The sequence below is a fragment of the Hirundo rustica genome, chromosome 6 (assembly GCF_015227805.2).
Source record: "Hirundo rustica isolate bHirRus1 chromosome 6, bHirRus1.pri.v3, whole genome shotgun sequence".
Lineage (NCBI taxonomy): Eukaryota > Metazoa > Chordata > Aves > Passeriformes > Hirundinidae > Hirundo > Hirundo rustica.
This window is the reverse complement of record NC_053455.1, coordinates 20,200,694-20,344,872: the sequence shown is the minus strand read 5'-3', so window position 1 is coordinate 20,344,872 and position 144,179 is coordinate 20,200,694. Positions and strand designations below refer to the sequence as shown.

General features: G+C 38.9%; 1 long non-coding RNA gene and 1 other non-coding gene across 2 annotated transcripts; both read left to right on the top strand.

Annotated features, from left to right (window-relative positions):
- The first annotated feature begins 37,494 nt into the window (after positions 1 to 37,494).
- On the top strand, positions 37,495 to 113,634 carry LOC131378581 (uncharacterized). The gene is made up of 3 exons (XR_009208020.1): positions 37,495 to 37,597; positions 67,366 to 67,430; positions 113,497 to 113,634. It is a non-coding gene; the product is annotated as an uncharacterized LOC131378581 (long non-coding RNA).
- Positions 96,574 to 96,646, top strand: TRNAK-CUU (transfer RNA lysine (anticodon CUU)). The gene has a single exon. It is a non-coding gene; the product is annotated as a tRNA-Lys (tRNA).
- Positions 113,635 to 144,179: the final 30,545 nt, after the last annotated feature.

Here is a 144,179-nt window from a genome sequence, read left to right as displayed (position 1 = left end):
TCACAGATCAAATCAAGGTCTGGGTCCATTCCATTCTCTCTTCTATCTTGAGTCCCTGAGTGGCTCAGGGGACATTACTTTACCCTGTTGCAAGCACATAAGAGGTCATGTGTTCTTCCTATGCCTCCCCTTCAGACTGACACTGATTTCTAGCTACTGGCTTTTCAGTTGACTTCATCAAATACTGAAACTGTTCCTGCAGTGTACATCACAACCCTGTTGAAACAGTACCAACAGTCCATAGTGCACCAGGCCTCTGATACGCTTGGTACAGTGTTCCCTGCCTGCAAAACAGAGAGAAAATTTGCTTAAATAAGTATGAAGTATACTGGGAAAGGAAGGAAAAAGAAAAAACAGAACAAAACAAAACCCAAAACCCAACCAACCAACCAACAAACAAACAACCCCCCCAACCAAAACCAAAACCAACAACAACAACAAAACCCCCAAACAAACAAACAAACAAATAAAAACCCACAAAAAAAAAACAGTAGGAAGAGGGAGAAAAAAATGCAATCTACAGCTCACAAAAATCTGATTCTGTCACAGTATATTGAAGTCTGCAGAGTAGTCATGTTTGTGTGTGACTCCTGGCAACCGGCAATGTATCTTCTAATGGCTTTGGGTGAGACTGAAGTTTTGGTGATTGTGTTCATGTTGTTGGCTCTCATCTTCTTTTCCCCAAACCTTTCATCACTTCCCCATATCAGAGCATTGCTGTCACTAGATGGGGGAATGAATAGCCTCACAGCTTTGAATGAAATGCTTAATAGAAATTGATGGATATAGGCCAAGAAGCTCCCTTTCCATTATTCTTGCTGGGAGTAAAGTGTTAAGCATTGAAGAAGTCATGCTGTTGGCAGAAGTATTTGGTGCCTGAGATGCTTGTGTTTGCTAGGTTTGACAGGCGATGGAGTGGAGGGGAGGTTGTTTGTGTAAGGAGTTCAGAAATTAAATTAATGGAAGTTCAGAAAATACTAGCAAAGAGAAGTGCCAGCGAACTTTAAGGTGGGGTCTGTCCTTTACCCACAAGTACAGGAGGTAAATGTCTGTCCTGTCACTTAAGTATCCACTCTTGAGGCAGCTATCTTGTATGCACCCAGTTTTCTGTGTAGGAAAGTAGAAAATATTCTCTGAGTGAGAAGGAAATTGTGCAGGCAAGAGATTATTTTTACTCTTTTATTCTGGCATTCTCTCTCATGTACAGATAACCCCTGCTTTGAGTGGTGGAGAGATTGCAAGGTGTAGCAGAGGCACCAGTTCTTCCCATGGGGACACGTATCTTAGAGAAACATGTCTGGGGACAGATTCTGAGATGCACAGTAAACATGCCTCAGGTAGTCTGGCTCTGCACAGACCTCCTTTCCTTGGACCGTGTCAGCCTCCCACCTGGTCATTCACATGTATCTTCACAGTTTTCCTGCCACAATGAATGCAGGATTTAATACAATTTTTCAGCAAGCAACCTACTCAGAAACACTTCTGTTGCTCCCAGAATGGCAGTGGAATCTGGTGTGTGTTAGCAAGACTTCATAAGACCTCAGTACATATCAAAGTGAAGGGTCACAGTGTGAATGGTAATGTGTTAAAAAGCTTCATCTTCAGCTTTGATCATTGCTTGGTCAGGCATAAAAGTACACATTTACCTCACAGAAAGTGAATAATTTCTAATAGTTGTTAATAGTGCTGAGGTGGTCAGTAAATTTAGGAAAAACAAAAAGTTCTCCCCAAAGGAAATATCTCAGCTGCATGGGTAAGTAAGAGTTCAGACTTGCTTGTCAGCTGGGTAAAAACAACACTTACATATGGATGGGTAGAAACAAATGTTTCTCTTACTTTTTGCACTGTAACTTTTGTATTTTAAAATCGTGTGAAAGAGTGTGTTTGTGTTTTGCAAGTAGATTTGCAAGTAGATTAATTTTATTTTTAGCTTGGCTTGGATAAAGTTTGGTTTCAGTGCTGCCTTCTGTTTAGTTTGATTAGGTTAGCTGGGACAAGAGTTTGCTATTGTTACACTCTTGCAATGTCAGACTCTTGAATACAAAGTAACACCCAAGGATTGCCTACAGTGTTTCTTTTGTCTAGGCAGCTTTAGCAGTTGATAACATGAATGTTAGTGAGGAAGAAATGTCTTCTGATGACTGCATACAACTCAATGGTTTCAGAATATGGTATTATGACCTATAAACACCCAGTTCCTTCAACATCTTGTTAATTTCTTGGCATCTTCAGCCTCCAACAAAAATAAATTCTGCCATGTATCTACATGTATGAAGAATGATTTCCTGTTGCTGGTTTTCAATTTTCACTTTCCACTGTTTTATTGTGCATCTTCCTGCTACAGTATTACGCAACAGAAAACAGAAACTCCCCATCTCTCTTTACTGCTATGGTTCCCTATTTGATGTACTTTTATCTTGTCCCATACTTTGTAGCCCCTTTCTAAAGCAAACAGTTGAAGCCATTTCAGTGTCTCTCTCTGTGTGACCTTTTCAAATCTCTTGAAAATTTTTATTACCCTTTCCTGAACCTTTACTTCTGTGATCTCATTCTTTGAGGTGGGAATAACAGAAAAAAACCCCCTTACTCCTTTTATAGATCACAGAATATTCTGAATTGGAAGCGACCCACAAGGATCATCAAGTCCAACTCTTAAGTGGATGGCCTGTACAGGGACCAAACCTGTGATCTTGGCATTATTAGCACTCTGCTCTAACCAGTTGGGTTAATCTCAGGGTTAGTAATCTCAGGGCTAATAGTCAGAGCACCTACACAGCAACTGAATCATATTTGAGATCCTGGTGACATTTTTATTTGCCTGTTTGTTTTTAATATTTACCTGAAATCTCCCAGAATCATGTTTGGATCTTTAATGTTCATGTTGCATCAGTAACTGATAGTTATGCTGAGATTAAATAGACATAGATAATTATTCCTCCTTATTGGGCCTGAATGACTAATGTTACTAAAAAAAATTCAGTCCTGAAGCTGATCTTTGAGCAAATTTGATTTTCACTTCCATGGGACTTCCACTACCCTTTCAGCAAGATGTATTTCCCATTAGACACCTGCCTGCGTTGCTGAAGCTAATTTTTGCTTTCTTCAGCTCATCTTCTATTTTCCCTTGTCTCTGCATGTGGTCCAGAAATCATAATGAGCATTGCATTTGGGGAATTTGAACATCAGCAAACTAGAAGACTCTCCAAATATCCTTATCAACTTTCTACCTGCTTCTTTTTTTAATGCAACGTAATTTATAAAGTACACCAGAAGTCTCTTGCTGAAGTGACAGAAGTTGCCATTCTGTTAACAAAGAGACTGAATATTAGAAAGCTCAGGTGATACGAGTATGTTTAAGGAAACCTTAGAGCATAACAACCACTTACTAAGTCTTTTAGATTAATAAAGCCATACACAAGTTCTGGGCAGGGACAAAGATTAGCAATAAAATAAGAACTGTTTACTGAATGTCATGGATGTTGCAGTGGAAGTAGTTTGAGGAAATTTCTCTTAGGCTCAAATAACCTATGCATTTCGAGTAAGGCAGGATTAGGCTTGTGCCCCTCCTATCATCAGGTACATCGGATTTTCTGTAATATCTTTCACATTGGCAAGTGGGAAACTGGCTTTTATCTCTTTTTTTTTCTAAGCATCTTAGAAAGGCAAGCAACAAACATATCTTTTCTCACTTCCCCCTTCCCCTCCCCCCTTCCTTTCTTTTTAGTTAAGTTGGAGGAAGCTCTTTTGAAATTGCCCTTATTCTGCATGCACAGAGGATGATATATCAGAATTCCAATATATATTAAACATCGTGCAGTGGGAGCTCTGCTTGTAACAAAAGTGAATGGCGCTTTTTTTTTTCTTTTTTCTTTTTTTTTTTTTTTTTTCTTTTTTTTTTTTTTTTTTTTTTTTTTTTTTTTACCCCTTGCAGTTTTCACAAGCTAGTAAAGAGAAATTTGGTGGTAAAATACTCCCAATCCCTTAAGGAAACAAATCCTGAAAGTTTCTGGAACTGTTTTTAAATGTCAAGTTGTGAAAAATCCCATAAAAAACCCACTTATCTTTACTTTACATCTTTAGTATAAACTTACTGTCTTGATTTACTGTATTTGTTTCCTATGAAAAATTCCCTAGATATATATATGCTCCCATGGCCTGATTTGGGAATTTTTTAAACACAGTTTTGATGAGTACAGAGGGAGCAGATATCAAGGAAGGCTTTGGTTGTTATACTGAACAATAAGTGATCATAATCAGCTTTCAGTGAGACCTTTACTCTATGGTAGGGACTGTATTTGTTGAAACAAATTAAGATGAAATGAGTGTGTCTGATATTGCAGTACATGTAAATTGCTAGTTGGAGCTATGACACAGGAACTGCCTCTTTAGTGAAGATTTGGGCTAGGGCTTGTTTCGTCTGTATGTCATGTTGAATGCCTCTGGTGTTGATGGATCTGGTACTTTCTGCATTGCAGCAGAGTTGCAGGGTTGAGTGGAGTACAGTTGATTAGCATGAAGTTGAAGCGTGTCCATGGCTGCATTTGGATATTCCCAGCGAGAGCTGTATATATGATTACTGGCTGGTATATGACTGAGCTTAAAAATTGTCTTCTAGCATTCCCTGTGTTTCTAATTCCAGCCTGCAGAGTTACTAATCCAACAGAAAACAGGTTATCTTGTGCCTTTACTTCCAGTCCTGTAAAACACTGATACTCCAAATAACAAAATAGTAGGAACTAGGAGCCATAATACCTAGACAGAAAATCATTGCTTTAGACTTATTCTCAGTGACTTCTTTCGCAGTTTTGTCTGTATCACAATGGTAGGCTTTGGTTTCAGCTCTATTTTCAGCTAGTTTTTTAAGGAGCTTGAAATGGCTCTGGTAACATGGATCTTTTATCTGCAGAAATCAGTGTGGGTATGGACATGAATCATGGGAGAAGGGTCTGGCACAAGCTGAGCTGTTCTCAATAGATATTCATTACTGGTCTAGCGAAAGGTATCCCCACCCAGGCTAGGAGGGCTGGAACTAGATGATGTTTAAGGTCCCTTCCAACCCAAGCCATTCTATGATTCTGTTATGATTCTTTGATTCTGTAGTTCTATGGTTCTATGATTCTATGATAAAAAAATCTGGGTGCACATATGAGATATGGCTAATGTGAGGGGCCAAGGAAGGACTGGAGCAGATTGGATACAGTAGGTCACAGGCAGGCATTCCAAAAATCAGCGCATGAAAAAGTTGTGTCGTGCTCACCCGGATTCATCTTGTGCCCACAAACACTTTCTGAAGAGCTGCAGTATTGAATGCATTTCAAACAGGAAAGAGGTCATTGCTTGTGGTAGAGTAGCTTCTTTAGTGGAAATGTGTTCCTTCAGTACTGAAGCATTTTTAAAATCCCTTTGGCTATTACACTAAAAATGTACTTTGTCACAGTATAGCAAAGACGTGGAAGGAATATTATGGAATTTTGTTCATTTTCTTGCTGTTGGTGGTGTTTGTCTTCTCCATTAGGCATTGCTTGTGGGTGCTTCCCTGCTCTCCCTGCTGCCAGCATGCCGCCTGATATTCAAAATATGACACAGAGCATTCGGAGAGAGAAAGGCATTAAATTGATACTTCTCATTCTTAACACAAAGAGACAGGCAAAATACTGAAATTCTTTAAAAAAAAAAAGTGGAAAATACCAGAAAGGAAGGAAAACAGAAGCACTCTCTGTTCAAACCAGAAATTAGTCGTGTGCATTAGCCTATAGTGCAAGAAAACTTACTTTATTAGTCCTTATTAAGTCCACAACTCAGTTAAATTTATATATATATTAGCTTGAGAACTGTTGTTCCATATAATTCAGACATGGACTCTCTTCTTTGATGCAGTATCAATACTCTGTGATAGTAAATTTTTCCATTCATTTGATAGGTAAAGCATGGGAAAAATATGGACAGAAACTTGGGATAAAAACGCAAGGATGTTTACCAAGTCCAAGAGCTGTCTGGGACTTATCCATGTCCATGCAACGCTTGCAAGCATGAGACATCATTTTTCGTGCAGAGTTCTGGAGTATAATCCATCATCATTCAAAACAAACCAGCTGTTCTCTGAAAGCTATTTAGGTCATGAGATGTCACCACACCTGACCATAAAATCCATCATATTGGGGAAACCAATGGCCAGCGCCTGGCACTGTGAAACACTGGGAAGCAAAAGCTGTATTTATCTTTGTTAGAATTGGCAGATCACCCCTGTAGCTTCAGATTAGCCCACATTGACATACCAGCTCTATATATTACCATCCATCAGGGTGATCTCCTTTGGAACAAGCCAGCTATTAGTCTGGTTTGAGGATTTCTGGGTGTGTTGACATATTTGGAACACTGTGAACATACATAAGAAGAAAGACACCTTTTGAAATGCTAAACAGCTCTTTTCTTTATTCCTAGAAATTTTCAGCTGTTTGTTCATTCCTCCTATCCTTCATATTTATTTATTTATTTTCTTGAGCCTGCAAGGGTATTTTTCATTGAATATTTTCATCCAGACAGACTTATGTGCTTCTGCTTATGCAGCACAACATACAGCAGTGCGCTTTATATCACATTTTCAAGATCCCCAGAAGACTAAATACCAAGTTCAGTCTCTGTACCTCACTGACTCATCAGAGTCTTTTGGGCTCACCAAACTTCAAATTAAAGCCATTGCTTCTATGCAGAGGATTCTTGTCCATCAGCACCATGGTAACTTTGCATCTATTGAAGTGCATGTTAGACCAGAGCTGATTTAATGTAGCAGGCTGATAAGGACATCTTTCTTTGCTGCAGAAAGGAAATAAATAAATAAAGGTTTCTTTTTTTTATGCTGAGAATTGGCTGTTGCTTATGGGTGTTTCTGAGTGTCTGACATTTTACCAGGCAAAAGATGGAACTTTCTTTCTCTTTGTCTGGCTTTGTGCTTCTCATACTATTACACAGTTACAAAAGAATGCCCAACAGTGGCCAACAGTGAAGCACTGTTTGAGCAGGTCAAACTTAAAATGATACTTCCTCAGAGGATACTCCCAAGTATTCCTGGGCTTGAAGTCTTTATATTTCATAGCCTCTGACAGAATTTTCTTCCATTAAACCTTCCAATTGCTTTTAAATCTAGGCAAACTTTTATAAGTTATAGAACCTATGGAATGTTTCATTAGTAAACTACTTTCTGCATATTTAAGTGGAATACCATGGCTAGAATGACATTCTGAGGAGATTTAAGGGGAGAGAACATTTATATTAAATTACATAGCTGCTAATAGATTATTGTAGGTTATATACAGTAGATAATAACATAGCTGCACTTAAAGATTATTGTAAAAATATACATGAATTTTATAAAAGATATGTAAGAATCCCTAGGCCTGGATGGTATTCTGCCAGAAGTTCTGGTGTTCAGGAATGAATAGATGAATATAAACATGTAATCTCTCCCTGTTGGGCAGTTCATGTGACCAAGCCCACACAGATGTCCCTGTTGTTTTATCTCATCCCATTGGGTTCATTTTTGGACCACGGTACTGCTGGGAGTTTGAGGATAGCTTGTTGGGGGAGATAATCAGAAGACTAAAACTGAGAAAACTTGTGGCTTGAGATGAAATTCATGGGTGTCCAGGAAGAGGTGTGCATGTGTCCATGGCCTGTTACTCTGATCCCAAACCCTCCCAGATATTGTGCCACCCACAGCTGTTGGGGATGGACATGGACACCTTGACCTGTGGGCCACCCACCCTGCCGGGACGTGGGTGGGCACTGAGCAATCTACTGCTACTGAACAGTGTACCAGAGATACTCTCATCATGCAAGCTTGCTATGCTTTATTGTTGCAGCTAGGCCAGTGTGGCGGCTGGTCTTCTCAGGGGCTCTAGCTCTACTGCTCAAAGCTCTCTACAGGCTCATTGATCTCTCCCAGGTCATCCAGCACATCCTCTGGCTCCTCTTCTTCATGAGGCCTTTGTCTCCTGGGCCGGCGCTTGATGGCTGGGGGCCTGAGAGATGCAAGATGGCGCCTTGGCCGCGCGCTGCGGCGGCGAGAGCGGCCACTGCGCCGTGTCTTCCGCAGGGGGTGCCGGCTTCGGCTCCGGCTCCGGCTCCTGCGCCCTCTGCGCCGCCGATTGTAACCAGCCATGGTGGTGCTCACTGAGTGCTGTGAGCAGCTGCCCTGCTTTTATAGGGGGGTCAGGCTGGAGCCCTTTGTGATGCAAGCGCTTTACAGTGCCAGCCTCACCAGTGGTGTCATAATGGCTGCATGCTGATGGTGTTGCCAGCTTTGCCTGCATGTGTGGCTTTTGATTTCCCTACTAAATTGGCTTTTATCTTGAGCCTCAAGTTTTCCCAGTTTTACTCCTCCAATTCTCTCCCCCAGCAAGCTGGTGGGGAGAGTGAGCCCCTGTGTGGCACTTTGTTTCTGGCTGGGGTTAAAGCATGACTCAATTCTCCCGCTGAGGTCCAACAGCTGCAGGGGCACATCTGCTCACCAATGGCACAAAGTGGGCTGCACGGTAAGAACCTGCAAATCATGGTCTTCCCAGTATCTGCAGAGGAACTCCTACTGCATTGTCTGGAGCATCTCCTCTCTTCCTTCTTCCCTGCCCTAGCCTCTGCAGGACTGTTTCTTGCATGTATTTCCAAAGACATTATCCCTGAGGCACTATCACCTTTGAGAATGGGCTCAGCCTTGGCCAGTGGCGAGTCCTTCTTGGACCTGGCTGGCACTACCCTGGCTGACATGGGGCAACTGGTGGCATCTTTTCCCAGATGCTCTCCACACTGTCTCCTTGCTCTGAGACCCTCACCAACCTACGCCCAGTATAGGCACAGAGAACCAGGGGGAGGCGGGGGGAAGCACAGCAGCGCTGAGAAGCATGTTACAGGGTCAGGGGGTCTCTCTACAGGAAAATCTGTGAAGGGCAATGTGACAACACTGCCAGGAGTGGGGGATTGGCTGGGGTGAGAGTCAGGAGTTAGATGGGCAGAGCAACTTGCACTGCTTTGTCTGGCCTTTACCCTCAAAGCCCCAGCAGAGCCACAGAAGAGGGCATGAGGCACTGAGGGTTCTTCTATCTGTGGGCTCTGCTCAGCCTCTAGGAACCCTGCAATGACAGGGACCCAAAAGGGGAGCCTGGGGGACAACTGGCAGGAGCAGAGGTTATCTGTGTGTCCTTGGTCACATGCACTCCACACAGGCCCTCAGCTGCAGACACAGTCACACCTCATCCCAAACAAAGACAACCCTAGACATGCACATGCCATGCATGAGTATCCTCAAACCTACAGATCACACACAGCAACATCGTGCCTCCACACACATCTTGCTTTTGGGCATGAACATGGACACACTGACCTGTGGGCCACCCACACCCCTGGGATATGGGTGGACACTGAGTGATCTACTTCTACTGCACAGTGCATCAGAGATACTCTCATCATGCAAGCTTGCTATGCTTTATTGCTGCAGCCAGGCCCGTGTGGTGGCTGGTCTTCTCAGGGGCTCTGGCTCTACAACTCAAAGTTGTCTACTGGCTCATCGAACTCTCCCAGGTCATCCAGCACGTCCTCCGGCTCCTCTTCTTCATGAGGCCTTTGTCTCCTGGGCCGGCGCTTGATGGCTGGGGGCCTGAGAGATGCAAGATGGCGCCTTGGCCGCGCGCTGCGGCGGCGAGAGCGGCCACTGCGCCGTGTCTTCCGCAGGCGCCGCCGGCTCCGGCTCCGGCTCCGGCTCCTGCGCCCTCTGCGCCGCCGATTGTAACCAGCCATGGTGGTGCTCACTGAGTGCTGTAAGCAGCTGCCCTGCTTTTATAGGGGGGTCAGGCTGGAGCCCTTTGTGATGCAAGCGCTTTACAGTGCCCACCTCACCAGTGGTGTCATAATGGCTGCATGCTGATGGTGTTGCCAGCTTTGCCTGCATGTGTGGCTTTTGATTTCTCTACTAAATTAGCTTTTGATTTCTCTACTAAATTAGCTTTTATCTTGAGCCACAAGTTTTCCCACCTTAACTCCTCCAATTCTCTCCCCCAGTAAGCTGGCGGGGAGAGTGAGCCCCTGTGTGGCACTTTTTCTGGCCGAGGATGAAGCATTACCTGCCTCCATTGTGGATGCTTAACGGCTGCAGGGGCACATCTGCTTGCCAATGGCACAAAATGGAGGGTGAGAGCCTGCTAAACCATTGTTTTCCTTGGAGTCTGCAGAGGAACTCCTGCTGCATTGTCTGCAGCACCTCCTCTCTTCCTTCTCCCCTGCCCTGGCCTCTGCAGAACTGTTTCTGCGATGTATTCTTAAAGATGTTATCCAGTGCTGCACTGGCCTATATCACTACAGCCATGTACCAGCAATTTAATCTTCTTCCCAATTTTATAATTTTATATAATTTTATTCAAACAAGAAGCTGGTACTGTCTTGGTAGGAGAAGCTTAAAAGACTAACAGTCCTTAAATAATGCTTAATAAATAAGTACAAACTGGCCACTTGCACTGTTTCCTAATGGAAATTGCTCCTGAAAATGAAATATCCTGGTGTGCTTCAAACTTCGTAGCATGATGGCTTATAATCAACTGCTAGCCATGCTTATAAGTATCAAGAGAAACACTGCTTCCGTTCAAGTGTATTATCATTTATGGGGGAAAAATTCTGGGGAAGACCTCAAGGGAGCTTCTGAAAACTCTGTTCAGGATATTTGGAATTTTCACTTGAGGAAAGCCCTCTGAGAATTGAATGAAGTCTGCTTTTCATCCTGGTGTTTTTTATTGTTTATTCTTATCTTAGACACGAGCGGCACAAAGTTATAGTGGTAGAACTGTAAAACACTCCAATTATAGTACCTTCCCTGGTGTTACATGTGACTTTGGCTTCATGGTTCAAGAGCAAACCAGGCTGCTGCATTCCAAGATCTGCCACCAACTCCCTGTATATGTGGTAAAATAGTTTCTTTTCTTTTGGCTCTGTTTCAGTTTTTCTCAGCTGTAGGCAATGACTGATATAATAAAAATGCTGTCAGTTAGCTCTTATGGGTATTTATGAGATGGAGATCTTGACTGTATTTGAAGGATCTTGGGAATCTGGAGAGGTCCCAGTTGACTGGAAGTTGGCTAACATTGTTACAGTTTGCAAAAAGGTCTAGAAGGATGACCCTGGACACTACAGGCTTCTTAATCTGACTTCACTGCCTGGTAAGGTTATGGATAAGATTGTCCTGGGAGTTATTGAAAAACATCTGAAGGACAACACAAGTTATCAGTCACAACCAGCATGGTTTCGTAAAGGGTAAAGTCTGCTTATCAGGACTTTCATTTTCCTTTTATGGTAGGGTAACCCTCCTAATTGATCAGTGGAAGCCAGTTGATGCTATAATTTTGGATTTCAGTAAAGCTTTTGATACTGTCTCTCACAGGATCCTTCTGGATAAAATATCCAGCGCACAGCTAGATAAACACATCATGTGATGTGTGAGCAGCTGGATCACAGATTGGGCACAAAGGGTTACAGTGAATGGGGTGATATCAGACTGGTGACCTGCCACAAGTGGGGTTCCACAGGGCTCCATCCTTGGTACTGTGTTCTTCAACATTTTCATGAATGTTTTGGACTCAAGATTTGAAGGGATACTAAGCAAGTTTGCAGATGATACAAAACTGGAAGGAGCTGTAGACTCCGTTGAAGTCAGGGAGGCCCTGCAGAGACCTTGACAGATTAGAGGGCTGGGCAATCACTAAAACTGTAAATCATCAACAGGATGACCCAAAGAGTTCTTTTATTAGGAACATTTATTTATTTTAATTCTTACCTTATTCTTACTTTTTATTTCACAATGTTGTTGAACAATCAGCTAATTCTTGGTATGCTTACTGAAAATTTTTCAATTCTCTTTCTTAAGAATTGGGGTATGATGTTTTCAGTAAGTATGTATAAATTTATCTTCTTTCAAATAGAGTAAGAACAGAAGTGCTGACCAGAAAACATTTCTGCTTTGGTGGTCAGAGATGGCATTTTCTTAATGCTTGGAAACTGATCTCAATCCCAATCAGTTAAAAAATAGCTGCAAGTGAAAGAATCCAACATGCTTTTTTGTGGTTTATGTGAAAGGGGTCATTGGTTTGTATTTTTTTTAACAGTATCTTGTAATATTAGAAATACCGCCTACCTTACATTTACTGTAAATGATCAGTATAGTTTCTCTTTTATGTTTCAAGAGATTGAAAGTTTTAGTTCAGTTAGTGGTACAAAAGGCTTTTGCTCCAAGAGCAGTAAGTGATGTCAACAAGTATGTGATTTTCCCAGTAGCCTTTGGTAATTTTTCCCAAGGTGACTGTACCATCTAGTGTCAATATAGTCTTAGTGGGGCATATACTCTGTAGTAGAAAATGTTGTTTTAATTTACAGGCCAGCTAGTATTCTGAGCAGGGGAACAGGCACCAAAGGGCCCATGGGAACTAGACTTTTCTTACAGAGCTGGAAATTCTGTCAGCTGGGAAGAAGAACAGAGAGACTTCTGGCTCCTCAGTCTTGAAGATAGCTCTCATTTTGCCAAAGTTAGCATATTAAAACAGATCTGTGCCTAACTTTAACTCATTTAACTTTTGTATGTTTCCTGCATTTGTTGCATAAACCCTTTCAAACCCAGACATTTGTATTGTCTTTACTTATATTCTTTCACTGGAGAATCTATGAATCCTATTTAGGACTAAGGCAGTGTATAGAAAGGCTCCCACTCAATTTAATGGGATCAAAATGTAAAAAGACATAATAATTTTGAAGTATATTAGGCTGTACTAGTAAATACCTGAAATAAAACACTCCCTTATGATTGATAATATATATTGTTGGTAGATTTAATTAACGTTGTGACCTAGACAATCTTTTTGGAGACTTAAGCCTGAAGAGAGCAAAGGATTGAATTTAAAGGGTGTTCTTGTATCAGTCTAGGATTGGTTTCTATTGCTACTTTCCATGTCATAGTTTACATAGTACTTACATTAATCTAGATGTTATTCTATCTAGATGTGATTAGTTTCATATCCAGATGTCTATATTCATATCAAGATGTCATTACAGGGCTTTTATCTGTACTTCAGGCAACTGTGGTGAAAGTATTGATTTTTTAATGATTTCCTACTCTTTGGAGTAAAGTTGCTCTTAAGAATGATTACTGAAATAATTTACTGCAGCGGTAACTTTTGTGAGGTTCAGCTAATCAGAAATGTTTTAAATAATTTACTGCAGCTCATACTAATAAATACTGAGAACTTACTAAAATCTCTCTCATCTTCATAAACCCCCCTTGCATAAACCCCCCTTGTCACTGTGGGACGCAGTTCCAGCTACTCCGTTAGTTTCATGTATACATTCTTACCTGCATCATATCTCTCTCATGTAGATATTTCAGCCTTTTCCATGTCATTTATTGCTTGCTTCCTTTTTTTCAGTTACAGGTTGGTTAGGATGTATTTGTTACACCAATGCTTCATGACATGCATATAGTCATTTCTGTAAAGTACTTTCTAAGTAAAGGATACTTCAAAAATATTTCAGAATAAGTAACCTATCTCTTAGGATGTCTTAAGAATGTGATACCCAATAGTTAATGATCCTGCAACTCTGCCGAATGAGGTGAAGGCCTGTCTGCCTGTGACTTAATACTATCTGTTCATTCGGTCTCAGTTCTACTATGAGCAATTTAGCTCTTTCAGATACTGTTCCTCATTATGACATTTTAAAGCTTATTTATCTCACTGCAACTTTGCTTATTTTGCAAGCAACAGTGAAGGGATTAATAAATTGCATCACTGTTGTAGTAACCTGATACCTTGAATCATTATTCTTGGTGGTTGTTGATTTATAAAATTAAACATCACACTAGGAGACTGGCTTGTAGTCATCTCTGAAATGTTTCTTGTGTGCTATGAGCTAACAGTTTTTATGACAAGACCCGGCAAAGGCTGACTTCCAGACCAATCAGAGAAATGTCTTAAAGTACAATGGTGCAACCTGAACATAATAATTCATCTGAATCAACTGCAGCATGTAAGATTCCTCAGCTGTTGTGTAAAAATTTGAAAATAGAGGGGAACATACTACTGGCAAAAAGGATACATGTCAGAAAGATTATTAATAATGAGGCATAGGATATTTGTCCAAAGTGCCAGCAAAATGATCAGCTGGGTAATGGTGTTGACAGTTTTTTCTAAGAAAGAACATAGAAATCAGTGAAATTAGAAGGGCAATAAAAGTGGCCTGTAATAACTTATCTATTAGTGGAGAATTTTGCATCTTCTTTCAATATACCTCAAAATGTTCATGGACATTAAGAGAGTTTAGTACTATGTATTTTCAAGCAGTATGCATCACTTGAAGTTCTACAAGGAAGACAAAAGCACTGGAATCTCTGAGCATCTTGCAGAGGATTTTAGATGAGGATTTGAAATGAAAACTGAGAATGTCTTTCATAGAATCATAGGATCATTAAGGCTTGAAGAGACCTCCATGATCACTGAGTCCAGCTGTTAACTCAGTTAGTGTCGATCACTAACTTGTCCCCAAGTGCCACATGCACACACACACACCTTTTTAACACTTCCAAGGATGGTGAATCCAGTCCTTCCCTGGACAGCCTATTTCAATGCCCAACCAGCCTTTCAGTGAAGATTTTTTTCCTAATATCCCGTCTAAACCTCACCTGGCACAACTTGAGGCCATTTCATCCTGTCTGAACAGTTGTTTCCTGGGAGAAGAAGCTAGCCCCCCACCTGGCTACAGCCTCCTTTCAGTCAGTTGTAGAAAGTGATAAGGTCACCCCTGATCCTCTTTTTCTCCAGGCTAAACAACCCCAGCTCCCTCAGCTGCTCATCACCTGACTTGTGCTCCAGACCCTTCACAAGCTTTGTTGCTCAGTTTTGGACATCCTCAAGAACCTCCATGTCTTTGTTGTGAGTGGTCCCAGTCTTACCAGTGCCCAGTACAGATGGACTTTAGTGCTTTCTAGAGGTTTCAGTTAAGACTTAAAGTGTAGCCTATAAAGGGGGGGAAAAAAAAAAAAGAAAAAAGAAATAAACTTGATCAGTGAAAAGTAATGACATAAAAGAGCCTTAAAAATTCTCTCTAATTTTTTTTAAATTCTACTGTGTGCTTAGTCCATGCCCTCATCATTCCTTTTGGTCTGCAGTTAATATCCTGAAGGAGGTGAGAAATTCTTTATCTAAACTCTAGTATTGTAATCTTAAAGAAAGGGCTTCACAATGATACTTCTAGTATTAATTTAATCTATTTTATGTGTAACTAATATCCAGTATGACTCAAATGGGTGATGTTGCAGGCTTATGAAATATTACTTAGTTTATAAAATATATCAGATATCAACAAAACTGTTTTGCAAGAAGCTTAGTCTTAGCTTCTATAAAGAAACATAAAATAGTGAACAGAGAATGGAGGTATTGTACAGACAGTGCATAAGAAGAGCCCTGGTAGCTCAGATCAAAGGATTATTTGTGTCAGCAGTCTGATTTAACAGAATTCATCAGCACTGGTTTACAAAGAAAGCATAAAGACAAACAAAATAAACTTCCCCAAAATACTGTCCCAGGTACTGAAACTTTCAGTAGATTCATCTTCTATAAATCTGTCATATATTTCTCTGAAACTACAGACATTTATTTTTATATTTTGGTTTGGTTTTTTGTGGGCTTACAGAGGAGCATTGAGGATTTAGCATTTAGGTATCAGGCAAACAAAATGGTGGATGGAGAAGAGAGTGAAAATGGAGGAGACTTCAGTCAAATGAGACACTGAATTCTTTACACTGAATTTTGGAGTTTGATGTAGGAGACAATATAGAAGAGAGCACAGCCTGGATTCAGAGGCAGTCCCCCAGTGGGTCTTCTGAGGGGCTGAGGTGGGCTATCCAGTAGGAAGTGAGCAGGGTGGTTTCAAAGCTTGAAATTACAGGAAAAACCTGTATCTCTGTTCTGTATTCTCAGCTGTACTGTATTCTGATAACAGTCTGGCAGATGATAATTTAAAGCAAAAAGCCTACAAATATTTTTTCAAGTATCTTCTTTATGATCTTTCTTAAATGCCTCAAAAATCTGTTTGTAAAATCTAGTACTTTTTTCTCAGCTGAGCCAGTGCTTTACAGTTGGCCAGGTCTGGAACAATGAGTTTTATAAATTCATCACTAATTGCTGCTGACAATCAGTAAATTCTGGTTTCTGTCTCTTTTGGTTGGAGACTTTGCTTTCTGGATCATGGTAATCTGGATCATGTTTTTATGGTCATCCCTTAAACAGCATGCAACAAACCCCAACAGAAGACTCACTCTCGAAAATGGGTCATATGGACTTTGGTAGAGTAGAGCACAGTTCAGAAAAAAATATTTTGTTTTTGTATAAATATCCTTGATTTAGAAAAGGGAAGACAACAGAAAATGAAATGTAAAAATGATAGGTAATGTAAACATATTTTTTTTTCTAGGGGAAATGTATTTTATGAGACTCTGAAGCACTTCCAGCTTGTCAAATTGTTGTTAACCAGGAAGGCTTATTTATTTTCATATTCCAAGGAAAAGACCTGTGCATTATATTTTTATTTTTAAATAAAGAGACCTAGAGAGGTGAAAATTTGCTGCCTTCCTTTTAGAGACCAGTGGTTGCTTTCTGTTTAGGCCACACTAGAGATTGAAAGTAAAATAAAAGGCATTTTTAATAGTGATGAATTTACTATTTTAATTAATTCCTGTATCTTGCTTTCCTGACATGTTTACTTTACAAATACTTTAGCTCATGGCCGTAACTTATTTTGAGTGGCAAAGTATATAATTAACATCAAGGTGAAAGATGATTATGTTTGTGAATACTGCTCCATGCCCTCCAGAAAGCACTTATGTAGCCAATTTAGGTCACACATAGTTCAGTCTCTCAGAAATCTTACTTAATAAAGCCCCAAGGTACTCTCTTTTACTTAGCAATTAACAGAAAGTGAGTTCTTTTTGTTAATGTGGGGAAAAGATAATTTTTGGAAAAGGGGGAAGAACCATGTGAGACACACAAATGTTTCTACACCCAGGTCTGTGAAAATGCAATTATAATGGGCTTTTAAGGTGGAGAATAATATAGGCCAAAATGCTACAATGAAAATGCCTAATATAAAAATGCAGTGGTTTATGTCTGAGATGGTCCATCACCTTCTATCTGCTTTTTCCTGACTGTTGAGTAGATGTTTGCCAAGAATCCTCCCCATACTGACATGCTGAAGAGGAGTGATTCTCAGTATTTTGCATATCTATTGCACCATGAAACCTCTTGGAAGTCTTTGCTTAAGCAGGCACATAATGACAATTTGAGAGTAAATGGTAAGCATTAGACTCTGATTTGCAGTCATTATTTTGAAAAATCCATCCCAAGAAAAACAGGGTGTTATTTGTCACAGAGACACACAAAACAATCACACGCAGACAAGAGATTTTCGCAGAGGTTCCTCTGATCCAGCTCCCAACTGAAAGAGCGGAGAGAAGAGAGCCCCTTTGTTTATTCTTTTACTTTTATACATTTGTGGGTCTAGCAGAAGATTGGCTTTTTGGGGTTTCCACCCCTCAGCCTCAGTGGCCAGACGAATTGTCAGTTACAATTGTTTTCAGGTTAGAAATATGCAAACAAAGGACAGAGAATGAAAAACAAAGGATTTGTTTATATTACTTCTGTGGGAAAGGTAGAAAAACTGCTCTAATATTCTACAGTAACTAAAAGATCTGACTCCATTTATGAAAATCAAAAGGCTAATAAAGAAACTCAGAAAAACCAGGGTAACAGTTATTCATGCTAGTTACATGATAGTCACTTACTACAATTAGATTCTTGGCAACGGAGACAGAAACAAGTTACGTATGAAAACATGGTACAATAAAAATATGCAATGACCATGTGTTATTGTGTGGTACTGGAAGAGTTGCTGTCAACTTCATATAGTTGGATTTCAGCTTGGATTTCTGAAACTGGCTAGACTATGGGCTTTTGTGTGAAACATCTTTATGGTGTTTCTGCCAATATATGACTTTGTGTCATTAGACACTGGTTTCTCTGGACCAAGAGAATTCCCTCTAGTATCCTTGTTAGTCAGAAAAATCAATCATATTAATCTCATAATCAGACATAATTGAGTTATTACTCCATTTTTTAAACTCTCACAATGCAGAAAAGTGCTGTTAAGAAATCAAGATACAGTGATGGTTGAAATTTGATAGTTACTCTTGTAGTCAGCACTTAGGAAGAGAGAAACAAAGAGCTGCTATCATTGCATGATCAACTGTATTTTCAGTGTTTATTTTGGCATCTGTTCTTGTAATCGCTTGATTTACATATATACATAAACTTTGTAGACATCCACACAAGATGACCAAATTTTGCAGCCGACTTGTGATTTGCAGCTTGACTGGTGGTTTAAAGATATACAATTATTCATGTGCTATACTGAGTTTAATTCAGTGAATCTGATGGATGGCACTTCTCCAGGCTGGTTATAAGGTGAAGCCATTGCAAGGCGGCAAGTATCAGAAAGGACTGCAGTTCACTGTGCAGTAGGGATGTGACTGTAAGCTATTTTGTTCTTTATTAAAAATACATGAAACCACCGCCCTTGTAAAACAAGAGGCAGAGATAAATGCCCTTCTGCTACAAGGCATAGGACCAGGATTGGTTAGCATGAGTAGTTCCCACTTGGTTTGTCATTGACATGTTCTCTCTCAGCTCTCCTCTTGTGGCAGTGCAAGAATTGTTTTATTAAGTTTTTATAAGAAGTTTTATGTTATGGTTCAGTTCACTGTGCCCCCAGTTTTGTAACAGTCCATCCCCTTTGAGTTGTTTTCATGTCAATCATCCCACCCCCCACCTATCCTTGTCAATCCCCTCTCCCCCCCCTGCTCTGGGGCATCCTGTCCATCACTTCAAGCCCCTCCCCAGCTCGGGAAATTCCCAGGGAGGCGTCCAGTGATAGGTCGGCCCTGGGGGAATTCCTTTTCCCTTCTTGTCAGTGGTCAGAGGCTTAGAAGTGGACACCCCCTGTTGCCCCCCAAATTCCCTGATTTGCTATCCTGTTGTGACCTCCCCTGAACCCTCCCCCGCTTATAAGATGAGAGAGGGAAATTCAAACTCTGGCTGGTAGTTTGGACGAGCTGCACATCTCCTGCAGCTCGGCTTGAATAAACCATCTTTAAACCTGCTTAGCCACGAGCCATCCTTTCATCTGCCGCCGCAGTCACAACACTGTTTGGTCCAGCTGCTGCTGAGAAGCCGAGTCCAGGAGGTAAAGATAACCTGTTTGCATACCCGGACTGAAAACGCTCTGGCCGCTGTGCAGATCTGAGCCAGCCAGGGGCCCGCATCCGCCCGGCGCGGAAAGGCACAGCCACATCCTCTGAACACAGAGCAGCAAGAGAGGTCAGCTGGGGTTCAGCAGGAGCTGAGCATTAAACTCTGAAGTCCTCTCAATCTCCAGCTGACTCTCTGTTGCCCACTGTTCTCTTCTGAAAAGAGAAGGGGCACATCACTGGTCTTCCTTCCAGCATGGTGGGGGGTACTATAAGAGATTACTGTGACTATTAGTGCAGCCAGGCAGGTGTTATAGCTTTAGGCTGCCTTTTTTTCATGCAGAAGCTGCTCTGAAATTCAGATGATCAGACTGTCTGACAGCCTGTACTGTAAGAAAGGCAGGAAAATAAGGACCTATTCATTGGATGCCAACTGGGTAGTTTTCAGTACTGCTTTCAATGACAAAATACTGCCTGTGAGGCTTTCTTCTGCAAGTGGTGCAGAGGAGATCTCTAGATGTGATAATACAGGGTTAGAGGGTATGCATTAGTATAGTCTCCTCATACTGTTGAGAATTGGCTTGTTAGGAACCTTTTTTACACTCAGAGGACACAGGGAACATGAAATTTGGCTTTCCTGGTACATAATATCCCCTCTAACTTAAACTACCTAAATAGCTACCCTCAGACTTAACACCTTCCAAGCCTCATTTCTCTAGGTGCAGTTTATTTTTCTGCTGTTTGATCCTGTACCTCAGTACTGAGTGGCCCAGCGATCTGCTTCCTCTGCGCCCACCTCTCTACTGCCTACATGCTCTCCCTTTTCCATACAGAAACCTCCCCTTTCCATTGTGAGTTCTCTCCTTATGGAAAATCCTTCTCCTCACTAATATTGTAGTGCTGATAGGAAATGAAGGTACAGTAATGAGGCAGTTAGATGGAGCTGACAATTCAAGTATTTAATTTTAAAGAATGCATATATTATAGAATTCAAATTGGATGGGCCAAATCCTTATCTGATATTGCACTTTTCTATTAAGAGAGTAGTTCTCAGTTGTGCCAGAGAAATCTCTCTCTTACTGTGTAATTTTTTTTTTTTAATGGTAGCTGTTTTTTCTGGGGATTCTTGCTTTGGACCATGAAATATGTTATGGATGCTGTTTCAACATACGAGTCAAATCATATTAAATCATACGAGTCAAAGTAAAGAAATCTTTTTGGCATTGAATCCAACTGTTGCTAGACAGGTGGTTGTGTCGCTGGAGTGCCCTGAGCCCCAAGAACACCTGGCAGCTGTCTCAGTTTGTGCCTGCAGGATGTTCAGCAATATGGTGCTCCTGGGGCACTTTGCAGCACAGCAAGGGGATTATACACTTCTCTCTGGAGAGCGCACCAGTAATTCATCATTCAAAAGTTTTAAAAACAACAGCGTAATTATTGAAGAGGTGTAATTGTCACTGCTCTAAATAATACACTTGCCTCTTATTTAGCCAGGCCAGAACAAATTGTCTGTAAGAACACATATTTTGTTAAGTATTCTTTCTTGTTGCAGCAGCATGGCAAACAACTCTGAAGTGAAACTACAAAAACGTCTTTGGCATCTTCTTGTACTGGAATTCTGTGTTTTCTGGGTAAGGCTTAAGTTATGCCTGATCTGACCTTGGAATAACTTTCAAAAGTGAAACTATTTTTCAGTTCTTCCTTTGACTTTCTTTGTGATTTTGTTTTCAATCACTTCCTGTGAACTACAAGATGGTGAATGAAGCAATGGCAAAATATGAGAACAGTGAGGCTGGCCAGCATCTTGCTGAATTGATATCCTCACACATCTGATTTGAAGGCAGCTGAGGAGCCAAAGCAATTTCTCATATAAGCTACTTGACAAGACAAGTTCTGAGTGGTTATTATATGTCTATAATAGGCCCATGCTTTTGTTTTGTTTTTGGTTTTTTGCAAAGGTCAGAGTATTTGTTAGTGAGAGGATACTTCTATAGATGGTTTAGGTAATTCCATATTTCTACCTGTGTACTGTGCTTTGAATCTGTGTCAGCAAAAGTTTTCATTCATCTGTTTTTGCTGTCAACATGTGAGGAAAAATCAGGACAATGTACAACTCAGGTAAACTTTCAAGTTTATGTGCAGGATAGATTGGTTTTTAGCTGTAAGTAGGACAAGGAATTGCTTGCAGCTGTGGAGACTCTTTGTGCAATACAGAATTCTAGTTCAACTGTGTTCCAGGTCACTAGTGCTTATTGTTCAGTTTTTAAGCTACTAGAAGGCAGGAGAAGATATCAGTGCTGGTGCCCTGGCTGACTGTCACCTGAGAGATAAGACAGAATAAACTAAATGGTATGAACTCTATCATCTACAGAGCTAGTCCCATCTCACTGGAGAGAGAATCATTTAGTCTCATCTCACTGGGGAGACAGCATTGCAACTGCCTGTATTTTACTTCAGTAGTAGATTGAAGTGTTTAGCCTCCAGCTGGAGCTGTCAACCAAGCTTGAAAGTAACTTTTAAAAGTTTAAGCCCATTTGTAGCAATTTGAGCTTTTAATTTTATTTGAAGACAGTTGTTAAGTAGAAAGGTTATCTGCCTGCTTGGCTGTCACCAGTACCAGGCTGCATACAGTACAGCTAAATATCAGCATTTCTAGGAAATTGGATGTTCTCTGTGTCAAGGGTTTATTCTTGGAGCAAGTTCAAGATGCTAGGCAGAACAGATGCTGGCCAAAGGACAGGAGTCTGTTTTGCCTGTGTTGGATATGGCATCAACTGTACTAGCCTGAGCAATTAAGATTCTTATACTTACTGAGCTTTGATTTCTGCCACTTCCCATGGCTATGGTGTGCCCTGGAGAAAGGTTTTGTGAGAGCTAAGGAGAGCCAAATTTTGTAGTAGAAATGGGTTGCTGCCAAGCTGCACTTAACAGCTTGAATGTCTGGTATTTTAGTAAGGACTTACACATTGTCAAGATGGGCAGAAAACCAAGACTACAGCTGTGCTGGTTGGACACTGTATAGCTGGAGACACCACCTTAGCCTCACCTCTAAAAGTTGCCAAGTGAAGAAATGGGAGAAGGAGGAGAGCACTGCAGTTAGGCTGAATGTTACTGCTATAGGTCAGTGAAGTAAAATTGCCCTGTGTTCTTGTAGGATAAGGGAATACAGGTGACCTTGCCCCTGATAAGTAACAGCTGTGTTAATGACCCACTGCAACCTTGCCCCTGATGGGTCACAGCTACAGCCAATAAAGATAAGTGTGGCAAAAGGGAATGGGTTAGCTGGTGAGGGGTGGATCATGAAGGAGGAGGAGTGTTGAGGAAAATGGAAGGAGAGATTCATGAAGGAGGAGGATCCTGCAGAGAATTGCTGCTGTGAGGTCAGTCTGGGTCTGCAGTTAGAGCCTGTTGTTGGAACCTGCAGTCATAGTCTAGCTAGGTAAAAGCCTGCATTCAGAGTCTGCAAACTAATCCATGCAGTCATAGTTTAGCAGGAAATAACCAGCAGTCAGAGGCTGTAGGGGAAACCTACAGCAGGAGCTTGCTGCAGCTAGAGTCAGTGACTAGTTGGAGTCAGGATGGCTAAGCTGTAAAAAGGAATAAACCAGGACCCTTTTTGTGCTGTGATAAACAAGAAGTCTGTGTCTCATCTCATTTCTGTCCTCTAACGTGAGGTCTGCTGCAACACGTTCTCATTTGAGTAGCCTGTTACCCACTTCTCTTTAAGGTACTGCAGCCAGTTGCTGTTTGCTGTTTACAGTGTCTTTAGCAGTGCTGGCTAAAGACAGCCTTGTGTTTGGTCCATTGATCAGTTTGAATAGTGTTTTTGAGATCATAAGAATATGTAAATGAAATAAATAATGCAAAGGTCATTGAAGCTGATACCATACAAGGATTTACAAGCTACTAACTTGACTAGTTTTCTGTTCTACTCACACTTTAAGTACAGCTACAGATAATCAGTATTGAAAGAAGTTATAAAAGGGCTAGCATGGATGGACAAGGCAGAAAAGTAGTTTATCTGTGAAAATTACCTAGATGTAAAATTTAGAAAGTTGATTTAATAGTATACCTTAATGTTTCATACCCATCAGTCTGCAAGGAAAGTGTTATGTCCCACAGCTCTGCATGGAAAATTTTGACAGAATCAAGGGCTGCTGCCATAATTCTGCCAATGCAGTCTGTGTGATGAGCCTCTGAGAAGACATCAGCCTGTGAACTTCTTGTGTGATGTAGGACCACCTCAAAGAACTGCAGTTTTACCTTTTTCTTGTTGACATGGCTATGTCCAAGCAAATAAATATCCAAGAAGGATCTTCAAACAAATAGGAGATGTCGTGATTACTCAGCATCCTGCAGTCACACATCCTTTATTTACTTGCTATACACCTTTAAATTACAAATTTATGAGTACTTGAGATTCACAAACATTTTCCTGTAGTCAATATAAAAGCCCGGTATTAAAGAGCATGTAGAAGAAAATAGCTGTTATTCCCTGGAACAAAGAGATTGTTAGAAAATCCTACTCTAAGGAAATATTTTGAATGAGGAAATACCAAATGATTTTAAGCAAGTTCAAATCAGGATAAATATCCAAAGTCTAATTTGTTTTGATTGGGTTTTTTTGGTTCAGCTGAGTTTTCTGTGAAATTTTTGCATTATGAGAGATTTCTTTTCTTTCAGTTTCTATTGAAATCTGTGAGATGGGCTGAAGGTGAAATATCACAGGGGAAAAAAATACCATATGAAAGGCTAAGAAAACTGGAATTGTTCAGCCTGTGAACGAAAGTTTCTGGTGACATAATTGAAACCTTCCAGTCCCTGAAGGTTGCCTACAAGAGAGCTGGAAAGGTACTGTTTACAAGAGCATGTAGTGATAGAGCAAGGTGGAATGGTTTCAAACTGAGAGTAGGCTTAGATTAGATATTAGGAATAAAATATTTACTGGGAGGATGGTGAGGCACTGGAACAGGCTTCCCAAGGAGGAGATAGATGTCCCATCCCTGGAAGTGCTCAAGGCCAGATTGGATGAAGCTCTGAGAATCTGGTCCAGTTAAAGATATCCCTGCCTACAGTGGGGAGTTGCAACTAGGTGATGTTTAAGGTCCCTTGCAACGAAGGCAATTCTATAATTCTGTGATTCTATGATAGAAATGCAATGCCTTAATACAACAGAAAATACTCCAAAATTATCCTGTTGTATATTCTTCATCCTTTTGTAGAGTTTTTCTCAATTTAAAATAAGGTTGGCTAAGCCACTGAAGACTGTTTTGCTCTTTGTGTAGACACCATTAATAGTGTAAACACCATTTCCACAGAATTACAGAATATTCAAGTTGGAAGGGACCCAGAAGGATCAATGAGTCCAAATGCTAAGCGAATGACCCATATGGGAATTGAACCCATGACCTTGGCATTATTAGCACCATGCTCAAATATGAGCATGTGTGCAGTGCTGTACAGAAAATTCTTAGGGAGTGTATAGTCCAGAGAAAGAAGAGCAGTTACCTCGGAGACTAAGATCATATAGGATATGGAAATATCTAAAAGTTATTGTCAGAACAGGTAGTATATCAGAAGTATGTAGGCAGTGGCTTTTACATCTTTGTCTTTTTACTTCCTTATTTATTTTCTGCCAATGGGTAGCTGATATTTCTCCTTTTGCTTCATTTTTTCCATAACTCTCATATGGTCATATGACTTTATTTTTCATAATATCATAAGCTGTGAACTTATGAAGGGAACATGTGCTAATACTACTTCTGAGAGTCACAAGTCAGAGCTATTCAGATACATTTCAAGAAACCATGTCATTTTTCACAATGTCTTTAGACTAATTTAGTAGGTAAAAGCAACAAAATGAAATGGAGGAAGAGATCAAAGTTCAGTTGCCATTGTATTTACTATCATATACCCTTGAATACAGAATATGATTTCATTTATGGTACTAATTTGATAATTTTTGTGACTGAAGCAACAGCACTGTGGGATGCTGGCATGACATGTAGTAAGGAATCTTAACTATACCTCCAGGCTAAAATTCAGTGGGTTTGAAACAATAGCAGAGAAGCACTTAAGAATGCACCTTATTGCTAAATATTTGTTACTCTTATGTACTTTGTGTACATTCCCTTGAAAAATAAAAGGCTTTTAGGCAATTTTTTATATATGCTTTTTACCAGAGCTTTCACTGGTAGACATGTGGAATGGTCTTCTGGCCTGATGATGGGTAGCACTTTCATCTACCTTTTGCAGAACCTGTCTGACTTTGCCTCTACAGAGCGTTGACTTATTTCTGGTGTGCAGTCTGAATCATGGCAGGAAGCAGGAAACTGTAATTTATTTTAAAGATGTAAATATTTCCTGTTTCATTACTGCGTTATAAAGGCTGCTTGAGGGTTCCACCAATCAAAATAAGCCTCTGAGACTCATTTTTTTGTCATCACAATTACAGTTCTTCCTCAAATCTAGGTTGTGAGAAGCTGCCAGAGCTGGGGATGAATCTGGGTCAAGAATGGTTCTTGAAAGGATTTTCTTCTCAGCTCAGTACTCCTGCAACTGCAGGAATGATACTTCATCCCTCCTCCTTCATCTGCTCATTTATGAGTATACCAGGAGCACAGAACAGGTCAGAACTGAAGAGGAAAAAAACCAGCCAAGTTGAATTTCAGGTCACCAGTTTTACTGTGTCAGAATAAAAATAGATCAGAAAATGTTGCTCTCAGTTTTAACATGGAAAATTCAAAATGCGCTTGGCTGAGTCTTTGGTATAGGGCTTTTCTGTGAATGTTGTTTGGCATAAAATATTTACTGCTAAGAATGACTCAATTTAATTTCTTCAACCTGAAAAAATATTCCACCTGTGAGACAGACTGCTGTCTTCCTCCTGGGTGTCAAAAATTACCATTGTATCACATCAAGAATTGGACAAAATAATTTTTCATCTAATCTCCACTACTAGGGTTTTTTTTTTTCTTGTCTATTTGAAATATGCATAGAAAATTCAGAAAAGCGAAGAATGAGAACCCTCAGTAGGCACAAGCGAGTGTGCAAAGTGTCAGCCCTATTGCCCAGCTCAGAACTGCTGATACACAGGTAGAGCTCCTTTGATACTTGTAAAGCCTAATGATTTGCTTCAAGCTTTCAGCTTTAGACATCAGCATGACAATAAATGGCATTTCCTGGAGTTTTTTAGCCTTGGAATAGATGGTAATAAATAAATAACTTTATACTATGTGTGCATGTGTGAGGAAAAAAGAAAGGATACAGTTGTGCTTCCTTTTTGCCAAAGTTTTCCAAAAAAGTTCTGCCTTCTGCTGGTTTTGGCTTGGGTAGAATTAATTGTCTTCACAGTGGCTTCACAATATGTTTTGTATTATTCCAAACACAGGATAGATAATAGAGATGTTGTTGTTGTTGCTGGGCAGGGCTCACAGAGCCAAGGCCTTTTTTGCTTTCCGTACTGCTAAGCTGGTGAGGAAGCTGGGGGTGCAGGGGAGGTTGGGAGGAGGCACAGCCAGGACAGGTGACCCCAAGTGCCCAGAGGGATGCTCCAGACCATGACATCATGCTCAGTACAGAAAGTGGGGGGAAGCAGGAGGAGGGGAGGGATGTTTGGAGTGATGGTGTTTGTCTTCCCAAGTCACTGTTACATGTGGTGGGGCCCTGCACTGCTGGAGATGGCTGAACACCTGCCTGCCATGGGAAGCAGGGAATCTATTCCTTGTTTTGCTTTGCTTGTGGGCCTGATACTTGCTTTTCACATTCAACTGTTTTTATCTCAGCCCACAAGTTCTCCAGCTTTTACCCTTCTGATTCTCTCCCCAGCCACTCTGGTGAGGGAGGGAGTGAGCAGCTGCTTGGGACTTGGCTGCTGGCTGTGGGTAAACCATGAGAACCTCCCTCCACAATCATCTAGTAATTTTAGTAGCTCAAAGTTTAATGTATGTGGTAAATACTGTCAAGACTAAAAAATCTTTGTTCAACCCAGGACTTGTAAAGATAAAAATGAGAGAATGTCATCTTGCATGCAGAAGTGTTTCTTCCGGCAGCAGGTTATTTTCTGTGAGGTTGAGAACTCCTAGGTAACTAAATGTTAACAAGAGAATGTACAGCATCTGGTATATGGGAGTAAACACATAGAATAAAGTCAGCCTTCTCAGGCTGCAGCTCAGTGGTGTCCCTACAAAGGCTGCAAGTGTTAAAACAGCTAACAGTAGCAGCATCTCCTTATCATAAAAATAAACAAACCAAGGAATAAAAATTTAGGGGAAAAATAAAAATGAATAATTGCAAATACTATATAAAGACATTTTTATTATTACTGAAAGTACTTTTAACCTAACCAAAATGTCTTTCATATCAAGTGATAAAGTTGGTCCAGTAACTGTTACACTCATGTTTTTCTGACACTACGTGGTGTCCCTAGATACAAAAGGCTGCAAATTTGCAGCCGTGAAAAGGCAGATCAGTGAAACTGAATGCAGGTTACAAATCTCATTTATTTTTCATTCTTTATGCTGGATTTTTTGTGTGTGTGTCTGCGCGTGACTCCATTTGCCTCTGCGGCAGTAAAATGAAAACTGTCAAATTAATGGCTGACACTTCTTTTTGCTTAAGATTTCTCAGTCTTGTACATGAGTAATACTGGGTTTCTAATGCTGTGGTGAAAATTTTTGATGCAGATAAATTGATGCCCTTCAGAGAAAGTTTTAGCAGTCTTTAGCAGAGAGCTATTACTCATGCTTGGTAATCACAGGTGCACTTTAAGGTTTATAGAATGGCATTTTGATTTTGAAAAGCTTAGGCTTTTTACTAGCATACACTTTTCATTTTTGATTTAAAGAAAATAAGTGCTTACTACCACACTTGTGCTATAGAAAGCTTAGCAATATAAATGCCCTCTGCTTCGCCATCTGACTGGATGAATCTGTTGTGCCTCAAGTGCATTGGAAACCCTCCCTATGGATTTAGAGAAAAGAGGGATTTGGTATCTTTGTTATGCAAATAAAGGGAAGAAACAATTGGTTTGTGTTGCCAAAACTCAAGGCACTACAGGGATCCACATTTTTTTTATTTAAGTGTGTTTTGATGCCTCTAGTCCCTAAATTCCACTCCTTAAAAGTGTAAAATCAACATAAATATTACTGAGGAAGAAAAACTCTTAATGCTGGAGGCTCACAAGGCCAGACTGCTCTGCCTGATTATCAGTGTTACCAGTCAATAGCCGTACAGACTTTGTACAGCTTTGACTGGGCTTCAGTTCAGGCCAATCTTTTCTTTGCAAAAGCCCTTTGTGTTACAAAGTAACTGAGACTTGTAACCGCCCCAGAAAAAACTCCAGCAGTGGCCTGGCTGCATGCTCTTAGGTTAGACTACAGATTCTTGGCCTTTTGCTCCAAGCCCTCCATAGACATCATTTTCTGGATCCAGCCATGGATGTGGAAGAAGGTACTGACTCATCTGTGCTCCACTGCTCTAGTTTTTCCACTGATGTTTCTCAGGTCACGTAACACTGTAAAGAACGCACTCTATGGCCTTCTTAACCTTCCTGGAAAAAAAGCCCAGTGTACGATGTGGACAAGATGCAGCACTGGTGCACACAACTGATTCCCCACAGCCACATCAGGTGTAAATCATGATTCCTTCTCTTCAAATGCTCTTAGCCTAAGGAGACATGATCCGTTTTGGAGCTTAACCTCAGTCTATCAAGTACTCTATCAACTTCCTTTAGAGTAGGTGCTGAAAGTGCTCTCTAATCCAGGATATGCAGGTAAACTAAATACATGCAGGTCAGCTCAAACCAGGCCCAAAATGACATAAGTGATTTTGTGTGAACAAATTAAGAAGTATTGAAGGGCTCAGCTGACATCTCTGTAGATGTTTTTGACTCTCAGTAAAAGGTGGAGTAGAGCATGGTAACCATCCCCTTCTACAGTGGCATATCTGGATCTAACAGAAAGTAGCTGTGACGTTCAGTTCCTTCTTTTCCAGAGAAGAAATTTTTCTTTCTAATTATGATGCTTAGAAGCATACAGCTTTGTTCTTGATTCAGTCAAATGTTTTATTTACAGCAATTGGATAATTACTTTACATTCCTGAGCAATGTTGGACAAAGACCCTCTTTGCTTTCTTCCTTTCAGCTGGAGTGGAGCAAACACTGGGAGTATTTATGGGGCATTTTGATTCAGGTCTCTTCTCAGTAATCCTGAGGCTTAATAGAGAGATCCTGCTTATTAATTCTGCCATGAAGGAAAAACAGGTAAGCAGCAATGTCAGTTCTCATTTTACCCTCCATAGTTTGTCACTGAACAACTCAGCATACCTGAATTATTCACAACAGAGTACCAGCAAGTGTCAAGATCAGTAACCATCAGCCAAGCAAGAAATCTCAGCTGGTAGTGGTGGTTTTGCGCTCTGAGGAGAGCCTGATTTTGAGAGATTAAATCTTAGTTCTTGCTATTTCATGCTCAGAACAATTCAGTGAAAACACAAACACTTGACTGACCATCTGTGTGTTTTCAAATTCACCCATTTATCCCATTTTTAAAATCAAAAGGGTTTTCTTATCCTTGTTAAAATTGTTTTTATTTCAATTCTACCCTTGTAAATGCAAAATAACTTCACTGATAGTAATAGAATCTTCAGCTTTATGTAGATTCAACAAAAGTTAAGTTCTGGTCCCAGTATTCTCTTGTACTACATGATAATTATTGCAAAAAATAAAGTTAGTGCTAAGGACCACAGCCTTCAACAATCTTCAAGATTTGGTGCGCTGCCATAATAGCAGGCACCTATAAAGCAGTCTAAGTTAATTCAGCTGTAGATTTCATTTCTATAGTAGTCTCTTGAGGCTTGTCAAGAAACTATAAAATGATGGATAATTTAGATAAGTGACATTCTTGAAAAAGCATTTTCTCTTTGAATAAAAATTACTTGTTAAAAATAGTTTGAAATCAGGATATATTAATTAAACTAGGAAAGTAGAAAAGAGAAATCCTACTAAAATGAATTCTGATTATGTGCAGCAGCCAGCCTTTCTTTGTGGACATTTCCATTAAGCAGAGAGAGTGAATCAATATTTGTAAATGCTGGATGAGCCATGGATGAGCCACGAGCAGGCTGAACAGCTTCTTCCATCGGACCAGTAGATCTCATTAGTAATTCAAGAGTATGTAACAGCTGTATTTGGGTGGTGAGATTGGAACTACAGGGTAATCTCACTTGTTTGTTGTGATCCAGAGATTTAGGTTTATTTAATTCCCAAATGATCCTTTTTTCCTTAGGCTGATGATGTGATTCCTGCTGTACAAATAAATTTCATTTGATTTGGCTGTGGGGATTCAGTTATGTGCACTGTCTCTGCAAAGAGCATGTGAGCTTTGTCTGTGCCCTTTTTCAAGTCGAGTAAGGAAACCACCAAGGGTGTTCTTTACTGTGGTGGTTGACCTTGGAAATACTAGGCCTGTCAATGTCTCTTTCTTTTGGTTTTAGTTCTGGTCTCTTTGGAATAGAGAGGAAGAAATGGGAGGAAAGAATGCGAAGTTTTCTTTCAAAAATAACAAAGCCCAGACCAACCAGAGAAACCCTTCATAAGGCATATTTCTCCTACAAGGACAGGAAAAAGGGAGAAATCAATAGCTGTAATTTCTAAAAAAAAGAAAAAATGGACTGATTCTTTGACTTTGGCAGGGCGATAAATGTAGATAGATGGCAGTGGAGTAAAATGAGGAGCTTTCATATCCCTTCAACATACTGGTGAGGGGAACTGAATATTATGCTTGAGAGCTCTTTCCTATTGCTTGTTAGCCAAATCTTATTTTACCTGACACCTTATTGCTATCTCCATTTTTTTTTAATGTTTATGAAGAAATTTAAATGGCTACAATATTAAGAGAAACATTCTTTATCAATTAATCAAGCTTTGCTGTTTGTAACTTGTGGTATTACATTCCTTCTGACATTTTTCAATCATTCATGTAACAATTTCTGGAAGAACAGTACATCCAATAGAGTAAATCCAGTTGAATTGTTCTCCCCTCAACCCCAAGGAAGTGCTCCTATTTTTCCTTCCCCTGCCCTGAAGTTCTTTACAGTCTTTCAAGGCTTTCTTGTTTGTCTGGAGGACTGAAATATTAGAATTCCATATTTCCCATTTCGGGTCATGTTTGGCTAGAAAAAGAGACTTCAAAAAATGCAAAGTATTTTGATGATACTGGTATACATCATGTTTTCAGCCTCTCATCAGAGCATACCTGCACAGTGAATATGATGTCTAAAAATGTAGGAGGTAGTTTAGAAAACAGAATGCTGTTTGAATTGATGGGAAAGGAGCAAAGAAGATAAGAACGGAGGTGAAGAAAATGTCAGACACAGGTATGAGGAAGCTGCTTGAACTGGAGAGACAATTCAGGTTACAGAGCTTAGAAGTGATGAGAAGCTCTATAGTTTATGATTTACTATGCCTGAGCTCAAAGGAGTTGGTCTATTTCTTGAGTTAATAAGTAAGGAAGTCTGTAACTTACTGGACAGGTGAAAATATAGTAGCTATTGCTGCTGATAAGGAAACAAACTTTTATTAGGACTGTAAATTTCAGTTTTCTCTTTTATTGAAGATTTTTCATATTGTGTGAACAAAAGTTGAAGAGCCTATGGATATGGCCTGAAGTCGTCAGCTGTATAGGTAGTGTGGATGTTGATACAAGGGTAGAAGGGGAGCATTGATGCAATGAACACAAAGTTAGTAAAAAAAAAAAATGGCTGTACTGCATTGAGTTCAACAGGTTAGAGTCACAACTCTGACAGTCTCAGTAAGATTCTGTGTGTGGAAGGTGTAGTCCAAACCCTTTACCAGCCCACAGCCATGTAGTGCAGTGGGACAGGGAAAGAGATGCTCTGAAAGTTCTGGGTGTGTACAACTGCCTGAGGACAGCTGCAGTCAGGATGCAGGTCTGTCATCTAGATTGTTCTAGCTTGTACGGAGAACTAGATATTTTGTTTTCTTTCCCTTATTGATTGTATGCTTCTCAGAGGTTAAAAAAAAAATAAAAAAAAAAATAAAATAAAAAAAAAAAAAATTGCCAAATCACTCTTTTTCCTCTCTGGTGACCATGGCAAGATACAGACTGAGTTTTGTCATCTATAATCAGGCTAGCAATCACTTTTAAAATAGTTTCTCTGAATTTGATTTGAAGTAATCACAAACTAAAATGCTTCACAATGCAAGGGTACAGAAATCAAATCTTCAGGATGTTGTCAGAAAATAGAACAATAGAACAAGATTAGAAAATAAAACAACTGGTGTACATGTATTTTAAATCATAATGTTCTGTAAGGGAGAAAAGGAATTTTCATGCTTCTTATCTGCCAATTTTTTTCTTCTTGCTAATAAGCAATAAGTGCAGTAAAATAAGTTGGTGGGTTTTTTTAATTTTTTTTTTTTACATTTTTCTTTCAGGGCTTATCTTTTTCCAAAGTGTCTCCAGTTTTAGAATAGCTACCCTTCAACACAAAGAAACAGGAATTTTTGTTTGATCATCTGCTTTAGCATGTAGCTTGACATAAGGTAAGCACAACTCTCCAAAAATTTGATTTTTCATTTCCTGTAAGAAATATTTAGGTATTTTCTTGAAATTTTTCTGTCTGGAATAGAAGGACATCTTTCATGCAAAAAACCCCAAGTGCTTCAATTAAAGACTTTAAATAAAAGTCAGCTCAAGGAACAGGAATGAGATAAAGTAATGAATAGTAAGGAGGGGGAGGCAAGATGTGCTTATCCCCCAGTAAATTAATGACTCTTCTGCCATGACAGTTTGCAATAGTGAAAGTGTCTAGTGCATCATTCTTGCTGTAAGCTGAAGTGAGGACTAAATTCACTGCAAGTGACTACAAGGAAGCACAAGGTGCTGAATGCTTTGTAAGTGGCTCTTAAGTTTAGTACTGGAATATGACTGTCTTCAGAGTAATGAGAAGTTAAGTGCTTTTTGTCTTAGAGCTGTTAAGGAAAGATGTCATCCTCTATCTATAATGGATATAATACTTCACCCAAAGTATTAAAGCAAATGAGGCACGATGCTAAGAAGGTTTCTGCTATTAGAAATCATTGTCACTAGAGTTCAGGCACTCATGTCTCCTGCAGTTCTGCTGATATTTAATGTCAGTACTTGTCAGCTGTGTGCTTTACGGGCTCAATATATAGAGCAGTGTGTGTTAATTCTAATGTACAGATGAAGTATCATACCTACTAACATAGCAGCATTTTGGAGAAGATAGAAGGGGGTTGGACTGAGTTCAAATAAAGATTAAAACGAAATAAAATGTATTGGTTTCAATTTAAGAACATATAATAGACTTAGCTAAGACTAAAAAAAAGTAGAATGTGAGGGTTATTGCATTAATCCCTTGGAACTTGCAGTTTCTCGCTGCCTGTTCTGAACTGTGCAGAGAGATCAGGGTGCATATGTGATCACTCAGAAAAAAAGTAGATGGTACTGCATATCTTATACAGAGCTGGAGATGAAAAACATTCAAGACAGCAGTATGTCTGACATACTGTTTTATGGGTGAACTAATTTTTTATGCTGCTCAGAAACTCTTTGTTCCAGAATCAAAATAACACATCAAAGAAATTAGTTGTTTACTAACGGCCTTAGAAGGTCTTTATTCTTCAACAGAATGGAACTGGTGGTTGTGGGCGAGCTGGAAAATATATTCACATGTATTCCTGAGGTGCTACATTTTTTCTTTAATGAGTGATCATAAATGCTTCTTTCATATGTCATGTCTAAAAACCTGCTCTTACCACTAAAAATCTAGTATGTGGCTTAGCAAATTTAGCTGTATTCTGTTGATTTTAAAAACAGCATTTCCCCTATCTCTGGGGGAAAATTATGGTGCTAGTGGTAGTGATGCCTGTCAGAAGTAGTGGTCTGCACTAAGTTATCCTTTTCATGGACTGTAATGCTGCCCAGAGTCCCTCTGATAATTTAGGCTGTAGCCCTCTGAGGTAGGTACATCTCTGCTTTGACTTGGTGTGATGTTTGGCAGCTGTACCATGCCATGACAGAGTGGTCTGCTGTACTAGTACTCCTTATCTGACACGTTTGAGGATCTCCATATAATTCAGTTTGCTCCTCTACTCCATGAATCAGAGTCCCCAAAAGCTTTCAGTGGGATAATATTGTTAAATACTGCAAGTACCCTTGATAGTGTCACCTTAATACAGTGTCAGCTGATAAGACAGGCCTACCTGTATCTACATTACAAAGCATATGCACATAAAGCAATAAATGCTAGGGTCACATGAAGCATGAATGTTTAACCAGTAATGAAAAAATGCTTTTAGAACATTGCTGTTCATGTAGATTTTTGATTTTATAAGCAGGAGGTTAGAGGAGCAACTTTAGGAGCAGGAGTGCTTATTGAATAATTTTTCAAAGGAAAGGGTCCCCATGACCTTACAGCATGGCAAAGAGCTAAATAATTTTAATATCTATCCTGTGTGGAAAGTGGATGCAATGAGGTGGATTATCACAGGCTCTCCTTCACTTATACATTCATGGCAAGTTGTCTTTGAACCTGTGAATCTATCTCATGAACTGTGCAAAGTAGGAGGTGTCCAAAACTCACAACAGGCAGAGAAATATAACTTAAAAAAAATTGTTTTCCTCCACTTCTGAATCTATGTTTAATCTTTCTGGACTTATCAGCAGAACTAAAGGGTGAATTAATTATATTAATTATGTCTAGCTTTATAGCAATAAATCAATTAGTTTGAATAGAAAAACTCTGTGTATAGGAGCATTTTGCTTTATGATGCCTGATACATGAAGCTGATTTTCTCAGATGCAAGTTTCCACTCTGCCTGTTATACAACTTTCCCATTTCCCAGGTGTTAGAGACATGGCTGAAGTAAGATTAATTTTTCCCTCTTCTCATACTCATGGTAGTTTTCTTGTTCTGTGCTACATGTAGCAGTGCAGGATGGGAGAGTGAAAAAACAAAGAAGAATCCAGTCTTTCCAATAGAATCTTGCTTTTTGATGGATTGCACTGCTTTTCAGTGCTTCAGTTTCTCCAGCCGCAAAATTGCTCTTCCTTTGTTTAGCAAGCTGACACAATGGCATAAGCTTGGCTCATAAAGGTTAAATGTAACTTGTAGGTAGAACCTGTGCTGTTCTGTAGCAAGGAAATTATGAAGGACATGTTTGAAAGTGATGGTCCTGTTAATGGGTCACCATCCTTAGACTGCTTTACAGTGATTTGCTTTCTCGTGTTACACATCCATCTGTTTGGAACTCGAATTTACTTGGTAGAAGGGAAAAAGCAGAAGGACCTGACCCAGTGGCTGAGTTGGGCAGGCAGTGCCTGGGTGTGCAGCTGTACCTCGTAGGGGACAGGGGCTGCGATCTGCCACAGAGCAGAGCTGGGGAGCAGCATGGGCTGGGGCAGCTCCAGTGTTTGCCCATGTGAAGACCTGGAATTGTTTCTGTCCGTGCTTCCTGTTGCAGTTAAATAGAAGCGCCTCTCAGGGACCTGGGCAATTGTCCATGTGCCATCTCAAAGGATGGTGACAGCAAGAATTACTGAAAAGAAGCAAGAAACATAATCTGACTGATAGGTCCTCCATGGAAATGTGTATATCTGTATATTTATTTATTTGTTTGTTTGTTTGTTTTAAAATTTGTTTATTTATTTTGTAAGAGCTGAACACATAGAGACTATTGCAAGTGAAATTTTGCAGGAGAGGTTGCAAAGTAGAGGGAGCACACAGGAATATTTGTTTTAAGCACTATTGTCCTGGCAAAAAATGTTTATGGTGTAGGAGACTGGACTTAAATGACTATTTGTGGCACTACTTGTAATTGACTTTATAAGAAACATTTTTTAACCTAGTGGCAAACTGGCAAGCATTTGAAAAACTCTGTCTAGGGAAAAAGAGATTTCTGTGGGTGGCTATTTTCTTTATATTGCATAATATAGAAACTGTTTGTTTCCTGAAGAGAAGTTTGTAATTAAAACAGCTTAGAAATTGTCTCGGAGATTTTAATGAGGAAAGAAATATGTATGGATGGGTTGGTTTTCCAAACCTGAGGGGTTTTTTGTAGGTTCTTTATAATAGCTGAATTTCCCTTTAGGGTTTACAATGCAGTGTACACAATTATCTATGAGATGCTGAAGTATAATAAATAGAGCATTCTGACATTAAAAAACACCTCTAAACCCACCCAAAGAAACCTCAGGATCTGTTACATGCCTGCTTTGTATTAACCCTGACCTTTATTATGAAACTCAGAATAACAAGAAATATAAAAGAAGTTATGCTTGTGGTATGTAGGTAAAATAGCAGAAGCATGTTTAATGTGATGGGCAGACATGATAAAACTTGTTCTACTTTTCATACAGTTGTCCTCTGTGCAATCATTGTAAGTGCTGAATTTGATCTTCATCAACCCTGCAGGGAGAAACCGATTCATAGAATAGGAATGTATCATCAGGGTCAGTGAATTCATCCAGTTCTCACACAAATTTGTAAGAGACATTTAGTCTATAAAAGTCTAGGGAGCAAACCTGCCTCAAACCCACACACTTCACAGCAGCCAGCATAAGCTCTACATGCAGAGGGGACCAAAAGCTCAAACCCTGATGTGCATCACATACCTGAGTGTTCTGCAGTGCTGGAGAAACTTGAACAATACCACCCATGGTTACAGTTCCTTTCTCATAATTTAAAAGAAGGCTGACCACTTGATTTTTATTCCCTTTTTATGAGAACTATTAAAAATGTTCAAATTTCTTCCTTAATGCCCTTTAAAATGTTTTAAAATGCTTTTAATGAGTTCTTTTTGTTCCCACAACAATGCTTTTGGGATGAGTAGTCTGCCATACATTCCCTTACACCTTTCCTGTGTCTTTAGGGGTTAGAATACCTTTCAGCTGGCCTTTCCCCATGCTTCTTAGGTATAGCTTAGCCAGTTTATACACTCGGTATGAGCTTTTATATTTGCTGCATAGTTCCCAGGGCCTCTCCTTCATCTTTGACACTGTACAACAAATGGTTCTGTGCTCTGTTGCCTGGCTACCTCAAAACCTGTACAGGGTCATGGGAAAGGAAGAGAACTGTGATGCTGCATGCCAGCAGCTATGGGTGAGTGCTTTCTGCTTGGTGTTCCTTGGGAAAGTGCACTCTCTTCTCCTGCATAGTGCTTTGGGCTCCGCACTACACCACAGACAGATTTACTTCAGATGTTACACCCAGGGTGTGAAGGGATGAGCCAGGAGAAAAGTAGGTGTAAACATCTACAGAGCCATACTAACCAGCATATTTGGGGTGGGTTTTTTTTTGTGGTGACTTTGGGTCCTTACTCTGCAGCTGCTGAAGGAGGTATCTTATGTACCTGTGAAGCTGTACAGTCTGGAAAGCTGCGTCATGGGACTGCCTTTTGCAAACAGCCCTTGCTCTGATAATCTGCTTTTGATTTTACTGGCATCTTGGGTTGGCTCTTATTTCTTAAGGGAGTATCTGGTGTTTGGACTCAAAGGTGATTTATTATTATTATTATTATTATTTTTTTTTTTTTTTAAAGCTGACTCTTTTTTTCTGTGAGCTTGTGCATGTGTGTGAATATGCTGCGTGTGTGTTTTCACCCTGTAATTTACCAGAGGACATGACTTTAGAAAGGGCCATTTTTCTTCCTTTAGAAGATAAAATGTCAGAAAGTTCAGCACTGGAAGAATACATTTCCTTCATTAGACTTACTTCATGGTGTCTGCATGGTCACTTCTAGAGCCTGCATTAATTGGTGGATATTGCTCTGTGGATTTTTATATAAGGGTGAAAGTTTTGCTAAGTGAGACTTGTAGAAATAAAAAAACCCTAATAATACTAAATAAAAAAGCTTCAACTTCCAGCAACCTTGTAATATACCAAGCCAACTGAATGAACAAATGTACATAGAATAAACAGGCAGAATTAATGCCAAGAAATGTGCTGGCATTCAGACCAAAATAAAATACAGTTCAAACACAGAATGTTGCTGAAGCTCCTGGAACTTACTTCAAAAATCCGAAGCCAGAAATATATATATCTAAAAGGTAAAAACCAGGCTCAACCCGATATTTCTGAAGAAGGTCACTCTGCTTTGACCCTAACATTAAACATGCATGTCCCACACTTTGTATTTACAGAGTATTTACACATTGAACAGTAAGCAGGGACTCTCCTCTCTCCTTTGCTGCAGTTAGCTTTCGTGTTCATGCACTGACACCATTGTTTTTGGCTTTTTATATACCAAGAATAGCCAGTAGTTAGAGAAAAATAGTCTTAGTGTGTTTTCTTTTTCGTTTGTTATTTTGTTATGTTTGTTGCCTCATTTTGGGACAGAATGTTTTAGCATCTCCCGTTACTCGAATACACAGCATCATCTCCCATTGGGATTCCTAATCTTACTATATCTGGCCAGGTATTCAGATTCAGTATTTCTGTCCCACTGACACACCCTAATAAACATGGAAGCCAAGCTGTTCCCAAGAGGAAGGTATTTTGGAAGCCCTAAAGAACAAGTGTTATTATAGTGGGATTTACTTACTGTATCTCTGCAGCTTCTCATGTGATCTTGGATGATTTTTTTCAGACTTTTTCCCCTTCACATTCTTTATACAATTAGCATGCCCAATTTGTCTGTTGGGAGGTGGATGAGCAAATATCAGAGCTATTGCTGGGAATCTTCCAGCATTAACTGATGTGACAAAACCACTTTGATCTTGCTTTTTCCAACCTTGTGTCCTTAACTTGTAAAATATTTCAGGATTCTCTCCATACAAATAATTGAGTGGATTTCAAGCTTGATTGAGATCCCTAGAGATTATTCCAATTAAAGAAATAAAGACATATTAATATCTTGCAGAGAAAGATTCACAAATCTTTCCCTTCGTGTTTGTTTTTGATGTGATCCATCCGTTGAACTTTGCCATGCCCACACCTAAAATGTGACATTCACACCCTAAGATCCTGCTCTGACTGTCACTTTCCCAGTGCAGTCAGTTGGAGTTGTGTCTCTGACTCCTGGTGCAGCAGGAACAAGGTCAGTCAGCATGGAGAGGCAGCTCTTTTGTCTGGTGATCCTCTCTCATCTCTCTGTATTTTCATTTCATCTCATCCCAAGGGAGAAGGTTCTTTCACCAGCCCTTTGGTTGAAGAAGGCACCTTAGCTGTCAACCCTTAATGCATACATGAAGAGGACATTTGTTGGTGTGAAATACATGCAAAATACAGCAGGCATTATAAAATAGTGAACAAATCTACATGAGAAGGTCATACAGTTCCTCTAGTTCTAAATTCCTTAGTTCTTGCTCTGTGTTCTTGGCTTGTCTTTTTTCAGGGCAGCTTAATGGTATTTTTTTACTTATTTTAATATAATATTTATATTTTTAGATCTTGCTTTATGGGAATTGGCATTGATGCCTTCATTTAGTTACAATAGGACTTGGTATTAGCTCAATAAAAATGAAATTACAAGCCATTCATTATTCCTTGGGAAATATTAAGATTTATTAGACTGCCTCCAGAATGAAGTATTTTACAACTGGTACTTCTTAGAGTTAAACTGGAGAACATGGGTTTGTTTAATTTAGGGTGTAATTATGCTGAGTAGTTTTTTTTACTTGAATTAAACTGTCTTAATTTGGACCCATATTTCCACTGTATACCATTGCACATTCCTTAATAAGTGTACTCTTAGAAATCCTCAGTTCTTTCTTGGGATCCAGTGAATCCTATGAGACTCAGATTTTGTTTCCAGAATTGTTGCAAAAAGGAAGACATATGGAAGCCAAAGCTGATTTTTATTACCAATATCAGTAAAACTATGGAATGATGACATTTCATTCTTTGACATAAAGTATTTAATACCTGCTGAAATCATGAGAGTTGCAATAATCCTGTTTCATTAGGAATATCTGAAAAGTTGAATTTGTTCTCATATAAATACTCTAAAGTTGACAAGCTGAGAGTCCTTAGCTAGATTGGCTACTGCTTGAGTGCTACCTACTGACATGCTTTCAAAGCCCTTGGTTTTGATTGTTTCTAGAGCCACTACTGTCTTTGTAATATCAAAAGTTGACGCCAGTTTTTAAAGTGTATTTGCAAAACTTTCCTCAAACTCAAAAGTTCCATTTAGTTTTTAAAACTAAAGATGTTGAGTTAGTAGCAAAACATTTTTTTTAATCTCTATTGTCCTTGCTTTTTGTTAGTGGAAGCAAACCACTGGAGGGTTTGTATTTTGTTTATACTTTTTTCTTTCTCAATGCCATTTCAAGACTTCTACCTCCAAAAATCTGTACTGTCAGATAGGAGTAGAGAAAAGATAAGAAAGCAATGAAAGGTAGTCTGAAGGCTATTTAGTATGTTGTATTCAATTGCAGGAAAAATATGAGAAGGGGAGGGACAATAAAAGTAATGAAAATCTTTTGAAGCACATTTTGTTAGGTTTTGGGGACAAGCTTGACAGGAAATTTTATCTTTTGGAGATAGGAAAATTATTGGGGAGTTTTTAACAGAAATACTTGTCTCTTCTCCTTCCTCTCCACATTATGGGTTAGCTCTTTCAGAGACTCAAGAGAGCACAAGAGCCCCAAAGGCCTTGTTTCTAGTCATGCTTAATACAGAGGAATTGCTGGATGGTTTGAAAAAACTATCTCTTCAGTTAGACCAGTGAATCTCCTTGGCAGGGGAGACCATAAATGACATTTTAGCCATTGGGGAGCAACAGGTTGCCATAGAGAAAACGTCAAGTTTACTCTGAACTCCTTTTTTTATGTAGTTTATTACAGAGTGCAGTTGTGCTGTTTCATGGAGTAATGGGCTCTGACAGCAAATTGCCATTAGAAGCAACCATTTACCAATATTTACTACCACAGACAGCAAAAATATGAATAGCAATGCCAGCAGGTTTCTGTGCACTCTGTCTTTCTGACATTATTCATTGAATACAACATATTTTCTCACAATTGGTCAATTACTGCTGTTAACAAATGGCTTATCACGACATTAACCTGCATTAATAGAGTCTTGTGTGAGAACTGGCAGAGATAAGCAATTTCTCAATCTATAGGTATCAGTAATCCCTTTGTGCCATGACATTTACAGTTTTCTGGATTGAAAAAACGGGGAGGATTTTCACAAACCTGACTGTAAGAAGTATCTGGCAGTACTTCAGTAGGCCCATACATATGGCATTATTCTTTACTCAAAATTGTCTGTTGCTCACAAGGCTTTCTGGAGTGTTTTAATTACCTGAAAATGTTGGAGAAAAATCTGTTGTAGTTGGGCTGATGAAAGAGGTTGATCCAACAGCTCTAGATGTCTGATTCCTAAAGTTTACTCATGCCTTCTTAAGAACTATGATAAGAAGTGTTATCTCAGTATAGATGGGACTTGTTATTTAATAATAATATTTAGTATTTGAAAATGACTAAGATTCCTGAGCAACTGCCAAAGTATGAAGATGAAGGTGCTCTGTGTAGAAATTCAAAGGTGCTAAAGGAGAGAGGCAAAGAACAATTTAGCCAAAAGCTACTTGGTACCCCAGAATCTATTGTTGATATGTCTAAACAAACTCTGTCTTAATCATTTTCCCTGTTAATTATCCTCTTAATTCCAAAGTGGATGCCAAGGTGGACAGTGTCTAGTGTATGATTCATTGCATAGAAACAGGTACCGAGCAAAGAGAAGTCACAACTCTGATGAATGCTGAGGGCATAGACAAGGTGTGACAAGAAGAATCCCTGGCCCAAACCCGTAGGTTACTTTAAACACTGCTTTCACTGGTGTGCACTTGCATACTTGGGGGAGCCTCATTCCAGAGACATCTGCTCTGCAATCACCCATATACATATGGACTCGTGCCCGTATAGAAGAATGGAAATACTTGTAGGAGAAGGGGGGTGAAGAATGAAGTTTGTGCTTTTTATTCCCACCACCCAGCTACAGATATGCTTAGTGGTAAAAGGTGAGCATGACACTTCATCGTGCAGTAAGAGCAGGGATGCTGAGTGTGGCACAATGTGTCAAAATTTAAGACTTAAAGCCAGCTTAAGTCACACAGTTGCTTTGGCAGAAGCGGTGGGCATGGTGTGTGTAGCATCCTCCTCAGCATTCCACAAAGAGAATTCAAATCTTTCCCCACCTAGTTTGGAAAGGGAGCAAAAGTAATAGAGGAGATAATCTGTAGGGTTCATTTTAATGGTATTTCCTTTGTCTCCTGAGGATTCTTTTTTTACTCTGTTGAAGAGACAAGACATTATGCAGATAGTTTGAAAAATAGCATTCTCATGAATATAAAATAACTGCAGAGATGAGGATGCTGAACAGTCACTATGAGGCCAAGGGCAGAACTGTGTGATGTCCTCCATCAGACTGTTCTGTGCAACGTGAATTGTTCGAAGGCTGTGGGAAAGTTTTGAACTGGTGGCGTTGGATGGAAAGAATGACTCCACTACATTCACAGAGTGCATTTATGTACTACTGACAGAAAACAGATTTTAGGCTGGGAGTTTTAAGAGTGTCCAGTACTGATGCCAGTGTTGTTTAACTTGCCCACCAGTGACTTGGACGAAGGGACAGATGCCTCCTCAGTAACTTTGCTGACATCACAAAGCTGGGAGGAGTGGCCCATACCCCACAGTTCTGTGCAGTCCTTCAGAAGGACCTGGACAGGTTGGAGCATTTGGCAGAGAGTCATTAGTATTGGAAAGAACCTCTGGAGATCACCTAATCCAACCCCCTGCAAGGCAGTGTCACCTGGAGCAGGTTAAGCAGGAACTCATCCAGGTGGATTTTGGATGTCTCCAGTCCAGGAGACTCCACAACCTCCCTGGGCAGCCTATTCCATTTAAAATGCAACAAAGGCAGATGCAGCATCCTGCACCTGGAGAATAATAACCCCATGCACCAGCACAGGCTGGAGGCTGACCTGCTTGTAGAGCAGGTCTGTGGAGAAGGGTCTGGGGCTCCTTGTGGACAAGTTGTCCATGAGCCAGCAGTGTGCCCTGGGGGCCAGGAAGGCCGATGGTATCCAGGGGTGCATTAGGAAGAGCATTGCCAGCAGGTCAAGAGAGGTGATCCTGCCCCTCTGTTCATCCCTTGTGAGGCCACAGCTGGAGTGGTGCGTCCAGCTCTGGGCTCCTTGGTACAAGAGAGACTTGGAGCTCCTGGAACAGGTCCAGTGGAGGGCAACAAGATTAAGGGTTTGGAACATCTCTCTCATGAGGAAAGTCTGAGGGACCATGACCTGTTAAGCCTTGAAAAGAGGAGACTGAGAGGGGAGGATATCAAGAGGAAGGATCCAGAATTTTCTCTGTGCCAACCAATAGGACAAGAGGCAACAGGCAGAAACTGATGCACAAAAAGTTCCATCTGAACATAAGGGAGAATTTCTTTACTGCACTCCAGGTGACTGGGCACTGGAACAGATTGCCCAGAGAGGTTGTGGAGTCTCCCTCGCTGGAGAATCTCTTCAAGAACAGGATGTAATCCTGTGCCACGTGCTGTAGGATGATCCGGTTTGAGCACGGAGGTTAGGCCAGTGACCACACAGAGTGGTCCTTTCCAACATTTCCCATTCTGTGATTCTATAAAGTGACTTCATATAACAAGATCTGGGATTTGGCCTCTTTAATCATTCATATACCCTTAAAATATACAGTGGTATCCCATAACTTAGGTTTCCACATGGAGTAGTTGTTTCCTTTATATTTTTTAAGTGGCATATTTTGTATCTGCCTCTTCATGTGGCTGTGGATGGTATTTAGCAACTGTTCCTTCCTAGCCTAGACTAATTGCCTTGTTAAATTTAATCTCAATGAAATAAAAATACTTCCTCATTAATACTGAGCCTAACCTTCCTGCTAATTACCATTCTTAGCAAAGGGTTAAGCATCATGCTATTTTACTTTTATAGCTGGCTATACTTTTCTGGTTGGTCTCATTAGCACTGACTGCCTTTGAAAATTCTTTTCAATCAATATAATTTTCACATATTTTTTTGTCCTCCAATTATGTTGGAATGCATGTTGATTGGGAAGAAATGGTGTTATGGGAATTGTGGAATCGGGAACCACCAAATAAGTCAGCACAGCTTATTTTCCAGTAAAGGGTATTTTTATTAACCTTCTGTCTAATTAAAATAATTGTTCAACTACGTAAGAATTTTACAGAGTTTAGTGACATTATTAATCAATGTTTTTGCTGTATGTAGTAGGTGTAGAATATGAAAACATGGATGTTCTTTCAAGTCTTAAGTCACAGCTCCATATAGTACTAAATGAAGTCACTTAGAAGATGAGAGGACAATGAAAACTTTAACTTTTCAAAGAATTTTTAGAGACTTCAGGACCTTGATTTTGCAAATTTCAGGACAGAGAATATATTGTCACCTACGCACAGTTCTAAGTACTCTCAATTCAAGGAAGTTGTGAGTGTTACTCTGACAGAGGGAATCTAATCTAGCTATTGTAGCTACTTACCTTGTGGTCTCGTTTTTAGCTGAATGTCATGTTATCTGACTAGCTAATTAGCCAGGTAGCTTCTGTGAGATCACCACTGAGAAATGGAGAATTCTCCTGTCTTGCCTCCTTTACTCTGATCATATCCCTCTAAGAGTCCTTAGACGTCTCATCTGTTACTCTGCATGTAACTACTGAACGGTAGAGCTGTTGAATTTGCATCTTCTAATATAGAGGATCTATTACAACTGTCAGCTGTGCTACTGCTTTTGTGGATCAGTGCAGATGCCATATTGTAAAGAGCTCAGAGATGACCCAACAGGGGTATGATTTATATCTGAACTAGATACCTCTAAATTGGATGATTCCCCAGTAGGCTGACAAATAACCTCCTTTAGTAGCCCTTGAAGCCCATGTCATATAGACTCATCAGATGAGTTTCATATAGAATAATACATTGAAAGCAGTAGAAGGAAACGGATATTTATGCAAAATGGTGGCCAAAACCCTCTCTGAATATGGTTCTTCTTCCTTACTAATAGAAAGAGGGAGATGACTTGTATCAAAAAACCTTTTCCTAAGAGGTGACCATAGACAGAGGGTGAAATACCCCATTGTGAAGCAGTCAGGTGGATCTTACAGCCTGTCTGTGCAGCAGCTTGACTGTGATACGATACAGGAAGCAAAGTTATGTCTGTGGGTGAAGAGAGAGAACACTTCTAAGAAATTATAAGGAAAGAGGTGCCTAGATCCTGAAATTTTGGGCTGATATGCCAGCCCCAAAATCTGAATCTTGATTTACTACAGCAAATGAATATTCTTACTAGCAGGAGTACTCAGAAAAATTAATCATGAAAAAAAAGTGCACTCTATTTTTTATCTTCTAGAGAGGCTTAGGGATTTGAGGTCTCTAGAAATTGAAACTGTAAGAAAAGTCTCAGATATCAATACATGCATAATACAGTAATAAGATAATAAAAGTGCAAGGTGCATGGCAGCTTCTCTTGCATCTTGGGTTACCAGCCAGTCTTAGAAAAGCACTGGTGATTTTAAAGACATTTGATTCTTTTGAGGGTAATGCCTCCTTTTTATGGGCTCTCTGTCATGATTGTGCCTTTCAGGATTTAAGTCTCTAGCAAGAAAATGACATTTTTGAATTCATTATAGGGTTTCTCTTACCTCATTGAAAAAAGTGAAGACAAGGTGTGTGTTTATATTATGGTTATTAAAAAAAAAAAGTTTTTATACTTTGTGGAGTTTTTGACTTTAAAACAGCAGGGGATCCTTTCCTATGCAGCATCCTTATAAGATAAAATGTTGACAAATAGTATTCTTTGATCCCTTCTGCATGAGACTCAGAATAACTAAGTATGTATATCCTCTGGATTTGATTTGTTATTGTAAATAAGGTAACCACATTGCATAGGGAGGAAATGAAGAGGTGAAGCTTCCAGTTCTTCTGGTCAGGGTGTTAGTGATCAAAGCCTGAAACGCAGCTTCTAGAAATTTTATGTTGACATCATGTCACCTCTCTGAATCAGAACACAGTGGAAGACTTGCATACACACAAGACTGTCATATTGGATCTGTAGAAAGCAGCTACTGTGAGAAACCCAGCCTGCCTTAGGAAACTTTTGAGGCGCTTGTGATACTGACTGCATTTTTATGCTTTCTGCATCTAATCAATGTATTTTTTTCCCTTGAGATGTGCAGTCTCTATTTATTCCCAGCAGATAACAATACAGAATCTCCTGAACACACTGGCTCCCCGTAGGCCTCACTGCTAAAGTGAATATGCTTAACACCACTTACTGAGAAGAGAGCTTCCAAACTGCCGTCTGAGGTTACTATCCCATGCTCACATGGCAAGAAGGATATGTGGGACAGAGCTCTCTGCAGGTCACATTCTCCTGGTGCTAAGGAGCCTTATTTCCATGGAGATTTTTATAGAGCTCTTTGGAGAACTACAGCATATCCACTGCCACAGACAGTGACTCACACAGCACTGCTTCAATGGAGACAGATTTGCAATAATCCAGGCATAGTGGTTTTCTTTCACAAGGAATAATGAGCAAGAATTCAGTGCGACTGTTTATAATGGCCCTAAGAAGAACGCCTCTGACTGCTATGGCAGTTTGAGGTGTAAGTCAGCCTAGTTAATGTACCAGGAAACAGATAATAAAAATTTCAAGTGTGCTGTCACTGAGTCAGTGGAGTTAGCAGACAGTCATCAGTCTCAATTTCACTGTGCCCTCAGCAGTGCATAGTGTTAAGTCTTTTAGTAGGAGGGACCCAGACTGCTCAGCTGCATGCCCTTGACCCTCAGCTGCAGAAATAGGCTTTCAGTTAGAAGTCAGAGCCTGTTCTTTGAAATTGGATGGATTTGTTTTCTTCCAAATATTAAAATTTCATGTTTCTGTGTTTTTTGATGGAGACATCTCTCTCATGTTGTGTTCTGGTGGCTCTAAGGGAGAGCACAGCACTGATTCCAGTGTAGTCCTTTCCCTACTTACACTCAAGAAGATCTCTTAGTAAGAAATACTAAATCATTATGTACAACTGTATTTTTTATTTATAAACTGATTTCTATACAACAGCTAGTTATTAACTCTTTATTTATAGATATATAAATAAATACAATGTTTTATATATATAAAATACTTAAGGGAGCACTGACAAAAGGTTGTTTGCATGATGAGAGGATCCTGATCACAGAACTGAGGTGAGCAGCCACTGCATCAGGCCCAGTGTGAGAGAGATCCTGCCTACCTGTTGTGCGTTGGCAAACTGTGGAGGGGGTACGCTGGAGCAGTGGGGGAGCAGTGTGGCACACCCAAGCAAGGACAAAGATCAGGTACTTGATCTTTCAAGTCCTTTACAAAATATTTTTCATATATTAACTATGTCATTAACCTAGGCAATTTTTATGGTGCCCTCTGCTTTAGAGATTGGAATACCTGTATTTGTTCCTGGCTTGTAAATATATTTGTTAGTTTTCCTTTTTATTGAGCTTAAATAATTAGTTTTTCTCATCTCTTTTTACAAGACCAGTTATAGCCTTCATCCATGCACACTTTGCTTGGACAAAAAGTTGTAATTTCCTAAAAAACCTATTTTTTTCCCTTCAGGAACACTCTTTGATCAAATTTAAGTAATATTTTTTCTCAAATGGGACTGAAAAAATCACATTTTTCCAGTATAGCCTTTTATGATGTAAACGTACAATACCAGTCTGTTTCACTGGAAATACTTTACCATGAATTGAGCTTATCATGCTCAGAGTCACATTTCTTGATATATACAGTGATAACACTCTGCAACCGTTGTGCTTTATTTTTGTTTGTTTAAAAAATATGATTCTCCCCTTAATAGCAGAAATTGTAATTTTAGTACAGGGCCTAGAAGCACAGTGCTATGAAACACTGTTTTTTCAACACTTTTGGAATTTATCAGCAGCACAGTATTCCTATTAAAAATCCCCAAACTTTCATTTATATTGACAATTCTTCCACTTTTGGCACTAGAAAATAACTTTTTTCTCTTTGTCCTGTTAATTCAAATATTAAATTAGACTCCTGTAGAACTGTAACCACCAGCAATCTTCCCCTCATAGTAGGTAGCTACCAATTTTAAAGTTATGTATTTTCTGCACCTTAATTAATTTTTCATCTGAGACCATGTTGATCGATTTCCTTAAGTCTGATGGATTAGGTTTTACCTAATTTCCCTAGAAAATCACCTGCCTAGCAAATAAGATCATGTTATCTGTCATAGTGTTTTATCTATGATATTCATTAATTCATATTTTTCCTGACTGAGATCACGCCTTGTAGTTGCCAATATCACTTTCCCCCCTCTAGTAAATAAAGCCACCACATTTATGATTCTTGATTTGCATGTTTCTGCCTTTGATTTGTGATGAACTGGAATTTTTTCCTTGTCACTTTCTGTTTCTTTAGTGTCGTCTCCATCATTTCTGACCGGCTCATCCTGTTCAGTGCAATGTCCAGTCCTGCTTACTATGCTTTTATGTTTTCCTTAATGTTCACCATCATCCAGTTTCATGTCTTACATCAGGACTTGTGCTTCTTCCTTCCAATCGCTTGTTGCCTTTGTTCTATGTGATAAATACAACAGCTGTTTGTGTCTGACTTGCTGTTGAGTTTTGTGTTGTCAGACCAATTGCACCAGCCACCTGGCTGCTGTTCCCATCTGGCATCCTTCTGGCCCTTGCTCGTCTCTGTGCAAAAATCCATTGGGCTAATTAAGGACCTAGACCTTCAACTGATCCTCTGCAAAGCCTTTGTGCTCGGCATGGTCTGTTAAAATGAGTACAGGTTTCAGAGCATCTCTCACCCATAATGTTTAAAAGTTTTGGAAGAAGGTATATTTTTCTGGTTCCTTCATGGCTTATTTCTGTAAGTTTTGTTCTGAATACTGTACACAGTTGCAGAAATAGATGTAAAAATACAAATGGTATGTCTGGATTATTCTAATTTTGCATTTTCTTCTCCCACTTCTAATTAATGAAAATATGAAATCACTGCTGAAAACCAAGTAAAAGCTGCTTTTGGATTATGCTCTAGACCTTAAAAATTTCTGGCAAGTAATATATGGGGAAAACATTGGAAGAAAAAAAGAAAGCCACTGTCTTTGAAGCAACATATGACATTCTTTGTCCAAACAAATCTTTGTAAATGCTACCAGTCCCTGTCAACTCCAGGATTGCTTTCAAAGCACACTGTCTTTGGCTCAGAAAATGCAGGATGCTGCTCAGGAAGGCAGGGTTGATAATAATGGAAAGGGTTGTTTTAGCAAGCAAAGGAAGTACGTGTACATAGGAAGTCTGTTGCAAATACACAGAAGAGAGAAGCTAGCCAGGGTCTTTCATTTTTTGCTTAACACAATCCTGAATTTCTTTGTAGAAAGCCCTTGAACCTTGCAAGCAACGAAGCAGATTCTGCCCTTAATTGTTTCTCTCCATTCATTGCAATGAGGAGGCAGTGATAGAATTAGTTCTTAAAACCACTTCATCTGGATCTGGAATTGTAAGAACCAGAATCGCATTGATTTGAACCACATGACTATTTTAAAAAATAAGAAGGCTAGCAAAATTTTAAGGAAAAATTTAGAGAAAGGACCCTTCTGTCTCAATGACTTAGTAGCTGTGCTTGTCTTCATGGGAACTGTAAATCAGCCCCACGTTCCAAGTATGCTGCTGTGGGCTATCTCCTACTGTTAGTCAGAAGAGAAAAGAATAAAGGCGATGGAGAAATTTCCCTCACTCCTAGAAGCCCTTATTCATTGAACAAATTTGTGCTTGAGTGTTGGTAACTGTGTAAAACCAAATCTGTATGCCCAAATTTCTTCAACCTTTCTCTCCACCTCAACATGCATTAGTCCCCAAAAGCACCATTCCTGATAATTTTCAGTATCCCACAGTTCTTTTTATCTGGAGCTTTTGGGTCAGAAGAAGGACAGACTTTTGAGCCATCTGTGGGACTCATGACTCCTTGATATTACCAGGGAATCTGGTAAACAAGTTGCCCTCATGTTGTAGATTATTATTCTTCTGAGACAGGAAAAATGTGTTCTAGAATTATATTCCTAGATGATTTCATTCACAAATCTTTACTGCCTTGGACAGAGATTCAAAGGACTAAAGTGGCAACATACCAAAGCTACAGCAAAATGTGCAGTTCCCTAGTTCCCAGAAAGCAGCTGTGCTTAAAAGCTGTCAGCCAGCAAAACATTTTTCTTTTTGCAAAACCCTGTATTTCCAACAATTCACTCTGCCCTGGACAACTCAAATTAAGGACTCTCTGTCATCCTGTTGCCATCTCAATTATATACTCTCAGATGAAAGCCAGCATTGATGTGGATGCATCCAGATAAAAACAGATTGCACCTTCATTTATAGTATGAAATATTTATCTTTTCCTTTATAGAAATGCTTTACATTTGAGATATGATACCAAGCACCCTGAAAAAGTTAATGGGCTCCAATTAATTATCCTATTTCTTCTCTTAGTTCAGTTCCAACCTTTTAATTCTCTAAAGCTATCAGTTTCATTGCTTTATCACTTCTAGCACAACAAGGCATTCCAGGTCATAACGTGGACCTGTGAGCATAAGATGATTGCCCAGCAATTCGTTTCCCAGTAGATAAACCCTGAAGGGTTCAAATGTGTATCCAGGTGCATCCAAAAATCTTTGGAGGAGAAATGTCATTGGAACAGACTTCCTTTGATTTTCTTCTATTCCTGGTTGGCTTTGAAACAGCATCATTCATGGCTTTGTTTTCAAGCATGATTTTTCCATCCAACATTTCCATTTGGAGTTCTGGGTGAAGCTCAGTAGCAGAATAATACAAATATTCATGAGGAAAAGAACCTAATTTTTTTGAGACAATCAAATAATAGAGCTAGTCCAAGCACTGGTCAAAATGTAATGCTGATGCTTGATCATTACCGAACTTGGCCTGTCCTCTCTCTTGTCCTGTTTGTTGTGTGCTTGTAATTCATGATCACACAGCAGAGAACTTACTTGTTTTAAAGAAAAACATGGCAATGTCCAGTTTCTAAATAAGTTCACCAAATGCATTTCTAATAAAAAAGATTTACTATAGTTCTGTATTTATTTAGGTATTTTAAGTTTCATTGATTATTTATAAATTAAATCAGATCATGCTTTCCAAATCTTTCAGCACTTAGAATAATCTGAATGTTCATATGAGAACATGAATATTTGTGGAGGTAAAGAACAAAATTCAGTGAGAATAGCAATAGCATTACATTATGAATCCTTAATTTATCACAAGCTAAGTTTTTCTTGATTACGCACTCATCCTATTTTATTTCACAGTAATGTTAAATACTTCAAGGGAATGTGTTGCTAAAAGATAAATGAAAGAGACCATGGCTATTCCTTTTTATGATATTTTCAACTTGCTCTGTTGAGGCCTTTATTTATTCATTAGAATAATTGCACTTATTCACTTTTCTCCTGAACTTCTCTTGGGAACTTGCTGTCTAAAGTTTTTCAAAAACCTCAAAAGCTAATTTAAACTTGGGTTAAATTATTACTCATTTGTCATTATATTTGTATATGAATATCACTTCTTGTTAAAATTGTATAACAAAAGCTCTGGATATCTGAAGCAATTCTTGAATCAGTTAACGATCTTAAAAGATAAATCAACATTTTTAGATGCAGTTCATAAATCATGGTACTTAGATAATTTCCTTTAACTTCACAATGTTCCGTGAAGGTCTAGGAAAACATGGACAGAAATGGACTTTAGCTCAGTGTTTTGCAAGGTTTCTGGAAATGTTTTGGTGTGAGAGTTTGGTCATTTGTGGCTCTAAGCCAGAGATTACCTTCTTGAAATTTTATGTCCAACAGCACCCATTCTGTACAGAACAGAGTGCTCCAAAGTAGAGGCCCAAAATGCTTTTACACAAATGATTCCCAATGAAAGCTCCAGGAAAATGGACCTATTTCTGCCATCAGCCTTCTCATTTAGGAGCTGACATAATTCATCCTCCTTCTCATCTGCTGCCCCTCATTATCCAGGTGGCCTGATGTGCTGCATTACACTCTTAGCAGAAGTATCCCTTTCAAAAGCACACTCCCCAGATCAGAGCTGTTTCTTTTGATTTTCTTTCTGACTCACTGACATTTGCAGAGATGTGCTAGTGCATCTGAGTCCAAAAACAAGAAGGTAGAAAACACATGAAGTTCCTTTTGCCTTTCATCTCTTCAGTCTTTGTAGTCAGAAACGATTTCTATTACACTGGCCTTTCTTTTCTTCTTCTTTATTTTCTTTTAATTTTTCTTTCATTTACCATGATCTTATTAAAGTTGCTCATCTCTTTCTTGAGTCCTTCCAGCAGAGTTCTTAGCAAATCTCCTTGATGTGTGTGCTATGTAAAATATCCTTTAGCCCTTAGTTGCTAGAGTTGCTCTGAACTTTATTCCTGTTACATCAAGATTCACTCAACTGAAGTTGGAGATGCAGTTTTAAAATACTGCAGAAAAGAACTATTTTATTCAAACTCAGGTGTGCCTTTGGAGGATGTTGTGATTTCCTTACTCCATCTCAGAGTTTATCCCTTGTCTGTGATACAGAGATTGCTTTCTGCCCTGCACTGTAGTAATGAGCTAGAAGTTGTAGTATGATTTCCTGCTTTTTTCTGTGTTAAGAGTTGCTAAGTGAGTCTGAGGTTATCTTGTACTTCTGGCTAGAGCCTAAAATAAAGCTTTATACTATTGCATCAAACTGACAAAGATTATCAGCAGACAATTACCAGTCATCTATCTAGGCATTAAATATCTGTGTTTATAGTGGGTACTGACTTCTGATGATTCATCTGTCTAGTTTAATCTATGATTAGTATCTGTGTAGGTGTAACTCCACCTACAAGCAGATAGTGCTTGCAACATTTGTTTCTATGAGGATGAGAAATTCTAAACTGAATAATTCCATTTGAGGCAGTGGTGATAGCAATAGACAAGTTCATGCTTCACACAGTGAGGCCACACAAGGCAGGCAGTTTAAAGGCAGACACTACTACCTCTCAGAGATTTCTAGGCAGAGCAAGCAGTTACCTGAAATCTGGGGAACAGATCTGCAACTCATCTTAGCCCTTCAGATACTGTTCTTCCCAGCACTTCATACTTTGTGTAAAATGCATAGGGCAGTTGCAGCATCCTAAAATCTCCTTTTGTCCATTATAATCAAAGCCAGGAAACTGCTGTTATTCAAATTTTAATCTGGCTTTCCTCTCCCTTGCCCCCACAATTACTGGATCAAAAAATGCCATACAACATGATTTTAAAGCTATAAGTAAATCTTGTTAGTAGATTGTCAGTTGCATTTGTTTGAGGCTGTGAAATGAGAAACATATAATACTTACGAGGTGTCCTAAGCACTGGTTATGGTTAACTGAATTTCATATCCCACAGCAATTAATTTTGCAACATTCAGGTCTGTATCATGACTCTAAAACCTCCACTGGGAGGTGGAGGAAGTTTTTAGTTAGGACTGAGTAAAAATGAAGTCACAAGAACTAGTGTTTGTTGTGCAGTTCTGAAAGTTGTAGGATCTATTTAAAGGTTGTTTTTAGTCTGTTAGATTTCAGTTGGACAACTGAATTCTTCTGTCACTGTCTGGGCTTCAGCTTGGGCAGCAAAGAGCCCAACAATCCCAACCACTTGAGAACTGGTCTGTAAAACTGCTGTGAGATCTGCTACCTCTAAATAGGTGTAAGAACAAACCTATTAGTTGTTTTGGGCTCACTGTTTCCATCTAACCTGTCAAGTCATCTCTGATTCCCAGTTCTGACCCCTGCTCCTTTGTTTGAGCAAGGTTTGGGGTTTGTTTGCTCTGCTCTTACTCTATCTCTTCTCTTCTGGAGCCAGACTCCTGACAGCAATCCTGTACTTCCAGTAAGACAGCCTTTGTGGCCATATTTGAATGATTTTTCTGGCACGTAACAATGCTATTGCTTTGCGTTTCAGCTTTGCTTCCGCTTAAACTTCTCGGTTACTAACAGTGTCGGTACCAGGGTAACAGCCAATTTGATGGCTGTAACCTGATCCCAAGTGCTGGGATGCACTCCTTGCTGGATCCCTTCAGGAGTTTCCATAATTTAAACATGTTCCTTCACATTTACAGCTGCTTTGAGCTGCTGATCGAAAACAAACAAAAAACCCCAGAAAACTAAAAAACAAAACAAAACCACCAAAAACCGTAAAAGACAAGAAACAAACCCAACCAAAAAAAAAAAACCACCAAAAAACCCCAAAAACCCCCAACCAAAAAAAACACAACCAAAAACAAAAAAACAAACAAAACCCCCAAAACAAACAAAACAAAACAACAACAAAAAACCCCAAAAACGAAGAAAACCCCCATCAAAGTATTTAAAGTTGTCCAGTGATTTTTAATACAGCTCTTGCAAGTACAGTCCTCTGATTCTGCCTTTCCCAGAACAACCAAACTAAAAGACTTATTTTCCAAATGACTGAGAGGCTCACCTGAAGGCTGAGATTTTCAAATCCCTTTAAGAAAGGGTCCTCCTTGCTTTTATGTCTCAACTAAAACAATTAAATGACACAGTCATCTAGCAAAAGAGTGCTCACAAGTGTTGACAACCGAAGCTATAGAGTTCAACAGAATGGAAGCATAGAGTGGGAAGAGGAGCAATCAAAAATTCTGAATGCAAGCAAAGCTGATAGGTGAGAAAGGAGATGAATTTGAAGATGAAGTATTATTTTGCAATACAGCTCTCACAATAAAGGGAAGTGATTTTAGATGTCAGGTTAACTTTTCTGAGAGGTCATGCTGATGATAAATTATGGCAGATGCAATTGTTTTTATAATTTGTCTTTCTTGAAGTTAATATGTGTTTGTTTTTGCCAAGCCATCAATAAAACCCTCTTATCAACTTTCACACAAATAGTGATCCTAAAACTACTAGTAGGTAGCTGAGCCATCTTGCTGCTTTATTCTTTATATTTGACAGTATTAATTGGAGTCATGGATTTACTGGGAATGTCTAGAGAATGTTTCTCCTGGTTTTGCATCTAATTGTTTACCACTTGTATTGCTTAATGTAACACAAGGCTTGTAAAGAGTAGAATGCACCAGACCTTGAAGCTGTGGTTGTCCATAAAGTAAAATAATGTTGTGAAGATATTCTTAGTGCTCAGTCATCAAAGGAGAATACACAACCGTAGTGTTACTTGTGTCTGAATTCCAGGAAAATAACTGCTTGACATTTTGTGCTTATGAGAACCTATTCCAGTGTTTGAAACTGAGAGAAGGAATAGTTGCATGCATTTCATAGAGATACCTACCTGGTATCTCTTGGACACCAACATGGCTTTAATAGTCATACAAACATTTTCCTGGTAGCTGTTCTGTGAAATAAAAAAATGTTCATTATTAAAAAGAACATATATGTTCTATATTAAAGAACTTCATGTGAATCCTAAAATTGTCCTCAGCTGTAATGTACAACTAAACAGTCAGCTGTGGTTATTTAACATCTATGTAATTGTAGGTGCTTCCTAAAATAGTATATTAGTGGAGTTGTACCTTTCTTCTGTTCCTTTTTTGAAGATATAGTAGAAATCTACATGACACAATATTGTATATCTTGTGATGATAGACGAATTATAAACATGATGTCTTCATCTTTGATACAGAATGTATTTATGTAGACTAAATGTAATATTAGAGCAATATCAAATTTTTTCTGTCTATCTTAAAGCGTGTGCTTGTAACCTAGTGCAGAAAGAAAGTGCCTCCTAACCCTTTTGTCCCTCACCTGGGTAAGCAGCTGCTGCTAACCAAGCTGAAGCAGATTGAAATATTACAGGAACTGGTCTTCATGAGAAATAACCTCTTAATAGCACTCTTGAATGAAAGATTAGTGTATTAGAAACAACATTCAGACTAGGAGATGTTAATTTCTTATCTTTTCTCTGTGTTTCCTCTTCTGAAACTTCATAAATGGATCTAACATCTTAGAAAATTTTTTGAAAAAACTTTTTAAGGGCTATGTGTTGACATGTGTTTGCATGGTGATACTTCTAAAGCTTTTGGCATAATTCAGTGTGGTGCTGGATTTCCAAATTCAGGAAAACCATTTTAGTATGTGGGCTTCCAGTTGAAGATTTTTCAAGGACGACTTGGAAAGTAAAAGTCCAGTTTTCATTGGTGTGGTATTATTCCCTGTCATGCTGAGATTTCTAAGGAGGTGTCAGCTCCCATATAGATGACAGATAAGGACTCAAAACTCAGGTAAAACCATACTTCTGCTTACATTAAACCCTTAGCAACAAAAAGGATGCAAACATGTAACTGCAGTGTTTGGGTAGAGACAATTAAGTTCTTTGGCTGAAATAACTTCAGGCTGCCTTTATTCAAGGTAGATTTCAGTGTTGTGGTCTAGTCTTCAATATTTATGAAGCATTTTTAAGATGACTAGCATAATACACATCTTTGTATTGCCACAGTGATTGGGACTACTGCTGTGAAATAGTCTAATATTTTTTAATAAGGGTAGTTACTAGAAAATGATCCATCAGGGATGAACCAACACTGAAACTGAGCAACGTGAATGGTGCTCTTTAAAAAAAGAAAAAAAGCCCTCCAAGACAAATAAACATTTGCTGCCAAACTCTTATTTTATTAAATTAGCTTCCTTTGCTCTGTGTTTGCTGTTTATCTTTTTAAAGGTCAGTTGTGTATATTATATCTTTAAAAGTTCCCATTTGTGCCTTCCCTAAAGCTCAGCTGACTTTCAGTTACCATCTGACATAATGAAACTGCAGTAAGCATTTTTTGAAGTTAAAGTGCACCATTCCCGTTTTCTCAATCTGCTGCTGCCAGTACAGCTTTTAGAAACACATATACAGGTAAAATTTACATTTCAGGTTTTGTGCCTGTAGTTCTTATCATGGTGACAGTTACTTTGTACTGGTGAGGCTGTAGTCCCTCACAAAGAAGGAGAAATAGTCATATATTCTTTTGCTGTAAATAGTTATCAAGGGGGAAAAAAACATATTACAGTCTGGAAAGTGTGAAGATTAATGATATAGTGGTTGAAAAACTACACCCTGGAGAAAGAACATTGAACCAGATTTTCTGCTTGCCATCCTTTACTCAAATATAAGCTGAAAGCTGTTTGGTATGATTTTTGGCTTGGGTTTCAATGTAGTCTTAGAGGTGAAATAATACACAGGTTCTGGAGACAAGGGCACTTCATGTAATTCCTGAATTACTGAAAGCTTATGAACGCCTTTGCCTGATCTTCTGCCTGCAGCAAGGGCTTTCTTTATGGTTTTCTGGTGATATATACCCCAGATAGTAATCTTTCCCCTCTTCAGGCTTTGACACAAGGGAAACCACAACCTGACTGAAAATACAACTTTTTCATTCTGATATGGCTCTTATCACATAAAGATTTTTTATTTGTGTTCTGGCATCTTTCTGAGGTCATGGATGCTTGTTCAGTCCTGTCACATTATCACACTGATATGTATGCCATATCAACTGCAATTAATTACTCTGTAAAGTATAAGTTATCTACTTCTGAGAAATAGAATGTTTTCCAATATTTTAGGTTCTTTAATCGTTTTGGTTGAGTCCCTTTCATATGACTTCACAGAAACTTTCACAAGCAAAGCTGTTGCCTATAAAAGCACCTTCTTGTCTCTGTTGGCAGAGCTTTTCTTGCTCTGATGTAAGCTGCAAAGTTATAGTAGAAACATTTAGGACAATTATAGCAAAATACCTCTTAAGAATAATGATTTAAGTAATAAAATAAGAGGACATGGTGGGAAAAATGCAACCAAAGGGCATAATTCAAGCTGGGTCAACTTCTGTGATCCATAACATCATGCTAATCATGCTTTCAACAGAGCAACTAACAGTGAGTTTTATTGCATTTCTTTGACCCATTTTGAAAAAGTCTGCCCTAAAACTAAGAGACCTAAGGGCAGCTGAATCTAAGACAGCGGAACTGCCAAAAAAAATTCCATTTAAAGTCTTAACTGGAAAAATTTTCATGTGATAAAGTTGTGTGGCCTTTTCTTAAAAAAATGCGTATACAAATCCATAAACAAATTAATTGATCTCTTCAGCTACTTCTGAGTTCCCTTCTTTTGATACATTAGCTATATGAGTCAGTCATTAATTTTCAAGTGTTTATCAAAGTTCTCATATGAGGTGATGAGGTAATTTTCTAGTATGAACCAAAGTTTACAGACAAAATTATGAGACTTCACAGGAGGCTGTCGGCACATGAGCAGCTGATGCCCCAGGGTTTATAAGCAGGAGTAAGTCATTAGCTAAGTTTTTATAAAGCAATATCCTTAGCTAATTAGAAATCTTCTACTTATATTTGCCTGACAAGAGAAGGAAGGAAGAGTAGAATAAAACAAACATGAGTGAAATATTAAAAGTTGTTAATCAAACCATTTAGTAGTTCTTTTCAAGCAGCACTGGTATTAGGCTGCCCTTTGCTAACTGTGTGTATTGAAGCAGCATTAAATGTCTTGGATCCAGCCGTGAATGTTGGGCCAGGGGGAACTTTCACGGATGTGTGGGAACAAGGCTTCACTTCAGCCTCAGTGTTTCAGTTTCCTTCCTCTATTTATCTGCATTGTGTGTTAAGGTCAAATGCCCTCTGTCCGTCACTGTGGGCCATGCAAGAAGTGTCACACAGAGCTAGGCCTTTCCCAGAATTAGCCCATGTAGGGCATGGTCACATGTGCCTACAGTCTCCTTTTGTTCCTGGAATTCCTGAAAGCCCTTCTGGGTGTAGTGCAATGGGCAAACCCTTTGGGTCTGTCAAGTGCTGTCAGCCCTTGGCTGACAAATGGCAGTTCTCTTTACAGACTGCAAGTGAGCACCTCGTCATTGCAGGCCTTTGATGAAGTGCCCGGCAAAGCAAAGACGAGAGGTGATACAACCTCTAACTGAGCTCTGAAATCTGCCATTTATCTGTGCCCTTGCTGCAGGTCACCGGCAAACCTTTCCTCTGGCAGTTGTGTTGCACAGGGGCCTCATGCTAGAGTAGGTACAGAAATCACCTTAGTTTAAAACAGATTATGTCTGTCTTTTCTTATGACAAGCACTCATTAAGAGCTAATTGTTACTACTGGTTTGGAAGTAGATTAATGACTTTCCTTTTTACGGAGCTCTTCTAGAGTCCAGTTACAAAATACAGTTATTCAGCTAAAATGGACTTCTTTCTTCTGAATGAAGTATAAAGAGAAAGTATGTTTCATGTTCAGAAATATACAGACATAGTTCATATCTTCTGTGGAGATTCTCTTGATACTGTTCACAGATAACATGTTTCTCTGTCTCTTCCCTATAATTTTGTCATAAATTCAGTATTTGTGAGAAAAGCAAGATAATCTTCATGTGCAGTTCTAGTCTCTCTGTGTATAATTCTGTGCCTTATTAATGAACTAAGGCAGGACCAAACCTCACTGTGGCACTGGTAATCCCTTCCCTTACATGGAAGATTTCTGCTAGATTAAGCAAAAAATGGTTTTAAATTGCTCTTTGACATGGATAGTGGTGCTTCTACTCCTTGTCAGCCTACTCTACTGACCTGCTAAGCCCTATCTGTTTATAAGAGTCCATGACTGGAACAGACGTTGAATTGATATGTACTGCCCCAAAGGGTTATAGCAAAAGGCTTTTCTGTCACAGAGAGTGAAACAGGGCTGCACATTTTAAAATGAAAAGGGAAGGGCTCATAGAGAAATAGGTGGAATTTTGTTCGTCAAGCAATCTGTGATAGTTACCCATCCAAAACAGTAGAACCTTTCACAAGATTTCTTAAAAGGTAAATTAATTTATTATAATGGCCTTGTGTTCTCTAGCCACAGAATTTACTTTCTGTCATACATCCATACATTTCAGTCACAGATTTTCTTAATGCATTTCTATTGTATTTCTATTACTTATTAATTGTATGTTTGCAAGTGAGCAAAGTGAAAAGCAATTTAATCTGGTCTAATTCTGCAGCAAGCATGCAAGTAAGTTGGAGAACTGAAAACTGACCCACTTGTCTTAGTGGGAAAGACTGTGAACCTTGTAATTACTGGTCTTGGATTCAGTGCTATGATAAACATTAACAGGTTATACACCAATAAATATGATAATCTGTAAGTAACAGTGGATGTCTTTGCAGATGGGATGGAGGTGGCCCTGAGACAAAGAATAAAATTAATTTGCCAGTGGAATTTAAAGGTTGAAGTAAACATATTTGTCTCCCATAGTGTTAGTGAGTATAAATGCCCCAACTTTTTTTTTCTTTCTTTCTTTTTTTTTTTTTTTTTTTTAAGTAACCAGAGTTTTTATGTGGTGTCTATCCCTTTAGTGCTTGAATAGGAATGTAAAATGCCTGTACTAGCCAGATCTGGGTGCCTGGGATGACTCTAAGAACTGGGTTAACTTAGATGCAGTAAAATCTCCCCAGTGCACTCTTCCAGCATCCAACAATATTTGGCTCAAGAACTTCATAAACTGAAAGCAGTATCTTTGTATTTATTAAATCATGATAGATATTTATTCTGGGATTTAGTCCAATTAATTATCTCCTAAGTCTTTGTAAATACATAGTAGTTGCCATGTTCTGTGACAGTGACTTCAGTAGCTTAACTATGTAAGAAGAAAACTACTGTTTCTTCTGCACCTGCAACCCACTGTTTTTCTTTAGTTTCTCTGGTTCCATTAGAAAAGAGAGAAAAATTCTTCCATGTGCATCATCCCAGGCCTATGAGCTCAGGATGATGACAAGCCCTGTACTGCCTGTACCAGGTTCTCCTCTTCAGTGGGTACTGTTTCACTGTGCCAATGCATGACAGAAGAATCAGTACTTAGAGAGAGCCTTCCATATAATGATGCTTATTCCTAGTTTGAAATGTATCCCCTATGTATGAGGACCAAACTCCCCTCAAGTAGGGAGTGCAAATCATGCTGAGTTGTGCAAGAATATTTTGTTCATCTGTGCTTAGAAGTGATATGTGAGACCACTTTTCCTTGTGTTACAAATAAATCACTTAGATGGCAATTTTAATCTTGAGATATTTTTATTGCATGATGTTGTTTAAATAATGGAAATGGCTTAATGGGTGATGTGTTTAATAAACTGAATTTCAAAGGAGGTTTGAAATCCTGTAGATTGGGTTTTATTTCAGTTAATAACAAGTTCAGTTTCTGTGCTGCATCATAATACAGAGATGAGAATTCTGTTTGATATTGCAGTGGATATTGAAAGATGACTGATGGCACTAATTTTTCTGATGCTTTGCTGCGTGCCAACTCTATTAATTGCTAATTGTTTTAAGACATACATCTATCTATTTGAAATTGGCATGGGGATCATGGTTGTGATATGTAGTGAGTGCTCTGAAAGCAAGTATGACTCTTTTAATTTACCAGGTCAGATAAGGGCTTAGATGTTGCTTTCTAAACTGCAGCATTTTTCACTTGGTGTCCAGCTATTCCATCGTCTTACTCAGAAAGCTTCTTAATCCTGATATCTTCCAGTTTACTACACAATAAGCAGCAGGCTTAAGAAGCAAAGTCTGATGGAACAGGACTTGTTTATTCAACCCTCAGCTTCCACTGCCAATGTATTTCATTGCCTTTAGACTGGCTCTGCTCTCTGTAGCTCAGGGCTGGCAGGGGCTCTTCTTCCCATTTCAGGCTCTGCCTCCTTAATGGTCCGTGGCTGACTCACTAAATAGACTTTCCAGCCATGCATCTATATGGCTGACAGCCAAAGACAGATTGCCCTATAGATGACAGGGCTTTAGGTTGGATGCTGCCTTTCTTTGAGTTGCTTCACTTCAGACGAACTGGTCAGAAAATGCCAACAAATTAGAAAGTAGGAACAGAATTTTTTGTTATGCTGTTGCTAGCAATAATAATGGAGAACATTGTACATCAGTTCCCATCTGGAGTAGTTTTCATTTTATGTGTGTTTTGCACTGGAGCCAATGACAAGGGTAGAATATGTTGCAGAATTCGGTCATAGATAATTCTGATTCAGTTATATTTGTGTTAATTTCTAAAATCTGGTGTATTAGCAGTGGCTTCCTGTCATTTTGTCCCATTACTCAGGGTGGTGGAGCGTGGTGAATTCTATGCTTATCCCATGACAGAAGATGGGAAATCAAGAGATAAACTCCATGCAGATTAAGAAAGCATGTAAATAAGAACAGAAGAAATTTTTAATGAATTAATTTTCAGATGTTTATGTTGGTATTTATCTTAAAATATCCAGTTGATTTCTCCTTGCAAAAAGATTTTTCCTACTACTTATCCTTTAAAGTACAAAAAGGGAAAAATTGCATTTTGCTAGTTCTTCTAATTTGAATGATAAGGGGGAAAATTAGAGCAAAAAAATTTGTTTGCTAATCTTGTCTCCCACAGTGCCAAAGTCTTGTATTTTTGTTAAATTTAATATCCTTCATTTTATCTTTTGTGACTGGATAACAGGAAAAAATACTGTGAATTCAACCCTCTGTCCCCCTCAGTGTAGACCTTGAATTTCTGCATGTTTTTTTTAAAAACCCCAGGGAACAGCTGGTTCAGTGTTGAGGTGATTGTGATTGTGTCTTCTTCCAGAAGTGTGAGGGAAAGCATAAGAACCCAAACATATAATCTGTATAAAAGTTGAAGATATATTTTTCAGATTCCATGTCCTTAGTGTTGTCCATATTTCCATGGGAAAACCAGCATATGTGTAGGAGATCTCAACTATGTACTCTGTCCATGTGCTCCAAACATCCCAGAGTAGCCGTGCAGAGGCACACAGGCCATGTATTGTCTGGATGGATGGATTGGCTCTTGATTACAAGAGCAGTGAGTGCAGATTCTGATTCAGGCACTGTGGCCATTTCTCAGGAAAGGCAGCAGATGGCTGCAATAGGTAAAGAGCATACTACCCCTAAAGCAGGAGTATGGTGTTCAAACCAGTAACACTGGCAGAAGCGCTGCTCAGGTTAGCAAATTAAAACAAAATGAAATACTGCATTTTTCTGCTTTTCTATCTCTATCGTGTCCTTTTCTTCACATAAAAAAAAATGAAAGGAAAATATTTTGTCCATTGCCAAAGAAATTTAAACCTTGGATGAACAAACTAGAAGTAAATGTGTAATTTCAGAACTGTTTTTTGCTGTCTTTGTTTCATGAAGAGGTAGATCACAAAGTTCCTGTATCTTCTTAGGATGCAAAGAGTTGTTTTTGTACTTTTGCATCTGAAATAGAGATACTGAAGCCAGCAGACTGGACTGTGGTGCCTTCACTGTCCTCACAACATCTTGCCTTCACCTTTCTTGAGTGGCTTCAGGCAGATTTCCTTCCATCTTCCCCTGTCTGAGGAATAGTGCTAGGGATTGGGATGAGAATATCTGTCTAAGACTACACGGGCAGTGAGACATACACAGGATGAGATACACAAAAAGGTTTTCACAAGTGCCCTCTGCTCTCTCCTATGCTAGTTACTTGGCTGTTCTGTAGCTGGTTAGAATTTGTGGGGTGGGGAGGAGCATGAGGGATGTGTGTCAGAGGCAAGAGCAAAAGTGCAGAGGTAGTACCAAGAAGTCAATTTGAGCACATAAGACAGGAAATTTAACTGCACTTTTAGCTTCTCTAAATGTAACTTTTCTAATGAGGAACTATTTGATTTTTGTAATCACTGTGTTTTTTCCAGATTCTTTCCTACTCAGCAGTATTTAGAATAGTCTTTGCATTCAAAGAAGAGATTTTACTCTGAAATATCTTTTTATGTCCTCCTCTTTGAAGGGTAGCTACAGGTCAGCTGAAGAAAAGGCATTTCAGTACCTAGAGGGAGCTTACAAGAAATCTGGAGAGGGAATCTTTACAAGGGCATGAAGTGTAAGACAAGGGTGAATGGCTTGAAACTGAAAAAGAGTAGGTTTAGACTAGATATTAGGGAGAAATTATTTACTGTCAGTGTGGTGAGTCACTTGCAGAGGCTGCCCAGAGAAGTTGTGGATAGCTCATCCCCACAAGTGTTAAAAGCCAGATTGGCTGGGTCTTTAAGCAAGCTGCCTAGTGGAAGGTGTCTTTGTCCATGGCAGAGGGTTGGAACCAGATGATCTTTAAGGCTCCCTTCATTCCACACCATTCTATGATTTGTAGTGGTGCAAGGGTTGTTTTATTAAGTTATTATTTTTGTAAGATTTATAAGTTTTTTTTGTAATGGTCCATTCCACTGTACCCCCCTGTGTTCTGTAATGGTTTCCCCCCTATGAGTTAGTTATTTACAGATGTTTTGTGCCAATCACCCTCCCCCACACCTGTCCCTGTCAATCCCCCCTCTCTCCTCTTGATCACCCTGTCTGTCACTTTGAGACCCTTCCCTGGATTCTGGAAAGATCCAGGAGAGGCATCGAGTGATAGGCTGGTGCCTGAGGAATCCCCTCCTCCCCTGCTGTGATTTGTTAATTGTTCAGAAGTTGACACCCCCTGTTGCACCCCCGTGTTCCCTGGTTGGCTGACCGTTGTCACCACTCCTGGATCCTCCCCTGTTTATAAGTGGCCGCAAGGCTTTGATCTGGGCTCTCTCTGGGCAGCAAGGGTCTGAGGTGGAGCTCCTTGCCGGACTCCCCTTAATAAACTACCTTCTACCCTGCTCAAAGAGAGTCGACCCTTTTTCCGTCGCTGCAGTTGTGACGCCATTAGGTCCATCCGCCAGTGTGGGGAACCAAGAACCCACCGGGAGAAGGTTACTCGCCCAGCCTGTAACCCCGACTGATCCAGGCTGCCGCAGTGCAGAACTGAGCTAGCCTGTGGTCAACGCCTGCTAGGCGTGGGGGACACTGCGACAATGATCCTATGTTATGTGTGTTGTGTGTTAGATGACAAAATAACTGCAAGGAAATAGAATGTTACTTCTTCTTGTTGAACAGCGAGATTGCTGTTTCATTCCCTCAACACCACATCTTCAAACACACTATGCTCATCAGTTACTGTCATCGAAATCTTTGCTCTTTGGTAGAAATCATATGTGATGTGTTGGTGTTATTTACTCTGTGTGTGGGAAGACTAGTGTTATTTAGCCTGCCCTGTGGTTTTTTTATGGCAGAACATAAAAGAATTGTGTGTGACCTCCCATCAATCCAGTGCTACTGTTGCCTGCAGGATAGTGTGTGGTTCCTTCAAATGGATAAAAAATATGCAGCCCAAAAAGGATGTGAATCACAGAATGCTCACCTAATAGTCAGTGGAAAAGTGAGGGAGCAGGCTCATACAAATGTTGTTAATGTACAAATGTACATCCTGCCTGGACTATACAAAACACTTTCCTTGGTACACAATGTACAGCTGTGCAGCGTGGTTCTCAGCCATGGTTTGTCAATAGCGCATGTCCGACACCCTACCCAGAGGCTGGAGAAAAGCGACTTGCTTGATCCCTTCCCATTTTACTGGATCCATAAATGTATCACTTGGAAGTGTGTGTATCTCTTCCACTGTCCTGCTGTCAGGAACTGAGACAAGGTACAGTGCTAGTTTTGGCTGGAGTAAATTTTCTTCACAGTGGTATGGGACTTTGGATTTATGTTGAACACAATCTTGATGATAGAAAGATGGGATTGTTATTGCTGAGCAGAGCTCAACAATACAGCCAAGGCCTCTTCTGCCTTTTGTAAACATGCTATTGCTCTCCAGTGACCAGCTATGAGAGTTACAGCTGTCAGTGATGTGAGGCATCTTCCCCAGAGTGTGAGGTTTTAAAGATGTCATCACTTGTTAATGACTACAGGTCACTATTACACGGGCCAGGATGTGAAATACTGACCTAAAGATGACAAGCCTGATATATCATTACCATGGCCATGAGCCATCCAGTTCTTTTCAAACTATGTAAGGAAATTATCTGCAGTGTTATTATATGTATATATTAGTGTAGATAATGAGATGCAATGAGTCTTGGTGTTTGCTCCCTGTTTTCAACAGTGCAGTTCTGTTTGCCTTAATATACTGTTACAGGAGACCAGTGATTAATGGGCAGAAAGGTTATGGCTAAAGCTTGCCTCCCTGAGAAGGCCAGAAGGTCTAGCCAGCCGTTAAAAAATCATTACTGTAGCAATAAAAGGATTGATCCTTGAGTATAGCTCCCTCAGAACTTTAACAATTAGCCCATGTGCAATTATATACCAGCAGTATAAAGAGGCTGCTGATAAATCATATTTCTAAAGGCAAGAGAGACAAGAGATATTAATACACAGTGGCATATGAAATTAATATATATTGGAAACTAATAAAACAAGCTGCTTGCAGTGATGCTGCCATTGCAAAATTTTGAATAACTGGACAGTAACAGACAATTAATTGCATCTGGGAAGGGATGAGATTCTTCCCATATCAGGTGATTTGGCTCAGAGCAAACATGCATATTAAGCAGACTACAGACTTCAACAGAACTGGCTGGCAAAAATGAAGTTAGAGCAGCTTGAAGCAGTGGCCTGAGGAATAAATAGACTGTTTTAAAGTGTAGAGAACTAACTGCTCCATTAGGTGCAAATACAGAACCAAAATGTAGTTCCTACTCCCCAGTGTTAAGAATTCAGTTCCTGAGATAACAATATATGACACGGTATATAATGGATCTGGTAAAAGACAGGTTATGAGCAAGAAACAAATAGAACAATGAGATTTTTGTTCTCAGGCTTTTCTTTCTGTGTTTCCATATAGTGGGTCATGTCTGCACTGAAACAAGGACATCAGAGCTTTCTAGCTGAGTCCTATTAATAGTCTGACTCTGCTTCTCTGGACTTAATCTTAAGAAACCTAGTTAAAATACAGGCCTGCAGCCAGAGTTGTTTGCTCCTCCACAGGGTAGTCTTTTAAGATAAACAGTGCTTATGCAATGGAAATAAACCACAATATTAAATCAATACACATATACTGCCAAGAAATGGCTTTAATGGCCCCAGTTCACCTTGCAGAATTCTTGCATATTCCTCCTCTGTTTTCTCTTTCAGGTGGAGTGATCGCCTTTCCTGGAGCTCTCCTCAGCGCATTTCGCAGACCCCCACAGGTATATCTGGTAAGGCTCTTTAGAAATCAGCCCAAGAAAATTCTGTCTGTTAATACAATTCTTCCAGTAATTTCAATCATTTTGCCTTTAATAGAACATCTGGAGGACATTTCACTGATTTTGCTTCCTGTTAGGTTTGCAGGCCTGCCTTTAGGGTGTCTGGTGGATTATAGGAGTGTAGCAGGATATGTGGGACATTCTCCTTTTTGAGTCAGCATCTTGGCACACTGCTACAGGGGTTGTGGATTTCTGTGTGCCCTCTCAAGTGATTTTAGAAGCACTATCATCTTTAGGATGATAAATTAGTAATAATATCCCGTGGTTGTAACATTATTTACTGCTATAAAAGCGCAGTTAGAGTAGACAAGATTTCTGCAAAGCACTTGTTCCAGTGTCCATAAATATCACTAACTGGAGTCCTAATTCTTTGATAACCCAACTGCCACTATGTATGCCGTGTTGTACTCCAGATATTACAGTCTATTTATGAAATATAAATTTGAGTGATCCAACATAGAAAAATATCAGCTACTTGTTCTCAGGATTGTTTTGAAGAACTGTTTTTAAGCAACTGTAGAGAGCTGATTGAATAAACTCTCTGATTTCTTCTTCTACCTCTTTCTGATTATCCCATATCTGTTTTCCGTTCTGAATCTTGAACAACAGTGCTAAAATAGGAGGGCATTGTTACACATACATCCACAGTTAAATACATCCTTATTTAACTGCCTAACCATGTGTATTCCTTGGGTTTCCATATAATTACCTTAAAGAAAACTGTTACTGGACCTGAATTATTGTAATTTATAAATCTTAAAAGAACTGAAAACAAAGACTGTCAAGTAATCATTTTGTTTTGCCATTTCCCAATTTTATATATATTCACTAAATTTTTTAGAATGACTACTTGATTTGCATCATAAGTGCAAAATTAATGTAATACAGTTTTCTGAAATAATTTCTTTCATGCTTTTTTAACCAACTTCAGTGGCGGTTGGCATTTGAGGAAGTCAGCGTAAACTTTGTCTACTGTTAACTACACTTAAGACATGATTGTGTTTTATTAAAAATAATAATCTATAGGTGAATATACCACATTTGAGAAAACTATTTGCTGCCTCACTTTAGTGATTGATTTAGGAAAGAAAATGTTTATGAGTTTAGGTGAGTTCATAAGTCTAAAGGAAATAGTCAAGAGCTGCTGTTGGCCTACCTTACCATGAGGATCTCTACAAGGTTAGCATCAGAGCATGTCTTTTCCTCCTGCCTCAAAACAGAAACTCCTCTGTGCATAGATTCAAGAGTTCGACTCCTGTTGATGTGGCAATATGTGTATCCACTCTTAGCTTTCCTTTCATTCTCCTTCCACGGCCTGAATTCCTCTTGAGGGATGGATTGCATATTTTAAAGACACAGTTTCAAAGCCACAAATATCTGAATCATGAGGGAGCATTTAGAAAAGTATTGTTATGGGCTTGCCTGGTTTTATACTTTTTCCTTTGCATTTACAGGATGCCCAGGGACATAATACTGAGTTAGACTAACCTTTTGTCTGACCAGGGTGACTGTTTTGTTTCTGTGCATCTTCTTCAGAACACGCATCCAATTATAGAAGTTAGCAACAGTCCAGAGATTTTCACAAAGAATTGTCTTTCTTCAAATGGGCTTTTTCTGAGTATTCATTGCTATATGAAGGGTCTCTTGTACTCCTTTTGCTGTCTGCAGCATAGCAGGCAACATTGTCTTTTTTTTTTTTTTTTTTTCTTTTCTAAATCTTGAGCTCAAAGATACAAAGCATGAGGTCTCTGCATGCCCTTGCATGACAGGATCTGAAAGAAAAACTCTTGCACTTACTTCCTTTCCATGCATGAAAGCAGTTCACATACACAGAAACTTTCAGAGTCTAGATTAAGGCTGTTGGCATCACTTGACATTTTTAGGTGGCATTTCCAAAGAAAGTGTTGAAGTGCAGAACGCTTAGGTAGTCTCTGAACAGTTTTGGGTATGCATCTACAAATCTCAGCGCTGTCATGAACAGCGTTCACCAGAGAGCAGCTTTGTTTCAGCCCACAAATGCAGTGTGTGGTATTTAGGAGTTATACAGGCTTAGCAAAGTGTTTCACAAAAACACAATGTCATTTCTCAGTACAGGTATACCCTACTCTAGGAAATGGGAAGAACATTTCTCAAAAAAGCAGCAGATGAGAAGTACTGCCTTAGCTGTGGATTTTGGTTAGTTCCTCAGGGGAGGAATTAAAGGGGACTCTAGTCTAGGATCTGTGATAGAAGTTGTGATGGAGATGAGAAAGGGTCAAGAGACTAACAGAAAGGAAACAGATGTAAAGCTGACTCATAATATTTAACAAGTTACAAGCTGGCTGGTCAAACCCACTAGAATGTACTGTACATATAGTGCAGTTAAGACCTAAGTTTAGCAGCAAATTCAATATTACAAAGTACTTCATGTGCTGGAGACATCTGATTTAGAGGTGCCATGGGAGCTGTAACCATACCTGACTTGGCTTTGCATTTTTATTCCTTTACTTCACACATCCTTTTTGGGAGAAGAGCCATTTCAAAACCTGAAAAAAACCTCTTTGAAAGAAAACTGTACAGGTGAAAGCAAGCTGTTGGAACCTGAGAAGCTACAGAGAACAGGGAGTCCTTGAACCAGAACCAAGGTAGACTCCCTCTGCATTTGGGCACATGTTTCCGCAGTGCATTGTGTTCATGAGCCCAAAGACTGCAACTTTTTCCAAGATAAAGAAGATACCAAGGTGGTCCTTCAGTGCTATTAATTTTTTTTTTATTAGCAATGAAGCAAGATACTAAAAAACCCATAATCCCAATTATTTTTCCCTCACCTCGATCATCAGAAATCTTGGCACAATTTTGTAATTGCTTAAACCTTATCCACCTATAAACCTTATCCAAGAGTAATCCTTGATGATGTGCAAACCCTCTAGTGTCTCCTGCCAAATGAACTGCCTGAAGCAAAAGTGATGTTAAAATAAAAGTAGCCCATTTCTACCAAAACATGAGTCACTTTCATCCTCTTCTCTTGTAATAGTCATCAGTTTACAAGCTTGATAAGTTTCACTAGGTTATCAGTTCTGTGCTCTTCTGACAGACTGTCAGACCTTCCCTCCCTGTGCTTTCCATTCTGTTATCTCACCAAGACTGAACTTTCTACTGTGTCTCCTGAGCACCTTATTTAAGTAATTTCCTTAATAGCTGCTACTGCAGTGCCTTGCAAGTTTCTCCTTTGCTTCTGGTTGAAGGACACTTGTTTAATTTAGGAAGGTACAGGTAGAACATCAGGCTGGGCACCTGTGGTAGGAGATTCCCACTGCTCCCATTGATGGGGTCCACAGTGCTCACAAAGGTTTGCAGGGTTCAGTAAATGTCTGAGTGGTCTGGGAACTGACTTCTAGGATGAAACTAGGTTTAAGCACTCTACCAGCATCAGCTTAATGTTTTAGACCTCTGAATGAAAAATTAAATATCTTACTAAACACACTTTTTGTGCGTTTCAGTTTCAAATAAGTGTGTCTAATTGTCTTAAATTTTCAAGGAGGTGAAAGTCAACCCAAATTTCGAGGGCATTTCTAAAGTAAATTTCTGGGTTTGTGCCAGAACTTTGTCGTATGCTGAAACTGAAGCCATAGCTCTGTTATGGATCAAGGTCATAGATTAATGTCCTTCCGTATCCGAGCCAGAAACCTCATAGGTTTTGTTTAGGTTTAGAATTTGTTCTTTTTTCACGTTGCTCCAATCACAATACCTTTTCCCTGAAGTACTGCTACCACCAAATACTCTGCCTAGTACATTTCTTTTACTGTAACCTCTTTGTTGCTGGTCAGGCCTGACTGTGTAAGTAGTTCTTTCCTTGGACTGAGGCAGGAGTGCTCACAAGGCACTGTGCTGGCCTGGCAAAAAATGTCTGCAGTCTCTGCCTTTCCTTCCAGCTAGGCCTGTGGTGCCATCCATATGCTAATTCAAGGCAGCGGAGAGCAGAACTCCCTACCTGCAGCTTTTTAAGCTCAAAGATTTTTTAATCAGTTTCCTAATTGGAACCTAGGGGACCCCATTATGCTTTAATAATACAAAATCTAACTTTCAAAAAATCTTAATTATGGACTGCTTTTTAAAGGGATTTGATCACTGAGAATATCTACATGTTTTGGAGAGGGGAAGGGAGGTGATTGTGTCTTCTTTTAGAAGATTAGTACACAGAAATGCTCCAGAATCACAGGTGAAGTACTCCATATGGACAGTGCAGTAAAGGCATTGCCATTTTATCAATCAAAACCAAACCAAAACACCAAAAACAAACCCCTATTTTTAAAAAACTTATTTGTTTTCTTTTTCTTTGCTTTATTGGTGACCACAGTGATTGTTATAAGTCACTGTGGTCAGATTAATCTGTATCCCAGACAGTTTAAAGGACTGTGTAAGTACTGTGTTGGAAGTTTGGAACTGATGATGTAGACCAAGAATTTCTATGATATATATTCCAGAGGCACTACTGGAGAAAAATCTGTTTATCACAATGCTTCTGTAAGCAGTTTCTCTCTAACCTCATCTTGTGATTGGCACCATACTGTCCCTGAGCTTGATGATGAAGCATTTCTGCTGTTTAAGATCTTTATCACATGAAGATAAAACCCCTTTTTTTGGCACATGGGCAGGAACAATCAGAAGTATCCCTATATGTGCTGGTATACTGATTGTTCAGTTTGTAAATTATCACTTGTTTCTCAGGTTACAAGGGGAAGAAGTAGTTTCATAACACACTAATTACGAATTTACTAGTTTTGTAAATTTACATATAATTTATAAGATACTGATTAAACTCCAAACCAACTTTTTTTTTTTTTTTTTTTTTTTTTTTTTTTTTTTTTTTTTTTTTTTTGGTGAAGATTGTATTTGAATTCCTTGAGACTATCTTGTGCTGTGTTTTCTTGAGTCCTGAAAAGACTCAAGAATGCTGAGTCTTGTCAAGACTCATCAGCAATGTTACCCTCAGGACTTCAGTTACTGTCTTGATCATTTCATTTTTGGGGAATGCTTATACCTGTTCTTTATACTGGAAATCACCATGGTCTAAAGAGCATGCGCTTTGCCTTGTCACTATGCACGAGAGGCACATTAACAGTCCTGTGAGGTGTCAGCACAGTGAGTCTCTTGTTGATGTGTCTGTAAGCCTGCATATATCCTGCATTTTGCTCATTGTTAAATAACTCAATTTTTTTGAAAGACAGCAAACAAGAGATGGTATCTACCAAGACACAGAGTTCTTACAGGGGGATTTGGTCCCACTGAGTGTTTGATTTCTGAAGTCATATTTGTTATCAGCTTCTTGAGATTTTGGCACTAATGCTTACCTCTAAACATCTGATATATAAGTTGAGTAATAAATATGCTGAGTCATGACAGGGATCTTGAGGCTGTTCCTACAGAAACTGGCTGCTAAGAGATGTAGGAAGAGTTTGATTTGGAACTTTATATGGGCTTTGGATTTTGGTCCTGGGGAAAGGATTTGCTGATGGAGAGATCCAGAATCACTGAATAACTACCTGCTTTGGGAGACATGTTGGGAGCCTGGTTATTTCTGCTAGGGGTTTCCTTTGGTCTGAGTTTTATTCATCAAGTATTATTCTCAAATAAGATTGTTTTGGGCATCCATCTTGTTAGGAAAAAAATGCAGACATTTACCATAAATAGTGCAGTTCTGAGATGACTTTGCTTAGAGGAATCTCCCTGCCTCTTTCCTTTAAACACAGGGGCAGCTGAGGGTGATTTGCAAATTTGGTTGAATGTCTAGGATTAAGTGGGGCAGGCTTGGACTCAGGTGTATGAACACGGTAATAAATGTAGTTTGAAAGAAGAAAGAGAGGCACTGATAGTAATTTTCCTAAGAATTAATTCTATATTTGAGCAAAGGAAGTCCAGTTTTAGAGTTGTAGTAACTACTGGCTAGAGGCAGCTGTGCTGTCTGCTGGGGCACAAGAAGGTACAGGGACATCTAGTGAATCTGTTCCAGAAAGCTACTTGAGATTGTAGGAATAGTCAGAATAAAATAGTCAGAATCCGTATGTGCATGGTGCTAAATAAATGAGGGCCAAAGAAGAAATGAAAGCATTTCTTCTACTCAACCATCACCACTATGTATGTGTCTATTTGGCCTTTGGCTTTTAACTGGAAGGAGTGCACAAACCAATTATAATTAAGCTGTAGGACCATAGAGAAATCATATACAGCTGAAAGGGGAATCTGGGGGAAGTACTATGGAGCATGTGTATGGCCAATATGTTTTGAGGGAAGGCAGTTCTAAATCGAAGGCACACAGGTCTGGACTGTTTGCCTTGGTGCCAGAAAGTACTCCTTGATCCTATTTTACTGGGCTTTAGATATGAATTAGAGGGAAGATGTACTGCTGGTAGCCAAACAAGCTTAACTGTTGTCAAGGGAAGGAAAAGGAAGGGATGAGATCTAAAAAAAAAGAGCAGGAAATAGGCGCAGGAAAGATGCACCACAATTCACCTCAATCTTTCTTTACCCAGGCAGGAGGAATCCTATCTTCTCCACTGTCCTAGGACATGCAACATATCTTAGTAGGGGCTGGCTTGCAAACTTTGTATTCCTGCTGCAAACCCAGGCAAAAGAAATGTGTAAGTCCCTGACACTGCTTGTTCTGCCTTTGCTTGAACTGAGAAAGCAGTTTCTGAAAAAGAAGCAGCAGACATCAAACTGCATGAGACATCCTCTTAAAAGAGAAAGCAAGTCCCTCTGTGTGAATAATTGCATAATAAATAAATCCGTACTTTCTCAAAATTATTGACATTCTGGGTGAAACCTCTCTCCGGTGTGATTGCCCTGACTTGAGTGAATTTACATGAGATCAAAAGTGGTCCTCTTTGTTAAGAGACCGAGGTGACTCTGTCCATGCATTTGACTCACAGTTTGGAAAATTGGTTGCAACTTTGTGTCTCTGCATGTCTGTGTGCATATTATATACACCTATGCAAGTGCACATGCACATCCATATATGCATTAGGAAACTAAATTTCAGTTGTTACAAATTTTAATACTATAAATTATTAGTTTAAATGCATTTTGATTGTCTGCCAGGCCTTTTTTACCTGCTACAATTTGCCTATTCTTTTTTTTTTTTGTAAACCTTACTGTCCCTTGACTTGCAGAAAAACAGGTTTCTTATGTAATTTAGCATTAATGAACAAAACACTATAGATGATGTTTAAATATAATGATCATAGAAGTGACTATAAAGTAGCAAATTTCTCTCTTATTTAGCTGCTCTTAGTTTCTTTGAGTCACAGGTGCTGATTAATGTAGAGCTTTTGCTTCTTTTTTTTGCTGTAGCCCAAACACAGCTACAGCAGAAGGAGCTGAATCCTTGCTGCCTCACAGAGATCAGTTTGAAGTTCAAGCTCCTTTGCAGGATGCTTATTGTGGTGATGAGGTGAGGAAGAACAAATACCAACTGGATTGGCAGGTCCTGCAGTAGGCTATGAATCACCAGCAAAAAACAAATCATAACTTTGATCTCAAACCAAATAAACTTTCAGCCATGTAAAAAGAAAAAAAAAAGTGGTTTTGGGATTTCATGTCTGAAGTGAGAGGATACTAATGTTGATCTTAAACACAATTTTAATTGCTTTACTTTTCACTGGAAAGAACCAAGATGAGACCCACCTAAATATAACTTCAGGAAATAATGTCTATCTAACTATTTGCAGCAATTGAAAGAGATTAAAATTGGTCGAGTGTGAAATAAGGGATGAACCTGTGAAGAGCTGGTATAGGGATCTGTATCTGTCTTGCATAGAAAACAAGACTGTTGAACAGTGTCTCTGGGAAAAACACATTTCCAGCAAAAACATTCCTCTTTAGTGCTCTGATGCACATATTTCTTCTTGTCCTAAGTATATTTTCCTAATGTTTCTATACAAAAATTTATCTAAGTGTTAATAGGGAACTGTACTGAGAAATTCAAAGCAGAGATTTTTTTTTTTCGCATCAGTGATTACACCCTGAAGATGACCATGCCAGGTTATCACTGAAGGCAATAGCTTCTCAATATATGAGAATAGAATATTCATCTTAGGAATCAAATTATTTGAGGTTTTCTTAAATACCACCAGTTTCACTGATTTTTTTTTTTTTTTTTTTTTTTTTTTTTTTTTTTTTTTTTTTTTTTTGGGAGGTTTCTCAGACTTTTTCCTCAAGGTCTAAACCAAACAACTACAGTTAAAAATGAAGGCTGAGGTACAGGGCAATGAGTAAAAGTTCTCAGTACTGCATTTTCTGTTACTGTCCTGCTGTGAAATGCTCTGCAAGCCTTCTCAGAGCCTGAGACAATTCTAGATTTCAGCCTTTCAACAGGAACCTTTAGGTTTCAGGCAAATGTCTTCAGGCAAACTTCTGGAGCAGCTGAGCAGCTGGTGACAGTCAGTGGCAAAATCAGAACTTTTAAGTAGCTGGTTAAGGTTTTGACAATTTTCGTGTTTCTCTGCCAGGCGGCTTAAGAAATCCATCCCGTTTGCATTCTGTAAATCAGGTATTTAGGAGAGGTTTCTTGCCTGTACTTTTTAGATATGTTTCTGTGCCATGTAGAGATCTTGCTGTAAATCCATATACTTCATTGTGATAAATACTGATGTTTTCCTTAAGCGTAGCTGGCTTTTTACGCCTAAATAAAATTGCAGTTGTCTGATTAGAAGCTGTATCATGGAAGAGGAAAAATATTACAAATATCAGATGTATATTATGTACAGTAACATGGAAGGAAAATAATATTAAATGAAATTAAAATAGTTGAGTTAGCACTGTGTGATGCCACCCTAAAATAATAGTGATCAATATACTCAGAAAGGTGTCTGTCTTGCATGTTCTTTGAAACACCAGGTTCATCCCCACCACTTGATGGCTGCTGAAGCCAATGAGGTTGAATTGGTCTTTACCACTCAGACTGCTTCTTTTATCTAAGAAAATAAGAAAAGGTCAGGGATTTGGTGCTACCAGACCATCTTCCTTTTCTGTCTTCCCATTTTTCAGTGCAGACTGAAGCTGAGATTAATGATCGTGAATAGTATATTCAACATGCGTTTTCTGTGTTAGAAGTTACCATGCTATAAGCTGACTTAAAATACTTCATGCACAAGGTGGCTTTTTCCCCATAGCCAGCAGAAAGATCTGAGGGAGAGCACGCTCCAGGGAAAAGGAAAATATTTTGGACAGTTTTGTAATAAAACTAGTCTTAGGTTTTTTTTCAGCCACTCAGCTTCCTGAATATCACATCCAGCTACAAAGCTGTAACACCACACTTGGATAGAAATCAGAGTTTCTCCCATCAATATGTGTTAGTGTAGCATGAATATTTAAATATTACTTTTAAAGAATGGATGGTTTCAAGATAAATCCTAAAGCTTATGATTGTGTTTTTTGAGAGTTTCAGAGATAGCTGGCTGCACAAAGAAGGAACTAAGGTTTACTCAGACCTTATTTTCATTACAGTGGCTATTTTGTTTATGAGAAAGATGTCTGGATTTGATCCTCAGTTGGCATGAACTGTCCCATTTGAGAATGATTGCATCAAATGCAAGTTAAATTGGACAAGTGTGTTAAGGTAGTATGCTCTCATCAGAATTTTTATTTTCTGAAGTATTGATCAAATAAGACAACCTTCCAGTGTCTGCTGCATAGGGTCATAATCTTCATAAATGTGACCCAGAACAAAATGAAGTTCAGGACGCCAGATGTCGCGGGCTTACCCCAACATTGAGGTGGTTTCAGGGTCCTTGCTCCCCTGCACAGCTCCGAGCCGAGCCGAAGGAAGAGACGGAGTTCTCAGGTTTAGATTTTTCAAGGTTGCATACTTCGTTTATTGTTTCTTATCTTACAATTTTCTCGGAGTCCGACAAGATGTTCGCAGCTGCATGGATTCCTCACGTCTCCCCCCGAGCTGGGCTGTCCTTATCTTTTATACTAATTACTACGTATTTCTTATTTACTATTTCTTACCAATGTCTATCACTATTACTAAAAAGGTCATCTTTACTTTGACCCAATCCTCACTAACTACTTTGTGCCACGTCAATGCAGCAATGGAGTGAGGGAAGAAGGAGAAGAAGAAGGAGACAATGCCCCAGATTCTCCATCTTGTCCCCATTCACTTCAATGCTAGAAACCTAAAACTATTATTTTCTCATTCTGTGATAAGCTAAACTACTATTTCTCACATTCTTGTGGCCTGCAAACCCTCTCTCAGTGTAGGAAGTTTTTCCCATGGACTGAAATCAAAGCCAGTGTCTCTCTGAGCTCTGGGCTGGGGTCCCAGACCCCCCTGCCCAGGTCCCTGACCCTCCAGGGCAATCAAAGGAATGCCCTGGACTCCAACAGGTGCTGAGGAGCATATAGGTTATTGCCATGTCACTTCTGCAGTGAAGTAAAGTCATCACACAGGGCTGTTGGACATCTGCAGCTCTGAGGAAGCTGCAAAGTTTATTGGGTGGAAGTGGACTATTTCATTTTTATGTCTATTTTTGACATTTGTTTGAGTATTCTGTGCACCTTTCATTTCAGCATTCAAAATTTTGGCAGTCTTTATTGACTGTCTGAAAGGCAGCAATGTTGATTTATAGAATATGGGAAATGGATCATTGTAGTTATCAATGAATTGCAACTGTATCTGGAAACACAGCAGGAGCTTCACTGAACACAGCAGTAGCATGAGATAGGATGAAGGGTCCATCATATAGTAGGAGAGCAAGAGAAATATTATTATTAAGTAAGGATTAATGTGTTGGGAATACTTCTCTGTTTTTAAGAAAGGCACAATTGTGAAACATTGTAGGTGGTTGGAATATGGCAGCAAAGGGCACCTTAAAATCAAACCACTAGTAACTATTAAGAGTGTGACCTTTATTGAATTTATGAATTCATAAATTCATTATTCGTGAAACCAAATCATATTAGAAATGGCTTTGAAAATGTCAAAACTGGATATGAGGGGAGAGGCAGAAGTAGTTCTGTGGTATCCCCATTAATCAGTGTCTTTTTCACACATTCTTTTATAAATGCATTCAGTTTTATGCAGATGCAGTGACAAAACAGCATAAACTGATTAATATGATAGCAGAAAAAATCCCTTCTGAAAAATGTAACTCCATTGATGTCTGAGCACTTTGATTATAGTCTGTGGTTTTTTTACACCATGGTGTGAAGAGGAAAACTGAGGTGTTTTGATTCCCCTAATTTTTCCTGTTATTCATGGTTACAAAAATATCTGCAAGACCCCCTTGTTACCCTGGTTTTTCTGAGTTTTTTAAGGCCTTTTTGAATTTCATAAATGGAGTCAGATCTTTTAGTTACTGTAGACTATTAAGAGCAGTTTTCTACCTTTTCCCACAGGTGTAACATAAACAAATCCTTTGTTTTTCATTCTCTGTCCTTTGTTTGCATATTTCTAACCTGAAAACAATTGTAACTGACAATTGGTCTGGCCACTGAGGCTGAGGGGTGGAAACCCCAAAAAGCCGATTTTCTGCTAGACCCACAAATGTATAAAAAGTAAGAAATAAACAAAGGGGCTCTTCTCTCTGCTCTCTCAGCTGTGAGCTGGATCGGAAGGACCTCTGCCTTGCAAAAATCTCTTGTCTGCGTGTGACTACTTTGTGTGTCTTGGTGACACCCCCTCTCTGCTTATTTGAACTTAAGGTTTAGTGTTGGATGGCCGTTGATTTGTTTAAATTTTAGGAAAGCTGTGATGGTCCAGTGGATGTGCATGGAGTAAGTGTACATCATGTAAGCACAAATCACGTGTTTTTCTTGCATTTGTGTGTGCCAGATTCTAAAAGGAGAGAAAAAAAGTTATGGCTTTTGTTGCTGTTGTTGTTGTTTTTTGTTTTTTGTCCCTGTGCAGTGGTGAGGACTTTCTTCCACTCTCAGGTGCAAGCCAAGCCAAAAACTCAAACCGTGCAGAAAATGAATACTATATAAATACTTCCATGGTGATAGAGACCATTTAGTGAAATTTCCAAAAGGCTCTCTATAACACATGCTATACAGATATAAACAGTGAATGCTCATCATTATGATTGGGATAATTTAAGGTAGCTGCCTAATTCTATTAGCAAGTTTAATTGGCTAGATTATTCATCTTTGATTATTGGCTCATTGCCGTATAATGTTTTAGTTCATTGTTGAGTGTCTGTTATTAGTCTCCTGGGAGTGCACATGTGTAGTTTTTGTCATACACTGAAAATGTCATTAAGGAAAGGCAGAGGCCCAAGTTGTGTTCCTTTCTGACCTGTAAATGGGGATGATAATACTTCACCCATCTTTACAATTTACCTTGCCCAGCTCTTGGGACAGGATCACTCTTTTACTGGATTTATCCTGCATCCTGCAAGTAGGCATTGGATCTGGCTTCATTGTCTCTGTGGTTCAGTAGTGTGGCCAAGAAATAAATTGCCAGAAGACTGCAGTGCCAGACAGCCCTCCTAACTTCTGTGGGCTCTGTGAGGGAACAAGCATCTATGGAGCACTGGGTTAAGGAGCTCTTTTTTGAGTTAGGCTTTATGCCAGGCAAGGGTCAAAACTCTCCATACTCACATGAACTGCTGGAAAACAAAATTTTCCTATTCATCTTCCTGAAACACTGTAAAGCACTGAGTGAAAGAGTTGTAATGATTCTTAGTCCTCCAGAAGCTTTGGATGGAGGGAACTTCTGACCACTGAAATGAGGGAGAGACACACTGAATCAGGAATCTAAAGAAAAGCAAAGCCTAAGCAAGAGACAAAGACTCTAGAAAGAAAGAAAGAAAAAAGAAAAGTCCAAAAACTATGCTGGGCCTCAGATATTCAAATTAATTTTTACTCTTTGATCAGCCTTTGAAAGTGTCTTAAGGAAGGCCACCTACCCACATCAGCTTCCATACAAGAGTGAAATATTCAGCCAGTTGATTTAGAAGGCAACAGTTCTGTCCTGAAGGAGAATTTGTAAGAAAAATACCAGCACAAACCCCAGGGCTTCCCTGTGTGTTTTTTTGTCTTCTCTCTTACCTAGCAAGTTTCCGTAGAATTTTAGTTCCTATTCCTTACAGAGTTGCTCTATGGAGAATCTGGCTGTTGAAATATAGACCAAGGCAGGTCTACAAAAGCCTTTCTTGTCAGGCATGTTTTGGTAGATCAGCTCCTAAAGGAGATGAGGGAAGAGAGAGTGTATTCCTGGGAATGCTTCAATGTTGTGTCAGTGTGGACAGTGGTTTGGCTTCAGTCACACTGCTAGGGCACAGCCCTTTTGCAATTATAACTTACCTTTTAGTACTTCTTTGTGTATAATAATGACATGCTTAGATATTGCATTCTTATGAAAGCATAGTTCCAGAAATGCATGCTAGCCATACAGACTGGTGTTGTGAGAGAGGGCCCACGTGGTGTAGTGCAGCTATCAAAGACAAATGGTATAAGGATTAGAAACATGACTTTATCACTGTGCTTAGATAAATCAACTTAAAATTATTCCACTCTGCATTTCAGGTAATGTAATAAATTTAAGTTAGAGACTACTAAACTCAGATGACTTAAACACTGAGAACAGTCTCACAAGAGCTGCACAGAGAAGGGGAAAGGCTAATTTATTTCACTTCTCAGATCTCTGCAACCATTGTGTAGATTGGTATTGCTAATGAAGACTGCTATATAACACCGACAGAGAAGAAGTGCGGTGTGGAATCAGAGAGATCTGGGTCTGATCTTTGCTGCCACCTGCAATGGACTATGTGAAATTTAGAGGTTATGAAATCAAGGATATCTCTTGCTGGATAGTAATAGACATGCTATAGGTCCTCTGCCTTTTTTTTTTTTTTTTTTTTTTTTTTTTTTTTTTTTTTTTTTTTTTTTTTTCCATAGACTTTCATTCAGTACACAGTGGAGTATGATTTCCTTCCAGAATTCATTTAGAAAATACCTGCAATAATTGTGTATCTTGTCTGTTCTCTGAGTCTTTGTTGATGTGAATCATAAGCTAAGGTCAGATACAGGATTTCCATTACCAGTATCTGAACCTCTCTGTTCCTAGAACAGGCGTAACACAGGTGACTGAATTAGGAGATCTGGACTTACCCCCAGGCTGTTTGTCCTTTCTTAGCTTTTCTGCTGTGCAAGTCATTTCATCATCTAATGAAGCTGAAAATAGACTGTCAGCCATGTCACTTAAACTAATAACCCTTAGGATCTTGACTGTAGGTTTAGGTCACTACATGATAGAAGTGTGCATCCAGATGTGGCTTTCCCCTTCCCTTTTGAAAGCAAGAGATTTTCCATTTAGGTTTCCTTCCTTAGAACACAAACATTTTTTGCATTATATCATTAACGGACAAATCCACACTTGAGTTTTTAATCTTGGCTGTGATGCTTTCTGTCCTTGGAAACTGTTTTTCCTTTATTGATTCAAAACCTTTCATGCCCTGCCATTCTTTCCGGTCCCGAATCCCGTGACCAGGTGCAGGAGGGGAGCTCAGCCTCTGGCAGTGCAGGTGGCAGTAGATGGCAGCAGCAGTCCACTGTGGGAACCTAGAGCTGCAAAACAAGTGATAGGAAGCAGACGGGCTCACAGGAGGCTGGCATTTTAAAGAGATATATATATATATATATATATATATTTGTTCCCTGGCACATCTCTGGTTCTGATTTTGCCTTCAGATCGCCTACGTATTCTCTATCAATTACCCATGAAGTTTTTTCATTTTATTTCCTGTTACATTTTGACACATAGGTGGTAGATAGAAGCCTGGTACATGTACTCTTCAAAACATAAGCACATGAGAATTTTGGAGGCTCAGAAGATTTTCCTGCAAAATACAGCACTTGTGTTTACTCTTGGTTTTTCAAATACTTTCCTTGCATACGTGCTTACAAACCAAGGTGTTTCCATATGCCTTACTTGATTATTTATTCCTCTGAAGCTACTGTTCAGAATTGGAGCAGAGAAATCTGGAAAAACTGATTTTTTTCCTTTTTGAATACTTTTTAAATGTAGCTCAGCACTACATGGCTTATAATGAAGGGAGAATGAATTTTTCTTTATTTATATGGTGAAACAGGATCCCACAGGACAAAAGAGTGGTATTTTTGTAATCTTACAAGCTAATGCAAAGTTTTAAAGCATGGTCATTTTGCTCTCTCGAGTGACCACAGTAGCAAGGGATTCAGCCATTGAACCTGCTAAGTGGATGATGTCTTCCAGGATTAGATTTAGGCGTTATTCCAGACTCCAGGCCATATCTGTGCCCAGGCATATTCCACCTGGTATGGAGCTCACAGGAGATGCTTTCTTCACTCTTCCATCACTTAAAACACCTGCTTCCAAAAACACAACCTGTGGATTGCAAGGGTTGGAACTAAATGATCTTCAAAGTCCCTTCCAGCCCTATCCACTCTGTTTCTATGACTCTTTGATTAATAACTTCACAAGTCAGGCATGTACATGGCTGCACACAGAGAATCAGACACCTTAGATGGGAGCAGGAGTCAGGACAGTGCCAGTGTTTTACCTGCCAAACAAGACAAACAGAAGAGAAATTTCTTAACAAGCAGCAAAGTAAATGTAAGGCCCTTTACTCTTTCTGGACTCAGGATGCTGTCTGACTGCAGAAAGGCAGGGTTATCCCTGATTATTAGAAACAACTTTGAAGGGGATTTGAAAGTAATATTAAAAATGAAATGGGATCTAAAATGTTCCTTAAGGCAGAGTGACCAGCAAATCCCACTGCATTACCCAAAGTACAGTGGCTTTCATCGTTAATTAAACACATATCTTCATTATCTGGACTATCTCTTACAGGTTAAAAATGCGTGTTAATACTCTGAAAAAGAAATTTGTGAGAAGTAAAAGTAGTATCTATAAAGGTTGTACTGACCAACCTGAGCGTAAAAAATGGAATTAGCCCTCCAACAGTCCTAAGATATTACCATGTGTAACTCATCCACAAAATTCTTCTTGTACATAATTAAAAAGATGAAAGATCCTAGTCTTGAGTTTTCTCACTGCTTTGCAACTTAACAGGGAAAAAAGGTTATGAAATATTTAAAATGAGCAAAAAGCTCAGAACTCAAACTACCTGAGTCTAGTTTATAGACATACAAACTTGACTTCATTGCTATATCCCAGGAGTGCCTTTAGAAAATGATGTACACAAGTATAAAAGAGAGTGACAGCTGAATGTACAAAGAAGATGGAAGATAGAAAGTCTGTCTGAATGGTAGGAACTGCATTGAGGAGATCTTTGAGATCTGCACAGGAAAAACTGAGTACATTCATTGCAGAAATAAAAAAATAATCTGCTAGTCTTAGGCAACCTCTTCCTCAGCACAAAATAGGGATCTTTGTAGATGACTAGAGAATCTGCCTTTGTAGTGCAAACAATAGTGGTTCTGATTGTCAGGCATGGAAAAGAGGGCTTAGACCTGATTGTCACCTAAAATTATCATCAGCACAACAATTCTGTGGTGTATTTTAGTGCTGATTTTTAGATATTATTAGTCAAGAAACAGAGAACAGTTTAGGACGAGAAGAAATAAAGAGAAAATAGGTAAATGTGCATTTGAAGTGTGTTCAAGCAAACCAATGGAACACATCTAAAAATATATGGAATAAAGCACAAGTCAGCAAAGCTATCTGGAAAGTGTAGGAAAAGAGGGAAATGGGAGAAGTCAAGCTGAGTTAGGTCTTGCACAGGGCAGCAACTGGTTCTTAAAGCATTAAGAGAAAATGAGAGAAAGAAAACTGGAATCATTCTTCAGTGAGGATGAGAAGGAGTAATTTAGATACTCCTCCAAACAGACAGAATACTTTGCTGCAGGTTTTCAGTAATAATAGTGATGGAGTTGTTGATCTTAAAGGTACAGACAAAGATCAGTAAGGATGAAGAAATGAAAATTGAAAATACTACTCTGAGTTTAAATCAGAACTCAAGAGCATGAAATATTTCAGTTGGAAGATTGTAGTAATAAGTACTGGAGACTTGTAGTTTGTGTTTCAAGTCAAACACCAGAAAACAAACAAACAAACAAACAAAACCAATTAAAAAGTGTGAGAATGCTATCTGAGCAATAGATATACACTATTGGTTTAAAAAAAAAATCAGAGGACAGAATTAAATACAGTGGGAAGTGGGAAATGTGATCAAATGTCTCATGTTCTACTTTGTTTGTTTGGGTTTTTTGGGTTTTTTTTTGTGTATTTGTTTTATGATGGCAACAGAGTTTGAATTGATGATGATTCAATATGATGGATATAGATAATTACCAAACTAGACAAATTATTATGAGAAAAGTGGAAAGAGTTCATTGATGAAACAACATCTGTAGGAATATATTGGAATAACACTTTTAATTGGAATATCCTTAAGATAAATACATGAGCATAAACAGTGGAAACATATTGAAGTAAACTCATGCTTAAATATCAAGTTCAGCTAAGTTGAGGGATGTTGGTCAATGCATTTCCACAAGAAGGTGGTAAATATTGGTCCCATTATGAAAGCTACTAGTGAGAGTTTTTGTGTATGTGTCTGTATAAGTTTCTGACTTTCTCCCCACATTCAGATGAGATTAAATAAAACCAGAGTAGGAATTGAGAAGTCTGTTATGACTAAGCCAAAGAAAATGAAAAACAGGGTGGGTAACACCAGTACTAAACAGCTGACACTGAAGAAAAATTTTGTGGTTGGGGCTGCTCGGAGAAAGATCTTAGATAACATCTGTTAGTATGTTGTCAAAACATTTAAAAGCAGTATCAATTCCCTCTGTCATGGACGTGTTGTTGAAAAGTGGCTCAGTCTAGCTTGTAAAGTTTCGCAGAAACAGCTGGCTTAGGGGACTGAGAGGCTGGTACTAGGCTCATGGTAAATTGAATTGATGCACACAACAATCTGCAAGCAAAACGGACCTCAGTGGCCCAGAGGGTGGCTGGTTATGAACTATATTTACTCAATAGTAGAAATACAGGGATAAGTCTGTAAGTACTCCAAGCAGGTACATCACTGGTTTGGTTATCTACACTAAGAATGCTGGATAACAAATAAACCCCAACAAAACAAAATGATTGGGTTTTAATTATTTTCATTATCTGTCAAATTCAGAGGCAGAAGACTGGAATTCTAAGGGGACATGCCAGCTTCTCTGGTCTTTTCTGTCAGGCAGTTGGGTGTTTTAAATTGGCTGGCCCACTGTTTTAATCTGATACCTTAGTAGTACTATACAGAGCAATGGTAGAAAAACATTCATGTGAATAAGTCAAAGATAAAAAAACTGACCCAACATCGTTGTGTGTCAGCATGTGCTGCTCATTCAAGCAGTTTACAGAACTTGAAAGCTGAGGGTCAGGGTGAGGGGGGTGAGAATAAAATGCTATGACATTTAAACCAGGCAGACAAAGTTGAATTCACAAGAGAATCTTTTCCTCTCAAAGGTAATTATATTTTCTGAAGTCTTCATTCCTCCCAATGCCTCACTTCCTTGAGATTATCCTAATTAGGTAGGAAGGTATATAACAGCAAAGCAAGTTTTGGAGCAGCCAGGAATGGAGCTGGTAAGTAGCTTTACTGAGACTGCACGTGGTGCATGGTACTTAATCAGATTATGCCTAAAATGCTCTGAGAATCAGGAATATTCTTACTTCATGCCTTCTGATCCTTGACCATCTATCCAGAAAGGATCTCCACTACATCAGGAAGCTTTCAAGTATGCAGCGGGTGTAGCATCTTACTTGTGTAGCAATAATCTGACAAAGGCAGAAGAAAGGATGTGGTGAAGTGGGTAATTGTGGTGAAAAAAAAAAAAATCCATTAAGGGATCACGCAGCATAACCCGTTGATAGAGCCAAGGATAGAAACACAAATTTTCCAATCTGTCCTTAATCTCTTGAACAAAAAAAGGGTTTCCAAGTTGTGCCAATTTTCAGGCTAGTTGCCTTCAAGCTATTTAAGAGTTACACTTACACTGAAATATTGAAAGTGACCAGTTGCTACTGCTGACGCAGCTAGCTGGGAGTTACCTGTAGCTACCTACCCTGAAGTGGTGTTCTGGTATCTTCCTATTCCAGCCTTCCTGCAGCTTGTTCTCCGGAATATGTATAGACAATAACATGCAAAAAGGGACAGCTTGACAAGAGAGCTTACTGAAAGCCAAATATTAAGGCCTCTTCTACTTAGCCTTATTTATTCCAGTACACTTAATATTTCCCATTAGCTGCTGAATAAATGTAATGGCTCTGACATTAATGAAATCTGTATAAAGTGCACATGGCTTAAGTGGGGACAGTCTGAAATGAACAGCATAAAAGCAGACCACAGTTTAGTAGACTGTTCTTCCTATAATGTTAAGTGCTTCCCCAGTCATTGTGTAAGGATATTGCACAACAGCCAGGGCTTGGAATAAAGCTTAGAAAGACTTCAAGAAAATAAAGTAGTTATTTTCTTTTCTTCAAGTGTCTTTAAAGTAACGTGTGTAACTTGTTGCAAATTTACCTTCCAAATAATTCATTCCTATAATTAATTTATGGCTATAAATTTGCTAGTAAGGTTGTTATGAGCAGAAGAGACAGTCTTGGGCATCAAAAGGTTTAGTTACTACGGAATGAGGAAGTAAGACTGTGAATTTCAGGTTCTCCTATTAATGATTATTGCAGATTATAACATTGCATTTAGCAAAGTACTCCCAATCTATATGTATCTGAAGGGTAGTCCTTGTACACAGCTCTCCATCAGTGAATTATCCTAGCTATCCTCCAGTCTATTGCTGTGCTCGTGAAATAAATCCTTCTAATCAGGAGCCTTTGACTGATTGATATATTGCGAAACCCAGACAAGACAGACATTTGCCAAAATATGGTGAGATAAAATATAGCATGGATAAACTGAAAAATGTGCCCTCTGTAAAGAAAACATATGTTTGAGCCTGTGGTAAGGTTGAGACTTTTCCCCTAGATATGCTCAGCGACAGCCTGCACTTAAAGTGCAGTTGGTGTGTATTACAGAAACCACCAGCATGAGTGGTTCAGTAAAAGCTGTCTAGAGAAAATGCATAGTAGGAGCATCATCCTTCTTGTTGTCCCTTTAACTTAGCTACACTGATCACAGTGTGTCCTTCAATTACGAACATTAAATATCTGTAATTGAAACATGCTTTGCTGCAAAATGCCCTTGCAGCCACCCGCTGTTGGAGCTTCTGGATGATTTGGGTGAAATCAGGAATATCTGACTAGCGTCTAAATAGCGGGTTCCTGCTCTGTTGCATGTTTTCTAGTGCGTGAGCAAAGAGTGTGTAATGGTTTTAATTTATTAACCGGATGGAACACCAATTAATGTAGTGGTTTCACATTTGCTAAATTTTGGTTGCCAAATTTAGTGCAGTGGTTTTAGTGTTTATTCTCATTTTTGGGAGAAAGATTAGGAGAAAAAGCAAAGCAGGCTTAGATTTAAAAATGAACAAATAATTTTATTAATACACACTAAAAGAATGGAAAAAAGAAATAAAGTTGGGAAAAAGAAAACCCAAACCAAACCAAAATGAAATTTCAAAACATTCTTCCCTCCCTCTACAAACTGCTAACTTTCTTACATAACAATGTAGAAAGACACAACTTGTGATTTTCAGTCAGTTTCACCATTTAAACATAATCTTTCATTACTTTGGGAGAAGAGTCTCTAGAGTCTCATGGAGACACTCCCCTCAAGACAAAATAGTCTAGTGGCTCTCAGTGTCAGAAATCTGCAGCTTCCTGGGGTTTTTGCAGATTGTGTGTGCTGTTCCATCCCTTAGCAGCCTTTCCCTTGGCTACCTATTGGCCTCTCAGTGTATCTGGGGTACCGTTTAAGAACTCTTTTTCTAGTTTAAAATCATCTTCATCTCAAAGCCTGAGACCTCCTTTTAATCCACGAGTGAGGGCTTTAAGGTTCTCAATTAAATCACAATCACATCAGTCTCCAATATTGATTAGAATTAGCATTCCTCCGACAATATAAGATGCTACAAAGAACAGTCCATTTTGCCATAGTTTACCCCAGAGAAGTCCGGTTAAAAATGTCCACTTCTTCAATCCCATTCCAATAATATTATCAATTCTTTTTCTTCTAATCCACTGACTTCATGCAGTGTCTTTTCTGTTTTCTTTTTTCTCTCTCAGGGAAGGGTTATGCTTTAGAAGCTTCATGTTGCTAGGAAAAGGTTAAATCTGCCCAGGCCTGCAGTAGCCATGTGATCCCTGCCCCAAGCTACAGGGCTGTAGAGACACAAAGCTGGGCTGACGGGGGAGGCTGGTGGATGCTTTCCTTTCCACCCCATGGTGTTATTCAGGGTGGCTCGGAGCTGTTACAAAGCTGCAGGCTTTCTTTCTCTGCTGCTAGCCATTCTTGAGCTGAGCCATGACACGGTCCCTTCTGCTGCGGCTCCGAGCACGTGGCCAGCACTGCCGGGCTGCAGCCTCCCCTGTCCCCCTCTGGCAGCCGGGGGAAAGGGGCTCACCCGGCCCGGGCCGCTCCCTGTGAGGGCAGCGGCTCCCGGAGGCCTGGCCTGGCCCGGCCCGGCTGCCCAGAGGGCAATGGGGCCTGCACTGGGCCCCCGCCGCCCACGATGTTACCTCATGGCTATCCTAGACGGAAGAGGCTGACCTGCCGCGGAGGAGGGTTTAAAATGGGTACTTCCCAAAGCCGCATCTGGCATCTTCGGTGGCTAAAACAGCTGCCAACATCTTGACTGGCTTTCTGAGAAATCCCTGTCCTCCCCCCAAAGCAAATCTAAGGTCCTGGCAGGGAAAAACACATATTTTCCCCAACTAGAAACTAAACTGTGCTAACCCATGACAGAATGGGAGATACCCTCTTATCTTCCTCTTTGTAAAGGAAGATAAACAATCTCTGATTTTTGCCACTCTTAGAATTCTCAGATGCCTGTCCTGTCTTTGTGTTGAGCTGCCTCCGTGGTTGATATGTGTTTGTGAGGTTCTGGACCACAACAAAAATAGGAATGATACAAACATCAGGATAGGTCATGTAACTCACATATGGATGAAGATTTCTCCCTATTTCCCTAACAGGGAGAGATTTAGAAGACTTGTCAGTCCTCATTGTTTTCACTTAAAAATCAATGAGAAACATGGAATTTCTAGAGATTCTAAAAAGTCTACTAAAACCCATGCTTTCTTCAGCTGAGTACCTTGGGAGTAGCAACCTCTTTCATGAGTCAACCCTTCCCCTGCTCCCATGCTTTTCAATCTAGTCTTAATGCTTCCTTTTTCTGTCTTTGAGGTCCTGTAGTGGTCTGAATATTACAGTATCCAGAATTGATACAGTATTTCGCATGTCCTCAAGATTATCAAATGTTTCCTCCACCTGTAAATGGTAAAGGCCAGCTTTATTGCTACATCTCATGGGCAACTGAATTGTAAAGAGGTTAACACTATGGGTAGACTGGGAATTGAGCCTTCATCCACTGACTTTCAGATCCAGGGAATTAATGAAAAATTTATTCAGGCCCTGACAGTACTTTCTGGATTAAAAGGAGGAGGAAAAAGCCCAGCAAAAATGCTGCACCCAGAATAGAATAAGGCCTTGCCTGACAGTGCAAGTTGTTAAATTCCCTTCGCACCCTCCATGACAAAGTTGTAGGCAATTTGCAGTGTTCAGATACCTGTTGTTTGACATTTTATGGTTGCAAAACCAGACGACATGTCAGATCAATCATCTTATATCCTTCAGGTATTTATATCTCATCTAATCTCCATGTAATGGATTATACACTGTACTTGCAGTAGGGGTTTGAATTTCATTATTCTTATTAAACTGTCATTTCCATAGTTGTTTCATTCATTTCCATTTTAGGCCTGTGCCTTTGGTGGCTTTGCTAACCAATTATGATAATAGTTTTCAATTATGATACAAATAGAAGACTCTAACAGTTAATATTTAGAGTGGAAAATGTTCTTCTTTGATTCCCTGACAGCTGAGATGTGCAAGCATCCTTTGGTGCTATTGTTATTCTAAAACATTTATAGAGTGGGATCAAATCACACACATTTTAGAAGCGTGGAGAGAGATGTTACCTGTCCTAAGTAAGGCAAGACAAATATAAGACAAGACACTTGACAACAGATCAGTTCAAGAAGTGTCTGGGGGAGGAGAGAGAGAAGCATGTTGGGAGATGAACTCCATAATGCTATTTCAAATGTATGGCAGCATGTCAGATTCACAACAGTCTCAAGTGGGAAAGGAAATCAGGTTCAAGAATTAGTTAGGATTTTTGACTGGAAGCAAGGGATACAGGGATAGCAGTGCTTTGCAACAGGCTTCTTGTAAAGCCCTTCAGATACTGCTGTCAGGGTATTTTTTGTAGGAAGTGGGAGGTAGAGTGTCTGTGTAAAGACAAGCAGGGTGTGATGAGAGCCGTTCTCTCCCCAGCCTTTCCAAGGCACTGGAACAGAGCTTCTTATGCCATCTTTCATTCCAAGTCAGTTTTCTTCCCTTTAACATTGGATTGTTATGTATCCCAGGAACAAGTCCAACAGAAGCCAAGAGGAGTCAATACTGAGCTGATTTCTCCTTGCTCTTCATGACTTGATCATGTTCATGTAGACCTAGAAAACAGGAATCCCTGCAGCTATCCCCCCTCCTTCCTGGATGAAGAGAGGCAGATGTGAACCACAGACTGATTCATTCACCCTTTTGCAGCAGTAGTGTTACTAGTTAGAGGAATGAAGTGGAGAGACTGATGGGAGTCAGCATGAGATCTGTGACCTTTGTGAGTCCTTGGGATGAATGTATCTCCTCTTGATGTGGGTTTGCATGAACAGCTCACCCAGCTGAACTATCCAACTGCATTTTTTCTTCAGGATCACCATAGGTGCTTTAGCTGACAGTTAAAATGCACAAGCTGAGAATTGTATCCTCACAGGAGCTTGCAAACCATTGTTTCACTGAAGCTTTCTGCTAACAAGTGATGCATCTCTCAGGAAAACTAACTGCATTACCTTTCATTAATTTGACATGAGAGGAAGACCTTTGTCTCAATTAAATATGATCTGGTGGAAGAGATACTGGAGAAGGCTCAGCAATGATTGCAAAGTCATGGGAACTCTGCCACACTTATTCCGCCTGTTGTCTTAAGGTCTGCAACCCCTACATTCCATGGAAAGAAATGCAATGTTTGGGCTTGAAGGTTTCAGAGAATTTAGTGAATATTTGTAGTTTATGATAAATGCCTTCTACTGGTGAATTTTCTGTGAGGCTTAAATTAAAACTTACAGTGACAGGGTAAATAGGACAATATGATGGTATTTGGAACCTATAAATACCCCTTGTGCTGATGGTATATTAAAACAATCCTGTGTTTTGGTCACTATGGAGACTGTGACTGAGTACTGAGCAGACTCCCTCTCTTTGGTTGAGGACGGATGGCTCTTCAATTTTTGCTGAGACTGCTCTCAAAAATGGTATGGCTCAAGCTAATGAATTTTAAACTGATTGGTCAAAGAAAGGAAAAAATGTGAATGTATTTATTAGCTGCAGATCTTTGCAAGACAATATGCCCTTCCCTGCATTCATCATCTGCTGTCAGATTACCTGCAGTAGTTGTTTTGCTATCCAAAAGCAGGGGAAGGAGTGGAAAGGTGGGGAAATTTTTCTTGGTGAAGTCAGATGGAGCAGGCCGTATAGATGGACAAAAAAGCATGTGCTGGTGACAGATGAATGGACCAAATTGTTCCTTGAGTACATCTTGATAATGAGGCCAAGTGAAATAGTTGATATGTCAGATGCCAATGGTACATGTGAGGTTTAGTGTGGCAGTGAAAATATAAAACCTACTGTGACAGTGTGAAAGGAAGTCAGACAACAGCTCTGACTTTGGACATCTGGTTTCAAGTCTCGGTTTAACAGCTTCATTATGCAAATTGCAATGTGTCTTTGCACATGGCCTACCTCTGAAATGAAGATAACATTTGTAGCGATAGCAGTTATATTAGAGATTGAGTGGTCCCAACATATTTGCTAAAGATTTATAAAACAAGGCTCTTTGCACCTAGGACAGGTAACAAAAGTAATTTCAAGTACTTCAAAAGCCATAGAATGTTTGCTTTTCATAGCTTTGGAATATTTTCAGAAAAGTCTTGCTATACACACCATATTTAGCTGTGTCCTAATGCTTATGGGACAAATGCCTCAGGCCAATAGATTTTTAATTGCATGACTTGCACTTCACCAAGAAAGCCTGGAACAAAACCTGTGGTTTTCCTATGCTGAACTAAACCTGGAAACTGCTCTTAGTGTTACTTTAGCACTGGGATATAACTCTTTGTGACAGGCTGGTTGTTAATTTAAAAAAACCTGACATCATGCTTCCTTAAGTCACAGAAGAATATGAATTCTTACACTATGATTTTTAATTAATGTTGTTGAGCTGATTGATGAACTCTTAACACTCTATGAAGGATGAATACTTTGTAGCAGAGATTATAAATGACTTATCAAAAAAGCATTTAATTGAAGGAAAACCTAGAGGTGCTACAGAAACAAATATATTAGTTGTAATGAAACTTAACTTCTGAGATAAAATAAGCAGAAAACATATATTTGTGCAGTTGCAATTGGCTTCTGTTTGTATGCATTAGGTACATCAAATTAAATTAAAAATTCACATACCGGATAGCCAAGTAGCATTTAAACTGTACCCGATGTGAATCTGCATGGATTTGATTCCCATGCCTAACAATGTCAGTTTTAGTTCAAGTTTTTAGAAGCCATCCCAAACTGAAGCCTTCCCACAACTGAAAAGGGAAGCAAGCACATGGTTTTTAGACACCAACTAAGAAACCTGGTCTAATTTCCGTGTTAACCTTGCGTTGATCAGGAGCCTGGACTGAAGAACTCTTGAGGTCCCTTGTAACCAGCTTCTACCTAATATTAATTTTCAGGAAGTGTTCACCTGTTGCTACTTCTGCCACAAATATATTGAGACTGAAGCTGTAGCTGAAGGCTTTTTCTTCTACCAGTGATTCTGCCATCTTGTGATTTTGTGAATTGTTCTCTTTTAGAAATCATCACATTTCTAGTCCCTGTCTGGAAGAAAAAAAAGTAAATTATTATTCTGCATTTCAGAAAACACAGAAATATAGAGTTGTACATTTTGTGAAATGCATTTGCTAGTAGAAAGAAGGAAAAAAAAAAAAATGGGAGTTTCACAGTAAAATGTGTTTGCAGAGGTGATGGGGAATGGTGGTTATCTTCACCATCCATTCATTGACCGTTTCTGGGACTTTGCACATTTTTACACTGCACTGCACCTTGGTTTAAAGCAACTTTTCTGCTGCGGAATAGGAAAACTCAATCTTTAAATTTATTTAATCTTTTCTATCTGAAAATCCTGCAAATGGGTTTGTGCAAAGCTTGAGTGCTGATTATAATTAATTGTACAGTTACATTTGTATGTGTTCAGACACAAAAAAATTTACATACCTGCCTTTACTAATCAGTGCTTCTTTCTTTAAGGCTTTTCTCTCTAACAGTGGATTATTTAAATCCTTAAGAAATTCTGAGGCAAGGCAATATTGCCTTCCGCAGTGTTACAGTTTATATTTTGTAATACTTTTCTCCAGAAAAATTGGCCCCTTTGATGTGCTATTAATAGTATTTGTCATATAGGACTCCATACTAACATTCATTTGCTCATTAACCAAAATACACCATTTTTTTCTGGAATTCCAGGGGACCATCTGTGACTAAGAGCAATGTAGAAAGAAAAATTTTTAAAATTCTACCGTAGAATCTGTGATGGAGGCAGCATATCTGTAGTCTGTGTGCTGCTACTTCATTCTATGTGTTTGTTTTCTCTATATTCCTCTCTGCTGTTTTAATCATTGCATATTAAAAAACCTCCTCCAACCATATTGTAGATCTTACTGCTTGCAAATCAAAACCTATCTTAGATATGTAATAAAAGTGTAATAATAATAGTTTTTTCAAAACCAGACTCCTCTCTAGGTGCTGAGAAGCTGTAAAGAAATATAATGAGACCTCAGAAAGGGAAATATTTGAAATGTTGTAGATAAATATATACAAGGGCCGAAGTAATCACATTTTAGACATACTTGATTTCAGGCTTTCATTTTTTAAGATACTTCAGAACTTCATAAGAAGTAGATTTTTTAATCTTTCTTTTTTTTTTTTTTTTTTTTTTTTTTTCCCCCCCATGTGTGTGCTATGTTTTCTAGTTTCTAAGCATTTATTTCCAGGCTGAGGATAAGATTCCCAGGACTCTCAGCTTAGCAGCCACTGCTAAATAAAAGGTTATATACAGCATGATATTTGCTCTCATATTTGTTGAGACAGGCCTTGATAAGAATTTGAAGAGAAAAGAAGAAATTATCAGGGCCATTCAATGTTACTCATAATAGTAAAGCCTCTGCAAGGTAGACTATGCAGCTTTGTGCAAAAGATATGCCAAGGATGGGCAAAGGAGAGGAAACAAGGAAGACAATTCTACATGAATTACTAACTTCAGGCAAGTAAATAACTAAATGTGTTAAACACCAGCAGGTCTAGAAGCTTCAAACTGACTTAATTCACCTTTTAAACAGCAGATACTGTTGGCGAAGGCCTCAGGAGGCAACTTTTCTAGGAAAAAAAACCAACAAACCAAAGCCAAGATTTGGAGCTTGTCTGCAAGGGTGAGAAAAGCTAAGGGGCATTTGTTTGCCAAAACCCCAACACAGTACGAAAGGCTCTGAAGATGGCATGTTAGCATAACATGTCCTGGGGGAGGCTGACAAGGGAAGGATCTGAAAATCCCTCTGAAAAACAGTGTCTTCCTAGTTGCTGATGATTGCAGGCAGCCTGCTGAAGAGCATAAAAATGGAGAGAGGTCTTCTGCCCAGGGCAGTTCTGTCTCCTCATGACATTAAAAAAGAGCTTGATGAGGCTGAAAGTGAAGAGAGGCCCTAGAGTGGGTGCTGGGGCAAGATGTGGGATCTATTCAGAAGGACTTGACCAATTAGAGAGACAAATCACCCACCATGTGGAGTTAAAAAAGGGAAAGTGCCAGATTCTGCATTTGGGATGGGGCAACTCTGTTTGTATGCGTGGACTGGGGAATGAGAGGCCAGAGAGCAGCCCTGCAGAAAGGGACCTGCAGGTCCAGATCAATGGCAAATCGAACATGAGCCAGCAGTGCCCTGGCAGCCAGGAAGGCCAGCCCTGTCCTGGGGTGCATCAGGCACAGCATGGCCAGCCGGGCAAGGGAGGGGATTGTCCCACTCTGCTCTGCACTGGGGTAGCCTCACCTCGAGTGCTGGGGGCAGTTTTGGCTGCCACAATATAACAAAGATATAAAGCTATTAGGGACCATCCAAAAGAAGGTGTGAGGATGTTGAAGGGTCTGGAAGGAAAGCCTTATGAGGAATGGCTGAGGTAGTTTGGTTTGTTCAGCCTGGGGAAGGGAAGACTGAGGAGAGATCCCACTGTAGTCTTCCACATCCTCATGAGGCAAAGTGGAGAGGCAGATGCCAGTCTCATCAACGTTGTGACCAGGGACAGGACTCAAGGAAATGGCATGAATCTGAGTCATGGGAGGTTTAGATTTGATATCAGGAAAAAGTGGGTGTTGCAGTGCCCAACCAGAGGGTGGTTGGGCACTGCAGCAGGCTGGGAAGTGGTCAAAGTACCAAGCCTGTCTGAGTTCCAGAAGCATTTGGATAATGCTCTCAGCAAATGGAGTGACCTGCACAACATGAGGAGTCAGACTTGAAGATCCTGATGGGTCCCTTCCAACCCAGCATATTCTATGATACTAAATTCTATGCCTTTTCAGTGTGAGGCATATACTGACCCAACTGCCTTCTCAAGACTAGACAAAATGAGTAATTACAAGGTTATTTTCTACAGGGATAGTTTTTGAAATTTTGACTGACCTTTTCATTGAAAATAAATGAAAGGGAATTTTTTTTGTCATGGATTTCTTCAACTGGATCAGTAAGTGTCTATAGATATGCTTTGCTCGCCACCGTGATGCCAGCAGCGAGAAGCGCCGCCGCGATGATGTTGGGGGGCGGGCTCGCAGGGGCAGAAGCAAGGGTGGGGCCCAGCTAGCTCAGTCAGTAGAGCTTGAGACTCTTAATCTCAGGGTCATGGGTTCGAGCCCCATGTTGGGCACCAAACTGTAGATATGCTTCGCTGCTGACTCCAGGATGGTGTGGATGAATGTAGATGAGAGATCTCTGAAGTTGTGTTTTGAAGATGATGTTTATTGTAAAGGATGGGAGGCCTTGCTCTGAGCTGCCAGACTGCAGCTCGTGGCAAGGCCTAGGAAGGTGGGGGAAGGGAGAGGTAGGGAGTGGGGGAAGGGAGATGTAGGGAGAGGAAATTCCAAGAGAGGAAAGTCCTCAGGAAGGGAGCCAGGCAAAGAGGGAGAGGGTTAAGAGGGGAAAGAGAGAGAGAGAGAGGAGAGAGCAAAGAGCAAAGAAGCCAACACACCCTCGCAGCCCCCAGATAAGGGGTCTCAAGGTGGGCTGGAACAAGACTTGGGCCAATGGGGTTACAGACACCTGATACTTCAGTGGAGGGTTACAGGTGTGGGATGAACCATACATTGGGGGTGAGACAGGACATTCCATTTGACCTCTGGGTCTAGCTGCAGGTGACCTTCAGCTGGCCACATAACTGTTTTCCCAGACATCCAGTAGCTCTCAAACATCAAAACTTGCTTTCAATTCTATCTCACCTACAGGTTTCACATTCTCAGGATCTAAGCAATCATATTTATAGGGCTTTTTGGCTTCATCCTCCCCAACAAGTGTCTTTCAAAGAATAAAGTAATTCAACTCAACCTGAAATTGCCTCCATCTGTAGTTGAGGTTTCATAGATGTAAATCTCGTCCCCCCCTAACATGTTCATCCACAGAAAACAGGGAGATATAGCAGATGCAAATAATACTTCTAGTGACATGTACTTTATGTTCTGTCCTGTCTCTTTCTATTTGGATTGTAATGAATGCAGAAATAGCATCAGCAGCAAAACAGCTGCAGGACACACTGGAGTAGCTAAACAGAAAAAAAAAAATAAATATATATATATATATATAGCAGTCAGCACTTCATCTGCATTTAGAAAATATTCTCAGATCAAAAGCTACAATGATTCTGTAAAAGGGGAATCTTTTATTATCCAAAATTTAAGTTAGGTTCATGATAGCCTTAGTTATTGAGGTCCAGATGTGAAAAAGTCTGATCTCAAAAGGTCTCAAAAGTCATGCCAGACACGAAAAACTGTGCGGCTGTAACTGCCTGTGCCCAGTTCAGTGCCATTTGTTTCAAAAAGTAACAAGAACTGCTTTGAACATCCCTGGCGGTAGTTTGTTTAGGTTACACAGGGAGTTTAAGTGTCTGGTAACCACATTTAAAGTTAGATCATTTTTCTCATGGAGCTAGCAGTCATACCTATGAAAGGAAGCTTTATAAGCACTGATAGTTCCTGGGGATGGATTCTTTGATGCATTTCAGTAGAAAGAAATTTTTTTTAAAATTGTTTGCAGAAGACAGGCAACACATTTTGGACTTCATGAGATCTTCATGGACTGGCAGTTCTTTACGCAGTCTGAAGTACTGTGGAGCTTATATCAGTGTGCTTGGAAAGAATCTGAGGTGTGCTGTAGGGTTGACATCTATATTGGGGTGGAAAACTCTAATACTTTGAATACTTGAATGCATTAAAATGAAACATTTGACTTATACAAGGCCTAGGCCTTTTAGTATATAAAGACTTTGTAGAAGAAGGGACTGGAGATTTATGTTGTTAAGAAGACACCATAATCTTTTTCAGCCCATGACCCAGGCATCTATCTTTACAGCTATTTACAGCTTAATGTTCTTAAAGCATCACAGTACATCCTCCCCAAAGCAGGAATAGCAGACTGACATTCATCTCCAACTTTTCAGTGGCTACGGTGTATTGTAGACAACAGAGGCAAGATATTTTAAGAGTTTCAGGATGAGGAACTGAGAGCAAGTACTTTTTAGATGATTAAATGAACATCGATTTTAAATTATTAATTTTTTCCATGGTTGTTTCTCCTCTTACTTTAAACCAGAGTCAGAACTTTAAATAGATGTGGGATAATACTTTATTATAAAACACAGAAGAAGGCCAGTTATCTCAAAAGGTGGGAATGTGCCAGTAGAACCTGTTGGGAGCACAAGAACATGGTTTGGAGTGGGAAGTTGGGCATTTGTCTAAAAAAGAGTGGGCTGTCACAACCCGTAGTGCCTGACTATGTACTAGCTGCAAAAAGGAGTAATTACATTCTTTTGTGCTACAAATTCAAACTGATTATGGTATCTATTGTCTTTTTTGGTTGGTTTGTTTTTTTTTAGTTGTGTTTAGTGTTTTTTTTTTTTTTTTTTTTTGTTTTCTTTTCTTTTCTTTTTTTTCTTTTTTCTTTAATATTCCATTCCTTTCTCTAAGCAAAAGCAGGGGTTATTATGTTGGACATTCCAAAACTTTGATGACACCTCTCCTTCCCTCTGTTATTTTGAGAATTGACAGCATTAATGTATGTGGCATCTCCTTTCACTTGTATGGTCAGAACAGCAGATGAATGAAATCATACAATTTAATCAGTGAGCTCCACAAAATGCCAGATTACGAAATTGTTCTAAAATTCTTTGTGAAGTAAATGTGGCCAAAGAATAAGTATTATCTTTTTTAGGATTGCCATTGAATCCAGTAAATGCTTTTACAGTTCTCCCTCACAGTAATTACCAGGGTTCATTATACAGTTGTAGATGTGATGAAATGGTTTGCCTGCCTTTGAAGCATGCCAAAGACAGTTACATGCTAGTTATAAAAACATTTTCATAGCCCATTTCACCCTGCTTACAATCACTTAGCACTCTTTTATAGAAATGCAAGATCATTGCCAATCCCTTGACAGGTGATACGATGTTCATGAATCATAAGGGAGACTTGAACCATCCAGTGGGTGATTATTTAAAAGAACTCATAAATGAGATCCCAGAAAGTCAACACGTCATGCCGTGTGTGTCAGCAGGACTGAAAAAGTATGGGTAAATGTCAGGCAGAAAGGTGTGTATATAAAGTAAAGGGCTTACTCTGAGTCAGGAAAAATCAATTTGGACCATTTTGAACGATTCAGTCTCGGATTATGGTGCAGCTCTTAAGGGAAACAAGCTTAAAAAAAGCTGGAGAGCCACTGTGGGTGCCAATTGTTAGGAAGAACACTACCAAGCAATGGACTCAAAAACACTTTCAGAAAAATCCTCAGCTTAGCAGTATTCATGGTTAGAGGCTTAAGCCAGAAAGGTAAATTGCAGCTTGACAGCTTTTGGAAATCAGTACACAGTGGAAATACCCCTTTTTTGGAAAACTTACAAGGACCACCAGCTTTGGTGAAAAGTTATTCTATGAAAAAAATGTACAGAATAATGCCAAGTGAAAATTGTTGGGTCCAAGAGCAGACTAGACTATTATAATGATTGGAAACTCTGTATAAAGGCTTGCTTTATAAATATCCTTTTGCTAATACTGTAGAGGGCTTATCTTTTGTTTTGATTAGCCAGCTGTTCTCTGGTTGTGAAATAAATATGAGTTAGTGTAGATTATTTGTTGTGGTCTGCTTGTGAAAGTTATGAAACTGGAAAGATCGACATCATAGGTAACTGAATAGTCAGTGGGTAGTCCAGAACACAGTCCCAGGGAGAAAAAAAACCCCAAAGGAATAGAAAAAAAAATTTAAAAATATCTTAAAGTATAGCTTTCTTTTTAAAACCTCCTGGATAAGCATGCAAGTAACAGCTACAGTGAAGCTAATGTATGCTGGTATCATTTAACTCTTTCTAGAAAATTTTGAAGATGCTTCCAAAAACATTGTGCCTAATTGCTGGTGAATTTAGACATTCTTATACCAGAAGCTTTTAGCTTAAGAGTAGAGCTTTTTTGTCTGTCTGGATAGTGATTTATATTTTGAAAAGAGCTACTGCTGGGTGTAAAATGGAGACGTAAGAACAGACTTAAAGCCTGGGTTTGCTGAAGGAAGACATGTCCAGTTGTGTGAAGAGAAACAAACTTCTAAAGAAACTCATCCAGTCTTACTCCTCCAACAGAGAAAACAACGTGCCCTTTGCTCTCACATGGTTGAATGGCAACTATTTTGGAAAAAAAACTTGTAGCATCTTAAAAGGAAACATTCTTTGGATGGGAATCAAAATAGGAAGTCCCTAAAAGTGTGTAAGAACCTCATTAAATGCCTGAGGAGTAGAAAGCTTTCTCTTAAAAGAAGCAATCAATAGAAGTGAAACAGTTGGATAGGGAGTGCGAATTAGATTGTTACTAAATTTTGCTTTATTTGCTGCTTATCTGTTTTAATCCAAGACAGTAAAATGGGTTCACAGTCCAAAATAAAGCTGTTGTTCAATCACAAGGTGGGGAATGAGGAGCTTTTCTAAGAAAGAGAGAGAGTATAAGAACTGTAGCAGGATATGTTCTGGCTGTACTGTTGAAGGCTGTTTTCTAAAGACTACATTTAAATGAATTTGAGAAAGCTACAACTTGCTTCTTTATGCTTCAGAGGTGTCTGACATTTGGAGCAGGATGATGTGGATAAAGAAAAAGTCATACTTTTTGACATACTTTTCAACTAAAACAGTCTGAAAATAGACATCCGTAACAAATTTAATACCTACCTTGTAAGTCAGAAAGCTTGTGCTGTAGGAAGCACATTTTAGGAAGAGAACAAGAATATGCATCAGCAGACATTTAGTCTCTAGATAATGAAGGAGTCTCTTGTTAATGGCTATAAATTGCAAAATTTAGTTTGCTGTGACTTCCGGACTCTAGTCTGTCTTTAAAACCACCTAATGCTGGGGATGCTTTTATGAAGCATGGGAATATATGTGTGAAAGCACTAGTCTGACTGAAGAGCTCATCTTCTGCTAAACAAAATATATTGAGAATACACCTGAAATTTCAGCTGCATACTAAAATTCTCAAATATAACAACTAAAAGGTAGAAATTGGTAAAAAGAATTGTCTTTTTTTTTTTTTTTTAGTTTAGTAATTATTTTAGAGTTCATGTAAACCTTTTCATATTTTCTTTGCGTGTTCCCTGTTACAGAGGATATCTATAAGTGTCTAAAAATAACACAAGACTGCAGCAATTTTTTTTTTTTTTTAAAGAATGTGAAAACTGCAGAGGCATGTGTGGATTTGTTGAAGCAGGTTTTAAAGTTTCCTGGACTGTCAAAGACTCTCTATAGCACAGAGTGTATATGTAGCTTAGGAAGTGTATCTATGTGTGTATTTAGTACAGGTCCATTTCCTACATCTCTTATATATTTTTTTATTTGTATGTATGAGTGGCATCATTGTTACTTCTTTTTTTTCGTACTAAATGATCAGAATATGCTGTCAAAATGCATCCAGAGGATAACTCTTCTTTCTGTGAAGTAGCAAAAATGTGCAGCAATTACTCCACAAACAAAAGTTTTTGAAGTCAAGCTGAAATACCCTGTATTTCTCAGGGTATTCCTGTATAAGCATTTTGCAGCCTTTCTAAAATAGAATACTGAGAACAAGGTTGGGGCAAAAATGGGATGCCCTTAGGCATCAAAACCATTTTTAAATCAGGACTTATGCATTAGAACTTGCCTATGAATTTTGTGGTGGGTAGTGGTTCAGTTTTGCATGTAGTCCAAAAGCATATTCTTCTCTATACTAGTGCCAAAAACTTCATAGACATCAACATGAAGCACAGATTAATTTTTTAGGAAGTTTGTTTCTGCTTTAAAGTTCCATAGTTTAATAAGTGAATAGTGCACACATCTGATCAGAAGACAAAACAAATACTATATATCCTTTGGCAAGCTCCTCTCAATTAGTGAACATGCTTTGATCTTCCTTTTATTTACTGAACAGGAGACCCAAGTGCATATGTATTTCTGTACAGCTGTCAGTGTCAGATCTGTGGAATGTGGAAGTGGTTTTTCTCCATTAATGTGCCACTAGTGTGAAAAAATTAATATCACCTGTCTGGAACTGAAGGGATTTATAATGCAGTTCTTGCTACAGGCGCAATATTTCATGAATCTAGTAACAACTCTTTTAAGGAGCTATCTCAAGAGTAAATTTTCTCAATTACTCACCAGGTTGCTAAATGTTTTCATCAGTGTTGGTTCACGAGATAGCAGACAATGGCTGCAGACAAACCTTTGTGTCCCAAAGCAGATGTAAGAGGCATCTGTAAGCTCTTCATGGTTTTTGAGAAAATGAAAGTGGATAATATTTGTGGTTGACACTGACCAAATGCATCGGTCATTTATACAGAAGGTTCTTTGATACAGGGCCATTTCATTTTTGCCTTTTACCAGCTCTGTCTGAGCTGTCAGGTTGGCATGTCATAGAATCATGGAATCATGACATCACAGAGTCATTAAGGTTGGAAAGGACTTCTAAGATCACTGAATCCAGGTGCCAACCCAGCACCATCATGCTTACCATTAGGCCATGTCTTTCCAGAGCCATGGTGCTGCTTGTCATTCAGGAGGTTGCTGCTTGTCAAATAAAGGTGCCTTTACAAGAAAGGTGGTCAAAACTGAGTCAGGGTGTCATGGCTATAAACTGAGCAAGCGAGCAACAAGCTCCACAGACTCTGTGGGCCTTCTGCCAGTAGGGATGGAGCTTCTGAAATCATATTCCAAGCTGACATTCTGTGGTCTGGAAAGTACATGGGGAAGATTAGTTTATTTTATTGCCAATTAAAAATTGAGTAGGATAGTGAGAAACAGAGACAAAACTAAAACCAGCATTTTCTCCAGCTCTGTACAATATGGGAACAGTTCTGGTGTTTCTCACAGAGCCCCTGCTAATAAACCCAATACAGGTTTAAACATCTTAAGTTTACTTTTCAGAAAAGGTACAGTTGTATTAAAGCAGTGACAAGTATTGTCAACCTGTTGGGTTTCTCCTAGGGATGGGCCTTTTTAGTCTGCGCTGTGTAATAGCCCCACTTGAAAAATGCATTGACAAGGCTTTTCTGCTATAAGCACAGCACTTGTTTTGTTACAGCCCTAGAGGTTTCAAACAAAGGTTAAGCTTGTGGATCAATTTACCAAAGCAGGATGAAACTAGTCTGTTCTGATGTGACAGTATTCCTGTGATAATGGAGTTGGAAGAATACTTTCTTTTTCAGCTTGCAGGTGTTTGTCATACACGATGGCTTTGGACTTCAAATATGGGAGCAATATAATAAGGGGATAAGAGATTCCCCCCCAGGCTAGCTTTCTACAGTGCTGGTTTATACATGAATACTGAAGTCATATCTGCAGCAAAGGGAAACACATAAACCTCACAACTTACTACCTCTAAAATATTGGCTATTTTAGCATCAGCAGAAAATGTGTAATCACTGCCAGAGCACAGCTTCCTAGACAACTTTTCTGCTTGATAAACTTGATCAGGAACACTTCAGGAAGTGCAGAATGAATCATCTGTAATTGCTGAAGATTTGAAAATAGCCTCATCACATCAATATATCCTTTTTCCTGTTTGAAAAAGAGACTTGAAAAGAAGTGAGTTATTTTGTACCCTTTCCTCTGTAGGTGTGGGGTATTTTTATCAAAACTTCCACACTGATATGAAATAGGTACATTAATTCCCTTCCAGATCGTTGTAGAATTTAAAATTGGCAGCTGAACACAGATAACATGCAGGCTTTAACTGAAGTATCAATGATATAGAATGTCTGTATATTTTATATACAAAGCTCTGCTTTATATATAGATGTTTATAAAACATGAATCCTTCTTACTGATATCAAAGCCATATAGGTTTGAATATAAAACAATCAAAAATCAGAAGTAAATGAATAGTCGGTACACTTTATAAAGTGTACATTACTAATTTTGAGCAGTCTAACTTACCTACAGTAGTGCATTCAGAACAAAGTTAAATTTGTCTCTGTGTTTCCTTTTGTTTTTGGAAATGGGCTCAAAGAAGAGTTGAGTGTGAGACAGTGCAATACAGAACAGTTGACTGCTGCCACATGGACTTGCTAAAGCATGTCATTAGTTACTTTGTTACGCGCTGTGCAGTGATCAAGAATGAACAATTCAGAGGAAGAAATCCACTCCTTGATGTGGCTCATGGAGAAGATATATTCTGTTTCTTGCTCAGCCCTAGACCTAGAAGATCTTCTGAGGAGGAAAGATGAAGGCAAACATCACTGGGATCAAAGAGAGATAGCAGAGACTTCAGGGAATATGGTGTTAGCAAAGAAAATGTTAAGGGTCAGGGAATATCTATGTTATAATTTCAAAATCCATGTAATACAAAAATGTGAGGTTTTACTTCTATTTGAAAAGGGACTGATAAGGAACTTAGTTTAGTTTCTTGAAAATTGTTTTCTCTTCATGTTCTCTTGATTAAAACCACTACTGAATGGAAGGTAAGTTCCTTATAATTTCAGTGAGGTCAGGACTTCCATTTTGATTGCCAAATATTATGTAGTGCTAGTTCCCAGGTGAGAAGCTAGGGATTTTCACTAGATTACCAGAAATAAAAGAAGGAAGATTATTCCACTTCTATGAAGATACCAGCTGTCCTCTAATGATGAAAAGCCATTTTTCTTGTCTGCCATGGAAATTTCAGTCCCTCTACAGATTACATCAACTGAAAACACATTCATCTTTCCACAGCTTTTAGGCCATTGCCTACTTAATGGAACATATAATGGGATGAAATTGCCACCTGGTGGTTGAGATATGGGACGGCTCCCAAGGGTATAATTATAAACTATTTTTTGTTATTCTAATAGTACTGATATAAAGATGTGTTCCTGCCTCTGGATTTAGTTTGTATGTTTCACAAAAATCAGTGGCATTATTTTCCTTTGTATTTTCCCTAATTGCTATTTTAAATATGGTTTAGCTCTATATATGAGCTGAGGGTTATGAGCTCTGGAGTCAAGTGTGGTTGAAGGAGCAGAGGACAGAAATGATAATATATATAATCATATGAATAATAATATATTAAGTTGGAAAGAGATAGGGTCAAGCTAAGTGCTGCACTAACTGTGTTTTACATGAGACAGACATTGCTGATCTAAAAAGTGCTGGCAATACTGAGAATGTTAAATATTGTTAAAATAAGTCTAGATACTAACAGTCAAAAAGCCTGTATCTCTGTATAAGGAAAATAAGGAAAAACAGGTTGAAGGAAAAAGAGGAGAGAGGTGGCATGTACCATGTTCATCACTTTCAGTTCTCCTGAACTAGAAGAGCAAGATTTGATAGGCACGTAAGGCAAAAATGCGTTTATTAATTATGAGATGGCAGGTTGATTTGAAAGGAGCCTGTAGAGAGGCCGCCATTTCCATATATACCTGTGTTACGTGGCAACATGCACAGGGTTATCCTGTAAGAAGGAAAAGAATCTGATGTATGGAACAGGAAGGAATTAGACACAGTCTCTGAAAGATGCAAAGCTATGGAAAAGAGTAAAGCAAAAAAATAAGGCTAGTAGTAAGTTGTATCTGAAATTGCATCTGAGAGGTATGTTGCAAAAAGATTTGGAAACACACATGCTGAGCCACCTTGTCAAAGAACACAGGGGATAACAGACCAGACAGCTATAATCTAGGGCTTTTTTAAAGAACTTTGATTGGTTTTAAGTGGTGCAATGGATGTTGGTATGGGGACCAACTGCTTCAGGCACAGAAGAAATTGCATTGAAGTACTATGTTTCCTCTATGCTATCAGGAAGATGTGATTAGTTAAGAAGGAAAGAGGCAAGGATGCTCTGGCACTTTTCAACATTATAGTAAAACTAAGTTGTACCTCCCAGAAGGATGAATTGTTGGCACAAAGTTGTTGCTGAACTGTTCTCGTTATGAGAAAAAGAGGCTGAGGGAGAAAAAAAATGAAACTGCTGTGCTGGGAAGACAGCTGTGAAAGGGTCAAGTTTGCTGTTCCTATGAGTGATTGATAGGGGGAATCAATCTTGTATTGACTACAGCTCCAAAATTACTGCTCCTATAACCTTAATTTTTCTTAATTAGTGATGGCAGCAGCAGCAGTCAGCCCAGGCAAAACAAGCAGAATGGCTGTTTGATCCTTTGCCTGCGTCCTGAATACTCTGGGCAATTTCTACTCTGCTTGGTTCTTAGGCAAGGCTATAACTAAATTGTATGTGCAGACTTTTAAGAGGCTTTAGAGTCTTGATGCAAGGCTGTGACAGAACCAATTCAGTAAAATAAATTATAGACCTTCTTGAGCTTTTTCCCTGCCGGTATGGAAGTATCCTGAAACAGAGCCTTCGCCACATCATACGACTCAGCTGGTTCTGCTCTTCTGTACTATGTCTCTGGTCTTACCATCTTTCTACTTTTCTTAATCACACCTTTCTTCCCATTTCTACTTTATTTTAATTGTTTGGAAACTAGCTAATGACAATTAGAATTATTTCTGTGGCAATTTTTTGAAACCAAAAGCACCACCAGCACTACTAAGAGTTGTAAGAAAGTAGTGACTTTGTGTGGCCCAATGATGTGGATCTTATGGGCAATAATGACATCATCAAATTTGGGAATGATTAAACTGAATAGCACTGAGACAAAAAAACCCCCACCCCATGTTAGCAACAGTGGAGCCTGCTAGGGTCTGTAATTGTCCTTTGGGGATTTACTCTAGTCACTTTAAAGAACACACTGTTTTGTAGCAGTCTCCAGGGAGATGGGCTAAGTGTAATCTACCAGACCATTTTCATCTCTTATGTGTCTCCAGGAGCTGTAGACATCGCTCCATTACTTCCAGTCACTGAGTTCATAGGGTGGGATCAGCTATCAGAATTTCTTCTGCCAATGGATGGATTTAAGCCCCATGTTCAGCAGTATGTGCACCATCCTTTCCAAGGAGGAGAGATGTGAGGAAGGCGGAGGGTGACAGGGCAGGGAAACTGCTGAGTTTAAGACTCATGGTTCTCATGGTTTGTATGCTGTACAGCCAGACAAATCAATCGGCCCCTGCCTGAGAGTCTTAATCAGAAGCACGTGGTTCACTGCAGTGACTAAGTGCTACCGTGCTGGTGATGGCATCTTTTTCAGAAGCACTATTGATTGCTCTTCTCTCTCTTCTGAAAAGAGATTCCAACTGTGTAGACAGCGTCACGGAGAGAGCTGGTGGAGAAGTGCCCCCTTACAGCTCTACAGAATTAGGATCGACAATTTAATTTCCCTGTGGACTGGCAAGCTGTCATTCTAATTCATCCAGACTAGTGTGGGAAAGAGGAGGGAGATGCATGTTTGAAAGGTCCACTGATTATCTGAATAAGTCTGGTGTAAGGCCAAAGACAATGCAGTCATAGAACCATGCAAACTGGGGCCATGTATGGGGAATATTTTTTGAGGGAAATCTATTTTCACGGTGAAATGGAATGGAGGTGTGCTGCAGAATGACCTTTTCAGGGAGAGGAGCATCCCTGAGCTGGGTGGCATCAGGGTGGGGATATTATAATCCTTTGGCATTGCCAGTTAATAAAACCCCCAAAACATGATATTGTGTGTAGGAGTACATTTTGGTCTCTGTGTGTTTGTCTATACGGGCAAACCTCTGCTTATATCCTCTCCAGTAATAGTCTTGAGATTTTTATATCACAAGTTTATTATATATATAAAAAAGGTAATGCACCATAGTGAAAATACATTTTTAAGAAAGCAGGAGATGCAATGTGAACAAACCACATTATACATTTATGATAAATTTCTTTACACCATAAGTAGAACTTCAAAACTTTCCTTCATTCTCTTTTAAAAAAACCCAACAAACCAACAACCAAACAAAACCAGCAATACTGGTATAAAGCATTCCATGCTGACCACAATTAAGTCCATCCAGTTACCTGTTCAATGTGAACTATCCAATGTGCCTTCTGTGTCAGCTCTAGACTTCAGATCTGGGAACAAATTTTTGTCATCTAATCTGCTGTGTTTCATTGCTTTGTATCATGAAGAAGAAGCCAGCCAGGTCAGAAGCAGCATTATAGTTTCCTTTTTTGAAAGTACTGTTCATAAATATACCAGTTAGTTGCCAGGCCTATGAAGATTTAGACACAGATTTTTATAACACTGACCTTGTTATATTATAGAATTTTCTCCCTGGTTTGTTTAGTTGTGAAAGACCTGCTATTGTAATTTGAAAGCTATTGAGAGTTAGCAACCCAGCTACGTCTTTCCTGGGTATGAAAATTTTACCAAAGATACATCCTGAAAAATGCAGCTGGTGCTTCTAACTTTGTGGTTTTTATCCCCAAGGAAAACAGGATGTAGTGCCACATGGTATGAAAGCAGGAGAGGGTAAGGTTTTAGTTGGAAGGTTAAGGACATTGCATGAAAAATTATCAGGAAGTGAGAGGATCAGGAAACTCTGCTGGAAAATATTCAAGTGAGGAGAATATCTTCAACAAATAGGTTCGGGTAGGGTTGAATCCATACCAGGAATTTTATGTCTATCTAAACTACATGTAGTTCTAAAAGAAATAAATGATCCCCATATTGATTAAAAACACTTCCTCAAAAGTATGCGAAGAGCAGCAGAGTTTAGCTGTGGATTTGTATGTGAATATGTATGTGTAAGGGAAAGGGAATGCTGTTTTCTTTGTATTCACTGCTGCCTGAAGTCTTGTTCCTCCTTTCCACCAATAAATCAGCTGCCAATCTTGTTTTTTATTTCTGGGCTCCTCTTGCCTCTGCATTGACTGGCATGTGGGAGCTCACTGCTAACGCAGTAATGAGGGGTATAAACAACAGTGCAGCACTAAGACTGAACTTTTTGCTGAAGTTGTCACTATTCTTATGTGCAGAGCATTGGGGAGGCTTGAAAAGAGATTTCCTTCTCTTTAGACCAGGAGGAACTCAATTATGCAGTAGGATTTGGCCCTTATTTGCCCGAGGCTGACAGAAAAATGAACGTCTGATGAAGATTGAATAATTTTAGAAGCATGCTAAAAAGTAGATCGTTTCTGTGGACAAGGTAGAAATCAAGGCCAGCCCTGCTGGAGAACATCTTTGTAAACCAAGGCGTTTGCAGTGTGTTTCAATGTGACCTCCCAATCCCTCTCATTATCTTCCACTTATTAACCCTGATCTAACTGTTATTGATAGCTCTATTATTCTGCTTGAGACACCAGTGACAGTCTCACTGACCTTGCCCTGGGTGATCAGAAACTCATTTAATGCTCAGCATACTCTTTGCTGAAGGTTACTGAGGGAAAAGTAAATTTAGCATGAGAAGCAGGCATGTGTTTTTACAAGGATTTCTTGTGATGCTATTAATTATCTTAAGAAGTGTATTATTTTCTATTAAATATACTGAAAACTTGTCTAAATTCCTCTTCAGTCTAAGAGATAAAGGTTGCAATAAGAACAAGAGAATAAGAATTGCTACTCCTTGATGCTGCACAGTGTTAATTGTGGGGAAATAGTCCAGGAAAGCAAGACTAAATGAAAAACTAATGGTTCAAGATTTTACATGCTTTCATGATTCTCTCTCACTAGCCTGACTTGGGCAGTATCATTAGCTGCTTTCTAAACACTCAGTGTCACAGAGAATAAAATTTCACTTCCCACTCTCATATTTGTTTAGTTCATTTATTGGCTAAGTGATAATGCTTCTGTTCTATAAAATATATGTAATCACAGGAATTGCCCACTGTCAGGACCAGATCATTAGCACTTCATGAAAATTAAGAAAAATTGAGACTCTTAGGCAAATATAAATGAGAATGATGTCTGCCTACCTTTTCCTGGAAGACTGGAATTTTGTGGTATTCAGGCTTGGTATTGAGGCTTGAGTTTTTACATGTGAAGTTGCAAGACTTAGGCTGTAAGAAATAAGTAAGTTTCTATTTATTTATTCAAACTTATATAGATAAATTTGTTTATAATAAAGCTATAATATATATATTTTTTGTGATGGAAATGGCTAAAAAAGTTCATCTTCTGTGGTATTGATTTCCTTCTTTTATATCTCTCAGTTTCAGCAATGAAAATAGTCAGCCTGTTGATTAATCATTGGTTTTAATTCCCTGTTTTGGTGCACTTGCATGTAACTACGCTGCTTGCATCACACATACTATGCAGGAGTATTTAATTGCTTTAAAATAAGGTCATTGATGGAAGTAAAACAGATGTATTTTCCATCTGCTCACACAAGCAGGCATACGAGTGCTTTGGTTTTAGAAAAGTACTGTTTTGAAAATATAGTAAATCTAGTTTCACCATCAAACTGTATCTTTGTCCTGGTTTAGGGCAAATTTGGGAGAAAACCCCTCAATGGGGTCCCTCTGGGGAGCAAACCCAAATGGCCCCTCCCTCCAACCAGTCCAGGAAAGAACTTCCTTGGAGAAAAGTGGAAGAAACTGTTTTACTTAACAAAGTGCATACAAGCATAAAGAATGAATAATATGAAACAATAAAAACTCTCATTCTGGAGTGAGATGGCAAATTGAGAAAGTCCTTGCCGTGGGTGTAGCTCGGCTCTCTCTCAGTCTCTCCTCAGTCCCAGTCCCTCCGGCGCTGCTGGAAAATGCCGAGATCCAGGCCCTGGTGGGCCACAGGTGCAGCCCCCAGTGCTCCCCTGGGTTTTTTCTGTCCAGAGCAGGTTTAAACAGTTCCAAGAAAAAAAAAAAAAAATAAAAAAAACAGTCCAGGGAGCTTCTCTGCCCTTGCTAGCTAAAACTATCTAAAAGCAAAAAAAAAAAATCTCTGTCCTGCAGTCTCTCCGAACCTCAGCTGAATACCCTGTCTGGATAGGAATGTGTAGGAGTCAGGCAGTTTTCTCAAAACAAACTCCGCTCTTCTCCTTTCTCCCAGAACCAGTTTTAAAGGCACGGAAGTCAATATACAGCACAAACAGAACAGACGACTGGGGATACAAGCATCATAAAGCCACCCTAGGACAATCATTTAGTCTTAGCGGACATAATTCTGTTGGTGTTCTTGCTAATTGGAGATGAGAAGGCTGAGATTCTGAAAATGCTGGGCTATATTGCAGACACATGAAAGACTACATACATGTTCTTTGTTTCAGTGGTACTTTGTGTCATCACTCCTAGTGTCAGCAGGAAACTTACAAATTATCTATTTAATAGATGTAGAGCACAGGAGGCTACAAAATAGTATTTGGTTGAAATGAGAGGAGATTGGTTTTTCAAAAAGGTTGTCCAAGTAGCCTGTCACAAATGTGTGTGTGTTATAGTGAAAACCTCAGATGTTCCTTTCTCCTGGGTGTTGAAATATTAGGATCACTTAAGATGGATCAGCATTGGAAACAATTCAGTGATCACTATGAATATGTGCATTTTTTTTTTTTTTTTACCTTCACGTTTCATGCCATTGGCTCCTAATGCTCTATTTCTTTCTCATGTGTATCTTCAGTAATTTCATGTGGTAACAGATTGGCAGCTATGGAATAACTGAAGGTAAAAAGTCAAAATGTACTCTTATTAGCAATGACATTTCTTTCAGGGATACCTATATTAGAGGCTGAGCTGAGGCAGAAATAGCCAGATCTGATGAAACCATAATTATGTGAATAAAATGTAACAGCGAGGCAGAGCTCAATAATTATCTCTTCCTGTTTATGTTGAGGCTGAATTTGTCCTTGAAAACTCTACTAACAAGTAGGTGAGGAAAGGATGGTTAGGTCACAAACAGGGATGAATAAATCCTCTTATGAATTATGTGTCTACTGATTGGAAACATTGAAAACATATAAATATGGTGTCCTGTAGGTGTTAAGTTCAATTGTCCAAATATTATAGTAGGAAAGAAAATCATCAAGTCATAGACCTTTTAAATAATGGAATACAACTGCTAAACCAGCACTGTGAAGTCCAGCGCTAAAACTGTAGCACTTAAGGATGTGATTTGGACTCAGGGACTGTTCAGGATTGTACTGCTCAGATAATTTTCTAGTCTCCTTGCTATTCAATCTCCAGCTCAGTTGTCTGGAGTATTTCTGCCTGCCCTGTGGTGCCACAAAAGTCTGAATTCTGAGTGTGTTCTTTTTGGACTTGAATCTCTGTGGTACCAGTGTGAATGAAGGTAGGGTCACTGATCTCAGTGAAAGACCACACAGAAGTAGTGGGAATGCATGGAATCAATCCTTCTGGGTGAATGTCCTATTGAGAAAGTAGCAGAAGTGCTACCTTCAAAAGTACTGTGAAGTTCACCTTCTGTAGAAGCAGTTTGGCTGATATGCCATGTTTGTAGGTTCTGACAATACAAAAGAAGAGTGATCACAAAAATAAAATCTACATCTGTGCATGCCTATATATTTAAGGTGTTTTTTTAAAATCTAAGTATGATTCAGGAGCTGGGTTTGTTACTAAAATGTTCTGTCTCCAAACATGCAATGTAAATTGTCCGTGTTGCATTGCAATGAATCTTCCATTGCTTTGGCTGAGGCTATAATAATTATTATATATTAACCCAAGGAACTGATTTTACTGTATCATTATCCCAGAATTAAGTTATATGTTTACTTTGCCTCTTTGCACCATAAATCTGGAATGTGTCTGTGGTGAATCTGTGAGACTGCTCTGAATGCAATGAAATCGTTTTATGAGTGCCAAAATAATTTCATTTCCATTCCTGAAACTCAGACAGAATCAGATTTCAGAAACCAAGTTACTCAACTTGGACCATGTAAAGACATAACCTAGATGTACAGGAGAAGGGTGAAGAAAAGCAAATAAGAGAGAAAACATTCTCAGAGAAAATATTAGGAGTCACCTGTAAGTGCTGAAAATGGCTCATTTTTGTAAGAAGATAAAACGTTGACCTATTTGTTTTTTCAAATCTTCAGTAGTACCTCAAGTGTCCCTAAACTACTCTTATCCTTTCTTATTCCAGTGGTAACTAACTGTGGGAGCAGCAATATTTTAGGATGTTTGATTTGTTAACAATTTTCTAAATAATGATTTTTTTATCTCTCAGGAGCCATGAATGTATTTGGAACTTAGTATCATCTTGTTCATTAGTGTGACTAGAGGGAGAAGGAGCAGAAGTTAAATCTCTCCAAGCACATCACTGAAAGACTACAAAAGTTGTGGTGAACGAACACATGGAAATGGCCTCATCAGGTATATTCTGGTGCCTGTGTAGTCTAAACTCTCCTGCTTGACAACCCACAAGCATGGGAGTGTGTGAACAGGGCAGAGACTCAACAGAAGGCCCTCCAAGATGATGGAAACTTTTCAACAGAACCTGGGCCTTTGGAAATTACAAGTTTCTAAAGTATGTTCTTGCTGAGAATGAGAGCTTCAGTTTTTCCAGGACTTACTAACTAAATGACAAATTTCTGTAAGGTCCTTAAAGACCAGCTCTCTGATTGCAAATGAAATTCCTCAGCTTCCCTCCCAAACTTCAATGCCCGGTTCAAAGCAGGAAGGCAATACGTACCACCAGCCACAATAATATCTTAATACAACTAAATATTTTCCTTTGGATATATCCTCAGAAACAGGCTTTGGTTAACTTCTCGTTTGTTACACAGCACTAATGGTGGTCAGCCTGACAGATACCTGGCATTCAGACTTAGTTTCAGGCCATGTAAGTGGCATGTCAATGTAGCCTCCAAGGCTGCCAGATAATTTTCATTATAATGACAGGCAAAACTCTCAACTTGGCTGATAATGGATGCAGTTTATACAGTGCTGCCTGCTGTTTCAGGAAAGAAATGTAGGTGTCCATTTGTTCACAGAAGGGCTGTGAGTAATTTTCCTCACTCAGGCCTTATTCCATGAGAACAGCTGGAGTTTTGTCTGAATAAGGATTGCATTATTAAGTTGACAGCATGGGAATAGGAGGAGGCCCTTATCAACAGATGCTCTAGAATCTGCAGAATCACAATCCAGTCATTTAAGCAACCTGTCAGGGTGAGAATATGTGCTAAATATTTTTTGAGTTAAAAATTTCATTAAAAGATGAAGGAGCCATATCTTCTCAGGTGAGTTTTTAGGAAGGATGCTGGAGATAAGATGGATTCATAGCTTTGTTTAGCCAGGAAAGATCATTCCATCTAGCCCTGTGTATATAATGGGCCAGTTAGGCTTTCAAGGGTTTTCTGATATTGAATTTAGCACCTTGTGCTGGACTGAAGTTTATTAACTCAAAAAAAAAAAAAAAAAAAAAAAAAAAAAAAAAAAAAAAAAAAAAAAAAGGCAATCTGCTGCTTCTTGTTTTGTCTTTCTGAGTTAGACTGAAAGAATCCTATGGTAAAAAGTACCATCTTTCTATAGGAATCTGTGTGAAACAATCAAATTACTCTTACTACTCTAATAACATCATTAATAAGTTTAGTTTAATTTTAAAATTGCACAAAACTGGTAAACCTTTCCCTCAGGTTAATACTCTTATAGTACTTCTCTGTCCTTACTTTCTCAGGAATATATTATATATATTTCCAAAGTATTGTCAAACAGAGGACAAGTATTTTTGCATGAAAAAGGAAATAAAGACTCCACCCGTGTATAGAGAAAGAAAGACACAATATTTCAAAAATGTTTAAGTCTGTATTACACTAAGTGATTCAGTGGGGGAAAAAAAATCACTCAAGCATGTTCATCTTAAAGGGCAGCTGGAACTGCAGGGTACGTTCTTTCTATGTAATAGCAAACTGTTGGCTGAAGTATTTTGAGTGCCTTGCACTTGAAGATGTCGACAGTGATTTACCAGTACTATTGAGTAGGACTTAGAGCAGTGTGTTGACAAAGATAAAGTAGTGTCCTCTTTCTACAGAGGAGAAAAAAGACACATTAAGTGAAATCAGGGAAATTAACATGTGTCTAAGGAAATACTGAATCCAGAAGCCCAAAAGCTCAGGTTTTGGGGTAATGTGGTTGGTGCCAACAAAAAATTAGCCTGGTCATGGGTTTAAAAAACACTGCTTGACATTTTTTCTTGGAAAAGTCACAGACTAATTTAGTGTTGAAAAAACCCTTAAGATCGTAGAATACAGCTATAAACTTATAAAATGTTGCCTTGTGTTAAATGTAGCATTTTCATACCAGTTGTAAGATCTCATATAAGTGAAAAGAGCTGCAAAAGTGCTACAGTTGTGTTCAGAGTAGTCTCAAGTTTAAATTCTATTACTTTTCTTAGCTCAAGTCTGCTCTTGGATGTAGGTGTAATTGGTCATTAATGCAAGACACTGCTGTTAGCCAGAATGGTAATTCATCTCATGTTAGCTTCTTTATTTCAAAGACATAAAATACTTGAAATATGATGAAAATGAAGTGTTTAAAAATCCCACACAGTGAATCACTGATCACTGCCATGCTTTCTCCATTTCCAAGCTTGGAGGCTATTATTTACTTTTAAAAGCATCCAAAGATTTCATCTGTGATGGGATAACCACCTTATGCTTTGAAAGGAAATGTGGGACAGCAGAAGTTCCATCAGGTCTGAAAAGAATTGAAGTGCCAAGAGAGACCAGTAATTAGAATTTATGCATACAGCAGGGTGCCAAATAAGAGAGGAGTAGCAGCTGATGAGAAAAATAGCAGTTTAAGAAACTAGGCTGATTAGCTGAATTGTTGATACAATTACAGGTATCAACAAAGCACATAGTTATAGTGCTCTGATCAGGTGCAGTAGGGATGTGCACGTCACAGAGAATTTATACCAATGCATACAAACTCTTCTGCTGTAATCAAATAAATGCTCAAAAGTTGAGTTAAGTGTATTTTTTGAAATAGATTCTTCAGCAGGATTTCCCAAAGCATCCTGTATGCTGATAAATCCATGCAAGGTACATAGTCACATCTGTTATTTAGATTTTGGAGACAAAGAAATGGAAATGCAGTATAAAATTATAAATTGCAGATTGCAAGAGAAGTTCTGAGGTAGTATTTAAATTCTTATTCAACATGTCTTCTAATATGTATTAGAGGAGTGGAATTATTTCTTTTCCCCAAGAAGCAGCAATTGAACCATTCTAAATATAAACAAAACCAAAAAAGAAAGTATGAATGCATTCTCAGAGGATTAATCTGCTGTCAGAATTTAAATCCTGCTTGATGTGGTTACCTGGAGATATCAGAGACTTCTGTAATACATTTTAGCACAAATTTAAATTAACTTAGACCAAAAAATATGAAATTACAAGCAGATAATGTTAAGCTGATTTCAAAAATATTTGGGCCATGGTTTGTGTATATGAAGGTGAGAAATGTCCTGTGGCTTTGAGTTCACCAGGCTTTTCTGCCTTTGTGAACAGGATTGCCATCATGGTAGAATGAGGGAGGCTTTGTTTCAGTGGGAGCCTTATTTTGGAGAGTTTTTTGAAGGTGATTTGATTCTGGAAATAATTAGGCTTATGGTAAAGACTCCCAGTATCAGTCTTGCCCCATAGCTCCTTCATATTCAAGGCTAGGATGGGACTGCTGCATTTTCACAGTGCAGTTGTTACCAAGCTACTTATGGAGCATGGATCCAAGCAAAAGAGCAAATGGCACAAGGAATTGGGCTCGTTCATGATTCCAGTTTTCCTGTTGAAGAAAACAGTTCCAATTAAACTAAGTTTTTAATACAAACCCAGTAATTTCTGAGAACTAATGAAAATTGCGGTTTTTTTTTAATGCAGGAAATGTGAAAGTGACAACTTTAACGCACCAGGTGTGATTTTAATTAAAAGGTATCCGTCATTTTGTTTCAGTGGAAATATCAGCTTTCATTTCTTAGGTTTAAACTTAAAAAAAAACCTTAAGAAAAACAACAGAAGTCCACAAATAAATCCCTCCTATATGTATTAGTGTCAATATGAAACTAAGAGTTTAATTTAGTTTTGTTGATCATTTACAAATTCTTTGACACTTCCCTTCTCACAAATTTCTGTGATTTTATTTTTTTCCATAAAACAATCAATCAATTTTTGTATTCTTAATTAAACAGTATATGGTGTGAAAAGAATACTAGTGCTACCCTTCTGGACTTGCTGGTGAACTTAGAGAAAGGGAATTTGGATTTAAGGGTTATGAATTCAGCTTATTTTGAAACTTGTGCAGCTTTGATCAAGTCACCTTCATTTCTTGTTCTTTAGCTGTCCATACATGAAAGGGAAATAAATGCTTTCCTTACTCAAGGAAATGCTGAAGCTCAGATGGAAACTACTGGAGAAGGACAAAGCACTGTGTAATATTAGCTTTGTAAATCCTGGTTAGCCCATTCATTTCTCAGAAAAGCTGTAACAGAACTGAATTGCCTCTGTTCTGCTGTTTGTATTTCCTCAGTGTTCTCCATTTTGTCTCCAAACTGAACAATTTCAGCTGTTGCTAAAGGGTTTAAAACTCTTGATTTGTGGCAATAACTTCCACAAAGATGCATTATGGGTCCTGAAGTGATTATCTTGAACGGGCAGAAAAAGACAACTAAACTGGCAATTGCATTCCAGTGTCTGCCCCTCAGCACAGCACCTGCTTTACTGACTTACTACTCCATCCCAGAGAGCTTTATTCATTAGGAAAGGCCATTCAAGCATTTAATGGAACTCTTTACATTGAAACAGCTTTATTTGCTCCTATCTATTTTCTAGGCTTCTTCTGCTGAAGCAAAATCCTTTAAAAGGATGTTGTTTTGCTATGACTGTTCAATGAGCTCATCCTTGCTCTCCTGGATAGCTTGGCTGCCCCTTATCTGCGGTGGAAAAGGTACCCAATAAAGCAAAATTGCAGCCTTTTCTATTATTATTTTTTAAATCTCAAGGCAAAATATTAATAGAATTCAGCTCATTGTTGATTATACTAAAATAATGATGTAAAGCTTTGTTTAATGGCACTTAGAGTGGCTCTGAGGATTTTAGCAGTATGGACATTATTTAATTCATATGATTTTTAGGGGTTTGGAACTTGTACTAGATTATACCTACAGGCACACTCTAATACTACAAGTAACCAATTATTTTGGTTTTAATAGAATTTTAAAACTCTCAGAAATACAGCCCCTGAGGATGGGGAATATGATGTGTAGAAAATCCTAGGACATAAATGAATTTAGAATTAAACCCAAGTCACAGTACAAATAATACATGGGTAAGAGCAATGATAATAATATATTCAAATGAAAAATTAGCCATTTCATTTGAAAAAAAAAGGCAAAATTGAAACATTAATTATTGAAGATCCACATATAACTCCAGCTCTTTACAGACTTGTGCATGGACAGCATGATTAGGCTGAGCTTAGTCCTGTTATGAGAAGAAGAGCATGTGAGAAAGTAGGAGCATTCTTGCTCAACTCTTTCTACCTAAAATATCCAATTGAGCAAGTAAAGAATAAGTTTAACTTCTCTGGACCTAGAGATTGCAGTTCACCTGGGTGTAAAAGTTCCAGTGGCAAAGTCCTGTGGAGCCAAATCTTTTTACTCTTCAAGGCTATTAATGATTTTCTGCTGAATTTTAGCTTTTGGAGTTTAGTTCAAGCTATATAAGTAATGATCCATGTTTATTTTTCTTTAGTAGCTTCTTGAATTGATTCAGACCAAAGTCTGAATCCTGGCTGCACCAAATTTCCTCTTGTGATGCGCAGAATACTTTTGAGCTTCCAAATTATCAATTTTAGACTTGGAAGTGTTAGTCCTGATTCTTTTAAAATTGATTTAATCCAGTTGCCAGAATGATCTTTAAGTTGGAGGAAACATCTTATTAAATATACAAAGGTAAATTGCCTCTATGTTTTGTTTATTTTAGGCTTCAGTCTTCTTTCTTTAAAAAATTGCTGTCTGTCAAACTGTATTCAATAGTGGGTCCATTTCTACAAGGGTAAGGGTAGGATATACTTTCAATTTGACTATTCCAGTCAAGTAAGTTTAGAACTTGACCAACTCACTCCAGTTCCCATGTTTTTGTTCCATTCTTTTCTGTTGTTCAAGGTATTATTGCGTGCTCTAACTAGAAGTAAGACACCCTATTCAAAATACTCTGAAAACATTTATGGATGTGTAATTACTGTGCAAGAACTTCTGCTTAATTATATATCATTGCTGTGTGGTGTTAATACACATAACTCAAAAAGTATTTCATTTTTAACATTTTTATTTTCTTGCACTTCTTGAGTGAGGAATGATTTTAAAAATTTAAAAATATGTGCCAAAGTGAAAGGCCAATAATTGTCAGTTAACTTTTGTGTCAATATCCTAATTTTGCAACTAGTCTGAAATTAAATTTATACTCAAGACACCAAACAAATGATATAATATGAAGATAGGCCCGGATTTTTTTCTTAATATAATGTTATGAAATCTGTGATGTTACTCAGGGGATAAATTTACTGGAGATAGCAAGGACTTTCTCTGGGATAAATCAGTCTGCCACCTCCTGTAGCAAATAAAAGCAGATTTTGCTATATCATCATTGATGGAAATAACTAGGAAGATAGTATAGAGCAAAAAAAAAAAAAAAAAACAAAACCCAAAACAAAAAACCTCTCTTTTTATATGGTGTAAAGTCTTTAAAAATGAACTGCAAGCCCTTTACATGCTTGAAATGGCTGAAAAAGATACTGGTCAGCTGTTACTTATCTCAAGTATGGGTTGTGGCAGTCAACTTGTGGCAACTGTGGCAGCTAGGAACCTGCACTGTTTCTCTCCATTTAAACTAATTGATTTTCATATTTGTATCTAATTGCAAGTCATAAACCCCATAGATAATATGGAAATATTTTTCTATAATTCTGTGACCAGTTTTGGCTTTGAAGAAAAAAATGGTGTGTTTTTTGTTTGTTTGTTTCTTTGTTTTTTCTTTTTTTTGGGGGGGTGGGGCATGGGTGTGTGTGTGTGTTACTCACGGAATAGACTTAAAGGCAATTATTTTTCCATTTTACTTCCTGTGATCACTTATCTCTCCTGACTGCTAAAACCTCAAGAGTGCCACAATGTTTACTAGTACTGTTTAAGTCAACCTATAATAAACATAGGCCTGAACTTACACACTGAAGCTCAGGAGACCAGATCATCCAGGGGAAATCTGAAAGCTTCATTGACTCGTCCTAAATTCAAAACAACAGTCAGGCTATGTTTCTGACTGTGATTCATGTTTTAGCAGATGGGTGCAAGCCATCATCTGCCAAAAGCACAGCATGTTTCATTATGAAATACAGTCCACAGTAGCATGTCAAAATGCTTCTGACTGTAAAATAGACACGGCTGTGTCTGAGATTTATGAAACCATACCACTTTGCATTATCTGTTTGAATCAATTATCTCTTTAGATCAAGTGCTGCAATGAATCAAATGGATCATTTCCACTTGAATATTAGGAAAGAAATATTTAGATTAACACCAAGAGATTATTCTGTTTATTGGCATGTATGAGTATCTCCAAGTAGAAATCTGTGCATACTCACAGGCCAGGAAAGGTATTTGCCTCCATTTCATTTGGCTGGTGCTGCTTGTTCTACAGCATGCAGAAGCTGTTGCTTTCTAGGGTTGTTAATCCATGGAACTAAGTCATTCACAGATAAAAAGATTTAGAGATATTTTAGGTGTCATCTTTATAGTGGCCCAGAGAATGGAACTCACTGTTGTCCAGTGCATTGTATCAGAACTGTGCAAAATAATTCAGATAACAAACCTGGCTGTGATTTGTACCTCTCTGTAAGTTCTAGTCATTCTACACTGCTTGTTCAGCAGCTCCTTTTCTTCATCACTGGATTCTGGCAAATAAATTTCATCAAGTTCATCTATAGTAATATACACTTAGCAACAAACAAACCAAACCCAATCTCTTTGCATTACTCTTTGTGAATCAAAATCAGAACATAAGTCTGCTCCCTGAACTAATGAGGCTGTTCAGTAACTCAGAAGATGGGTTTGATCTGTCTGTATTTAATCTCTCCCTAGTGAAGCTTTGCATGAAAACATTTGTCATTTAATTTCACATAATTTACATCAATGAAACGTGGAGATGCCAACAGTTGTTCCATATTTTTTTGTCACTACAGCAGATTCATAAGGTGCTGCTTTCCTTCAATATCATTGGTAGGAAAAAAAAAAAAAAAGGAAGAAATTAAGTAGAACTTCAGCATTCAAATTTTGGATGCTGCTTTTCGTACTTTTCTTAGAAGAGTAATGTGAGGTAGGAAGATTTGTGGCAAGACTGAATCCTAAATGTGTAACTGCATTTCTTCCCTTGAAGTTCTTCCCTGATTCTATTTGGGCTCAGCTACCATAATTTATATTAGGGTTTTCAGGAAAAGCAAATGAGCAATCAGTTTTGGAAGATAGAAGTGATGGTACAGATATTTTCACTTGGATTATTAAGAGCCATGAGATTCAAATTGACTGGAACACTCTATTTGGCATGGTCTCTCATATTAGAACAACTACTATCCTAAATACTATCTTTCTGCTTCTCTTTATGCTTCATTGGGGAAATAAAATAGAGTATGAACAGCCCATAACAACACCTATGGGAAATGCTTATATTGTTTGCAATGTCTCAGCAGAGGTTGCTAGCCCCTTCATTACTACCTTTTTATTCACTATTATTTCTTTTCTGAATGCACAGCTAGAATTCTGTCCTCTGTTAGCACAAGGCTCAGATTGTGGTGGAGCAGTTCCTTTGCCTCATAAGTTTTGGTCTCCGCCTGAAGACTACTCCACAGTTTCCCAAATTTCATGGAGTAATGGAAACAGATTTAGGTTTCTTTGGGATTGGTTTACTAGCTGACCCTGTGTGGAAAGTGAACAGCACAAAAGTGTCATTTGTCAGGGACAAGCAAAACTTGTGCAGTGGTTTAAAGAGAGATTGCTCATTGGTACATTGTCTCAAGGTGCCTGGGAGACATGGCAATTATGTTGATTGGATTTGGCCTTGATTCCTTCCTAATTTTTGTAACACTATTGACTATTATTGCCATGCCGCTATGATGCAAGCAGTGGTTTATGCTTGGGCTGCCAGTGTTTCTAGTTTAATATACATTCTTTGCTGTATTCAGAGGAACGTGTAATGAAAATCACTGTGTTCATTACAAGCTGTCTGCAATGAAGAATGGGAAATACTGTGGTGGAGTGTCAGCTTACTGCAGAGAAGGGCTATACCATGACACATCAGAATATCCAATGCATTACACTTCCATTTTGTCTGTCTTATCAGTACTTAATTTCTAGCATTGTTGTAAAAAAGAGCATGGAAGAGAGGAACTAACTTTCTATTCTTAAATATAGTAATAAAAGGCTGTCCATGGCTGTCTCGGTTTAAAAAGACAGGTGTCTGCTAGGGAGAGGCAGGCCTCCCTAGGAATGAGGAATTCAAATCCTTCCCTCCGTGTTATTATAATTTGGAAGATTAAAAAAAACCTTTTCAGTCAGAGCTATGGGGAAAGGAATAACAGTCCTTTACTAGTAAATATAACAGGACAGACAAACAACAACAGCAATTATAATAATAGTAAAACAGAACCAAGAACCCCGAGGGCAAACGGTGGAAGCTCCGGCGCTGATGGCTGGAAGCGGTGGATTGTCCTCGGCAGGCAGGGGGGTGTCCTGGCAGACGAAGTGAGCAGTGCCAGAGAACCCACAGCGGCTGGACCCGGGCTGACCCAAAATCCAGCAGGGCAGCGAAGAAACTCCAAATTCCTGGGTGCTCCAACAGATGATAGAATTCTCAGGACCAGACTCCTCCATTAGCCGTGGACTCCACACAGCTACCCGTAGCCCGGCCGTCCTCCCCGGAAAACCGAGAGCAGATGAGTCCACCACCCTCAGCTCTCAGGAGCCTTTTCCCTCCCCCAAAACTAAGTGATCAACTTCCTTTGTCTGGGGTGAGCACCCTTTAACTGTCATTATTTAGTCTCCTAGCAACTTATGGGGGGAAAAAATTCTACAGGAAAACTTAACCCTCAACAATGGCTTAGATGGGTGCACTCATTACTGGATTAAAAACTGCCTGGATGGATAGGTCCAAAGAATGGTGGTGAATGGAGTTATATCCAGCTTGGTGATCAGTGGTTTTCTTCAAGGCTCATTATTGGGGCCAGTCCTGTTCAGTATTTTTATCAATGATCTGGGTGTGGGGATCAAGTGCACCCTTAGTCAGTAGTAACACGTAACATGAAGTTGGCTGGGAATATTGGTCTGCTGGAGAGTAGGAAGGCTCTGCAGAGGGATTTGGAGAGGCTGGATCGTTTGGCCAAGGCCAATTGTATGAGGCTCAACAAAGCAAAGTGCCAGGAACTGCACTTGGGTCACAACAGCTCCATACACTGGTCCAGGCTGGGGAAGAATGGTTGGAAACCTGCCCTGTCAGAAAGGACCTGGGGGTGCTGGTCAACAGCCATGTGAACATGAGCCTGTGTGTGCCTAGGTAGCCAAGAAGGCCAGTGGCATTCTCGCCTTTATCAGAAAGAGTGTGACCAGCAGAACAAGGGAAGGCATCATCCCCTCTGTACTCAGCTCTGATAAGGACACACCTTGAATCCTGTGCTCAGTTTTGGGACCCTCACTACAACATAGACCTTGAGGTGCCAAAGTGTGTCCAGAGAAGGGCAGTGAAGCTGGTGAAGGGTCTGTAGCACAAGTCTTACAAGGAGCAGCTGAGAGCTGTTTAGCCTGGAGAGTAGGAAGCTCAGGGGACACCTTAATACTCTTTACAACTTTGTGAAAGGAAGTGCAGTGAGGTGGGCGTCAGTCTCTTTTTCCCAATAATAATTCGGAGGACAAGAGGAAATGGCTTCAAGTTGCACCAGGGGTAGTTTAGATGGGATATTTGGAAAAAATTCTTCATTGGAAGGGTTGCCAAGCATTGGCATGGGCTGCCCAGGGAAGTGGCTGAGTCACCATTCTTGAGGTACTTAAAAGATGTGTAGCTGTGCTGCTCAGGGAGATGGTTTAATGGTGGACTTGGCGGTCTTAGGTAAATGATTTGACTTGGTGACCTAGAAGACCTTTTCCAACCTAAACAATTCTACAACTGTATAATTCTAAAGGTAAATCAGAGGATGGAAAGGGAGCTAGCAACTATCAGCTTAAGAAACAATGTAACTCCATGGAGACTGGCTGATGTGTGCTTGTGGTCCTGACCAAAATAATTTCCATATAATCATCTGATTGGATGTTCCTGCTGCTTTCCACTACATTGGTCTTCAGATAAAGTTGACTAGCTTGTGATCTTTTGTCATAAGAAGGGATTGGAAGTTCTGCTAGTGATTCCCTGTAGCCATACAGGAGTGCTTTTAGGTTGCTCCCTTTAGAGCAGAAAGAATGGGGTTTGTCCTGTTGGTCTGTCACCAAACTTCTAATTTTCTCTGCTCCAGAATTTGCTGAGGTGGCGGAGCGGGTTTGTTTGTCTGATGGTGTCAGTGGAGTCATCTCCAGACCTGCAGTCTACCTGCTCACTTCCCCATACAGCTCTGCATCACTGCACAAGTATTCTTCCTGCCAACTATCTATGGGGCAATGGCACAAGTCCTGAGCTCTTTTTTGTAACATCTTCCGTAGTTCATTACTCAAGATAAACACCATACTGAATATACACATTTTTTTGGTGGATTCAGTAAAAAAGTATGAGTCAAGCTGGAATTGTTTGAGACAACAGTAAATCATTGGATGGGGATTATTTCCCTTTAGGAATTAAAATGACTTAAAAAGTGATAGAATTTTCTAGCATGTCAGAATTATAATTACTGCAACAAAACAAGGCCCTAATTACCTCTAATCCATCCTATGTCTACCAAATGTAATTTGAATTTTAGGTGCTGATTCTGGCCATCTGTACTGTGGGCAGAACAAGATGAGCCTAGGGTTGTATATTGAGATGACTGAAAGGTGCAAAGTAAACAATATCAAAAATGAAAAAGAAGCCTGCAGCTTTGAATAGGCTCCTGGGATCTGACTCATACTTTCTGCTTGACAGTGGCCTTTTACATTAGTCTAAATATGTGATATGAATATTCATGAGCAATCCTGATGAAACATGCCACACAACTTTTCAGCTGTGCTTGTAGATTCTCCACCTGGTTCCTTAAAAATGCTGTTGATATGCTGTTAAATTGTAGGTTATTTTATTCATTATGATGGATTGAATGTAGTGTTTCAAGTTATAATAATCAAGAGATTTTTCTTTTCTTATGCACCTGTACTTGTCTTCCAGATATCATTCCTTTGATGTCTTAGAGAATTTCAGTGGAGATTTTTAACAAAAGCTTGATTTTAAGCACATGAAAAATTACTAATTCTTTAACAAGACTCAGCATAAGACTACTTATGATACCTGGAAACATAGTGAGACTTTCTATTAACTGCTTTGGATTTCTACTGTACAGTGAGATGGACAGGAGTCATTCACTCCTAACAGGAATATTCTTTTTTAAAATGTAAAAGAAAACCTTGGTCTTTTTTGCAGCTCATTGTGCTGTGATTCCTTGGATTCTCACTAGGTCTCGCTTTTACAGTTCTAATAGTTCCTATCTATATTGCCAGAATGCTACTATCCCCTTAATCATTTTATTATGAGGCTGGGTGACTGCCTGTCTTGGATAAATTCTTTGTCAATAGTTGTTGACAAATCTCCTTTGGGATTGTATTGGTGAACACTACTGAGATGATAATTTTTTAGTGTTTAATCTCAGGAGGATCAAGATCTGTTCCTTGGCTTCCCCTCAGTTACAAAAACTCCTGTGTTCCTCTTTTGGTTTTGTAGCCTTTGTGTTTTGTTTTATCTGGAATTCACGATTCTGTATTAGGATTTCACAAAGAGCCTACTTTGAGTTAATTGAAGCTTCTAAACCACTTCAAATGATTCAAAGATCACTTGTTGTGAAATATGTGATATGTATTATGTTTTTTATTATCATGTATTCCTTGCAGGTACAACACACAAAGCTCTTTGGATATTTTCCAGTTTTCTGCAGTTAGGGAGGATTTAAGCTCTTATAGAGCTTGGATCTGCTCCTTGCTTCTTTCACGCAGTTCACTCTAGCCCCTGGCAACATGCACTACTCAGAATTACATCTGAACAGAGAATTTGATGTCTTCAAAGTTAAATATCTCAGTCCTTTGACTTAATTTTTGTTACAAGTGGGACCTAAAGCTCCTACTACCTGTGTTCTTTGTCAGCTGCAATTTCATTGTCCTTCCACAGAGGCAGAAGAGTGTCAAGATTACTTTTGTTATATACCAAAGTGTTGACTAACCAAACCTGGTACTTACCTAGATCCTGAAGATGTTTGTTCGTTTCCCCATCCAAATTTTAATCTTCTTTTAATCTGGAGTAGTTAATGTACAATTGTGCTTCTGACAAGTAAGACTAAGCAGTTTCTAAGTTTATGTACAATTAAAGACAATCCAAACAGATATTTCCAGCTGGCTATGTTCCATCAAATCTCAAGTTAAACTGAGTACTGGTTTTACTAACCAGAAAAGGAGGGGGAACAGAAGGAGAGAAGAAAGATATTCAGCTATGATTTTCTGTGAAAATATATTAAATTAACAAATAATAAGATTCAGTTTTGTAAGCTTCACCAAAGTGCAGAAAACCGCCATGTAATTATTTAAATGGTTAAAGTTAGTGCAAGTGTGTAGGGTACAGGCCACACAAGAACCAACAATGCTATTTTTCAGAGCAGCATAGCTCCTGGACTGATTTTGACCCACAAAGCAGGAGAGGAATTCAAGCCAAAGGAATGAAAAATTACAAAGATAGCATAGTAAGAATTTAGCATATTTATGGCTGGCTGCTTTTGAGAAAAAAATCATTATATTTGTGTCCAAAGCTTTAAAGTGTGAGTCTGTGCTGAAGAATGACGGTGCTATCCTAAGAGATCTGCTCTTTGTGTTCAAATTCAGATTACCTGACTTCCAAGATGACTTATTAATGAGTTTTGATGGTATTCATCAGGCATTAAAATGGCTTGAATAATTCAGTGAAAGCAATTAAAAGGTAATGTGTGTGTATGTGGGGCATTAGTAGGAGAATGTGGTGCCTTGTATTTAAAAAATCCAGTTTTAGTTGTCTGTATTTTATTTGAAAATTTTGTGGGGGAGAGATGAAGCAAATCTGTGCTTAGACTTGGACTTGAAATCAGCTGAGTTAGTTTTCTGTGGCAGATACGGTCTGCACATATTTTAAAAATATTTAAAAGAGTGTACTGGGATCGTAAAAATCAGCCACAGCACTTTAGTCCCTAGAATAGAGACTCTGAAGTAGAGCTCATGGAAGAGATTATGGAAGAGAATAAGCTCTACATACAGAGTAGTGGCAGTCACAGAGGAGGTGACAGAAGTGAGCTGGAAGAGGTGATGCAAATGTGTAATTCTTACAGAACCAAAGTATCTGAAAGAAACTGATTTTGGAACTGATTTAGCAGGTTCAGCATAGAGCTTTCTGCTGTATCCACTCAATTTCCTGTGGTCCTTCAGACACTGGCAGAGCAACAGTATCTCCTAACCATGGGTTTGCAGCCGTGACAGGTGACAGGAGAGAAGAAGAAGGCAATGTAGCAAATATTGTCCGGATTGGCATCCCATTAGAGAAAACAAGCAAACAAATAAACCTCCCAAAAAGTTTAATTTAGTGCACAGTACTGGTTTGGATTTGTTGGGATCCCAGAAGTCCATGTCTGCAAACGAGTAAGTGTCACCTAGTAACCAGAAGATTATGAATGGGAAAACCTATATAGACTAGTTAAAGGGGAAACACCTGAATTTTTATAAAACTGGATTATAAAGTCTTTGGGTATTCCCAATACCCTCTAATTTGAGTATGCCCTGCCTCTTTACCACCTGTGTATCTCTGGAATGACACATAACAAGACTGCTGTGGTTGGATCCTGGCAGTTTTCTGAAGTTACTGCTCTGCACATCACTGTGTCAGGACATGGATTGTACCTACAGCAGACTCTTGCAGTCACTGTGGAGAAACCATCATCCCACTCCTTCAGAGCAGTGGGGCTCCATCCTGGGTAAGTTCTGACCCTCCTGATTGGCAGCTGAAAAGGCTGTAGGTCTGAAGTATCCTCCTTTGTTCTGCTGGTTCAGCTTAAGCACTCAAGGCATCAGGCAGAAGCCTGGCTGGAGATGCAGCCAGAGTCAGCTCAGTCTCAGCAATCAGGGAAGTCGATGGTTAGGTGACAGGTCCAAGGCCAAGTTGTAGCAAATCAGGATCAGGCCCAGTGAGGAGGGGCTTGGACACAACCCAGTCATGGCAGGGATGTTGGAATGGGCCAGGGAGGCCAGACAGGGACAGGACAGACCACTAACTGTCCTTCATAAATACCACTTCTTACCTTCCAGGGAAAAGCTGTACTCGCTGCTCGGATGTGTATTTCTTGTTCTGAATTTACTGGTTAAATTCAGTCATAATAGGTGTCTTATAGCAGCAAGAGGAGACAGGTTCTCATCCCCTCAGAATGCCTATCCTTCATCAAATGTTGAAAAGCTAAGGTGGATGCTGTCCTCATCAGCCCGAGCAGCCGTGACCTTACAGTACATTAATGTGCTGTGTTTACACCATTAATTTAGCTTTAACTGCCTTGCAGTTGACTTGAATTTCCAGATTGCTTCTTTCCTTTGTGCTTCTTTGGCTCTCACTGCAATTCTGTCATTGGAAAAATGAAGTAAAGTGATTAATGACATTTAAATTAATTAAAACAATCAATTAATTAAATTAATCCATTTAAATTAATTAAGTCGATTAGTAAAATGAATTCCAGGAACTCAGATTCTGCTGCCTGCTTTAACTTTGTGTCTGTCCTTGGTACCAGGGCACATTGTGCTGGACTCTCTGATGTGTACCCAAAAGGAAGTCCCCTAAGGCCAACATGGGATGTCCTGATCACCAAATGATTGTAGACCCTGTGATGTGCCCCAAGTGCCTTGTTTAGTGTGTATTTCTCAACCCCATTCTCCAATTACGAGTAACAACAAAGGGCTAAGGAGGCCCTGGATTTTTTTTTTTTTTTTTTTATTAATACTAATGTATATGCTAACACTACTAAGAGATCATTAATGCAGGTTTATTTAAGTGTGCCCTGCCACCTGGGTGTCATGAGGTCTGTTCAGGTGAGTCCTCATTTGTTACCAAATCTCTGTTTAGGCTTTAAGAGATCCTTTTGGTGTCAGCACAGCTCTAAGGATGTTTAGTGGGTTTGAACAGTACACTGCACAGTGGCTTCTGAAGGTAAGGTGAATTGAAAACATTTTGGGATTAGACTGCTTCAGTTCTAAAATAATTTAAAGAATGAAACTTTTCCTGATATTTATGTTTAAACAGAAGTGAGGAATGTAGCAAAAAGCTTGACATAAGAGGCTGTAAATTTGTACTGGAAATATTAAGAAGTGAAAGTCAGTTATGTGCTAGAACTAGTCACTGAATTTGTGCAGGATATAAGGGGTTTGTTTGAAGATTTTGCAAAGTCTTAATTAGTGTTTCTTGTATGTACACCCTAAATATTGTCTTATTAAAAATTTTTTACACAGAGTAAATCTCAGTAGTTATGGTTCAGAGCAGATGGAAAAGAGATGTTGAATGTAAAGGAAAGAAGTAAAATGATAATGTTATATCTACACCACTGGGTCAAGGAATTTCTAAAAGGCTGCAAGTATAGATTGCAAATTTGCAAACTAAATATAGATCTAAGCTGTACTTTCTGAAGCACACAGGAATAATATGTTGAAACATCTGGGTGTTCAAATATCCTGCCAATACATTAACACCCTGGGGCATACAGAGTCTCTCCAATTCATCTCCAAGGAGATGGTTTGAAGAGAGGATGAATGAAGGCAGAACTTCATTATCCCTTTAAGTTTATTTCATTATCCCTGCAGTTTTATAATGATACAGCTGTAACTGATGATCACACAGAGAATTTTTGAGCCAAGATGTAATCCCAGATATTTCAAATCCCAGTCCAGAGTCCTGATCTTGTCTCATATAGGTATTTTTGCTTGTGTTTAGGTTCTTGTACTCTGCATTCAAGTTGATATCTTACAAATGTGAGGAATTTCAAAGTGTAATGTGAATACATTCCAGACAAATTACATTTAGCACAAAATTACAGATTCAAGTGGTTATTTTTTTCCAGGAGATATACAGAATTCATATAGCATCAAGACAAGCCTGGAAAGCATCGAGGGACTGAACTGGAGCTGCCAAAATCCGCAAACAAATTGAGCCAGAAGGGATGGTGTGTCCTGGAGAGGTCTGAGTCTGTAAGAGAAACAGCGTAACTTCTGACACAGTTTGAGTAGGAATGAAGGGCATTGAAAGGAGGTGGATGTTGTCTCCCCTGAGATCCTTAGAGCAATTAGAGAAAGGAGATTATCAGGAGATGTGTTTACAGATAAAAGACAGTAAGGATCCCTAAGACTTTGAGTCTAGGATTAATTACTTGGATATTGATTTGGGTAGCAAGTATGCAAAAGCTAAGGAGGATGTATGCTTGTAAAAATACTTCTAAGTGTTGTTGCCTGAAAGAAACACATCAAAATGGATGTAATATGAGGCAATTCAGGATGCTGAAATATTAAATGAATTACAGTACCGTGTAGTTTTCGATTACCTTTAAAACTCAGTTTTCACTCCTAAGCTGGCCAAATTCTCTTCATTTGTGTGTCAGGACAGACCAAACACCTCAGGTTTTGTCAGAGTTATTTGATAAACACAGACTTAACTTCTGTGTTTGTACTGCAGTGATGCATATATTGGTTAAGTATATGGAGGGGAAGGAAAACAGTGAATGCTTTTGTTTGATCCAGTCCCTGAAATTAAGTAAGATATAAACAAAGAAGAACCAAGACATCTGGAAAGAGATGAGGTAATGACAGGGCATGAGCTGTGGTGTCTGAAGCAGTACTGCAGAAGATTTTGGTGGAAGCAAACTGAGGGCTGCCAAAGATGCCTTTTGGCAGCCAGGCCAATCAACTTTGGGGAAGGAAAGTAGGAAAATACTTGAAATAATAGCCATGGTGAAAACTATGGAGGTGATTAATGAAGCCTCATGCTATGTCTAAAGTAAAGGTGATATACAGACACTTTGGATCCAAACATCATGTTTGTAGCAGATGCGACACTTGATAAGTGGTATTACTTCTACAGCTTTCTTGTTATAAAAATATTGTTCCCAGAACATTATGAACAGTTGTACATTTTGTGTACAACTTGTAATTCCAGATGAGAGAGTTTATAATTTTTGTCTAAAGATCTTTCATGCTACTTGTATTCTCGTTGTTCTGCTCTTACTATTACTGAACTCTGACTTGTGTAGCCACCACCACCTGCTCCACAGGTGTGCTATTGTGTTTTGATTCTTTCTGTCAGTGAAATGCTTTTGCTTTGAAAGTGGATCATTTACCATTAATGCCAACTTCTTCCTGCCTTAACTCCCTTGCTTTCAAAAGGAAGCCAGGTTTGACGCCATTATTATGTAGCATTTTCTTATGTTTTATCTGTATTCCAAATAATTGCTTCTTGTGGAGTATAATTTAGTCCTAGTTGATGAAAAATCACTGTATAAATTTAGAATCACAGGGAACAAACCTGTGGAAAATCAGGGAAGCTGATTACTGACCAAAATGTGCTTTGAATGGCAAGAGATGGTCATTGATAGGACTAGTTTTTAAGTGGGTGTGAAGCAACAAGGCACAAACTAGAAGCACTCAAAGTGGCTTAAGGAGCTCCTGCTCTCATTGGTGTGAGAGTGTCTGGCAGCACTGTTGTCCCTTTTTTGTGCCAGTACAGCTACTAGTGGGGTTGCTCCACTGTGTAAGTGGAGCCCCTCTTTACCAAAAAAGGAGACAGGTTTATTTTTAAGATGAATTACTCCAAAATTCAGTTTGTGCTGCGGTTTCTAAGACAGCTCTATAAACAAAATTGAAGAGAATGGAAGAATAGGAGCTCTTTTAGCTTTTCCCACCATCAAAGTTGCAGTTTAAGCATATCCTGACAAGGATTAGAGTCTATTGTGTAGTTTATATGCCTTACTAAAGCTTTTATAGTTTCAAATGTTGCATTACCTTGAATACCTAATGGGCTATGACACAAAATTGATTTCTGTGAGAAAAGCATTTACTCTTAAGTGTTCATACAACATTATCACATACTGTTTCTTCTATGAAATCCAACACAGAAAATATTTCACTTTAAATATTGATTTTCATAAAAATAGATTGTTGTTAGAATAATAGCAGGAGAGATGATGATTCTTCAAGAAAATTAACATACTGGTATGTAATTGTTATATAAAGTTATTTCATCTTAACCTATGACTTACCTTATGAATACAGCACTGGACACTGTCTTCCTATGTGGGAGAAAGGGATCAAGACTGCACATCAAACCTCAAGCATTTCCCTACAGAATAATGAAGTACTGGATTAACCAGTAAACCTCATTCCCATATACAATAAAATACAGAGATGCAGCAGAGCTTTTGAGTCTTTAAGATCTTCCTCTAGCAACTACCCTACCTTCGTGTGAAGGATGTTCTGTTGCACAGAAAAGAATTAAAACAAAAAGTAGGTAGGCATGGGTTCTTCGGAGGGGTGGAGGAGTGGGGGAATGAAGGATTGTGGTGATCTCTAGACATAGATATCTGCTAATTTCCTGTGTATGTAATTAAGTGCTGTAGTAATACCCATTGGCTGACCGCAGTTTTTTAGGTTTTTTATGAACCTAGAAGAGAGTGTAGTGTGGGTTTTTGAGCAGGTTTTGTGGTATTCCTGCATCACAGGACTGTATCCTCTCATTCCTAATCTTTCTTGATCTAGCCACCTTCAATTCAGGGGGCTGCACGACTAAGGGTTCTACCACATACAAACATTCATGAGAAGAGTAAATAGATAAACAGAAATATGATCTGAAAATACCAGTCTGGTAGGGCTGGAAACTGTCTCTCTATCTCAAACTTAGAATTCTTAAGGTTGGTAAAAACTTCTAAGGTCACCAAATCCAAAAAAGGTCAAAAAGTCCAACTTTGTTTTACATCTTTTTCAGTGGAGAGGTCAGAAAAAGTGTTAGGAGGAGAAAGTACATATGTGCAGGGCAAGATTCAAAGCTGGCACAGAACAAATTAATTTGTGTCAATTTACCCCAAGTTCAGGCAGACAGAAAGCTTATAGATGTCAGTGCAGAAGATAGTCAGGCACTATGGATTGGGGCACTTCCGCCCCCAACACCACATTTGTGTGTGGAGTTAACAAGACACATCAGGACAACTAAACAAACATAATCTGTGACCTACTCCGTTTAACTGGTGCTTTGGTGTGATGAGCTCATTAAGAGTAAATCTGCTAACACTTGTTTTGTGTTGGCAGAAGTGTGAGGGGCATGCTGTCATCTCAACAGGAGATCAAGAGATATCCAGCTCTGATATGACCCATTATTGCTAAATAGCACATTTGTGTCATTACTTGTATTTCATGAAAATGCTTGATGCACATCAAAGGAAACCTTTCTAACCCAAAGCTCATTAATTTTTTTAGTTCATCAAATTTTTAGGCAGGCTTCTGTACAGCCCAGTTCTCGGCACTCTCCTGACAACTGTCTAATGATTATGGATGTTATTTGCACTTCTTTTTTGGGGCAAAGGCCCAAATCTTGATGCCTGTCTTTCTCCCTTGGCATTAACTACATTTGCAGCTATTAGATCCCAATCTTTTGAAGCACTGAGAGCCCTTAACTCTGCTGATTATAGCAGACTTGGCATCCTGACCACAAAGGCCACTATGCCAGTGGAAATAAGCAGAAGAACTTGGCATAAAACTGCTTCCATGTAGTCATTTTCCCAAATGTCTGTGTACAGCTTCTATTCCTAAATGAAAACCATTTAATATGTTTCCTTTGACTTTGAAGCAGATTAACAATAATGTTTAAATTTTGTTTGGGAATGATTTGCTTTCATGATAGGCATAGATTTAAATTTTTTTTTAAATTTTTTTTTTTTAATCATAGTCTTAGAACAGAGAATTGGTCAGCTTCCGCATGTTGGTATGTGCTTGGAAATAGCTCATGTGTTTTGTACCTGGACTTACATATTCCTATGTTTCCTGCTTCAATGTCTCCAGACTCAGCACTGCCCGGTGGCTTCACCACCAAGCAGTAATGGAATTGTAGCAAAGTTTGATGGAGTTACACATGAGCATTTGCATTAAGCTTATTTTTTATGGCAGTTCTGGGATAGACACATGAGTGGCACAGACTATAGGAGAGACGGTTGTAAAACTCTTTCTAGATCAGGAATTTTAGAGCCTTTACATGAAAAATTACAAATCATAGGTGCACTGGCAAGCTTGGGCAAACAGTAAGCATTGCCATTCTTGCATGTAACAAAGCTGTGTATGATGTAAGGAAGACTTTTATGCCATGCCTGTAATCAGTAGACTTCCACAGAAATCTCTATTACAGCTTAGACAAAGACAGTGTGGTAACTGATATTTGGTTACTCACCTTGTCCCTCCTCATGAGATCCATCTAGTGCTCTTAAATGTGGAGTGGATTTACCTTTTTCAGCCTTGTTCAGTCATTTCATCAAAAGGTTCTAATCAGAGAGAAAGCCTACTTGCAAAAATTAAAAATATTTAGAATTTTAAAAATACAGTCAGCCAATGACTAACATTTGTGGTGAGAAAGGACAAAGAATTTGGGCAGTAGGAGAGGCTTTCTATTTGTAGGAATAATGGAAAGCAAAACACTGGAAAAATGACAGGGAAATCTATAGGACTGGAAATATTAGTTACTTATGCTTTGAATTAAGTATCTTTTTGGGGTCTCTTCCAAACCTATTTTCTATCATTATTATAATTTCATCCAGTACATGACACAGCCCAGGAGATTTCAGCAAGTCCAAAACTGCTGGAAGAATGAGAGGATTCAGCCTCTCAGAGCAGTCACTGCATTGACACTTTTCTGTCCCCGAGACCAAGCACACAGTCATATCAAGTAATGACACACATAATTTGTGGCTGAATTTTTTGCTGGGTGTGCTGTCAGGGCTGCCTCTTGAACAAGCCAGAGCAAATTCCCAGCACACACGTCTCCAGGATGCACTTGGATGTTGTTCACATAAGCTCCAGGCTCTGCCTAGATGAACAGCTCCCATCTCATCCGTCTGCTCTCAGACAGGTATTAAATGGCTGATTGATTGCCAGCAGGTCAGATGACACTGAGAACTTTCCTAGAGGAATCAGCATTGGCTTCTACAAAGACAGGAGTTTTTAAGCACTCTGAGCACAGACCAGGTTTAAGCAGCCTCAAAGATAGTAGAGATAAAAAATGTCAGGTCTCTGGGACAGGTCAGGTCTGATACCTTCAGGTTTATCATGTGTTGGTATTAAGTCAATTTGCATACTTTCACATTTTTATACATTAAAGGACACATCTATATAGGAAAGAGATTGCTCATAGTGACTTGGGGATTATTCAGTCAATATTTGATCCAGTATTTCTTAACCAAGGCAGACTGACTTTCACTGATCTCCTCTAATGTTCTCCAACAACCTGGAAATCCTTTCAGCTGCTGTTTCTGAAGTAAAAATTGAATTGGGTCAAAGAGCTTTGTGTTTTTACCTAAAATGAAAAGAGGAAGAAAATACCTCTTCTATCTTTGCAGTTCAGCTTGTTCTATCTGACACGTGGTGGAGGACCTTATGTCAGTCTGCTTTGGCACGTTTCAAGTTCAATAAACACATCCTTAACACACCATTTGGGTTAGACTAGATACAGATACAGTTAACACTCTCTTTTCCATACATGGCATACAATATCCTTTCCAAAGACAGATTTAAAGTCCTAAAGACCATTGATACAGCCTTTTGTTTTGCCATTAAAACTGTGCCTGAAGGGAGAGGATAATTGTTCAATCTGATGCTGCAAATGTCGTGAAATAAAGGGATAACTTAGTAGAAATGCAACTAAATGTGTGTACATCAGAGAATTAATAGATAAAGCTTCCTGTATTTAGAACAGACCAAAGCAATGATAACAATAATTGTGAAACCCTTACCATTAAGATTTCTTTCTGGTTATTAATATATTAATCACTCTCTTAATTAGAATTCTACTTAATGATAGATTTTTCAGTCCTTATGCCTGAATGTTCTCAGTATTTTTGAAATAATCAATGACATTTGTTTTCATTCTTTTAGTTGCTGGAGAAAGAAAGATGGTTTGAAATTTTTTTAATGCTGTGAATGGCAAAAAGGGATGGAGAATTGAGATACAAGATCAAATGCTCCCAGGACTTAACCTATAAAATTAACAGGAACTATTTATGCCTATGTGTGTGGTATTGAAAACATGATCCAAGGGAGCAATGTCAGTGTGATAGACGGAGCAGTGACAAAATGAAAAAGAGCCTTTCTTCTACTCCTTTTTCAAAGTGGACCTGCCGGGTCTCACGCTGTTCACCTGCAGCTGCAGTCTGCTGTGTCATCCCAGATTGGGGTTGGGGAGGAGTAGCTCCTGGGCATGCTTTGTGCCCTGATAGGCTGTTAGCTCTTATCAGATAGCTCAGTTTCCTCTTGTGTGTCCCCTCTTCATTACCTCCCCTATTGTGATCCAGAGAGCTTGGGTAACATGAAATAGACATTGATTTTGCAGGATTCAGTCTTGTTACAGATGGGTAGAGACACACCATCCAGTTTTGAAAGCATTATAATCCTGTAGTAGATTCGATTTCTATTGAGGTTGGCTCTGTGGTACCACAGGAGGTAGGGTCACTGTGATCAGTTTTCTTTCTGCTGACTACTAATGGGAACTGCCAAGGGTCAAGTGTGCTGAGGAGGCACAATGAACAATGTGTTAACGGCAATTGCGGTCAGTCATTGCGCACTGCAGACCACAGATGCCAACCTCCACTATTCAAGCTAAAAAAGTTTTGTGTCAGATTTGTCAGCATGTTATCAGTCCTGGCAAGTCATCTGTGTGCGGTAATTGCATACACTGAATTTGCAGTAATTATTGCTCATCTTTTTCAGCCCAGTCGCCACAGGCTGCAAAACCCTCACCATGAACTGACAGCCTCTAATCAACCTTCTGGAGCCCCTTTATTCTTGCTGACTTGTGACTTTTACATGGTAGTAGTGAGGCTGCTGAACCTATGGTTTCTAGAGATCTAATAGAGGCAAGTTTTGCAGAGATAGGGTTTTTTATCAGTGATAAGGTTGGTAAGAGCAGACAAGCTTTCTGAGTTAGCAGTCCCTTCCTCAGATTGTTAAAAATGTATCTTCACCCAGGAACCACTCCCCTCTTTTCCTGGCTAGTGCTCTTAACAAGTTACCTAAACCCCTTCTTTGTTTGAGTTTTTCCTTTATTTTTTAGTGAAGGTATCATTGTCTGCCACTGACAGCCTCTTTTCAACTGACATTACAAAGACTTTCAGCCATCTGTTCCAGACCTTTCTGCTTTGGACTGAGTTTGCACTTGAATTTTTACATTTACATACATGTGAGAAAAAACCAGCTTATCTTTTTATTTTCTCTGGCTTAAAAATTTCAAATTATAAAATTCACTTAGACAAAACACAGTTTTTCCAAAGAGAATGGTAGACCTCTGGGCTTCTTCCACCTTTTACCAAAGTAGCACTGTAGAAAAATCAAAAGCACAGGTACTTTAAAAAGCCATCCACGCTTAAACGTTTATCTTTGGGTCTTTTGAAAATCTTTGATTTTTCCCTTATTTTTCCAAATTGTTACTACAGAACAATCAAATATCTATCTGTTTATATATTTTATCTTAGCAATTTCATCCCAGTTGAGCTGATCCACAAAAAGGGCTTGAATGAACACTCTCAGTTCTTTTTCTTTACAAGTTTTAAAATAATTTTGGTAGGTGTCTGCTTAAAACTGAATTGCCTTTGATGACTAAGCAAAATTTATGTCTGAAATCTAAATTTTCTCATTTATTCAAAGGAATGCACTTTGGTTAGCAAGAAAAAAAGTATTATTAATTCTGTACTGAAGTTCCCAACCACCTAGGGAACTCACAAATGAAAAATCTTGAAGTGGTCCAGCAGAAGACTGGGAGCTGCCTTTTTATAGCATTTATTCAGTGTTTGGATACTAAGAGAAGCTTGTGACCAAAGCAAAAGTAATATTCCAGTAATACTTTTGCTTTGGTCACAACTTCTGTTAGTATCCAAACATTGAATAAATGTGATAAGAAGACTCAAAAATGCTATAGCAGATACTGTTATGTGCTAATCGGTCTTACTGAGGGTTTTAGTACTGCTCAGAATGGGAAAAGACATGTTGAATCTCTAGTCCATAATATTGGTCTTTGGAAACAGTGGAAGTGATCACTAGTAGGAAAAGGCATCTGGCAGCATGCTATTCATAAAACTGGCTTATGATGAAAACTCAGTAGGCTACAATCATATTTTTCCTTATCTTCTGGGCTCCCTGAGTTGGCTGGTGGTATTTCTTAAGAAGCTCAAGCTGTTATTTCCATTCTGCTTGTTGCAGCCTGAAAAGCATTTGGAGTGCAAGCTAAGAAGTAGTAGAAAAGAAACTGTGGGTTGCTGGGCACAGATGGCACCGGTAATAAAGCAAAGCAGCTGTCAATATTGTCTCAGAATAAGTTATTAATGATTAGCACTCCAGTTTGATATGTTGACAAGACCAAGCTTGCAGTTTGGAGTGCGCTAATTTGCGTGCCAGACCAACGTGGCTGAAAGCAGTGAAGAGCGACTAGCTTCTAATGCTTTCTGGTTGCTGACACTCACTGCTTTTTCCAGTAGGAGCTGCAGTAATTTGCTGCAATGTCTCATTATATGAGCTCATAAGTATTTGAAAATGGTAAAAAAAAGGACAGTAGAACAAGATCTTTCAGTTGGAACAAGCAACTCCTGAAGCATTTTGAACCTTGCCCTTCGCTCATGCTGAGATCAGCATCCATCTGTAAGTATGTTTTTAAACAGGTCAGACAAGAGTCTTCTGTCACGTAATGATGGGCTCTGTCAATAGCTTTTCATTTTTTTGAAGTACCAAGTGTGGGCTCTTTCCAGAAGCAGGATATTGAACTAAGTGGACTGCTAGTGAGACTCAGCTTAACTCTCCCTTGTGACCTCATTTATCAATTCAATGAGGATGGCTTTGTATTTGCATCTTTCTCACTCAACAATGGTATCTATATGTTACCCTGGAAATGTGTTTACTGCAAAATATTTACTGCAACTGGTCTTTTAGCTTGAATTCTAGCCTCCCTGAGTGGTAAACTATGATATTGTACTGTGCACAGCTACAAACTGAATGTCTCAAAGGGTGCTGTGAAAACGAATGCCTCTACTGCACGCCTGTGATGAGCACCTGCCAGGCTGTGTTAAAAATAAGGAAGTGACAGTGAGGTTACTATATCATATGTCTGTCTGAAAAACTGTGAAATAAATGAAAGCAAAAAAGGAGAACATACAATCTTTCAAGAAAGGGAGAGAAACTAAATTTTTTAAAATTTTTAACCAAGTAGTTTTAGTTGAAGTGCTTCCTATATGTCTTCTCCCCATTTTTGCATTTCTTTCTCTAAAAAATATCAAAGGAAAACCCAGCTCTCTTGGAGTAAGAAATTTTGCTCATATAAATTTCTTTAAGATTATTTTAGTGCATGTGCAAGACTTTACAATATTAAGTTTGCTTCTGAAAAGGAGATTTAGAAAATCTTACATTAAAAAGAAATTCCTTGCAGTGCTAAATCAAGTGCTGACAAAAAGTCTAATAATATTATAGTAATTCATTTGCCCTTAAGCAACCAACCTAGTAAAACTTAGAGGAAGCAGAAATTTTGTGTGATAAATTCTGTCTTCTCAAAACAACTCCATATTTCTGTTCAAACACCTTCATATCATAGTGTTCTAGTTTTTCAGTGAGGATGTCTAAGACCTCCTGGTCAAAAATTCCCTTTCTGGTTATTGAGATTTTATTTGCAGTTCTCTATTCTTTGACATTTCTCAACCTCTTAGAAGTGATTACCAATTGCCATTTATGGTTTAGAAAGCAATTGATTTTGGTAGGACTGTTAGGTCCTGGAGACTGTCCCCTTTCTAGGAATTCAGCTGGTGGATGTAGCTTCTGAGAGCTGTTGCAAATAGACCTGAAAGTGAGGGCTGCCATATTTTTCTCTTGGGAGCTTCTTTTAGGTGAGGCTTTATTGCTGCCTCTGCCCATGCCATACCAGATGTGTGTAGCAACTATGACTGCCTGATCTCCCACCTCTGTGAGTCTGACCTGGACTTGCTGGTTTGGTTTCCTGGCCTGGCCTTGGACCTGCCTGTCTGCTGCAGATTTACTCAGTGGTCACTGTGCTGTGTCTGAACCTGATCATTCTTGATCATTGTCTCTTCAGAACTGAAATCACTGCTCTGCATCTTGCCCTTTTGGTGTTTAGGACACTGCTCCCACATACTTAATTATCACACCTGACTGCTGGCTCACCTTTCCTTGTGAAGTATCTGACCCTTGCTGCTCACTGAAAAGTCTTGGGTACTGACTGCTGTCTGGGTCAGTCAATTCAGGAATGTTACATTTGAGCAAATCTCACCTTTGTTGTAGATGATGAACATGATAGTCTGTCACTCTATTATCAGGATGGAATGAGCTCAGTTTTCCCGTCAGTATGTACAGTATCACCTGCCTCTGGGCATGGATCTATGATTTAAAACCAAGGCACACGTATATTAGTTGCGAATTTTCATTCCTAGTCTTGTCTTTTGAGGGTGTTTTGCACATTTCTCTTGCCACTTTGTGTAGAAAGATCAGAGACTGAGAGGCTAGATGAGATGATTGATTTGAGAAGAGTATTATCCTCCTTGTAAATGGGCATTTCTGACTTACTGCTCTGAGGAAGTTTATTCTGCTGTATAAGCAATTGTTTGATGTCACCTGCCGAGCTTCTAAGATGGTATGTAATGCACTGAAGGAAGTGGGTTACATTCTGGGTGTCGTATGAAATGGGGACAAGGTGAACGAACATACTTTGTTGTGAGCGTGAGGAATGCATTGTAGGATCTTACATTTCTTGCTTAGGCAGTCTGACACTGTTTGATGTGTGTGGGTATACAGAAGTTTGTTTCTGAGCATCCTGAAAAGGAAGAGGAGAATTTGAAGAAAAGAAAAGAGAATTTGAAAAAGGGATTCATGTTGTGACCTTCGTCCAGGATAGCTTATAGTTTGAATTTCTACACAACTTCCCAGAGAGGATTGTGTAGGGCTTATGATATGATTCCATCTACATAACAAGAAGTTTATTCAATGAAATAATCTATTTGATAGAACATGGCTTTGGTGGGTAGAATTTTTCTTCAGTTTGGTGTGTGCATTGTGCATTTCGCTGCACAAGTGCACTTCTGCCTTCAGAATATTCTATTCTATGATTCTCTGATTCTGTTTACTTCCAACATAGCTGTGGCTGTGGTCTTATTTATTTTTGATTCTTAAACATCTTGTGTGGTCATTTCACAGTTGTTTTGAAGAAGATTGCACTACCTTCTTCCATACAGAGAGAATAACTTTACTTTGGTTCTTTATTCCTGAGAACATTAGCTCAGGACTTGTCTGGTTAGTTAGAATGGATAGACAGTTCTGTGTGCTTTAAAACTTTAAAAATGGTCATTTTCTTAAAAATAGAAAAACTACAGTACAACAGTAAAATACATACCTACACAGAGGACATAGAAAAGTGCCAACAAAAGGTGCTGAATTAAAAAATGCAGGGAGGTTCTTTCTCTGGGATGATAGTGGTTCTGATGTTTTGGGGAAGACATATTTCAAGTTCAATAACTCGTAACACAGGAATACAGTGAAATTCAAGGTGCTTTTGATGAAATATTAGAATCAGAGAAATGTTCTTTAGTAAAAACATGCATTTTCACTTAAAAACTTAGATGGTTGGATAGCAGTTAGATTTGGAAAAGTGTTCCTAAGTACAGGGTGAATTTTTGTGGGGAACAGGAAGAAGGAAATCATGTTCAAGCCTTATTGCTACTCATTTCTGACCAAAAAGTTCATTCATTTTGAAACTTAGTGATTTCCTAAAGCATCAGTTTATTTTATACTCGGACTGAAACACAATATTGTGTTGAAGATGTTCTACACTGTGGAAAATATATAAGAAGAGACAAACAGCTTCAGTATCACGGTGTAGTAATGAGGCAATTAACCAGAGCTAAATAGGACAACTTGATGGAGGTCTGTTACAAATTAATCATTAAACAAAATGTGAATAAATGGCTAAAATTATATCTTTATCAGCTCAGAGAATCTTGGTTTTTATTTCTGGAGAAAATTTTGAGGATCTTCAGGACAATATGGAATTATAAATCTACTTTTAAAATTCTTATGAAATTTTGTGGTGTGGGAAAACTGTCATTTCAATGGAGGCCAGACAGCAACAAAGACAAGATTCTTCCTGTTGTATTGGATGGAATATCTGGCCCCTGGAGCTTCCTTTCAGCCTTGATTTCCTATTATTGTCATCTCTTAAATCCTACCGAATGTATCAATTTCCATCCTAATTCCATATTCATATCATTAGATGCTCTTTATCATTAATGAGTTTATATATTTCAATTGACATTGATTGCACTCTCAATTATGTATTACCTGTTGATAATATTTTGGCATAGAAATAAGAAATAACAAATAATTTGGCAAAGAAATAAGGGAGAGACACCTGAAATTGGGGGAAGCTAGACACAGAACATTATTCATAACATTTGCAAATTCAGTGTGTTATGAGGCCAATTCTAGAAATTACATCAACTAAAATTTTTCAGAACAAGTCTCCTGGCTTTTAAAATTTGCTTTAGTTGTTCTGTTTTAGCTGTAGGAGTTCAGTGTACTTATACATCTCCTATCTGATCATTAGATTTATCTTTTAAGTTCAGGCCGTTCTGTTTCAATCCATCAATGTGACTCTCCAGCATTTGATACTTCTTTTGGTTTTACCCTGCCCTTTTCTTTTCCTGACTACATCCTTTTCTACCATATGCATAACAGCAAAATATCATAGGAATTTCCTGCCAGCATTCAGTCAGTTTTTGAATGCACTCACTTTTCACATACTCACCTACTGGCATGGCTTTCAGGGAACAGCCTAAAGATTCACGTCATGAAGGAACTTGGGGTATTACATGCAAAACGTGCTACATGTAAAAGCTTTATAAGAAAATTAATGTTAAATTTGTTAATGCAAGTCTTTGATCCAGAAGTATGTAAATATTTATCCAGTCTGGGAATAAAGACCTCATGAAGCTTATCAGAAGTTAGATAGTCAGCAGTCCAGCAAGTCCCAGCTTAACCCCTTGCAAGTGTGAATAACCACAAATTCAAAAATCTATGGTAATTTTCTCATTGTAGCTATAGCAAATACTAAAATACTCACTCGAGTACAAAACTACTTGGCCCAATTTAAAGAGCTTGAAAGATCTGTAGTTATTGTTTACACATTTTTTTTAACAGATTCAGTAATGCTGTGACTTCATGGTCATTGCTTTCTGTTAGCAAGAAGGATTTGGTAGTAAAGCAGTCATTTCCATGAATTTTTTTAGATTTAACTATGAAGAGGCCCAACAATACAAAGGACAGAACATAGAAATACATTCAATTGCTGCCATAAATGGAGGAAAGAAGCCCATATGTGCAAGTCTTATTGACGTCAATGTCACATTGCCCATGTTATTTTCTCATTGAGGCAGCCATGTGCC